The sequence below is a fragment of the Pipistrellus hanaki genome (genome assembly GCF_964339955.1).
Source record: "Pipistrellus hanaki genome assembly, chromosome: 8".
NCBI classification, from domain to species: Eukaryota; Metazoa; Chordata; class Mammalia; order Chiroptera; family Vespertilionidae; genus Pipistrellus; species Pipistrellus hanaki.
The window spans coordinates 83193854-83315749 of NC_140510.1; the positions used below are offsets into that span (position 1 = coordinate 83193854).

The window sequence follows — 121896 nt, forward strand, 5'->3', positions numbered from 1 at the left end:
AGTACAAATTAAGTTACAAAATAGTCATGGGGAAGTAAAATATAGCATAAGGAATATAGTCAATAATATTGTAAAAACTATGTAGGGTGCCAGGTGGGTGATGCAAATATTAGAGTGAATACTTTGTAAAGTACACAATTATCTAACCACTATGCTGTACACCTGAAACATTAACACAAAATAGTATTGAATGTATGCTGTAACTGAAACATGAAATTTAAAAATAAAAAATTAAAATTAAAAAAAGAAAGAAAGAAATGAGCTCCAGGTAGTTGACTCAGAGGTAGGAAGTTCCCTCCCAGGAAGGACCTGGTGCTCTTTCCCCTCTGCCACAAAGCTGGCGTAATGAGCTTACTTTCTCACAGTTGCTAACGGGAGAGAATGCAAGCAATTTGAGAGAAATCCCACTGGCAAGAAGGTCAAGGAAGAGCAACTTTCCAGGAAAAAAAAAAATAGTGCCTGCTGGTGTTCAGAAAATAATACCACTCTGAAAGCCATTTATAAAGCCAAGACTTATTTCTACCCAAAGATGTCATTTTGAGAATGATCTATCTTACTGCCCCCAAGAACATCTGGTAGATACATAAATGGTGAATCAGATTCTTAAATCTAAAATGGGGAATCTATATACTTATATCCCTTCAAAACAAGCAATATTAAAATAGCTGAATAAGTTAAGTCATCTATCTACCAAAAATGTGCATAGAGTGAAATGAAATTGCTCTATGTTCCACCAGATAACCGAGAATGCTTTACTCGAAAAACAGGTAGAGAATGTGCCAGAGGGAGTAGACAGTAAATATTTTTATCATAAAGACATGATCTTTGAAGAATAAAACCCCTACTCCCTTGGCAGTAACCAAAAAGAAAAAGTGGAGGAGTGTATTCTTCAAAGGAGACCTCCAAGTGATGGCTCTTCTCTGGTAATGGGTTGTCTGGCCAGAGCTGTGCTAACTAGTAACATGTTTCCTTGTCTGCAGTTTGAGATCCTCAAACACACAATCGTTAGTGGAAGAAAAGCATGAGAAGGTATCTAGATAACAGTTGTTACATGCAATCTGTAAGCATCTGGTTGCTGTCAAACTACAGCCAGGATAGAAGACAAATCCTTTCCAAGGACTGGCCACATTCTTTAATCCCAAACACTACGGAATTCTTAATGCCCCAGCCAAGTCTGTTCTTACTGTAGTTTTTCTCACCTTCCGAAATGTCACTTTGATTCACTCTTGTGCTCATGTCCATAGCATGCCTCCATCTTCACGTCCGATCTATTACCAAGTCTCAGCTTCATCTATTAATCTCAAACCACTCTTCCCACCCAGTTCACAACACATGTCATCATCGTATCAACCGGAGAGCTGCAAGAGCATCCCCCATCACCACTTCTGCGCTTACCTTCTCTACCTTTCTCCAGCTAGAATGATCTTTAGATGCAAATCAGGAGTTAAAAGTCCCTGGGAGGTTTCCCTTCGCTCCTAAGAGGAAACCCACACCCAGAGCATGCCCTACTCTAAGCTGGATTTGAGGACTGGCCCCAGCCCCTTCTTCAGCTTGACCTCACACCTTTGTTTCCTGCATGCATTACTCTCTACAGACACTACCTTTGATTCCATAAACATGCCAATCAATTTCCCACCTCAAGGTCTTAGCACATGCTGTCCCCGGTGCCTAGAACACTCTGGCTAACTCCTAGATCTCAACTAAAATCCCCAGATTTATTTTTCTGTCCCATCTATCTAAATTTTATTCTAAATTATGGCATTCTTTCTCAATGCATGTTCTTCTTGTTCATTACAGCTATTTAAACTTGCTATATTTGTTGTATGTTTATCTTTTTACTGTCAATGTTTTTCACTATACTATAATCTCCATGAGAGAGAAACCACGTGTGTCTCTCTGGTTCACCTCTCTTTCCCCAGCGCCTAGCAGAGCCTAATTCATAGTAGGTGCTCACTACTATTTGTTTAATATGTGGATAAATAGATGAGCCAAAACCAAGGCTTAGGGATATTTCTACTACACACAAGGTTTTCATTTAAAAGGCACTAGTATTAATTGCATTTTTTGGAGATTAGCCGAATACAGAAAAAATATAGCTGATGAAACTGACTTGTTATCAAATGCTAGTAGCTATGTACCAACTACATCTTGGGTTTTTTATCTGTACAATGGAGATAATATGGCCTATCTCATAGAAGGTTAAAGATACTTTTTATTTTTTTCTTATAAGTGTATTGTGCTTTCCAATTTTTCTAATATTATAATCAGAAAAGAGCGATGACTATTGTTTCAGGAAATTCCCATTTCACAAAGTTATTGTGAAAATTATCTACTAACGTTTAATTCAGATTGTGTATTAATTATCTAGTGCTGATTTTAAAAAACCCGGTGATGTAAAACAACAATATTGATTATGTCTCTATGGCTTGGATTCCGGAGTCACATATCTGAGCACTTCAAGCTTGAGTCAGTCATGAGGTTACAGTCAGATCCAGCCAGAGCTGCAATTGTTTACCTAGGGCTGGAGTATCCATTTCTCAGGTGGTTTACTCACATGGCTGGCAAGTTAATGCTGGCGATCGGTTGGAGGCCTCGGCTTCATCTCTAATCATTCTTTACACAGAGCTGCCTGAGTGTCCTCAAGAACTGGTGGTTGGCTTTTCCCAGGACAAAAAACCTAAAAGACCAAAGCAAAGGTTGCAGTACCTTTTATGACTTGGCCTTCAGGCCATACATTGCCGCTTCCACCATATTCTGTTTGTTGGCCACATGGAATCAGCCCTGATTCAGTGTGAGAGGATCCTACACACACTGAGGCCTCAAAGCAGCCACATGAGGGTATTTTTACCACAGAAATCAGCAAATGCTACAAATCAGGCCTTGGTTTATTTTGGTTTTGATATAGTTCTGTCTTTAGTTTTGGAATACTAATTATTAAACATTTACCAGCACAACACTGAATTTAACTATACATGCCTAGAGACAAAAATAATTACAAAACAAAATTACCACAAATTAGCTTAAATAATCACAGTGTTGGTAGTACTGTTGGTATTTTTATTCTGAGATTGTCTTGTGAGTAATACAGAATAAATAAATGAGTAATTCCATTCTATTGTTAAGATCTGGGATTTTGGAGAGTAGGGAAAAGAAGACACAAATGTAACAGAATAAGTAAAACCCTTAGTATTGCATTTCAGTTGGAAATACAAGTATGAAGACATGATTTTATTTTACTTTAATTAATATATACGTTAAATAATATAATCATAGGATAGACTCCGAAAAATACAACTGTGGGAATTATAGGACAAACCACACAATTTATTTAACAAAACAACAAAAATCACAAGAAAGAGAAATAAGAAGGGTATGTATTGATTAAAAGAAATGGAAAAGATATTTGGCCAATTTCATTGTGTGGACTTTTTTAAATCCTGATTCATACAAACAAAACAAAACAAAAAGGGGAAAAAATGGAAGAGTATATGAGAAAGAGAGCATTCCTAAGAGAATTAAGAAAACATGAATAACCCCTGGTTAGTGATGTTATTAAAAATTTTCTATTGATTTTGTGATTATTGTGTATTAATGTATATATTATGATTATGTTTGATTAGCATAGTCACTGTCTTTTAAAAGCATATATTAAAATATTTATATATAAAATTATATCACTGATATGCCTAGAATTTGCTTCAAAATAATTAGGGAAAGGAATATTGAGAGGACACATAGAAAAATAAAATTAATTATAAATTGATAATTTGTTGAAACTTAGTGATAGAAACATCAGAAGTCAATATGTAATGTGCCTATTTCTTTATTTTATAGACATTTTTCTTAAAATGTTTTTTAAAAACTACATTTCCTACACTCCTATGCCTACTAGATTTTGCTTTCCCCAAGTTTTTTTTGTTTTGTTTTTTTGTTTGTTTTTTTTAATATAAGCATAATTTCATGAACACAGACCATGCTGTGGTGGAGGCCTAGCAGGGGCAGGTGTGGGGTAGAAGGGGTCTACGGGGTGATAAAACAAGGGGAATATCTGTAATACTTTCAACAATAAAGTTAAATTAAAAATAAATAAATACAAGCATATTTTATGGTGATGACTAACTGGACTTATTCTGGTGATCATTTTGTATTATATGCAAATATTGAATCATTATTTTAACACCTGAAATTAATATATTTGCCAATTATACCTGAATAAAAAATATGAGCATAGTTTTCATTGAGGTAAGTTTCTGTGAATGGTTTTGCTGTCATCATCTAAAAATCATTTACTAAATGCCTCATGTATGGACCTCAATTTAGCAAATTTCACAAATCACCAAAGTATAGACATAAAACTATATTGAATTAGGTTGTGTGTTGGTTTGTTGTTGTTTTTTTTTTTTTTTAAATCAACTCATTAGAGTCCACTTATAGAGCAAAATGCCTTGACAGCAATTAATGAAATGCTTAATTAGGAGCTGCAAATTTTCCCCCCCAAACAATAAGCAATTGGAACTCCTTACAAAGTCACGTGCCTTTAAGAGTTATTGCTGCTGTATAACATCATAAAGGCCCACATAGGAAGATTCTTTAAAACCTCTGGAACCCTGCACATCTGCTCCAGGTGAGCAAACAGAGCCTCCATAAAACCATGGAACAGACAACACAGGCTAATTGACCCGAGGGGCACTTGTATGAATAGCCCATTAGGAGGAGACAGAGACAGCACTTCTACCCACAGTGCATTTCTCAAGGACATGAAACCTCAAAAAAAAATTACAAAGACACATCAGCCAAAACCATCCCCATTTGCTTAGGGTGTGAAATATCCTTTCCCATTCAGACAGACAGCAAATATTTAACAAGGAAAGAAGAGGAGCAGGTGCAGAATTTGGGCGATCTGTGATGACTCCTTACACCATATTGAGTCATCAGAGAGGCTTCTAGGTCAGTGACCTTCAGACACAGATAGGGCTTTTCATCGTTATAAAAAGCAGGAGGCATTTTAGGAAGAGATTTCTCCCTGGCCCCTAGCCCTAGAAGTCCAACCAATTAAAAAAACCACACACCATGGCAAGTCAGTGGTGAGGAGCCTCGGCCATCAGCCAAGGTGAGTAATGCAATAAACCCCTGAAGCCAGACTTCAGGTGAAAATCAACTAAGTGTTGACTTTGGAGCTCCTAGTTAGTGTCCTGAAAGCCTCAGTCACAAAAGAGCGCAGTTTTCTGAGGGACTCTACCCCTTAACCCCCAATCGAGGGATTTAAAGAAGACACTACTCTCTCTTCATCAGTTCTCAACTAGCAGACTTCTCTTGACTTTTCAAAAACTAACTGCTCTATATTTCTGTTCATGAGGAACCAATTAGTGTTGGTGATGGGACTTTCCCTCTGCCCTTTATGGGTAGGTGGATGTAACTGAGCTGGGTGCACTCAGAGAATCCCGCTTGGTTTGTTGTAGTGCCCAGATCTCCCCCTTCCTTTCCTATCCTTCCTCTCCCTCTCCCCAGGAGTCCTATATCCTGAGTCTCTCCTGGCAGACAAAATTAATAAATCATTAATGTGATTTTGGTTTAGTTTAATGTGTTACTCCTCGTAGCGCTATGTACAATTTGGAAGAGGAAACCAACAGAATGTATTCCTAATGATGGAATTTCAGGAGGGAATTTCTGGGAGCGGGAGGCTGTGGTACAGTATTTTGGGTCACCCATTCACATTGGAGAGTGATTATGCTCGCCACTCCAGACCTGAGAGCCAATTTGTTCCCACCATATTCCCTGGCCATGCTTGGCACTCGGTCACCTCCATGGCAGGCAGCCATACATGGTACTATCATTTAACATTTGGTCACCTGTTTTTTCAGAGGGAGCCAAAACTCATCATTTCCTTGGAGTCCCCCCACCTCTATCCTTCAGTCATTCCATGATGAAGAACCACTTTTGGAATCCTAAAATGATTTGGAATGCCACAGTGGGTTGGGCCTGGCATATATGAGGGAAGTGCTGAGAATATAATTCCTTGTTGGGGGACAATGGCCCAAGTCTCTTTCCCCTGGGAATTTCCCCAATTCCCTCACCTCTTTCAAAGTTGTGCTCCAACCTCACCTTCTCATGGGGTCCACCCTGAGCAACACTACTGAACACCATACCTGCACCTCACCCCTTGCCTATACCTTTTCTTTCTGCCATAACATTTATCAACATCCAAGAGACTCTACCATCCACTTGCTTAGTTTATCTATTATTCACATCTTTCTTCTCTCACTGGATGTAAGCTTCATAAGGGCAGGAATATTTTGTTCATCAATATATTTTGTTCATCAGTATATGGCCTAGAAGTGTGCCCGACACATAGTAGGTACTTCATAAATAGTTGCTATTAATAATAATATCATACATCAAATTAATGTAATTTAATTCATGATATAATCGTTGTTAGTAGTAATAATGGCTATATGTCATTGATGCTAGTAAAGATCTTGAAAAAGCATGGTTGTTAACTGAAAAAGAGGTGGAAGGGAAAGGAGAATCTAATCTGTATTGGGCACTGCAAAGACATTCATATCTATTGATATAGTACTCCTCATTCCCTGCAGAGTTTCTAAAAGAAGGACCTTTAACTGACAAGTCCCTACCTAGCAGCAGGTCCTAAGGCCTGGCCTAGGTTGCAGCCAACAAGCATACCTTCTCCCCAAGACTCCTGGAACTCCTGACAGGGAAATATAAAATTGCCGGGTCACAGATTTATTCCCTGTGTGCTCCCACCATCAGTCCATCACCCCAGAAAAACCTGGAAGGTTTTCATAAACTGAGCGGAGCTCTTCATCAGGAAGCCCTGGAGAGTTGCCGACTGCTCAGCGAGGACTTGCAGCAGGCCAGACGCGGCTCACAAGTCCATCACCGCCTGTTGTAAAAGTAGATAAATCAAACATGGGTCTAGACCATTAAAACTTCATTAAAAACAATATATATGAGCAAATAAAACCCATGAGACAGGAGCAGGGTTGCTGGAAAAATCATTGTCTCAAAACAAGAGGCTGGCTAGGTTTGGCCACTGCGTCCCACCAGGCCTTAATCAGCCCCAATCGCTCAAATCCTACTTGTCTACTGAAGTCTAAAACAGTAGCATCAGCACTTTGTATGCATCTGTCTTCAGAGCTGGAAGCCAAGCCTCTTATGGAAAAAAATCTGGAAGGGCATACACTAAATCATTAATAACAGTTACCTTTGGAAGAAAAAATCATGGGGAAGGAAGGGAGATTTTCAATCTGTGAATTTGCCCTAGCAGGTTTGGCACAATGGACCACGTTTTGGCCCTCGGACTAAAGGGTCCCAGATTTGTTTCTGATTAAGGGCATGTACCTCAGTTGCAGGTTTGATTCTAGCCCTGGATGGGGCGCTTGTGGGAAAAACAATCATGTATTACTTTTGTAATTTAAAAAAGAAAATCAGTCATTAGTCTTAAGAGTTCTATGCTGGCCCTGGCTGGGTGACTCAGTTGGTTAGAGCATCATCCCATGCACCAAAAGGTTTCAGGTTCTACTCTGGGGCAGGGCACATACCTAAATTGTGGGTTTGATCCCCGATCAGGGCACATATGAAAGGCAACTAACTGACCAATGTTTCCCTCTCACACTGATGTTTCTCTCGTCTTTCTCTCTACCTTTCTTTCTTTCTCTCTCTTTACCTTTCTCTCTCTCTCTCTAAAATCAATAAATATATCCTCAGATGAGGATAAAAAAGAAAAAGAGTTCTATGTTGGAGTTCTCAGCAGATGCACCATACTGTCTGAAAATTCTCAGTGAGAAGTAATTCCAGCTTGCTCCAGTGGGAAGCATGGAAAAACACACATTTCATCTGCTGGTGAACACCAATGTCATGTCGTCCCAAGAACCAGAGTTGTGCCTCTCTGATGGGGCTCCACAGCTGGGATTCTTTTGTGTGTCTTTCACTTCTATGCAGCCGAATGCCAGTGTCTTTTCCTTGAACAGCTCACTCTGGAAGGCCAACAATGTGTCTTCTACAAGTCAGCCTGCCCCAAACCATGGCTCTCTCAGTCGATCTCAAGTAATTCCTTGTTTGCAGGACACCCAGAGTCCTGCTGAACAAACTGGTTCAAACCCTTGAGCCCTTTTCAACAGGATACAGCAAAGGGATTTATGAGAAGTCATGTCTGGAGGCCAGAGGGAAATATTTGGTAATGTGAGCAGCCTGGTCCAGAGGCTGGCTGTGGTGTGCAACTAGACATCCACCCCAAGACAAAGCAGGGAGCTGGGTCATGCTACCTGGACCCACAGAGCCACAGTGGCCCCATTCACAAAACCGCACCACCCCACGGCCCAGGGCCAGACAGGCTCTCCACTGAGAGTGCTGTTTCCAAAATGTGGCAACGCAGACATGTAACCAGAAAGTCTCATTTGCCTGTGGTCAGTGTCTGCAACTGAGACTGAGGCGAGGCTGGCATTGCACAATGCCTTTCAGAATCGGAAGGGACTGTCTGGGTGTATTCAGAGGGTGATTTCAACCTGGCCTTCACAGAGCCCCAGGAGTCAGAGCAGGCACCTCAAGGAACAAGGGTGAGCCTGAGGGGTGCTCTGGGCTGTCCATGCTGATTTGATCAAGAGTGATTTACCATTTATTTATTATATATCTTTTATTTACTTTATATCTAGCTTCTTCTCTGTGACTACCAGACAGCCTTGTGGTCCAATCTGAACATGTTTAAAGAAACAGATGCCCATCAAAAACTATAATTAAAAAAAAAAAAATTCAAATCCATGCTCAGCCTTTACAGAAGAAGCCAAAGGGTAAAATGCATTATTAATGCACATGAAGATATCTTTAAAATCCATTACTCCCAATCTCTGCCATTCTCAGTATCTTCTCCATAGATGACAGGTGTTTCCTGAAGTCTTCCTCCCCATCCTACTCTCAAAGCCACGGCAAAAACTTTCTACAACATCCAGCCTGTCTGGCTTTCCCACCACCCCTACTCCCTTCTCCACCTCAGGTCTCCATTATGTAGCTCAACTAGCCTCTCTGGCTTCACTGGTGGGTTTGGTTTTCCCACTATGAGTCCTTCTTCTTTATAAGGGAGGGACCATGGAAAAAGACTGCAAGTTCTAATAAATAGGTATTTTTTCCCTGTTGCATTGAGGTGTCACAGAAAAAAAAAATTATTTTTAAAAGGATGCCAATGGTCCAGTCCATTTTAAATGGAGTCTCTGAGAAAATTCTAACTGGTAACCATTCTGCCTCTACACATTAAGTGACAAGGGCTTCATTACATCACTAAGCAATACGCATAATATTTTTGCCAGCTTTCATTTGTGAAAGTTCTTCTTTCGCCAGATTTTTTACAGGGTTTGAGGTCTGGCCAAAGGTCCTTCAGCTGAAAAATATTTCTGTCCACCAACCAGCAGAAATGTCTCTTTATCTAAGGTTTCCACAGGACTGATGAAATATAAACATGTTCTCAAAAACAGGTAAACCCTTCAATCACCAATACCAACTTCATCCTCTGATTTCATTTCTTGAATTCACTAGCCAGACAACTGGTGACACCTTGAGATTTGGGATTAGGAGTAAAGAAGAAAAATTTTCCAAAGCATGAGGTCACCAGGAAGCAAGGCCCAGTGAGAACCCACAGAAAGTGGAGGAGGACTGGAGCAACAGGAAAGGACAGAGCCAAAGACCAGCAGCATTAGAGACCCACAGGGTAACTGGCCTTGACCCACCAGACACAGCCATCTAAGAAGCCCTGAGCTGTCATCATTTGTCAACACTGTGGTGCCAGATGTGCTTTTGGAGTGGAGTTCTCACTGAAGGCCCTCAGCAAATGCTCCTGGCCTGGCAAACTCACTAACTCTTCTCTCTTCTTCTCTAACAATTTCAGGTGCCAGCTCATGATTGTGTTCCAAATACCACACCCAGCCTATGCTCCCCGTTCTATCTTCTGTTCCCAACTTCACCCTGTCCAAGCCCGCCCAGCTGCCCACTCTCACCTCCTAGTAGGCACCAGGGCCTTGTCCTGACTCATCCTAGTCTGCATCCATGACCCAATTAGATCTCATCTCTAAAGATTCCCCTCAATTGGCCATTGTCTTCTCTCCCTTGTATATAATTTTCCCTAAATAACTATACCTGGTGTCTTCTACCTCTGACAAAGTTTAGTTCTCTAACACCTTTTCTGCCAGACATCACAACACATAATGCTGAATCCTTCCATAATTAGGACTCTCAAAATTTTAAATGAGTAAATGAATAAATGAATGACTGAATAATTGAATGTTTTATAACATTTGGAAAGGCATGTTGTGAGAAATTACCAAATAAAACAACAACAATAACAACAGCAAATATCTTAGGAGGTTAATGTCCATTATTTACCTGTCCTTGGAGCCCTATGGACATTCACCGTCTTTGTCCAATCAGCATCCATTTCCTTGCTTCTGATTTTCCTTGGAAATTGTCAATCAAGGCACCATGAAAACCAAGAGATGAGATATTGTCTAGTTGGGTTATCCAGGGATTTGCATTTTGAGTTGAGTGACCCAAGAATGGAAATAATTGGACCAAATACTTCCAGAATTTTATTCCCTATATAGACTTGCCAACTGTTTAAAAGGTATTGTAGAATCACATGGGTTCTAGAGCCAAGTTGCCCAGGATTGAGGATGGATCTACCATTTATTATCCTCATGTCTTTCAATTATTTAGGGTTACTTAACTCTTCACTGTCTTCAGTTTCCTTTTCATATATAAAAGTGATATGCAATGCCCATTAGGGGTCTTCTTAGGTTCAACTAAAGAGTCAGACTCAGAAGACAGCAATAGACTCTACATTTGGCATTAGTTTACTTAGAGGCCTCTCTGATGTTCTTCAAAACAGGAGCCCTTACAATATTCCACACAGTAGTTTTCAAGTCCAAGGAGCCAAGATCCACATCAAGTAGGAATTGCTCTGGCATAAAAACCCTCCTTCCCACTCCAAGAAGTCATGTAACAAATTCACAGGCATAGCTTTTCACATAAGAACATGGCAGTAGCAAGAGTCAGAGAAGCCACAAAACAATCACTTCTTAATAAGTATTTACTAGTCTAGTCTTCCCAGTCTAGGGGCTATTAACCAACCAGGGATCATTTCTACAATAAGCAATGCTATCTACCCTGTTTCCCCGAAAATAAGACAGTGTCTTATATTAATTTTTGCTCCCAAAGATACGCTAGGTCTTATTTTCAGGGGATGTCTTATTTTTCCATGAAGAATATGGTACACATTTATTGTTAAATGAAAATAAAGGAAATTTATTACTTGTATACGGTACGGTAGTACAGTAGTTGTCAACACAAACCAGACAAACTGTGAATCCTACAGTATCAAGAATTTACTCATTTATTCAATGACAATCATGTCATCATCTTCTGGAACATCATCATAACAATCCAATTCCTGAATTTCCTGGTGAATTTCTTGTGACTCCATTTCTTTCAGATCAGTGGACCAAATCTCTCATGTTTAGCTTATTTTCGGGGGGATGCCTTATATTTCACTCAGAAGGAAACCTGTAAGTAGGTCTTATTTTCAGAGGATGTCTTATTTTCGGGGAAACACGGTAGCATTATAGTTGACACATATCATTATATTGGTTTCCAGAGTAAACCCTTTTGCCCAGAGGATAATAATGGCACCCACCTCATAACATTTTTGTGAGGATCAGATGAATTAGTATGTGTCAAGGGCTTAGAACAATGGCAGGTTCCTAGTAAGCGCTCAATAAATGCTAGCTACTGTTATTGTAAATTTCTAGAGCTGCTTATGTTTTCTTCCCTTTATAAAATCTGATTATCCAGTTTTTTCTTCAATTATCTTAGCTGTCACTAATCCTTCCGTAAATGAAACTTTTGGCTAAGTATATCAGAGTAACTTTCTACTACAACTCATAACTTTGATTATGCAGGAGAAGCAAGAGAAGGAGCCTGTCGGAGTCAGGTAGTCTAACCCAGCCTGACTCTAAGCCCTCTCCTACATGCCAGATTTTTATAATTACCACATGAGAGATCGAGACTACCAATGTCTCCCCAGCCGAGAGTGACATGGAACCTGACACTGATGTGTCTGTCAGCTGGGAACCTAAGATGATTCTGTCTGCAAGCAAAAAAGGGAAGAAGCCATGTTACTCTGCTTACCTGGCTCTGAGATTTTAGGTTGCTGTGTTTATTAGTGACTTGAGGGCAGAGAACACAGGTCTTAGTAGAGACTTGTCTTAGAAAAGGTAAGTTGTTGCAGTAGTTCATTAAGGAGGTGGGCAGTGATAACTCAGGTAAACAAGACCAGGATGCTTGGCTGGAGCACAGACCTAAGTCCAGGGAAGGGCAGGTGACAGTAAATTTGTCTTTAAAGGAGATGCAGCACAAATGGCACATTTATTTATTTATTTCTCCTGCCATTCGGGGAATAGGAATGGCATCTGATGGTATCAGCAGATCTGTGCCCCTCTGTTTCCTTGACATAACTGTCTGATGGAGAAGCAGATGACTAACTTGAAGGCATTTCTCCTCCCGTCTCCTTTGTATGGTCATGGTGTCTGGCATTCTGAATTGATAATTCCCCCTCTTGTCCCAGCTTCTCCAAGTCCCTTCTCTCCAACAGCCTATATCAGGTCTGCTTCCACCTCCTGCTTCTGCCACTGACTGAATCAGGCACAGCAAGAAACCAATGCAGCTTTCCACTGTATTTGTTGCTAAAGTTTTCAGCCTGTTCTCTGGGTCTAAGGAGTATTGCCTGAAAGACTTGTTTAGAAAAGGTGAGGACATAAATATATACAAAAAGCTAGCAAGTGTCTGAATACAGGCCAAGAATCCACTGACATCTTTTCCTTCCAAGAAAGTCCATGAGGTGCAGTCCACCATCTCTGCCCATTGGGCTCAAAATTCTTTGTGTTGCTGTCCTTCTTGGTATAGGCTAGGGCTGCCCAAGTGCCAGTCATATTCCTTGTATAGGATCCCTACCTATAACATTAGTTACCTATTTTATTTCAAAATTATTCCCCTCCTTTTCAAACATAAGTTCCTATTTACCCTCTCCAAATTAAAATTGCCCATGTAATCATAAATTTAATATGCTATTTTTATTATTTCCTTGACAAACACTTGCAGAACTCTTAGGGTACATCAAGCCCTACTCTAAGTACTTTACAAATATTAGCTCATTGAATGATGAGGAAGGAGTCACACAGTCAGCAGTAGGACTGGGTAGGGTTGGGTGGTTCCAGACTCGAGTTTAACCTGAGTTAACCACTATGCTATTCCATCTTTTTAAAAGCATTTTTAAAAAATATATTTTATTGATTTTTCAGAGAGGAAGAGAGAGGGATAGAGAGTTAGAAACATCAATGAGAGAGAATCATCGATCAGCTGCCTTTTGCACACCCCCTACTGGGGATGTGTCGCAACCAAGGTACATGCCCTTGACCGGAATTGAACCCGGGACCTTCTAGTCCGCAGACCGATGCTCTATCCACTGAGCCAAACCGGTTTCGGCTATTCCATCTTTTTAATATAGATTTAAATAACCTAGCTATTAAAGTATTTTCATTTTAATTAATATACAACTTAAAATCATCTCATGTATCACCTGTGGCACATACCACACTTTGAGAAACACCAGGTGAGTGGAAAGAACTCTGAATTTAGAGAAGATTCTCTTCAATTCCTTTCCCACTACTTACTTGCTCTGTGGCCACATTTTCTGACCAGTGTAAGCCTCAGTTTCCCCACATGTTGACTGTGGATGATAATCCCTACTTCTCTCCCAGGTGGTAGCAGAGACTGGAAAAACGCTACCTTCACAAGTGTTTTGGGAAATAGCACTTCCAGGAGTCAACATCGTCCCCTGTGATAATGAATCAATGTTGAAAATTAAGGAAACAGTGCCCCTGTTTTTTCATTACAAGCAGCCCTTGCTGGTTGAAACATCATTTGAATAAAAAGTAGATCCTTTTGTTCCTTTGTGCTATAGAAGTTGAAGCTGCTCCTGCCAATTCCAAATAAATTACTTCATGAAGGTCGGTCTGTTTATGTTATTCCACTACCTGATGACTTCCTGTGTATAACATTCGCATGTGAGCATCTCAGCCAAAGGCCCATAAAGCCAGTTCTCCGGCACTTCACACTCGGCCGTGCGAAACATCTGCTTTTCTTGGCCACCTGAGTTGATGAGTTTTACTTTGCGCCATGGTGAGGTCCAGGTGTCAAGCGAAGACCCAGACATTTTCTTCCCTCGTTGCCTCAAGAGGGGTGTGAGTTTATAGCCCCATTTCCCCCGCAGGAGCTGATGGCGAGGAAGGCATGGCAGCTGGGCTTCATTACTCTCAATCAACGGCAATGACTTTTTTTTTAAGGGATGTAGGTTTCATTCTCGCATTTTCAGCCAGTTTGGAGCTGTGGCCATCTGGAAATATGGATATGAATATAACCCTCAATGAGGAAACTTTGGGTTTATTTTTCTTCTTCAGGAGCTCCTACAACTTAAAAATTCCCCGAGCCCTCCCGCTGGGAGTAACGTGTTCCCTAGACTGAGTCATGAGTGTGGACAAAGATCTGATTTCTGTTCTGTCCTGCTCCATCCGTTATCAATATGAAATGAGAATAAGTAATGTAATCTTGGTGGCGTGTTTGATATCCTCACATGAACAGTAATCTGTAATAAATTAGTGAAAGCCTGATAGCACAGAGGCCTTTGCGGGAGTCTCCCTCCTGATTCCAACAACCCTTCAGCATCAAAGGATTTCTTCCCCCCTCCTTTTTTTAAAATATGTTTTATTGATTTTTAGAGAGACAGCAAGGAAAGAGGGATAAAGAGATAGAAACACCAATGATAGAGAAACATCATGAATCATCTGCCTCCTGCATAATACTCACTGTGGATCAAGCCCGCAGCCCGGGCATGTGCCCTGACAGGGAATGGAACCAGTGATCTCTTGGTTCCTGGGTCTAAGCTCAACCACCGAGCCAGGCTCCAAGGATTTCTTTTGAGCCCTGTGCCCCCTTTCACCTTAGAGAACACATCTCATTATGACAGAGAACTTCAACAGACAGCCGATCATTGTGAAAGGAGAGGCAAGATAAATGGAGGGAATGTCTCCTAAATCCTTCATGGCTTGTTTCTGTGCCTGTCGCCCAAACCACAGCCTCCTAACATGAAAAGAAAGCAACTCTCTTCCTGAAACAACATGGCTTGTATTTTGAAGCCCAGAGCTTATTAAAGCAATTACGCAAAACATGTTGCCACTGCGCCAGTACACTGATATCCCAGGCGCTGCCCACCACACCTTTCGTATTTAATACCCTGTGGCCTTGACCTCACGCTGCACCAGCGTTGAGTGCCTCTTCTCCTCTTGCTTTGGAGCTCCTGCTCCAGCTCCGCTTGAAATGTACCCCCACCACTCTTGTGCCACTGGTGGCTCCTGCACCTGTGCCCGCTCCTATAAATGCAAAGACTGCAGATACACCTCCTGCAAGAAGAGCTGCTGGTCCTGCTGCCCCATGGGCTGTGCCCAGTGTGCCCAGTGCTGTGTCTGCAAAGGAGCGTCGGACAAGTGCAGTTGCTGTGCGTGAGGTCAGGGGAGCCTGCTTTCCAATGTGATAGAGCTATGTATTCAAACCTGCGTTATTTTTTTATTCCACCCTGACCCATTCGCTATATTCACTGTTCTATTAAATATGCGAAGGATAATAAGAGTTGTTGACTTAAAAAATAATAATCATCTGTGGACCTTCATGATTTACTACAAGTGGAAAATGAACCAAGAGAACAAGCTTACAGTCTTTCCTGAAAGGGGATTTGCACACAACATACTGTCTGTCTGACACACCTCCATGCTTCTAGTGGGTTCTGCCGGTACATTTCCTAAGCTACCCCCATTGCCCGTGTGACCAGAAAAGATCATTTTTTTTAATGGTTCTGGTTGACTGTAAATAACTATATTCGTTTAATTGCTTGGGATTTTCCCCTTCAATTGTCCCTTTATTACAGGAATATATTAAAAAACGTTAGACATTTTCACATGCACTACGTCATTTAGCTCCAAAACTGTAAGATAAGTAGAATGCCCCCATTTCGCAAGCAGGAAAACCCAACATGGAGAGGTCACAGGCCTTGCAGTGGTTGCTCAGGGTTCACACCCAAGTCTTCTCCAAGTCCTGCATGCTCTATAAAAAGTGAGTTCCTTCAACTTCTCTTCCCTGTGTTCTCAGCTATCTCAATTGCCATCACTAATGACAGTTGACCCTTGGAAAGCACAGGTCTAAACCACACTATTCACTTACTCATAGATTTTTTTTTTTTCAATAGTCAGCCCTTCCTATCTATGGCTTCACATCCACAGATGCAACCAGGCGCAGACTGGGTATTCACCTTGGTGGGTGTCAGAGCCTTTTATCCCATGTTGTTTAAAAGTCACTGTGCTTACTCTCCTTTTTGCAAGAAGTATCCTCTCTCCTTTCCATCCATGCGTGGCAGACCAATGGGTCCAGACTCCTCCAGGACCAGTCTTCCCTGAATCTTATATTTTCTCCTCTTCATGGATAACCTCCTTCTATTCCTTTGATCTCTCAGCCAAATTTCTAAAAAAAAAAAAAAAAACCTACACTCTTCCCTTTGGTCAATTCCTATCTGCTGCTCACTCCCTCAAATGCACACCACAAGGACAGCTTTAATACACTCCTGGTCTTTTCCTTTAGTTTTACTACGTTCTGATTCCTATCTGGACCTCAGGCAAATAAGCATTTGCTGATGTGTATGCCAAATGGAGATATATATAGTCAGAAACGTATTTTTCTTTATGAGTTTTTCAAAATACCTTACTAAATATTTTTCCAGGTCTTTTGTTTTCTCTTTGTTAAACAATTCGAGTGACCTGGAAGCATGAACTATGTCCTCCTGTCTTCAATAGTGGGCTTTAGGGCATGCATGCAATCCAATAAGAATCAAATAAGAAATAGAACTCAAAACCTTTCTCCCAAACGGCATCTGCTGCACGAAAGACCAAAGCTCCCATAACTTCAGAGAACAGAAAAACAAGAGCCATGTTATTTAGCAAACAACAGTTTCTTTTTTGAAAGCTGGCCTATATGACATAGAAGCCCCACTTTCCAAAGATAGAGGGGATAGAAAGAATAAATTGTTAGCTCCGTCAAAAACCTGAGCTATCTGTGTTAGCAGAAAGATAAGGAAAAACCACTTTGATGCATTGCTGGTGTGAGTGTAAATTGGAAACACTTTTTTTTTTTTAGAAAGACATCAATATTTCTCAAAATAAAAAATACAGCCTGGCTGGCGTGGCTCAGTGGTTGAGTGTTGACCTATGAACCAGGAGGTTGTGGTTTGATTCCTGATGAGGACACATACCTGGGTTGTGAGTTTCATCCTCAGTGGGGTGTGGGGTGTGTGTGTGTGTGTGTGTGTGTTGTGTGCAGCAGGCAGCTGGTCAATGATTCTCTCATTGTTGGTGATTCTAGCTCTCTATACTTCTCTTTTTCTCTCTGAAATCAATAAAAATATAGATATTTTTAAAAATACATATACTCTGACCCCACAATTTCATTCCTTTAGAACTAATCCCACAGGTCTATGCTTAAGGAAATGTTTGTTGTAATATTCATTGCAGCATTTAAAAGTGAGGCAGCTCAATAGCTATGCAATGATCTGCAAGATAAGATATAAAGAAAGCAAAATACAGAACAATATGTGTAATAATACTTATGAAGGTGGGACACACACGCACACACTTTCAGGCAAATAAATACATACATACACATTTGGGCTTAAAAAGACATCTCTGGCATTTTATACCAGACTAGGGGCCTGGTGCACTAATTCTTGCATGGGTGGGATCTGGCTGGAGGGGAGAGAGGTGCCATGGGTGGTTGGCCAGCCAACCCTGCCCCCAATTGGGGGGTGAGGGAGGTTGGAGGTGGGATCAGCTGGAGGGAGGGGCCAAGGGCAGTTGGCCAGCAGGTCCCGTTCCCTGGTCGAACTCCCAGTTGAACTCCCGGTTGAACTCCCAGTCAAGGGAACAATTTGCATAATAGCCTTTTATTATCCTGTATATAATAAAAGGCCAGAGGCATCATGACCAAAATGACCAGAGACCAGACCACCAATGGCCCTTTGTGGGCTGGCCCCGCCCCCAAACAAGGGGTTAGGGGCAATCAGGCAGGCAGGCAGAATGGTTAGAGGTGATAAGGTAGGCAGATCAGTGGTTAGGGGTGATCAGGTAGGCAGGCAAGTAGTTAGGGGATATTAGGTATGCAGATGGCCCCTCACAGGGCTGGCCCCACCCCCTAGTAAGCAGTTAGGGGTAATCAAGTAAGCAGGCCAGCAGTTAGGGGAGATTAAATAAGCAGACAGCCCCTCACCAGGCTGTCTCCAACCCCAGGCCAGTAGTTAGGGGTGATCAGGTAGGCAAGTTGAGTGCTTAGGGGTGATCAGATAGGCAGACAGCCCTTTGCAGGGCTGGACCTCCACGCCCCCACCCCCAGCAAAGGAAAAAGGGAGGCCCAGTTCCCAAGCCTGTAGACGGAGGCCACCATTGGCAGGGGAGGGAGGGCAGCACTGCACAGATGGCAAGCAGTGACAGCCTCGGGGGTGGCACCAGCTGCCTGCAGCTGGGGGAAGGAAAGCCCAATAGGCCCTGATCTCAGGCCAGGTATAGGGATTCTACCTGGGGGTCTCAGATTGTGAGAGGGTGCTGGCCGGGCTGAGAAACCCCCCAAGTGCACAAATTTTCATGCACTGAGCCTCTAGTATAGGATAATTCTCTTAGTTATTGTCTTTGAGGAGAGGAATTAGGGTCTGGGGGCTGGGAGTGGAAAGAAAACTTACTTCCTCTCTACATTTTTATGTACTAAAAATCTTTTCTGGTTTAAGTATGAAATTGTGAACAATTTTTTAAAGCCTTTGTTAATTTGAACATCTTTTTCCCCCCAATTATCTGTAAATAATTGCTATAATTTAGCATTCCCCTCCAGCCCCAGTTAAGTGTGAAGAGTTGCTGTAAGATTTGAGAGGCCAACTCTGAATTGAAATGTTTCAGCCACAGATCTGGGATGGAAGAGGTTTTTATGTTGCGTTTCACTGGTTTTGAGTTTCACTGTTTTCAGAACTTTAAATGAAGCATTACTATAAAGAAGGCAAAAATTAATCCATACACAAAAGCCTGTCTCTTAAGTCGTACAGTGGTCAGAGCTGGACCTGGAATAGGTTCCCAGGAATAATCTCACCGTTCCTTGAAACAGTGTTCTGTCCCACAGGTTCTGGGTCTCAGGACGTGAGCAATAACATCCATCAACCACAGTCAAGGCTGTTCCTTCTACAGCAACTTCAGTCGATAACTTAAGTCATTACTACTCCATCATTTCAACTACCCCCTCAAGCTCTCTATTCCCAATACCAATTGCAAGTTTATGGCACCACCTTCAGACCTTCCATTTCTGGATTAAGGTAATATTGCTCTCTTCCCTCAGGAGGCCCCCCTAACAGTCGGCCTCACACCCCAGGAGAGAAGGAAAGGGTTGATTCCAGAGACCATGATTCCCCAGCCATGTAGGAAGCACCCACAAGACAGCCATTCACAGGTACCGCGGGACTTCAGACTGCTCTGGCCCTCATAACAACTGTTATTGGAGAGGTGGTTTTACAGCAGCCACTGTTGTCAAGTGGAAATAAATTTTTAATAATAAGAATAACAGCAGCAGATTGATACTTTGGCTCTTCTGGAACAGCCATCCAGGGGGATATTCAGCCTTAAAGTTCTATCCGTTCAAGCAAAAGTTAATGCCTCCACTCCCACAGGGGAACACTAAAGCTCTTAATCTCCTTTACAAGCAGCAGAGGACTTGAGAAGCACTGACGGCCGAGGACCTGGCCATGGCCAGGTAGCCTGTGAGTGAGTGAGCACGGAGGCTTCTCGGCCCTTCTCCACGCCTCTGTTTTTCTCACTTAGCCTCCCTTTCGCCAACTTTCCTGTAGGTGTGGTGAATCCACATGCGTAATTCTCAGAAACCATAACTAGCCCTCTTTCTGGGTGCCAAACAACTCTAGAATGTTAAGACACTTTCAACAATCCACTTTCCCTTCTCACTTCTATCCCTGGTGGCATTGATCAGGGATAGAACACCGCCTCATATGCCCTCCTCAATCTTATTCATGTGCTATCAAGACTCCTAGGAGAGGTGTCAAGTCCAAGCATGCAATGTGAATTTATATCTTTACACATCTAACATGCCAGTACTGACTATTCCTGAATCCTCCTGCAGTTTTGAAAGAGAACATAATGCAAGTAAAACCTAAAGTGATTTTAGCCTGATTTTTCTGTGAAATAAGGACTTATAAATTACTCTATGTCAAATTTCCGTTTTCCAGTAATCACTTTCAGTAACTTTTGGAGACCTAAACTACATGTATCTACCATGGGCCCCGACTGGGTTTCTTAATTCAGGTGAGAATTTGGGGTGTAATGTTCTATTAATGCACAGATGACCTATTTTTATCATGATGCAGAGCCAACTTCTTTTTGAAATGTTGGACATGCTATAAACACAATGCAGGAAGAAGGAATTCTTCATTCTGACTTAACCTGATTATTTTCCCAACTATTCACATAAAAAAGAAAAATCCTCAAATGCCCTCAAGTTTCACAGACATATTTTTGTCTATATGTTTATTCAAAAAGGAGATTGAGTCTATAGTTCCATTTTCATATTTTAAATTAACAGCAAGAGAAAGATCCTAAACTAATCCAAAACCCCAGCTATTCTGAATTAAAGCTAAAATTAGTTTTAAGAACAAAGTATGTCTGGTTTTTAAAATGTCTTTGATACACAGATATAATTCAGCCACACTTTGTGTCAAAAGAGCTTTAATGGTTTTAAAAGTCTTCTTCCTTCTTTTTCTTAAAACTAACTTGCTCAAGTCCTACTGCGCTAAGACCTGAAGTTAATTACTATCATTCATAATGGACTTTTAAAACTTCAGGTTCAGGGAGAGAATAAAAGCTCTTGACCAATGTTTGCCTATTGGAGGAAGAAGAGGAAAAAATGAGTAAGCAGACCGAGCTTTATGATTCAAAGTGATGGATGGTGCTAAATTCCTCATAAAAAGGTAAATTCTCAAGGGTCACTTCACGTCTGGAGGTTGATTTTGGGCATGACTACTAATAAGATCCATGATCCCATGACTCAGAAATACCAGGCCAGTTCAGGCGCATTGATTTTGTCAGCCAATATCTATGTCTCCATCTTTTTAAAGGATAGATATTTTTCTCCCATTTTTACCACTAAACTTTAAATGTTCTCTTTTGGTCTGAGCTATGGGGTCAACAAAAAGACAGAACTGATTTTTCAGGTGTTGTATTTTCCCCCCATCGCTGTGAGAATAGGGGGGGAAAGCATGCTTTCAGAACACCATTACAGTATAGGTTTTTAGCACCCTCCTCTCTTAGTGTTCCATTCACTTAGAAGGTCCTCTTCTCCCTTCCCGTATACGAGTCTTTCCCAACCTCAAAATCATATTAAAGACTGTTCTACTGACACTTCTTCCCCTAGTCCCAGCAAGAGCCAACACCCACATAGCATCAGCCTTCCACCACATTAGTTGTATTGTAGAAGACTGATGCTATGTTTCTGCTCTTGAAGAATCTCCAAGTTGTAACCTTCAAGACTTTCATGTATCCACAGGTTGTAGTTCAAGGTAGGGCATAGGCTAAATAAGATAAAACATGGGTTAATAATACTTGGTCTAAAGCTTGGCTATAACCGTCATCTCTGAGCAGCTATGCCTGTGCCCAAACTATGATCAAACAACTACCCCCTTCTCCCCCTTCCCCACTCTTCCGAAGTTGTTTCACCTTGCCTTGTTGAAGTTGCTTGAAAAGGAATTTATGGATCTGTTTCTTTTCCTGAAAGTACAGTCTGTTTCCCCAAAGAAAATGTTACTGGACAATCAAACATATGTGAGTACAGAAAAAATTGTAAAAGCCTTGAAATGAGCCATAAGGATTAAAAGTCATCTTCAGTGAAAACTAGGCATTTTCTACATGCCATCTTCCAGGACACTTGACTTCATGAGGCCTTTGGAATTTTATTGACTTTGAGGTATTTTTACTTACAACTCTGTAAATTGTAGGTAACTGGAAGCAATGTAAATGATATATGCAAATAAAATTTTCTCTGAAAATATGATTGACTTTTTTGCCTTGCTATGGAATGAACCATTTCACATATTTATAAATTTATTGCTATATTATTGCTAGTTCTTAGAATTCTTTGAACCAGTTGTAACATCTTATTGGTTTTCCTAATTAATGACTTTAATAACATCTCTAACATGTGTTAATTTGATATCTGAGACTCATGATTATACTTTATTTTGAAAAGTATCTTTAACACAAGGAATCCAGGGGACAGTAAATGTTGTTCTTTACTTTCCTCATGAAGTCTTCCTGGAGTTCACTTCAGGTGGGCTTCAAAGAGCCCCTCCTCTCTCATCTCTCTTCTTGTTCTCTTCCACGCCCACCACTAAATGTCTTCTCAATCTATTTAGTCATTTACCCCCATGTCAGGCTCTCAGCCATCCAGTTCCAACTGAGGGGAGGAGAGAATATTCTGACCCTTCGGTTACCTCAGCATCCAATAGCTATGGGAGAAAATAAATAAAATAAGCCTTTCTATTGAGAGTATCAATGACCAATCAGACTAAAACTCCAGTGAGATATATTAGTTCAAATTGTCAAAATTCCGTCTAACAAAGAAGTTGGAAGTAAAGGACCTAAAACTCCACTTTGTACTTCCTATTGAAAAAGCATATTGCCCATTTGTCTTCTACTCATGAGGATGGTTTCTATTGATGTGCTCTCCTCTTTCATCCTGTTTCTTTCAGGACTCTCAACCAGTTATGTGCAGCATTAATTGAACATTTGCTGTGTACGAGGCATTGTTCTATTTGCTGGAGATTCACAGACCTCCAAGAGCTCACTGGTTGGAGAGAATCGGCTCCACAGCAATGGATAGTGATAGCACAATGCAGCCATGCAGCAGTTAAAGTTGTACATTTTCAGAATGACTGTCAGGAAGATGTCCAGCCTGCGGCTAAGTCTCAGTACAGCACTCAGACCTAAGGTCGTTAGCTTATTTGGCCTTAAATTTGAACAAACCCAACCATCTCAAGACCAGAAGAACCTATCTAAACACAAAATAATAGAAATCAGATATTTCAAACAGGTAATTATCAAGTTACTGTTACTGGAAAGGGGATCAGGCCCTGAGCAGGTCTGCCGAGGGTCAGCCAATAGTGTGTGGGTTCTTGACTTCATGTAGGAAAAATTCACAACATGAGTTCAGGTGAATTTTAGAAGATGTTTATAAAAGCTGGGGACAGTGAAACAACGAAGGGTCTAGGAAAACAGGAGAGGGACCAGATAGGGATAGGCTGGGCTGTTTTGGATGAAAAGAAGTCAGAAGAAAAGGGGGCCTTGAGCACAGGTTCAAGGGGGTTTCCTGGGATGAACTGCTCTGCCCTAGTTGCAAGCCTGGTGGGGTCCCTTTAAAGTCTGGTCAGGACACATGTCTGGGTTGCAGGCTCAGTCCCCAGTGTGGGGCATGCAGGAGGCAGCCGATCAATGATTCTCTCTCATCATTGACCTTTCTCTCTCTCTCTCTCTCCCTCTCTTTCTCTTTCTCTCTCTCTCTCTCTCTCTCTCTCTCTCTCTCTCTCTCTCTCTCTCTCTCTCTTTCTTTTTCTCTCTCTCTCTCTCTCCCCACACCCTCCTCTCTGGAATCAATAAAAATGTATTAATAATAAAAAAAGATAAATAAAGTCTCTAAAAAAAATAAATAAAGTCTGGGCAGTTAGGGGTAGTCGGAGGGGAGGATCTCCATAGAATATCCACCAGTTTTATGTTAATATGCTAAAATGAGATTTATTTCCTTATCTTCATCTCTCCTTGGGTACACTTGGCAAATGGCACTAATTGGATTCCTGCTGTCTGTCTCCCTGAGTGGGGTGATTTAAGCTATTTGCCTTCTGGTTGGAGAAGAGAAGTGCAAACCATTTACTCTCAAGTGTCCTTGGTTTAGGAATGATAGGATTTACTATTATAGATGGCTGCAAACAGCTTGGCATCTAGATTTTCTAGCAGGCCGCCCACTGCTGTTTACCTATTTGTCTCAGTTTCCCTCTTCCACTTGAGCTGGCTTACTGGTTTGTCTCATTACTACTCACTCCAAAAAATGTCCATGCTTAGTTGGCTTTCAGGATGACAGTTCATGAGATACACAGTTAAGAAAGTTATCTTGAAGGGCGTTTACGTGAGTGGGACACTGAGTGAGACTCGACATTGGGGAGGAGAGGCAGTTCTGCCTGGCGGTGCCTTTCTAAGGTGAGTGGGCACTTTATCTCCTTGACCTCCAAGGGCCTTCCAGGATTTACCATGTTTATGAGTAATTTTTAAAGTACCTTCTAGGCCTCCCCTCCTTTCCAACTGTGCAGGCTTCACTAGGCTTTTAAACTTTCTATTTCATTACAGAACAAACAACTCTACAGGCAGGCCTCCTGCTTCTCCCCTCAGGCTATGCAGAATTATTCATACTCCAAGTCTAAAGAGGAACATCAGCATGAGAAAATAAAAAAAATTAAAAAAATAAAAAAAACACAGGAAGGAGTGAAAACAAATTAGCAACCCAAACAGCCTTCTCCCTGCCTGTCAGGAGAATGCCTTTGGTGTCTCCTCCCAAAGTTAAAGGGTTTTCTGAGTCAAAGATTAAAGGATACATTTCGGGGCTCAGAGAACAAACACACTGGAACATATACCCACCCAAGGCAACCAGGACAAATTACATTTATGCAGAACCAGGGTGTGCCTTCCACCCTGCGGGAGCCTCCCAAGCCTGAGGAGCCTCGCTGGAAGTTTGGTGTTCCGCACCCACCAGGCACAGGTCTAACAGTGCATTTCATATTCCCCTTCCTGCTGTGTGGGAAAAGAATGGAAAAAACAAGAAGGAAGAAAGATAAGCCATTAAACTACTATCTTTGCGAGCATTGCAAAACCTTCCCTTAAATCAGTTGTTCCCAACTGGAGTCATTTTGCCCCACAAGGAAACATTTGGCATACTGTGGGTAAACTGTTAGGACAATAGGGCAATATGATCCTTTGTGAGCTTCCTGCCATAGGAGAACAAAGACCAGTAAAAAAATAACTTTCTGGACACCAGGAGTCAGACCATATAAGGAAGTGAAGCCGTCATGAAGTCACCAGATCCCACACCTGCATTCCATCCGCATTCCACGCCCACCGCCTCAGCCCCCAGACCCGCTGACAAGAGCTTCCCGCCAGGAACTGTCTGTAAGGATGAAACTCCAGCTCCTGAGTGCTGCCATCATCCACTCAATGTCCCCTTGCTCAGTGCTGTGCAGTCCTTCCCTTTGGATATCCCATCCCTCATCGCCTTTCCTTAAATAAATTCAGTTTTCCTTATCTATCAATTTAGCCTGCCCAACGACCACCATGTTAACCTTTCATAGACAACAAAGAGGATGCAGCTAAACATGTGCAGGTCATGTGTTTAGCTGCATCAGCCTATAATGTGCAGGTCAGCCCTCAACAAAGAATGAGCTGGTCCACATGTCAACAGCACTGAGGTTGAGGAACTCTGCTTTAAAGAGACTAAGCAGCGAAATCAGAATATCTCTCTCTCTCTCTCTCTCTCTCTCTCTCTCTCTCTCTCTCTCTCACACACACACACACACACACACACACACACACACACACACACGGGGGTGGCTTCATGGGTATGAAACCTGTGCAGTTGCAAAGGGGCCTACTCAGAATAATCCCTCCACTTGATATAATTCCCCCGCTGTTGCCATATGAAATTCTTAATACTATTGAACAAGAGACCCAATGTTTACATTTCACGCTGGGCCTGCAAATTATGGACTTAGTACAAGTTCCTTAGTTTATTAAAGCTGGAGACAGTTAAACAAGGAAGGACCTAGCATAGAAGAACAACAGGAGAAGGACTATAAATCTAAGCTGGGCTGCTTTGGCTCATGAACAAGTCAGAGAAAAGGGGGCTTTAGGGACAGGTTCAGGGGTTTTGTCCCCCAACTGTTGGAGAATTGAGTGGGTGAAATTCCTTTTTCCCAAAAAATGGCATAGGTAAATGCCTGTACTCTCCACCTCTCACAACTATATCAAAATTACAACTAATATACAGAAAAACTATCATCCAGAACCACTGGAAAGCTAGCTGAATGGAAGTCCTACAACTAGAAGAAAGCACACTGAGACTGGTAAGAGATGCAGAGGTGCAGAATGGGCTGTTCCAGCACCCACCTGTGCCACTTTTTTAATTGAGAGGAAAATCATCTCTGCAGAGGCTGCCCAGAGGAGCAAGGGGTCCCAGCATCACACCAAATGCCCAGCCCAGGGTCCCCTCTTTGCAAGAAGTCCCTCTTATAGGCAGTAAGAACTACAAGCTGTAAAACAAGTGTGGATTGGGGCTCAGTGACACACAGGCTGCTGGAGTCCCAGCTGTTCCTCTTAAAAGACCGGCACCATGAACTGAACTTACAAGGTCCTGCTTCCTCTGAGCTCCAGCACAAGGGCAAGGATTTGGGGGGCATATACACATATGAGGAGGAACTGGATTGTCTGGCATTGGGGAAGATATTCAGGGGCAGCTTTCTCCCAGACAGAGGTGCTCACAGGGATCATCATTCTTATGGTGGGAGCTCCCAGGTGGCAGGGCTGACTGGCAGCCATTTCTGTTTGCGCTGCCCTGGTGATTTCCTAAGACTCCACCTCATCCAATTTACCCCACCCAAGCTACCTGTAGTGATTTTTGCATATGAATGGCCTGTCCTTGCTCAGGATAAAACCTCTCAAACAAGCTGCAGCTGGGTCAGGGAGCCCCAAACCTATCAATAAAAGACCCAAGACCTGGCACCAGCACCAGCCTGCCTTGCTTCCCAGTTGGGCCTCATCTGGGCACTTCCAAACCTGATGCAAAGAGGAGGAATCTGCAGATCTCTCTGTAGCCCTTGCTGGGTGGCCCCAGTCAGTGGCTGACTTTGCACCTCCTTGGAGACCCAAGAGCCAGTGTACCCAGTGGTCAGTGCCAGACCACCTGATTATAACTTTACACATCCATAAGGGACACACTCAAGGGGCAGACTCAGTGAGCACCAAAGCCCAATGAAGCAAGTCCTGCACAGCAGCTCTCCCCTTGTAGTCACAGCTGGTCCTCACAGCCATTTGGCCTGGAGGTCAATTCCTCCCAGTGACACCAACAGCAATCAAGTCTCAACTAAAAAACTGTGCTCACATCCCATAAAGGGGTGCACCTAGAGCTCCCAGCTCAGGTGACTGGGGAGGCTGAGCCATTGGGCCCTCTAGAACACTTACTACACAAGCCACTCTACCAACTCAAGGAGACACAGCAGCTCTACCCAATACATAGAAACAAACACAGGGAAGCAACCAAAATGTGGAGACAAAGAAACGTGTCACAAATAAACGGAAGAAAGCAAACTACTGGATATAGAGTTCAAAACCAGAATCAGAGGCATGGAAATGGAACAGACTGAAGGGGGTTGGGGGTGGGGTGGGAAGAGATTAAACCAAGATCTTATATGCATATATGCATTACTTATGGACATCCCTTGGTTTGCAAAGTCCAATGTCCCTTAAACCAGTGCTAGAAAATGTGCAGCTGGTGCTTCAATGAAGCTAGAAGTAAAGCCATTGTCCAGAGTTTCTGTTCCTCGGAGTTGAGTCCCTTAGAGTTTATGAGGTTCCTGCCTGTGGGGCAAGAGTGGGAAGGGGGAAGTTCTGGGGTGCTCCTGGGAGGGAGAATTCTCTCTTTGACCTTTAAGTGGTTTTAAAGGCTCAGCTTTGGGGGAGGACCTCAAGAGAATATTCATCAGTTTTATGCTGATGTGCCAAAATGAGATTTATTCCTTTAACTATTACATTTGTCCTTAGGTGTGGTTGGCAAATGGCACTAATTAGATTTCTGCTGTCTCCCTAAGTAGATGATTGAAGCTATTTACCCTCAGATGGAGCAAGAGTGTAGACTATTTACTCTTAGGTGTCCTCGGCTATAGGAGTTAGGATTTTGGGTTTTACTAGATGTCTGTATCCGCTTGGCCATTTAACTTTCTGTCTCAGTTTCCCTATTCCACTTGTCCCGGCTCACTAGCCTGTCTCAGTATTATGTGCAGATGCATGTGCTTAAAAGAGACTCAGCCATCTACTAGAGTAGAACCATATGTCTCCACCACATTCCCTTCTCAGCTCCCACATTCCACTTCGTCATAGCATGTTCTTGTTCTGTTGTTTTGTGTTTTTTTAATTCTCACCCAAGGATATTTTACCATTGATTTTTTTTTTTTTTTTTTTTTTTTTTTAGAGACTGGAAAAGAGGGGGAGAGACAAAGAGAGAAATATTGGTGTAAGAGAAGCATTATCAATTGGTTGCTGGCCAAAGTGCCCTGACCAGAGTGGGGGAATCCAGCCTGCAACCGAGCTATGGGAACTTGAACAGAATCAAACTAGGGACCTACAGGCTGACACTATCCACTGAGCCAAACCAGCTTGGGCTTGTTCGGTTTTTAAAACCCCTTTTTGGGTTATGGCAGAACTGAAGTTGGTCTATCCACCCATGTCATGGACTTCAAAGTGCCTGCACATTCCCTTGTTCACCGTTAAACTGTTTGGAAATTTACACTAGGCACCAAGGGCCAGGCAGTGAATTGTGGGGCAGGAAAGACATTTTCTCAGGGACCTGGGAAAAACTAGAGGGACCATAGAGGGTGTTTTCTCTCTGCAGGCCAGTAGGGCCCTGCTCCAATAACCCTTGGAGAGATTACAAAACAATCCAAGACATGCATCAGAAAACCTGCAATCAAATTAAATCAACTTTCACATCTACTCCCTTCCTGGAAGTCTTTCCTTATGTCATGTTTTCCATTGTTAACAAATCTATGACTATTGCTCAAAAACTCAGGGGGGGAAGAGCAGGCACTTTGCTTCTTGTTAATCACTGTTTATTGACTATCAGAGGTTTGTCAGCCACCACGTATTGAGCAGTTGTAAAGGGAAGGAAGTTACTATCCACAGTCTTGCTCACTTTTCCAAATGGAGCTCTCAACATGTCCTGTTTGGGGGATAGTCTGCAAAGCTCACATGAAAGGAAGAAAAAGGAAAAGGGGGAGGGGGGGGAGGAAAAGAAAAAGAGCAACGACGAATTAGGTTTTTGAATACCAGGCCAGCCTGAGAAATCCTGCCTAAAGGGTCCAGGCTCCTTTGACAGAGCGTTATCACACGTGTCTCTACTGCCATCTTCTGAGAAAGCATCCAGCACACCCGGTTACTAGCAGCTGCCACTTGGGAATCCCTCTGAGCACTTTAGCACAGCACTTACGAAGTAAATGGGCTCTGGAAAAAAATGTGAAAGCACAAATCACAGGCACTGCCACATTCGTAAACAGTTGAGGCCATCCATAATAATTTCCAAGTTTGCAGGCAGTTTAACTTACAACCATACACAGAGAGCACAATTCAACGCTGGGAGCTGCGAGCAGGCAGCCTTGCCTGTGCAGTGAGACACCTCGGGGGCCTGTATAGGATCTGTGGGAAAGCTGAGGGAGAGAGTCCATATGCTCTCGTTGGAGCAGCCTGAATTCTAAAGATAGAGGTTTCTGCTTGCTGTCTGCTCCCAGGAAGGAGAAAGGAGCAGAGGCTGTGAGCTTGCTTTTCCAGGTGAAGTAGAAATATGACCAGTGTACCTTCTGAGGCATCACCCAAGGCATGCCTGTTTCTCCCGCATAGCAACCCAGACCAAATGTGCAATAACAAGGATGCCGGTAACCATGCAGACTTCACAAGGGCAGGGGCTGCATTCCATTCACTGCTGTGTTCCCAGGACTCGAAGAATAGTTCACAGGAAGTGCTCAAAAGATATATGCTTACCAAAGAAAGAGTCACAGCTGTCCTTTATCAATGATATGTTTTATGCCAAGGCCTTTCAACGTCTTACCTCAATTCATCTCTATAATAACCTATGAGGTATGTATTTCTCTCCCACGGATTATTATTGGAGAAAGTGACATTAAGCAGACTTGGTAATGGCCAGACTGACAAGAGAGAAAATGCATGCTGTGTCACCAGGAGCCCATGGAAAAGGTGGGCTAATAATAATAACAAAATCAGTTATTGGGAAAAGGTGGTGTCGCAGCAGGTGCCCAGCATGATCGTATTTACTCTTCACAACAACCCAGTGAGGTAAGTATTGCTGGATAGTGCCAACGTACAGATGAGGGTCAGAAAGTTTAAGCAGTGTGCTGGATTCCAACGCATGCCTGCCTCACTGACTGCGAATTCTCCCCCCTCATACTCTGCCTCTCGTGATACATGAGATGAACACTTTCCTCCAGGGAATGGACATGAGATGAACAACAGTGTGAGCCTACTTCTACATGGAATGCCCACTAGCTGGCTAACTGCAATATTTCCTCGCAAGCTATTAAGTAGCGTGCATACAGAAAAAAAAAAAAAGAGTCCTGAAATAGCAATCTCAGGATTCAGGTTGGTTGGTTTACAATGAAATGGAGTCTCCTTTAGATGATGACAAAGGCAGGTCACAAGGGCAGAAAACCCCAGGTGCCTAGCAACAGGCAAAACTGGAAAAGCAAGGACCTTGTCTCCAGCGTAACCTTTCCTCCTTAGCATATCGCTGGTCATAAGGTTAAGACCCCTTACCTTTGATGTCGCTGGTCATCACCTGAGGCTCTCCCTGACCTTTCTTCCCCTGACATGCTGCGGGTCATGCCGTAGATCCCCTTGGAGAAGGAACAAGGGACTGAAGAGTGGCCTCAAGCAACTCCCATTCGGGCCCTTGCATAACCATCCCCTTAGCATTAACCTCTAGGGATAACATCTAGGCCTCCCTTGTATCTCAGCTCCAGGCCCAGAAAAACTAAGCCATGGGTCAGCTGTGATGACTGATGACCCCCTCCTGGTGCTGACCAACCAGTGGAGACCATCACCTTGAAAGGACACACCTGAGATGATGCGTACTCAATTGGTATCTTCCCTGGGAACTCCACATAAACAACCTCCAGACATTACACAGTGTGGCCCTCTCTGGAGAAGGCCTGCATCTTTCCCCATCCCTTTCCCTTGGGCGCATTTTTCTTGCCTTCCTCTTTCTTCTGAGCTCTAAGGGCTCTTCTTTTATCTCTGGAGCTTGTTTCCTGAGCCCACACAGCTCAGCTGGCTCACTTCTTCAACCCCTGTGACTTCCTAAATAAACCTTTTCATATAGTTTGAGTCTTGGCTCTAAACTCTTTCTTTAAAAAAAAAAATATATATATATATATATATATATGTATCTGTATTGATTTCAAAGAGGAAGGATCTGAATTATTTCTTAGCCAAAAATCAGGTATCAAGGTTACTGAACAGAGGTCCAAACACCAGTAACATTGTGGTGATGTTTCACTGCCAACATGATTGTTATATTTGTTAAAGTAAAACAATAGCATATAAAAAAAGAGATTATCAGTAAAATTTCTTAGACTTTAAATTCATAATATTGGGTGTGGTATAATTAATTTCCCCACATATCCTAGTTTGAATTCAACATTTTGAGACTTCCCTCACACACAATTCTAAAGAGATATTCATACATTTGTTCTGCTTTGTATGCAGAAAATATGAATTCAAGAGGCATTTTTCTTCTGCATGTGGTTCTCCATCCAAAAAATTGGGTGGTTTTCTAAAATTGAATGTGTCAAGAGTCACTGAGTCACTTTTCCCAAGTAACAACTCAAAAAGGCTAGTAATGTATGTATATTCTTCCAAAACTTACTGTTTCAGAAAAAAAAATAGTACAGAGTTTTAAAGAATCAATTGTTTGGAGAAATCAATAAGAAAGGCTGCCTATACTTCAATTAAATATGGGGCAAGAAATAAACAGTGGGGGGAATGGAGCAGTTGGATGGATGTCCTAGAAGTTTCAGAACTAAGACTGCCAAATCCCTCTTTTTCATCCCTCCACCATGCTGAACTCTGCTATCTCAAGATTCTGACTCAGGCCGAAACCAGTTTGGCTCAGTGGTAGAGCGTCGGTCTGCGGACTGAAGGGTCCCAGGTTCGATTCCGGTCAAGGGCATGTACATTGGTTGCAGGCACATCCCTGGTAGGGGGTGTGCAGGAGGCAGCTGGTCGATGTTTCTCTCTCATTGACGTTTCTAGCTCTCTATCCCTCTCTCCTCCTCTCTGTAAAATATCAATAAAATATATTAAAAAAAAAAAAAAAAGATTCTGACTCAGGAGGCCTGCAGGGAGGTTTAGAAATCTACTTTTGTAACTCCGAAGGTATCTATAATAACAAAAGCATATGCTAATTAGAACAGACATCCTTCTAGATGAAAGGGGGAAGAGGGGCCTTCAAGGGAAGCCTGGGTCCCAGGTGCCAGAGGGAAGCCAGTGCCGGAAGGCCTACTCTTGCATGAATTTTTATGCATGGGGCCTTTAGTTCTGACATAAAATCAGGGCTGGAAAACACTACTGTAGGCCAGGCACTATGAAAAGACTGGGTCACGGGGGCACAAAGATAACCAAGATTTGGTGTTATCCTACAGAAGGTATCTGGAAGTAATGGCATGAATTTCAATGCAATATGATAAATGCTCTAAAAAATAAAGTCTGTAAAAAGTGGGGGGGAAATCTACTGACACCACCAACAACCTGGCCTATTGAATAACAAAGGCATATATTTGTTACAATATTCAAATAAATGCCAAAGATGAAAATAACCTGGAATGCCACAGAACTAGGGGAATAAGTAGACTTGAGGGTAACTTGAGTCTTTCCTCAGGGAGAAACTCAGAAATACAAAAATGGTCTTAATTCACAAACGTAAGTTTGTTGACCTCTCTCCTTTAAGAAACATTCTTGCCTCTTCGTTGTTCCATTTTCTGCCAACTTCCAAATGTTCTCTAGAAAAAGACAATCTGAAATTTATGAAAAAGACGCAACCATTGTAAAGGAGAGAAATGAATAGGCCGCTGTATATATATATTCAGGGTTTTTTTTTAATTGTTCTCCTCACTAGTTCATGGAAATTTTTATCCTAAAAGATAACAGAGTGAATCAACAGTGACATCTAGTGTTCAACCCTATCCTTTGAGCAAAGTCCCTGGGTGGAGAGATCCTGGTGTTAATAGAAAGTGCAAATCTGTTACATGGAGCCACCAATTGAGATCGTTGAGATGCACTCACCTGAGCACTTACGGTGCTGCCTCCACAGATGTCCACAGGAAAAGGATGCAGGTTGTCTTACTTCCAGAGAGATTCAACATCTCCCAGCCTTGGAGCAGTTTGCGTTCAGGAGTTGGTTCCATTCCATCTGTCTCAGCCTCCCCTCTATCCCAAGGTCAAAACAGGATGATAAGTCCTGGAGGACACAAGCCCTGGGTGACTGTCTAAGAGCCTTCTCTTGGAGTTAAGTGAATAGGTCTCGTTAACTTTGGAAAATAATCCTGCTTTCGCATTAACTTTTTACTGACATCCTCAATAAATAGTGAATTGTGGGGTGCCGAAACCGAACATTGTCACTAGTAGTCAGATGTAAAAAGGGCTGGCCCACCTTAATGGCTCTGAATGGCCGGAGCTATCAACTCATTGTTTGGTTGAGATAGTGGTAGTTGAAGCAACTTTAACTTGTTAATGGTATGTAAATTCTTGTTGATTTTCTGTTGTTGGAATTTCCTGCCTAAGGATGTCTTCGTCTCAGAACCTCAATAAAAGGGATGGCAAAAGGCCAGAGCAGTGGCTAGTCCTCCCCCTAGAGGTGGACTCCCGCCTGGTCCCCATTTTCCCAAATTAACCTTTTTCCAGTCATTTAGGGTGCGACCTTCTCCAGAAACGGAACTCTGAGTGGAGCCCTGGACCATGCGGGTTGTGTTAAGGGATTCCACAGTGGGGGAAACTTAACCTATTGCATTCTACAATTAAGGAGATATTTTTTATCTGTATATGCCAGTAATCTTCAACATTTTTTATACTAGCAGTGAAACTCTTTAGAGGAAAAAAATTAAATATTACTTGGAAAGATAATTTTTTTAAAGGGATTAATTTAGATAAAAATAGATTAGATGTGGCTGCTCTATTTAAAGCACAGCTAGGTAGAAGAACTGGAAACCCAGTCTCGGGCTTCCTGACCCCTACCTTTCTCTCACCTCTCTTCTCTTCATTTCCTGCCTGGATCGGTGGCTGTGGGCGCTGGGTAATGACATCACATAACAATGCCCGGCTTCCTCTCCCTAGGGACTAGCCTCCTTGCAGTTTCTTCAGCCCAGGAACCCAACTTGCTTTATAGCCAGGTGCAAACATTTTATAGGCCCTTGACCAGAATGGAACCTGCGGCCCTTCAGTCTGCAAGCTGACGCTCTATCCACTGAGCCAAACCAGCTAGAGCCTTTTTACTATTTTAAAATTTCCTGCATGATCTTTATATTTTAAAATGACCTTTCAGCAAATGCCCATTTGTTTAGTAAATATCAGTGATTTTTCAGCCTTTAGAAGAGAAAGGTGAAGGCTATGTGTCGCCTCCCCCCTAATCTTGCAGTCAGGTGCTGTATTACAATGAAAGTGAGTCTTAGCCCAAAATCTTCTAAGCATACAACCCCTATTAGCCTGGAATGACACATTTGCTTCCTGTGATTCCAGAGAAGTTCTCCTTTCTTTTCTCAGGACCTACAATCTATATACATAAAGAGCCAAGGTCCTGAATGACCTAAAGGACCTCAGGCTCCACTGATCAGGGGATGGCTAACAGGGAACTGGAGTGAGTGACATGGTGGGGACTGGTGAGTAGCTGGAAGACAGGCCTCTTGGCCCCTCCTCCCAGCCCTCAGAGTCCAATCAATCGGTGGAGGATGTGAGGAGGTACTGGGGACTGGCTTCCTTAGTAGCCCTGCAGGTACAATCTCCAGAGGAGAGGACAGGCACCAAAGGGCCAGTACCGCTGGCACAATCCCAACAGGCTGCCAGCCTCCTGAAACTTGGCCTCAGGCACCAAGGAAGAAAGGATACCGCCAGCAGCGCCAGGGCAACCAGCAGTGACTGACTGCTCTCCCGGTGCTTCCACCAGGTCGCTTGAGCCTGTCCTGCTCCAGAATGCAATCACTGCACACGGAGGGATATAGTAAAAACTCAAAAGCCAATGACCAAGAGAATGCCACAGTCAACGTTTGGAATCCAGCTCAGGAGAACGGAGAGAAGGGAGAATTCCATAAGTGACTGCCTGGTGTGTGACAGTTGTGTGACCACAGAGAAAGGAGTCCGAGTTTCTCAGCAGAACACCAAGAACTTCTTCCGTGTTCTGAACCTTAATAAGAAATGGGATACCTGCCAAAACCGGTTTGGCTCAATGGATAGAGCGTCGGCTTGGGGACTGAAGGGTCCCGGGTTTGATTCCGGTCAAGGGCATGTACCTTGGTTGCAGACATATCCCCATTAGGGAGTGTGCAAGAGGCGGCTGATCGATGACTCTCTCTCATAAAAGTTTCTAACTCTTTATTTCTCTCCCTTCCTCTCTGTACAAAATCAATAAAACATATTTTTTTTTTAAAAAAAGAAAAAAAGAAATGAGATACCTCACAGCACAAGGTGCTGGCAGTGTCTATGTGTCCCAGTCTCTGCCTTGTTTTGCTGCTAAATTCAGCCTCAGTGTTACTGATGCATCCAGAAGGTTCTGTGAATTTCTCAAAAGCCTCTTTGACATGAAGATAGCTTCGGACTTAAGCATCTTGGAGAGCCAAAAGGAATTTGTGTGTGGGTCCTGCCAGCACCGTGAGGAAGAGCCCCGGCTACCCATGCTGACCTCCACCTGCCCCATATGGGACAGATCTGCAGAGCGTGTGCTGGGTCACCCCAACACCCCCACCTCTGCACGACCAAGTCTCCCAGCAGACCATGGGCTCTCTGGTTAGGGATCACTGCACCAGAGGCAGAACCTGTCCCCAGATAAGATTTTCCATGTCACTGTGGCCCCATGTTATGACAAGAAGCTGGAGGCCCTTTGAGAAGATGTTCCCACAGCTTTACGTAGTTCCCAGGGTGCTGACCGCAGGTTACCCTCAGGTGGAATTGTCCAGATAATGGAGCAAAGTGACCTTGCCTCCAATGACGCCGCCATGGGCACTCTATTTGGAGACATGAAGGAGGAGGAGGTGAGGCTTCATGAGGGTGCCAGCTCTGATGGGCACCTGGCACACATCTTCAGGCACACGGCCAAGGAGCTGTTCAACGAGGACATGGGAGTGCTCACCTACTGCACCCCGAGGAACAAAGACTGACAGGAGGTCATCCTTGAAAGGGATAGAGAAGTTCTGCTGTGCTGTGAGGCTGCTATGGCTTTTGGAACACCCAGAAGTGGTCCTGCAGCTGTAGAGGGCGGTCCCCTACCCCTTCCGGAGGTCCTGGCCTGCCCCGGGGATGCCTAAGCAGCAGGGGCCAGGCCCTGGTGGAGGATGGGTGTGCAGACAGGGCACTGCTGCGGCAGATGGAAGGCATCTATGCTGCTACCAGGTGTGCCCCCCGGAGACCAGCTCCCTTGTGCAGGAGCTGTACCAGGAGGGGCTAGGGCAGGGGGGCTACTTCCTCCAGGCCCAAGAGGCCCTGCACACTGTTTAGCAGGGCCCAGGGCAGCCTGCCAGGACATCAGCTGGTAAAGGTCCAGCAGAGGCCCAGCCTGCAGGCCGCCTAAAGAGGGTGTCAGACACGTGAAGGAAAGACTTAGCATCTCTGTCATCATTTGGTTTTCAGAATTCCCTGCTGCCCGTCTGTTGGCTGCCTCCCTCTGCGGGGCACTGTTGTCCTCACATGGTGCAATTGGAATATTGTATCTCGAGAGGATTGTCCTAACGTATGTATCCTTTTATCCGACGGTGAAAAAAAATCCCAAAGAACAAGAATGGAGACAGACTACTGTCCTTTAGGCTTAAAAAACAAACAAACTCTGAAGTGTCCTATGAAGAGCTGAGACTTGGTTCTGCCCACGTGCCTCAAAGAGACTGGATGAGGAACTGGCCTGGTTTGGCCCTGACTTTACCCACTTATGTTACTCTTGAAGTTGTCTTTGCCACAATGTGAATAAACTGCCACCTTTGGAACAGGGGCTCATACGAAAGTCTGCATTCCCAGCTTTTCTTGAAAGGGATCTATGTTCTGCAGCTGTGGCCCCCATCCTGAGATTGGGTCCTGTTGACCAGGTCCTGTCGCCGGGAAGCAGGGGCACTGGAGTAGAGCTTCCCGCCTCCCCATCCCTCGTGCCCTTTTACATTCAGGGATTGAGCTGAACTCACTTTGGGGGAGGCCTGGCAAGGGTAACAGGTGTCACGGATGGAAATATGGAGAATGGACAGGGGGACACCCTACTCGGTCCCTCCCTGGGTGGGGTCAGGCAGGTGAAGGCCGGCCAGTCAGCCCCACAATTGGGTGAGATAGCGTCTGCTGTATCCACCTCTCTCCCCATGGGCCCGGCCACTCCCCTCAGCTCCAGGCAGCCTTCTGCATTCCATGACAGTGTACTCTGCCCACATATGCTGCTTGCCCTAAGTGAGAAGGAGGAGAGCAGTTGGCCCACAGACAACTACACAAAAAGATAGGGCTCATGACTGGTGAATGCAGCGGCAGTGGCAGCACTAAGGAGCAGCAACCCAAGTGGTAAGGAGCTGTGAGCAGGCGGGAGATAAGGACAAGGGGTCCCGGACCACGAGAGGGATTTCCAACTGTCAGCTTTGGTCCATTCCATGAGGGCCTAAGCCGGCAGGCAGATATCCCTGAGGGGTCCTGGACTGCGAGAGGGCACAGGCTGGGCTGAAGGACTCACCACCCCCTCCCAGTGCATGAATTTCATGCACCGGTCTCTAGTATTGAAACGAAAATTTGAAGAAATCTTGAGTGATAGTTTCATTCTTAAGGCAGACCCAACTACCCTGTTTTCCCGAAAATAAGACAGTGTCTTATAGGTCTTATTTTCAGAGGATGCCTTATTTTTGGGGAAACATGGTAGATTCCGATAAAAATCAGACAATATAGTGTGAGGTCTGTGAAGCAGGCAAAGGACAAAAGGCACTCGAGGCCTTGAGCATTGCTGGGTTCAATGGGTTCTTAACATCTTCCTCCTGCAAAGATAATGGAGGGCAAACAGTCTAACCACTTATCTTGACTACTACTCATTTCATATGTGGAAAATTATTCCTAACACCCTCTATGCAGTTTAATGGACCTTCAGTTTTGATAAAGATGATTAAAATGATTAAACAACCATCTTTATAAAGTGGCCTGCTGATTATGATACTTCAGATCCTGCAAGTCTCTAGGATGTATGACAAAGTTTACTTATCCATTTCATATTAATAATGCTGAAATTTTTTAAAAAATAAATTGCTACTAAAAACTACAGCTGTTGGTTTTTGAAAAAGTAATGATCTATAAGTCTATGCTTTATCGAGCTATTAGGTGTCATAATTTAATTTTTGTTTTTATAGCACTGTTCTTTCTAAATTTAATCTTACTACTTAGAATATAGATGAGTAGCAAAATCAGATAAACTCCATTTAGTTAAAATGATCAAAAGATGAGGCTTAAGCTAAGACCTGTTTTCCTGACTCAGTTCTCTAAAACCCAGTCTTCTAAACCCATGTTAAGGGACTTGAAAATTGAAAAATCGAGATACCAAGTGTCCTCTGGAGTGTGTTAAAGGCATATAGAGCCCCGGCTGGGCAGTGGGTTTAATCCTTGGTCAGAGCACCTATAAGAATCAATCAATGAATGCATATATAAGTGAAACAACAAAATATTTCTCTTTCTCTCTCCTTTTTATTTCTCAGAAATATCCAGCCAAAAAGTAAATACAGAAACCTTTTAATTCCCTGCAAAGAAAATTTCCGGATAATTCCATATGTCTTTATAATCATAGACATTACCAAACATTACCAAAAATAAAGACTATGGTTACAACTTATTCTCCATAGATGCAAACAATCTCATCTATTTTGACATCAAAAAGGCAGAAAGGCAAAATACAAATTCCAAGGACAGAGATGAAAACACTACTTTCTATTATTAAAATTTATTTTTTTATTTTGTTTGATTATTGCAGTTTGTATGTTAACCTTGCAAGAACTCATGGAAGTAAGGAAAAATATTTGCAGGCTAATTTTAAACACTATGAGAGGGATTAAGCCCTAAATATTTTTTTAAATAAGACTTTTAGCTTACTTATTAAACTAGAAAAAATTTTTCCTGAAACATGATACAGTAGTTAAATTGGTCTGCAAGGCATTAATAAATGGAGAACACGGGTCTCCTCTCACAAACAACTGAAACATCATGTTCACTACTATAGAAACTAGTCAAAATATGGATATTTTCAAGTAAAAATTCCCTGGAATAGACTAAAAACAAGTTACCTTTTAACCTGAAGTTGAAAGAGCAAAATCAGTAAAAGTAATAATATTGTCATTGTTCTCGGCAATCTATTCATGAATCCTACACATTCTGAAAGTCTTTTCAATAAAATGAACCCTGATTTCTTGGCAAGCTCCTTACGTAAGAGGCAAGTAACTTTTGGAGCTGGCCTTCTTGGTCTGTGGATAGAAGCCAGCTGTACTGCCAGCATTGCTCCATTTAAAAAATCACCTTCAGAGTGAAAGTCCAGCAATGACCTTCTCCAGTGCAATACCACCTGCAGAGATGCAAGATGGCACGAGAGGTCCCTGGGCAGGTGCAACTCTCAGCCAATCAGTCGGAAACAGGTTACAGAGAAGAGAAAGAAGCAGAGGCCAGATGTTTCTGTCTACAGATGCTATCCTGGGTAAAATATCAAGGGCTTTTGGATCAGAAGTGGACAATGTGCAAAAATGAGGTAACCAGATACCAATAACACCGAGAATGTAAGATGCATGTACCACAACTAAAGACAGAGTTTTATATATATCCCTGCAGGATGCTCTGCTTTGGATCATTCTATTTGAAATTCACGGCTGAGCCACACTCTTAGTGATTTCTATTATCTGGTACATCTGTATTTATAAATAATTATAACTGATATTTAAATGATGCCTCTGACACTCTCCAAGGTTCTTCCAAATTAAAGAAATGTCACACAGTGCCTGGTATTATTTTGATTTAGCCTATATGCACATATAACAATTGTTTAAAAACTGGTAATCCATATTGGGCTCAATGAGAACTCTCTCCATTAATCTTATTGTTTTACTAACTAGAATATCCCATTCTCCCAATAGAATTGATCAGTAAGGCTTATTGTTCGACCAAAACCGGAATGAGGGCAATGGGTTCTCAGAACCAAAACACTCATGATGAAATGTCCCACTGACAACCTCTTTGATGCAGGCTGTTTCACTGCAACCGGAACATCTCACAGGATAAAGACCTCATGAAGACCAGATATCCAAATCCTTAGGCTTTTGTAGGATTCCGAATCATTTTTCACTCAGTTGGCTCTCTACTTGCTCACTTGTATCCACACTCATTTTCCAGCTTTGGTTGGCTGCTGAGTTCCAGTGGAAAAACTCAAACTCTGCTGCCCAGCCTCTCCTCTAGGGACTTGGAAATGGAAGGCAGTGCAGTTCTTCCTGGCCATCTGCCAAGCAGGGCGCCCCGGGCTTCTTGGGGTAAGTTCGACGGGCAATTTTAAAGAACTCTTCTGCAGCATCGAGAGCGATGAGACGGTCCTGCCAAGAAAGTAAATACGAAAATGTTGTCAAGATGGGAACCCAAGCCCTTCGGTGGAAAAAAAACAATCTATGATATCAACAACAAAACCCATCCCAGACCTAATAACAAGGAAACATCAAATTTTTCTCAAATTTAGAGACACCCCTTAACCCTTACTTACATTATCCAAGAAACAGCCTTTCAAATTCTTTGTCAATCTTGGGTTATATAAACAACATTTTTCCTACCTCTGACCTACAAAGCTGACTCTACAGTAGAATTGGTTGAAAAATACAGATTCTTAAGTCACAACACAAGCCTCAGTAGGTCTGAGTGCAATCCAGAAATCTGAATCCTACAGCCCCCCCCCTAACCCTCCCCTGCCGGTGGCTCATGCTCCTGGCCACAAATGCCAGCACCATCTGCTACCTCACATTGTGGGGTTGCTGGTGGGGTTGGAATGAGGAGTTTATAGATTAACAGAAAAGCAAAAGAAAAAAAAAAATGAAAGCAAAATCAGGGCAGATGAAAAATGCATCCACTCACCACAACGAAGAGGTATCTCTCAGAGAGCTCCCAACCTGTTGGGAAAATAGTGGTTTCCTCAGCCAGTTTCAACAAGATCTCTCGAGCTTTCCTAGTGTTTTTAGAGTCACTGATGGTGCTGAGTTTCGTCACTGACAACAAAGAGTCTGTTTCCTTTTGAAAACCTAAGGTGAACAAAAAAGTACCTGTCAAGTAAAGTAGTCACAGGGAGGGACTGCCCTGCAGCACAGGCCCTGCAGCAGGTGGAGGGACCCCAACGTGGATTCTGAACAAGCATCACAAGCATCGGAAACCTTAGAATCCATGCATCACAAGCATCGGAAACCTGAAGCCAAAGGCACTGCTCCCTGGGCTGCTTTCCAGTTCAGGGTGACCTGCTAGTGGTGTGTTTCGTTAAAATTTGTTTGAGCCCTAGCTGGTTTGGCTCAGTGGATAGAACGTTGGCCTGTAGACTGAAGAGTCCTGGGTTCAATTCTCGTCAGGGGCACATGCCTGGGTTGCAGGCTCAATCCCTGGTTGGGGGGGAGGAGGGGGGCAGTGTGTGTGTGTGCAGGAGGCAGCCAATCAATGATTCTCCCTCATCATTGATGCTTCTATCTCTCCCTCTCTGAAATCAATAAATTATTTTTTAATTCGTTTGATATTTATTCTTGTTTAATTTTCTTTTGTTAACTTTATCCATAGAGTTAAGCCTCATGCTCATCCGCTGACTGCTTGTTTCCCTTGTTTGGGTGTGAAACCCTCCTCCCTCACCCCACTTTTCCTTTCCTCCCCAACCCCCAGCATTCCAACGGTGCCTCTGCGGCTGGCTGCCAAAAGGTGCTCACTTCCAGGTCCCTCCTTCCCCAAGCCCACCTTCCCTTTCCTGCAGCAATACGGTTGGCTGCTTACTTACTCACCCAAAGGTAGAGAAGACTCATAGATTTAAACCTACTTGGAAAAATGACATTTAAACAAAGAAGACTATTAAGTCCCACCAATACTGAGTGAGCAGAGGGGGCAGAAGTCCATCCCATAACACTGTATCCCAAGTAAAGCAACAGAGGCTGGCAATTTGGCATCCCACTTTTAAAAAGATACGATGCCAAGATGTCATGTTCCCTTTCAAAGCAGAAGGTCTGAGGACTTCAAAGGTGACACATTCATTTTTAACCATTAAAATGAGCTTATTTTATAATGTGAGGGCCATGGTTATTGTATTGAAATCCTAGCAGAATTCATAAAAACCAATTCCCAATATCTCCTCAAATGACACAGGGATTTTCCCCAACTTTAAAGCTTTTCTGCCTTTTAGTGCTTCTGAAAGTTTACACTGAATTTTGTTGTTCTCTTAAAAATAAAAAAGTTGATTACAAACAGTATCTTTCCCAATCTGCCTCACCCCATAAAGCTATTACTAATTGGCCAATCACTCCCATCTAATTCAATCAATGCACAACTCCAAAAAAATTCAATAGTGCCCATATGATTCCACTGCTCTGTGCTAGTTGATTCTGAGGACAGATGGGGGAACACATGGCAAAACATGTCCGAGACCCGGGCCAGTGATAATAAAAGTGACAGATGTTTATGCTGGAGGAGACAGGAGGACGGGATTGAGGAGAAATTCATGCACAGTAGCCTTCAGTCGTCAATTACTGACACTCCTTGTTCAAAAACCCTCGTGAAGAAAGTGAAGAGGAATGATCACCACTACTCATTTTTACCATTTCATAATCACTTACAGACTCACCTAAATCTTCTAAAACGTGTTTCCATCTATTTCTCACTTCCCTTCGAATCTGTCGCAGGGTGTAGATATCATAATTGAGTTTTTGCCACTCCTGTAGGAGAATAAAAATTCAGTTTTATTTTCACTCTTTGGCCTCTAATTCCCAAACTTAAGCTGTTTAAACATATGTATCTCCTCTTCACTCATCTTTAAAGTATATCTAATAGAAGAGTCGATAGGAAAATACTGGCTACCATTTCTGGAGAATCTAATCTGTAGCAGGAGATATGACACATTACATTAATTATCCTAATTAAACCCTTCACATTACCTAGCATCTCAACTTCAATGATCTCACCTGTAAAGAGGAGATAACAAATGTGGATATCCATTTAATGTTGTAAAGGTAAAAGGTACATTAAAGCACAATGCACGCACATGGTGTGCACCAAGAAAATCCATGCATCATTACAGCCATTTTATAGATGAAGAATCTGAGACCTAAAAAAGTTCACTGGCAAATCCAATATCGCCCAGTTAATAAATAATAGAATTGGTATTTGAATCCAGGTTTGACTCCTCAGTTTATGAGAAAAATGACATACAAAGAATGTATGTCATCCTTTATTATAGGGATAAAGTAGAGCTAGGATTCCCAGGTTTCTTGATTCCTAGCCAATGTTTCCCTTATCACATATCTCAGCATCACTTTCTTTCATTTCCATTCCTAGGATAGAACGAATTCCTATGAGCAAAACTATTATAAGGTTTTCATTCTGAAAACTTCAGTCTTATGGGTCGTAGGCCATCATGTTGACACCAAAATAGAACTTGAATCTTTCAGGAGCATTAGACTCTTTTACTGAGCAAAGCATTTCTCTTAAATGCCATTGAAATTGTTTTTAAGGGGCTCTATCTATAGGGAACAGTCATTTTATAAAATACACCTTTTTCTCTTAGCAAAATCACATAACTATCCTAAAGCACAGCTTAAAAGAACATCATTCTAAAAGGCTCAATTTTCGACTCAAGTTTTATGATATTTTGACTCCTCTCAATGATGCTATTATTTCTCATGAGGCTCCATTCAAGGTTTGCCTTGCTCACTGCTAATCAACTTTCAACTGGTTAAGAGAAATCAATTTAACTGCCATTTAAAATGTTAAAGATACCACTTAGGGGAAAAAAACTAGCAAAATAAAGTGTGTTTTGTTATAACTGCATTTTAGATCTGTATCTGAAGATATGCCAGCATGACCTCATGGATTTTAGCTGATTATTAAAAGTCAGGAAGTGGGAAATTTGAGGACCCTTTCTTGGTCCAATTATTTATTTATTTATTTATTTATTTATTTATGTATTTATTTGTTTACTTACTTATTTATAAAAGGCACACACACACTTGCATGTACTCAAGAGTATGGTGATTGGAATCAAGGATAAAATCTGTGGCCCTACCAGGCCCAGAGCAGCTGGGTCGGGAGCAGCCAGGCCCGGAGCAGCAGCAGCCAGGCCGGAGCGGCAGTGGCCAGACCCAGAGCAGCTGGTTGTGGAACGGACCAGAGCAACAGAGGCCGGGCCCGGAGCAGCCAGGCCCGGAACAGCTCGCTTCTCGCCTGCCCACGCCCCAGGGCTGCCTCTCAGACATGGCTGGAAACTTTTGGGGGAACTTGAGGGTCTGCTGAATCAAGTGATGAAGACTTAGATCTGGATGTGTTGAGTTAGTATTGCGCTGGGGTGTTGATCTGTGAGTGCCTTGTGTGGGGTCTGGATGAGGTTGGTTGATCTATTTGGAAATGTCTTTGGTGTGAAGTGTATCTTTGGGCATGTGGAGGTATTATTGATATGAGAAGATGCTAAGTAACTGATTTACTATCTGAAAAATTTAAAGTCTGAAAGTTTAAGGTCTCTTGCCAAAAAGAGGTTTTAAAGCTAACACCTTAATTTTAATGGAGAAAGGGGAGGACAAGCCCTTCCCACCCAGAACAGGTAATCCAATTCCAACCAGCAGCTATCTTTAAACATTTACATTTGAATGGCTACACCTTTTGATAGCCTAAGGGCAAGTTTACATATAAACAAGTTTGCTTCTCAATTCCCAGGGCAGACAAAACAAGGTTTAAAATTATTAGATTTTAAAATTTATTCTTACGCCGGGACCATTTGGCTCAATGGATAGAGCATCGGCTTGGGGACTGAAGGGTCCCGGGTTAGATTCCGGTCAAGGGCATGTACCTTGGTTGTGGGCATATCCCCGGCAGGGGGTGTGCAAGAGGCAGCTGATCGATGACTCTCTCATCGATGTTTCTAACTCTCTATTTCTCTCCCTTCCTCTCTGTATAAAATCAATAAAATATATTTTTTTAAAAAATTTATTCTTAGAAGTGTAAAAGTTTATTAATTTAAAAACAACAACAACAACAAAAAAAGGAGATTGAAAAACCTGATGAACAATATTAGCTGTTGATTTTAGTAGAGTCGGCGATACGGGAGGGGAGTGGACTGACAGTTCTCGGGGAAAGGGGGAGTGGTGGATGCGGGAAGAGATTGAACATAAACTGTGCACCTATGGATGAGGACAATGGGGGGTGGGAACCTGGTGGAGGGGGGAAGAAATGAGGAACCTTTGTAATAATATGAACAATAAAGATTGATTAAAAAAAAAAATCTGTGGCCCTAGAAGAGAGCAAGATTAACTGAATCATCTCAGAAATATGCAACCCTGACCTCATCTTTATCATCACGTTAAAGCACACCTGTATAATCCCCTAGAGCAGTGTTTTTCAACCTTTTTTGGGCAAAGGCACACTTGTTTCATGAAAAAAATCACGAGGCACACCACCATTAGAAAATGTTAAAAAATTTAACTCTGTGCCTATATTGACTATATATAAAGTAATTCTCTTGAATAGGAATCAAATAAACACAAAGAAAGTATTTTATAATTACTTTATTATGAAATATTAAGTAAACAAAATAGTGAAAAATTATAAAATTCTTGTCTTGTCTGCACCTACAGCACACCAGGCAACATCTCGCAGCACACTAGTGTGCCGCAATGGCGGTTGAAAAACGCTGCCCTAGAGGCTGTTTAAGACACAGGGGGAAATCAAGTACTGTGGTTTTCATTGGATGGGCCTATTGTACTAACCTGGCCATTCACATTCAGCATCTTGGAAGTGATGATTATTAACAACTGACTCTTGGCAAGTTCATAACCTCACTTATCTCAGGGCCTCGTGTGCAATGCAGGGATAGTTATACTACCTACCTCATGTGCTTATTGTGAGAATCAAATGAGTTCATGCAAACCCGGAAAACGGAGTTTGGTGCCTGTCCTCTTCCAAATAGTGTGGACACAATAGAGAAACAATCCTCTAACAATCGGCATGGTTTCTATTAGGAGGACTGAGGACATTACACATGGCAGGATGCAGAATCTCATTTGTGAGGATCCCCAGAAGAAACATTTCTCTGCTCTTGGAATCAGGTACAATTTTACTTTTCCTGGAAATTACTTCTTTTTTCTGGACATTGTGAATATCGTAAATGATCCATTTCCACACTTATGTAAAAATATGGAGTCATTTCATGAAAAATTTAGAGGTATTTTGGATCATCAAAATTTTTGACTATGCTTATGTCTTCATTCATGTTTGCTCTTCTAGTGTGTGTTATCTCACTGTTTTTCAGGAGAGTTGCAATAAGTCCTTTGTAATAAAAGGAAGAGTATAAATAAATAAATAAAAACATTTCACAGAGCAGCACTGTGCTTATTCTCAGTGACACTGACCCTCCTCCTTGCTGGATGAAATGAAAAGTTGTTACTTAGTCATAGTGACTAAGCCTCACACAATGGATCCTGAGATATAGTCCCACAACCTTAAATTTTGTAACAAACCACTAGGTGGCTCCATTAGCGTGCCATTAGAGGTCTGCTAATCCTTCTGTGAGCTTCTTAGGCGGATGCCTTAGGCCAAATCTCTGTTTTTTGAAGATTTAATGAGCTATCATCATTGGGTGATCCAGGCTTCAGACTTTAAAAAAATAAAAATCTTTTTCTTCCTGCTGTCCATCTACCAGTTTTGTGGATTTGTTTGCTATTCCTAAATACCAGCACTGAATGTTACACAAATTCATTCAGTTGCAGCATCTGGGACTCTGATAAAGTGTTTGATGGAGAAGCAATAATAGGACATTTACAAATTGCCAAGGATGGACCCACACACGATGCATTGAACGACCCGCACACGATAGGTGCTTGTTTAGATCAGTGGTATGAAACCATGCATTTCCTATATCCATATTATTATTGTCTTTTTTTGACACATTAGTCATGGGTAATCATATGAAAGTATCTGGAAGTTTTGTGCAAAATTTAAAGTCTTAATGCCAGTAGAAGCCTGGGTAGGGTTTTACCTAAGAATTGAGTTCTGGTAAAATAATAATAACAATAATAGTAAGAGGGGAATTTTAATCAGCTTAACAATAACCCACAACCTTCGGACCAACTATACGAAGTCAGTCAAGTGTGGTTGTGTGGAGGGAGACAATGTTAATCAGCTTAACAATAACAGTAAGAGGGGAATTTTAATTCCTCTTTAACACCTGACCCCAAAGAACAGAACCTAAAGTGACAAATGAAAAATAGTGGTGTATGAAATGTGCCTACAATTTAAGAAACTAATTCATTTATTCCCTGTACTAGAGAAAAACAAGCCTTGTGATGTCCTTCTACAATTTTTTAAATTGTAACAAGTTGATTTTTAGACAAAAATTTGAAAATAACAACTAAAAACCAGTTAACTGTTCTTCACCAGTGATCTGAAACTCAAATCTATTAGACATTAAAAGTAAAAGTCTTACTTTCCCTAAGAAACTTTTGTTTTTCTAATAATCTCTGAAATAATATACTGTGGCCAATGTGATTCTGTGTTCCAAAATTTTAACAATGAGTAATTGTCAAAGGTGTAATAAAAGAGACAGTGCAGAATTAATTTCACAAGATACCTGGGAACCAGGACAAACTGAAAAACATGACCGAAAATGGATCGCTGAAGATGCTTATAGCTGAATTCTTGAGGTTTTGCTCCTCTCTCATTGTTGACCAAATCAGATAAGGGCGGCTAGACAAGAAGGTGGAGGCAACAACATGAAAGGCAGAACAAAACTCAATCTCCTGCAACCAAGCATATCTAGTTGTGCTCCAGGTTTGAATTCCATGAGCTGACTTTGACCTTGAGTTCTAATGTACATTCCTGAGATCACTTCCTCACACACAAAATTAGAACATTTTATCCCTATCTATACTACATTATTGTGAGGTTGTGGGCAAATAGGACAGTTAACAAGCACTACTTATTTCTTGTTAAAAAGGTGATTTATACAATTAAAGAAATGCACTCTAACAATAGATCCCATAACTATTTTAGATTCTTAAGGAACAACTGCAAAAGGAGATTGATTTATTTTTAATTAAAAATAACAGAATCACATAGAAATAAAAATTTAAAGAGAACAGAAGGGTATGAAATGATAGCTAAAAGTTTGTTTCCCATTCTCTTCTTGTCTATTTCTAAGAGGTAGCCACATTTGAACATTTCTTCTTCTCCCCCCTCTCCCCCACCCCCGCCAACGCCACCTCCCTCACATTGCCCTTCCCCTTCTCCTCTGATGGCTTCCACTACCAATTCCTTCCTTTTCAAACTTCTTGTACTTTTTCTATGTACTAAGAGTAATTTAGCTCTGCCTCTTCTCTTCTCTGCTCCTCTTCCCTCCTCTCCTGTCCAGAAAAAGATTATTGACAGTATTCATGATCTATCCCCTAGAGCGGACACCTTACTGCCCTAAATTAAAGCTGTGTTCTGGTGGCAAGGAGAAAGGAGGGATAGGGACACTGGGGCAGCTAATATGTCTGCAACTAATATGTCTGCCTCAGTAAATATTTGATATTTGCTTCCCCAACTACTATACCCTCTTATCCCATCAATCTGGATGTCAAGTACACCTAGACTTTCCTTTGGAGAATAGTTACATTCTCAGCCCTCAGTATACACTGATTGACTTAAGCCAGCAAACTCAACGTTGGCTGTATATTAGAACCATCCAGGGAGCATTTAAAAATACCAATGTGTAGAATCCACCTCCCAGACCAATAAAATCAGGATCTTCTGAAGGGGCATCAGATTTGAAACCCAATAACTTAAGCCAATCAGCCTATCCATTGCCTCAAGTACAGACACCTAACCCAACTCAAGCCAAGGAGATGCAACAAAACCCATGGGGTTCCTCGGAGCAATCAGGAATCACGTTCTCTCTCCGTGCTGTGAGGACACAAAATCTAGAACTTCTCCCCTCACTTTTACTTCCCCGAGAAGAGCCAGCCCAAGGAAGAAGTCAGCACTCAGAGGAGGGCAAACATGAAAGGGTCTCAGAGAAATAGAGCCTAAGGACATCAGATCTCTCCTGAGGCCAATCATCCTCCTGGAACTCTGTTATATAAGACAATTCCACTTAGTTTTAAAGAACTAGAGTGCTCCTGGTCCTTGCATCTAAAAGATTCACGTTACAAAGTCCACTCATTAAGTACATAAACAACAAAGAAACTATAAATACTGCACAAAATGTTAGTCTTTTATTTTCCTAACTCTAGATAGGGATGCATAGGGTTAACAGAGAATGCAGTGTTCATGGCTCTGCCTGGGTCCCAATCTTTCTTTCCCAAGAGTGCCCTGGGCAATGCCACAAACATAACAGCAGTCCTTTTCTGTATCCAGGAATTGCTTTATGGTGCCTCCCCTGCATTCTGTCCATCTGAGCAGAGCTTCTGACTCTCACAAGACTGTTATTAACAGGGGAGAGAAGATGGCTGTATCTAATTGGCTAATTTCTTATAAAGATCGGGGGTGGGGGAAAGTCTATCATTGGCTTAACCACTCAACTCCCTTACTTACTTCAATGTTTAATCCATCTGGCCTCTTCATCTCTGAAGAGAGACCCACGCAAAACCATTCCCTTCCACACACAGGGGTGGTGGGTGGTGAGGAGTGGCAGGGGCTGCAAAGATCTGAGATGCTGAGGACCCAGGAGAGGAAATCAGTATTTCGGACTGGGCTGTGCTTGTCAGCAACAGAGAGCTGTGAAACCGCTGAGGAAACTCTGGGCACTTCCTCAGCTCCTCCCCCTGGATGCCCCACTGCTCACTTCAAAAAGAAACCTACCACGTGATCTTTCTTTCCTTGGAACCATCCCTGGGAGATTCCAGGTTGGAGTGGGAGCAGCTGGGGAGAGGTCAATTAGGGGGAAAGGAGACATATGTAATACTTTAAATAATAAGGAATTTAAATAAATAAATAAAAAGATTACAGGTTACAAGGATGCCTAATTCAGAACCCAGCCATGTTCTGCACGGAGCTCCCATGACAACCAGTTTCCCTGGTGTATGACCGCCTTCCTCCTCTGGCAGCTAATCAGCCGGCACCTCTGAGCAAACACCACAGAGCTTGGACCTCATCTGCCAAATCCAAGAGTAAAAGGGTTTCCCAAGGCATAGCTCACTCCTCTGAAGAGGGCAGCTCGTTTCACTGGCATAAGCAGCCCTGACGCCCTTCCCTGAGCCCTGCTGCTTCCTCAAGCTCCACTCCATCCTCCTCTCCCTTCACCGCCACAAGCTTACAAGGGGAGCGCCCACTTGCTGTTCTCACTTCCTCCTTATCCCCTTACTCACCAACCCCTGATGATCAGACTTTCAGATCCACTGCACAGGGGAAGTGGTGAGGTGCTTTCCCCACCTTCCTCTGTCACTAGTGACTGAATGGGGGCGTCTCATAGTCCTTTCTGAGGGCCCCCGTCTCTCTAAAGCATTACATCCCGATGGCCATCCCCTTCTTAACATGCCTCTCCAGGTTTCTGTGGGAGAGGAACAAGGAACGAGAGCTTATTATAAACTCACTCAGTACAGCAGGCATGGACTCCTCCCCCTGCGAGGTGCTGTTAGAATCCCCTTACAGGGGAGGGAAAGAGCAGTATCTTGCCTATGGTCACTCAGCAGCAGGCCTGAGATTCCTGACCTGCTGTCTCCCAAGTGCATTCTTCAGCTGATCTCCCTTCCTCCCCTCCCTTCTCTTTGCAGGTCCCACTTCTTCCTTTTCCTCTTCTTTTCATGCCATCCTTTCTCTCATCTCCTTCTCCCTGGATAGTTTCATGCCATCCTTTCTTCTCATCTCCATCTCCTGGATAATTTCCCCTCATGCCTCCACTTCTGTTGTCACTCCCAAGTCTCCCCACTTTGCCTTGACCCTAAGCCTGAGTTACAGGGCTTGATTTCCCCTTTGTGCTTAGTGTCTCCACATGGGTGGGCTGCTAACAAGGCCAATCAATAGAGCCTGACTCCCCCAGTGACCTCCATCAGGCCAATGACTTCTCTCTAATGTTTCCAACTTGGTTATTGGCTCACTCCCCTTCAATCCCACCTTCTGAATCCACACCAGTCACTAACCCTGTTGGTTCTCTCCCTGCCACAAACGCCCCTCTCCAATCCCAATGCCTCAGCCTTAAGAGGCCTCAGTAGATGCAATACTGATCCCTCTGCTTCCAGAAGTTAATGTCTCTGATCTCATACCAACCGGCTGTCTTCCTAAAGGTGAAAATGGGTCTTTTTCCTCTCCCACATTTTCAGTGGTTCCACGCCACTTACTGAGTGGTGAATAACGTTTTCATCCTGAACAGGCTCTCCATAATCTGACTTTTCACTCTTGTTCCTACGATGTCCCTCCACTCACAGCATGCCCCTGCCACATGGGACCACCAGTCTATGCCCCAGTGTTCCTTGAATCTAAATCCTACTCACTCCTCAAGGCTCAGCATAAAGGCCAACACCTCGAGAAGCCTTCACCTTTCTTGCCAGTGGAAAGTAATTGCTTTGTCTTTGAAATTCCTCAGCCCTTTTATGAAAATTGTTGTAGAGTTATTTTATTTCCTATGTAGATATTACTATATAGGTATTTGTATCATCTCCTTCACTACCGATTGCAGGTTCTGTGGATACAAGAACCTGATTCATCCCTGTCTTCCACAATCTTCTGTAGACAGCAGGCGCTCCAAAGGGTCTTTGAACTCACATGAATATGACAATTCACAGAAAGGCCACATTATGCCATGACTGGGTGCCTATTTTAAATCTAGACGGCAGCACGACATTTAATAGAAAAAGCCACTTGGGCTCTAATTCATGTGTATTCTGGATAAGGCATGTTTATATGATCAAGATATTTTAATGCCCATATGTTTGGGAAAGAGAATGAATTCAAGAAAGGTGAAAAGATCAAAATAAAAAAGTCACCTCTTCTACTCAGTGCCTAATCAAGCATTTGCTATTTGAAAAGTACTTTTCTGATATGTCTCTTTAAATAAGAACAGCTATTGAGGCTGCACTATGGCAGGCACTGCTCCAGGAACTCTGGAAAATCAGATGAGATGGGTATATGGATTTGTTTCTAGAGAGGTGCTAAGTGTGGCACTAGGAGGTTAAATAACTCAACTGAGATATCAGAGCTAGTAACTAGGGAACTTAGAATTTAAACTCAAAGCTGTCTGACTCCATAACCTCCCTCCAGTATGCTAAGCTGCATTCAATTAGACCCAAATATAACCCATTACATTGTCCTTCCCTGTCACCAATGTGGAAACTGGGACACAGAGAGAAATGTAACATAACGTGCAGGGATTTTCATTCTAAAAGTGGCTCCTGGCATGGCCACTCAGTCTAGGAGACAAAAGACCCCCTTTTCTGTTCCCTGCTGCCTCTCGCTGACACAGTCCTCATGGCTCAGCAGCGAGGGACAGGACAATGCAACCAGATCCCAGTGTAAGGGGCAGGCTGATGAGACTCTAAGGAAAGGGAGGCGAGTCCATTATGCAGAAGCTTCCTTTCAACACAGCTGGTTCTGGACAGCATCAAGGCCACCTACCCAAGAGGGGCATCTTCTTTCAGGGCTATAAAAGCCCATTCTCTACACCCAGCAGTCGTGGTGTGTAAGTGGGAAAGATAGGATTGTGTTTCACTTTTTCTAGACAGGCGGTCTGTCATTAGCCCTCGGCTTCCACCTCGGCCCAAATGGCACAGGATCAAATGACAGCGCGGAGAATCAGTGAATTAGAGGATACACAGCAGACTAGCTGAACCCTGGAGGAGGATGTAATAGGGAGTGGAAGCCAAGAAGGGGTCAGTGTCCAGGGACCTGGCACTTAGGTCCTTGAGGACTCCAGGACCTGGAGGACCCTCCAACACCTCCCAACAAGAACTGCCTTCATTGCTTCTACACAGACAACTCATTGCTCTGAAGCACTCGTTATGTAAGGCCTATCTGTTGGTAACTAGGGCCTGTGGAAATGAGCCTTTTCAGCTGGGCAGGTCAAGCTCTGATGTGGTTATCTCTTTCCTAGCTTCACCAGACCTACCAATTCAATGAGGTAAAAACAAGCCTCTGGGTTACAGATTCACACCTGAGTCTCCTCCTGACAGGCCTTCCAGAGCTATCTACTTGCCCTTTCTCTGAATCCCAGGTGAGACTGGGCCTCAGTGGAGTTGGCCTGCTGTGCCAACCAGGAGGCCCTGCGTCCCCACCCCAGGTGCACTGATTCTTAATAGACAATAGCAGTTTGACTCTACACATCATGCAGAGCCTCAAACCCCAAATAGCACCCTGGATTCCTTTTGGGAGCACCTGGGGAAGGCACATCCATACCCTGGGGGCCGAGGCAGCCCCACTGCCCTCTGCAACGCTCATGGGCTTTAACCTAGAACTAGAGCAAGAAAATTGACCTAGAACAAGTCAAATGCAAATGGCAAGCAGTGCTTTCCCAACTCCCTGGTTAATTTTTATTCCACAGCTCTGCTGGAGTTGCAGCCAGAGGCCCCTGACCTAATTCTTTATCTGGTTTTAACCAGATTAAGCCAGGGGATAGCTCGCAGTTCCTGCTGGGGAGGTGTGCCAGCAATAAGATTTCAAATCAGTTTTGTCTCATTTGTGGAGTTCCAGCACATGAGCAGCTTTAGCACTAGAACAATGGCCAAATTCAGGACGTGATTTGGCTAACGCTTCCAGTAGGAAGAATGTAACATTCTTATTCCAAATCAATTAGTGGGAACCATCTCGGAGTTCTGCTGCTCCAGTCACCGCAGGGAAGAAGGACAATTTGTTGTTGACACTGATGGTTAAGGATAATAAGACTAAATTCCTGTGCATAGATAGAAGAGGGGACTTGAATTTCTGGCAAGGTAGAATTGGCCACTTCATTCAATTGCTTAAAATATGTACCATAGAGGAAGCCTGGCTCTTCAAAATGCAGAGGCAAGTTCAGATTCAAGCGTGGATTGTATGAATCAGCATGACATCTTAAAGATCTGATTTCCCCTTAGCATCTAGCCCTGTGCTGGGCAATATGGCAGCCGCTGGCCACACATGGCTAGTGAGCCCTTGGAGTGTGGCTAGTCCAAATGGAAACGCTCTATAAATGTAAAAATACACATTGGATTTTGAAATCATAGTACAAAAAAAAAATTATCTCATTAACAGCATTTATAGTGATTGAGTGTTGAAATTATATTGATAATATGTTGGATATATTTGGTTAAAATATATTATTAAATTTAATCTCATCTATTTAGTTTTACTTTTCAATGTAGCTACTAGAAAATGTAAAATTACTTTTGTGGCTTGCATTCTATTTTTACTGGATAGTACTAATCTAGAGAATATTATACCTAATGGTTTCCTTTCAAAGAGTGGCAAATCGACAAAGGGATGCCTCTTTGGTCAAATTCCACCAGAAAACACTCTTGTTTGGGTCCTTATGGATTGCAGTTTCATACAGGTGATAGGATACCAGTGTTTATCTTAGGGTAGGGTTATGTATTGATCATTTTTTTCCTCCTATACTATCCAAATTTTCCACAATAGTGATGTATTTCTTCTGTAAGCAAAACGGAAACTTTAAGTCCCTAGGAAGCATTATTTTTATAGCTTCCTTTGTTAAGACCACCTAGTGTCACCAAAACCGGTTTGGCTCAGTGGATAGAACTTTGGCCTGCGGACTGAAGGGTCCCAGGTTCGATTCCGGTCAGGGGCATGTACATTGGTTGCGGGCACATTCCCAGTAGGGGGCGTGCAAGAGGCGGCTGATCGGTGTTTCTCTATCATCAATATTTCTGACTCTCTGTCCCTCTCTCTTCCTCTCTGTAAAAAATCAATAAAATATATATTGTTTTAAAAAGACCACCTGACTCAGGCACCAACATCTTCAAGATATGGCTCCCCAGAGCATGTCACTATACTATACTAAAAAATAATGAGAAGGTATATGCAATGGAGTTCTTCATAATATAAATTCTCTCTACTATACTAAATAACCCAGTGAACCTCACATTGACACATCTAGCATTCAGGGTCAGAGGGGCCTGTCCTGTGGAGGAAGGGGGTCTTAGGGATAAAATCTCAATGCCCCACACCTCTGTCTGCTTCGTGGGTGTCTCTCAATTGCCTGTGTCTTTGCAAGTATTAGTAAGATCTACAACCCTGTGAATCTGCTTTGGCAATGGGTTTTGCATGCCCTACCTTTCTCCTCCATCATTTGAACTCCAACTTTATAATTTTTAGTACTTTTACTTGATACCTCTAAATTTATCTTTTAAAGACACAGCTGCAAACTAAACCAGTTCCCTAATCACACCAAGCACATCTCCAGCATATTACATCCCTATAAACACAACCCATAGCCCTACTGAACTTTCCACAAGAGCAGCAAGATGCTTGTCTAGGTCACCTGTGCACTACAGCAGGGTTCCCATAACAGCTGGGAGCTATTATTGAAGTTCCAGCCTTATAAAACTCTGCTCCTTACAATTTCAGTACTTCACTCACAGTCTGTTTTCAGGCCCCCACAATCTTCAGCTGAGCTTCCAGATGCTGTCTCCCTTGCGCAAATATTTGTGGGTTACCCTAACAAAGCCTCAGCAGGACATAACGCCACAGCCTCAAGGAAAAATGGCCACTTAAGAGAAAGCAGCCCTGTCACTGCCTGGATGCTCACTGGTTAACACATTGTGTATAATTACTCTAGTCTTTCTGGCTAACACAGACACAGGATGAACCTTTGCCAAACCAATTAGGACGCTGCCTAGTGAATCCTGAATCCGCCAGCCATTTCCAATTTTCAAGACCTTTGCCTACCGGTCATCTGCCTGGCTCCTTATCACCATGGCATGCTCTTAGTCAAACACAGCCCCTAACACAATGTCTGTGCAGCTAAAACACAGAATGCAAAAGGGAAACAGTGGTATATTTAATATGTTTGGGAATCATGGTGAATTTCTTTCATTTTTACTAACTCACATGCTAGATTATTATGTAGTCACGTTTGGAAGAAAAATCAATGCTTTGCGCCCACAAACGAAAAGGCTAGTTTCTAATGAGGATTTCTCCTCCCACAAGGATCACCAGGCAGTGGGCACAGAAAGCCCTCCTCAAAGGAGCTGGTGATGTGTCCTTTTGGTATAAAAAATTAAATCTGCACAATCAATGAGCACAAAACCAAAGGCAAAGCTTGGGTGCTGGCATCAGTCTGAGAGTAAATATTTTAGCATTTACAAGATATAAAGTCTCTGTCACAACTACTCACCTTTGTCACTGCAGCAGGAGGCAGCCAGAGACACTATGTAAATGAGTGGGCGTGTCTGTGACCCAGTAAAATGGAGTTGACCGTAGTTTGTCTAAGACATGGAGAGAAATGTGGCATGGAGGAAGCCCCTCTCCCTGTTTGACCCTCAGCAATATGCCTGCCTTTCATTCCCAGCATAGTGGATGCATCTCATTCAAAGGGCAGGAGTGGAGGTCTAGTTAAGTCCTTAAGATGCAGGTGCCCAAGAACATAACACTAATGTTTCTGGGGTTAAAAGCCATGTCACGCCGAAACCCATTTGGCTCAGAGGATAGAGCGTCGGTCTGCAGACTGAAAGGTCCCAGGTTCTATTCCGGTCAAGGGCATGTACGTTGGTTGTGGGCACATCCCCGGTGGGGGGTGTGCAGGAGGCAGCTGGTTGACGTTTCTCTCTCATCGACGTTTCTAGCTCTCTATCCCTCTCCCTTCCTCTCTGTAAAAAATTCAATAAAATATATATATATTTTTAAAAAGTCATGTCACTTTTCCATAATTCACAGTTATTTAAATATAGAGACTCTTTAAATATATCCTCTATCACTCCCTCTGTCAGGTAAGAAAACAGACCCAGAGAGAGTGAGTGGCAGGCCCAAGGTCACACAGCAAATCAGCAGTACATTCAGGAGACAGTCGCAGAGTTGGGCCTGAACCCCAGAAATCCTGTCTTCTGTGCCACACTCCTCCTATGAAATAAGCATCTGCTTTACTTTCAACACTCGCTGCCAGAGGCCCAGGTAACAGAGTGAAGTATTATAGATGAGCTTTCAATCTTGGGGACTCACTTTTCCAAATGAGAACCCACATGGACCCCAACACAACCTGTCTGTGATAGCGAGGGTGCCTCTCTCCCTCTGCCGGCTCCTCTCAAAACTCGGGGGGCATCTCGCAGAAATCATAAGGAACAAGGAACAAAGTAGTTCAAATGTGAGTTTATTTATCATCTATTCTCCTCTAGGAACCTCTTTCTTCTAGGATTCTCCTCCTCTACTTTTTATTCCTGCCCAAATGCGCTGGGCCAGCTCTGCAGGGCCCTCTCCCCCAACCTCCCCTGCTTACCCTGCAATCAAACTTGTCAGTCCTGGATCCTATTTCTTTGAAAAACGGATTTGTGCTGACCTATTCATGATGGGTAATTTTTTGCCCAGGCGCAACCAATCAGCCTCTGATACAAATTAATGTGTTATTGCTCCTAGATATCAAATTTAAGTTTTAAAGGGGCCTTTTAGTAGCTCAATAGAGTGTTTAGGAACAGCCTTCTCGCTGTTCCTAATACATACCATGTGCATCTTTTCCAAAGATGCCTGCGGGCTGCCTGAGATGAGGAAATTTAAGTTTTACCTCTTCTTCCACCCGTGTAGTTTTATCAGTGTCCTGGAAGGTTTCATATGGGGGAAGAGGTCCAATAACAGAAAAAAATCTAACGACCACAGACACCTGCCAAAGCATGTCATGAGGCCTTGACCACAGAAGCTATTTTAAGGGTGTGTCAAGAACTGTGAAGCGTCTGAGATTTGACTCTTACAAGCTACCAAGTTCTGCCAGAGTTGTAGGAATGCTGGCAAAAAAAAAAATAGGAGACTCCTGGGTCAGAGACAGGGACCCAGCAATAGCAGACCAGCATGTTTTATGCGAGTTCTCTAAGTCTTGATTCCAACACAGTAATAGAAAGTTAGCTGCACATTCAGGAGGCTGCCTCACAGGAGAGCAACCCTGAACTTGGGAAACCTGAACCTGATACAGTGGGCAACAGGCCTGCCTGTGCTTTGCTCTGGAGAGAGACCTACACCTCCCGAGGCAGCTCACTGTGCAAACACCTTTGAAAAAACTCCCCAGAATGAGGGGCTGACAACGTGCTCTTCTCACAACATGCCCAGAGACCAAGAGACCTACGGAGAATTACCGCTCAACGGGAAGAGAAGGCCAGGCCTGCTCCGAACTCCCATGGAACATGAGCTGGGAGTAAAAGGGGCCAGAAGGAAAGAACAAATCTTGCAAGGGGACAAATACATATTTTCTACCTGTTTAGTTTGAAAGTGCACCCCCTCCTTCTCAGAACAAAATTCAGAATCCTCACCAGGGCCGGCTGGCCTTCATGATCTGGTCCTCGCTCATGTTCCCCGTGCAGTGGCCCAGAGAACAGCTCCCTCCCTCTGCTGCAGCCACACTGGCCTTCTCGCTGTTCCTAGTACATACCATGTGCGTTCCTGCCTCAGAGCCTTCGCAGCTGCTGTTCCCTCTGCCTAGAATGTCCATTCCAAGGCTCACTCCCTCACGTCATTCAGATCTCCCTTCTCCAGCCAGAGACTCCTTCTGTTCCCTCGTATTGTCTTATTTTCCTTCAAAGTGCTTACCACAACCCCCACATATTAATTTGCTGTGTGTCTCCCCTCAGTAGAACATAAGCTCCCTGAGGGCAGACCCTTTGTTTACCGCTGTGCCCACAGGTCTAATCTGATCCCCAAACAAAACCACCATTTTTAATCCTATCCACTGCATGGCTACCATTATTAATTTAATTATGTCCCCCAAATCCATATGCTGAAGTCCTAACCCCTGGGGATCTCAGATTTTTAAAGAGAAATGGTCTTTACTGGGGTAATCAAGCTAAAATGAGGTTATCAGGGTGGGCCCTAATCCTATATGACCGGTGTCCTCCTAAGGAGACATTTGCCATGATAAGCAAGGTGTCAGCTGCCAGGACTAGTTAAAAACAACACGTAGAGCCAATGGCTATACGGAGGCAGTCCCGTAGGAAAGGCGCAGGGAAACATTTCACTACCCGCACTCTCTGGTCGCTCTTTACCCAGCAGTGCTTTCCAGTCCCCAAACAACCCTTTAAAACAAACAGGTAATAAATGCTGTGTCATGGATTAGAATGTGAAGGTGAAGACGGAGGCATGCTCTGCTTCTGAACACTCACTCAGCAGCCCAAAGCCAAGGCATATTGGAGCCTCAGCCAGTTCCTCTTCGTTACCAGGTCTAACCCTGTGTGAGCAGCGACAGGCACGCACAGACACGCACAGACAGGTGGCAATATCCTGAGCCAGTGAAGGGGGGAGGGTGAAAACGGCAGAGGGCTGCTTGCTCCCCTCCCTGGTCATTTTTCGCAGCCCTGCTCTCGGCTTTCTGCGGCTGGAAGTAGAGTCCAAAGGGACCGAAAGCAGGAGAAACAAGAGAGGAAGACCTTTCCAAAGTAGGGCAGAGGAACAGGTGGGGCGAGTGGTATGAAGGGCAGTCAGTGTTTCCACATCAGCTGAGGCTCCACCAGCTGGAACGGAGATCATTGCTCAAATGCCCCTGCCTGGCCGGACCCAACCCCAGTCTGATGGGAAAGACAGTGGGCACCCCCTGAGAGTCTATATATATTCTTGGGCCACTCAAAGATGTGCTCAGCTGACTGCCAGCTCAGTCCAGATTCACCCCTTTAAACAATTCAGCCCCGGGGCCCCACAAAATCCTTGGGGATGAGAAAGGGTTTAGTTCATCCAGTGCCTTCACCTCCACCCTCCCTGTCCCTCTCCCAGGAATACTGGACCTTGAGCTTCTAGCTGTGTTTGCAGGGTGATGAGGCTGCTCCAACCCCAGGTCAGAAAAGACCAAAACTGTATGACAATATATTGGATGTATCTGGAGGCCCAGCAAAGAAGAGCACTGAGCTGAGCTGGCCTCTCTGCTCAGAAAATCTCTCCTCTTCCTCATATCTCATCAATTATAATGAATTTGGATTCACAAGGTCCTCTTTCAAACCATCCAAAGAATTCCTCTGGTTTTGTCCAAATACCTGCTTCTGTTTAATTTCCAGTTGAGCTGAGCATATCAGAGTGGGTAGACATTAACTGGATAAAAAGGTGGAGGGGAAAGGTTATAGATGGGATATTCAGCGGGGAGAGCCAGGCTTGGTGAGGAGCCAACCGAAGGGGATGCGGGAAGAAGGTCACATGAGAAGAACCATGGAGAGGCTTGCACAGCTGAGAGGTGGTGAGGGGGGGAGGAGGGGACAAAAGGCAAAGAGAAGGTTCTGTGCGTTAAGGCTGCCCTTCTTGCTGGTCCCAATAAATCCTTGGGTGGCTCAGTCCTACCCCAAACAGTCTACTTCATCCACACATCACCTCCTCCCTCCAGACTTCTGCCTGGAGAAGCAAAGGGAAAATGGCTTAAGAGTTTGCCGCATAGTCATTCCCATTAGAAAAAATACAGAAACCTCACTGACTTTCAACGGATAATAGCATATGTGGTAGAAGATGACAGAGAGCATTTTTTTTACTCTATTTTTTGCATATTGGCAAGATTAGGGTGAAAGAGTAGACACCCCAACCAGTCTTAAGTCTGAGGTTTCTCTCTTCTTGCAAGCTGTTGCCATTTCTACTCCAAGCTCCTCGGAGTCCCCCAAATGTTAAGTGTTTTGCTGGAAAAGAAATGGTGCAAATGGGTAAGAGATCCCATCCCTGCAGCACGGCCTGTGTGTAACAAGAAGCTCAACTACAGTGGATTCTTATGGTCACCATGTGTGCTTGGTTTCAAAACTTTCTGGTAAACTCACTAAAGATGGGAAAAAAAAAAAAGAATGAAAATAAAAAGAAAGCTTGAGCAGTTGAAGTGTAGTCAGCCATAAGACTGAAGAAAAATTATTTTGATTATCTACGAAAGGCTGCCTCTGCCATACTCCACCCTTATGACTTGCTCAATAACTGGCCGAGTTCATAGGCACCAGCACCTGGATCTTCTGGTTCTTGGTTGAAAAACACGATGCTACAGCCAGGACTGGTGACCTGTGGCCCGAAGGCACATTTCCCATGTGCTCATTGCCTTCTACTGCAAAACATTTTATTTACAAAAGGAATGAGGTTAATTTGGACTCAGGTCCACTGACATTCACTCCGGGTCAAGTGCTTTAATAACTATGACAACAGCAACGTGGTAAAAGAGCCGGGTGTGACCTGACCTCATATAACTTGTCGTTAAAACATGACAAGCATTTCTGGAGGGCTGACCCAGTCAGTACTCATGAGCCACATGGCCTGCCTCTTGGATTGCAAAACCATCAAAGGGCACAGCTCACGCCTGCACTGTACATGGAACGATCGTGAGTAACGATTATGGGACCACAGGTAGCTGGGGCTGGGGCACCCGGACAGAGGGACAGTTCATATCAAGAAAACTACAGTGTCCTTCCGGAATATCTTGGGGGTTTTAAGTCTGAGAAGCAGCAGACCTGGGCCCTCATAAGAATTGGGTGGGGGCTACCATTTTCCTCCTGGGCTCAGTCCAAACCAGAAAGCAAGCCAAGCTGTTCTTGGAGACAACACCTCATTAGCTCTCTCAGATGCCCAGCTCAACACTTCAACCCCGGGAAGTCCCACAGCGTCAGTTTCCAGGTCTCTCGGCCTCGGTACAATTAAGAGCCATTTTCGGTTATACCGAGAGGAGCAAGCCCAACCAGAGGAAGGGGCGGGGCTGACAGCATAGGGGTGGTGAAGAAGCCCACAAACTCAGCTCTGTCATTACCATATGAATTCTGCCCCAGAGGAAGCCAGCTCTGGAGAAAGGGCCTGATGTATCAGGAGACCACTGACCGAGCTCCAGAGAAAGAGCCTGATTCATCAGGAGACTCTCACAGCCTTGAAAGGTTAAATACCCACTCACTGTTTTTCAAGCTTTCTGCCTCAGTCCCTCTGGCAGGATTCCTCAAAGTTTGTTCCAGCTCCTCCTAAACTAACTCTCTCTCTCCCTCCCTCTCTCCCTCTTTCACTCTCTCCCTCTCTCCCTCCCTCTCTCCCTCCCTCTCTCCCTCTCTTCCTCTCTCCCTCTCCTCTTCATCTCTCCCTTTCACCTTCTTCCCCTCTCTCCCTATCCCTCCTTCTCCCTGTCTCTCCTTCTCCCTCCCTCTCCCTCCACTCTCCCGTTCCCCTTTCTCCAGCACACCCACAGTAAAGCAAAGCCAGACTGTTTAGAAAGATGCCACCAGAGTGTGCTGCAAAATAAAAGCGAGAGAATTTTAGTTTGTATGAAGTGTATGTGTGATGAAGTAATAATACATGCATAGGATCTAAAATTCGTTTTAAACAGAAGACCAGGGAATTAAAAGCTCCCTCCTTCCTCTCCTAACTCCCCTGCAGTCACCCTGGCTCACAAGTTCATAGGTAGCCTTCCAGAAATTATATTATGCTTTCAGATAGATGAACTATCTTTTACACACGGGATAGTACTATATATACCCACTTAGAAAGAGATCATAACTGTCTTTCCAAGTCAGTACCTATAAATCCTACCTCATTATTTTTTCAGCTGTATAGCATCCACTACTATAGCTTTTTACAATATGTTTAACCAGTGCTTTCCTTGAATATTTTTCTTTCCAGATTTTTAATTCTCCAAGCGAAACTACAAATAGCACATATCTTTGTTTAACCAGGTGAGATCATCCACAGGATGAAATGCCAACTGCAAAACTGGTGGGTGAGTTGGTTTTCCTCAGATTCCATATTTAGACTAACACCTTACAAAGCATTTCAAGCTGGTGAAAGGAGCCAAAATGACTGACGGGGAAGCAAAAGAGCTATTTTTGATCACAAGGGATACCATTCTGGGGCAACCACTTCCCGTGGGTTCACTTGTGTTGTAGCCAAGAACAAAATGCACCTTTTGACTGAATGCTGGCACAGTCCCTTCAGACAGAGATTCCTCAAAACTCAATAGCCTCATCAGTTTCGGTGCCCTCAGTCCAGCTATATGTACATTAAATAACAGATCAGGAAAATGACTGTGTCTTCAGCTGGAAAAGTGTGGCTCTCTATGGGCACAGAGATGACATTGTTATTTGATTGGGAAAATAGTGTCAAGGGGATTTGTGGGAGAAAATGGGTAGTAGGACTTCCTGAGTCTTTGCAGTGAGTTAAGCTCTACTTGCAAAAATCTCTGTGTTCTACTTAGACTGTGATGTTTAGATTCCTACCTTCCCTTCCTAGTCGGCTGGCTCAGTTGAGTATCTGCCGTGCTTCTCATAAAGTTGAGTCTTTATTTGAAATACCTCCCTTGATCTCAGCCCCAGATTCATCCAATATTACATTATTCTGAATTTCCCTTGATTCCACATGCTGCCTGCCTCCCAAATGCCTCCATATGTCCAGTGCCTGGGAGTGATGTTCAGAAATCTCTGTCTACCACCATCAAGGGTCAGGGTGTCCCAAAGTCAGGGATAGCTTTATACTAGAGATGAAAGCACCAAGTATCACATCTGGAAGAAATGGTGGTTAGCACAGTATATAAAAAGTACTTCAAGAAGCACCTGGTATGCAATAAGTGCTCCGTAACTGTCAGTTGTCATTGACCTTGTCTGATTCCTTTTCACCAAGCCACTGTCCGCTACAATCACTGGCTTCCCTTATAGAATGTACTAAGAGACTGCACTGACCTGTCAGGTTCATGGCCTACCAGATGGTTCCATGTATTTGACAGTCTCTTGTGAATTTGGTGTTAATAAAATCCTCTGTTGTATTTAATTTTGTGTGTCAACTTGGTTGGGCCACCGAGCCCAGATTATTATAAATATTTCTGTGAAAGTGCTTGTGAATGAGATTAATATTTAAATTGGTCCACTGAAAATAAAGCAGATAACCCTCTATAACGTGGCTGAACTTGACCCAATCACTTGAAGGCTTTATTTAATGCAGTGGTTCTCAACCTTTCTAATGCCGTGACCCTTTAATACAGCTCTTCATGTTGTGGTTACCCCCAACCATAAAACTATTTTTGTTGCTACTTCATAACTGCAATTTTGCCACTGTTAATGAATCGTTATGTAAATATCTTTGTTTTCCGATGGTCTTAGGCGACCCTGCTAGTGGTCGCAACCCACAGAAGCTGCTGTAGAGCCTAAGACCATCGAAAAACACAAATATTTACATCACAGTACCCAGAGTCACCTGAGAAAGGTTTAGAAAGGTTGAGAAGCACTGCTTGAATGGAACAAAGACTGATCTCTGGGCAGGAAATAATTTTGCCAGCTGCCTGCCTTTAGACTTGAACTGCAACTCATCCCTGACTCCCCAGCCTGCTGGCTTCCTCCATCAGATTTCAGATTCACCAAGCCTCCACAATTGTGTGAGCCAATTCCTAAAGAGAAACATCTCTCCATACATGATTGATAGGTTGATAGATGATGGATAGATAGATGATAATAGATAGATGATAGATAGATAGATATGATAGATAGATAGATAGATAGATAGATAGATAGATAGATAGACAGATAGACAGATTCTATTGGTTTTCTTTCTCTGAGAACCCTAATATAGCCCTCCAAGTTCCAACAGCTTTAGGTTCCCTGAGAAAATCAAGTTCAGAAACCTACATAGCTGGTCATGAGATCTTGTGCAGAAGTGATATCACCCGTGGTATTTGCAAGCCTGTGAGCTTTACATGAACAACCAACCAGCCTCCCCAAGGGACGTATCCATCACGTTGACCTAAGAGTAAGTTGTGAAACTAGAAGTGGGTCCTTACTATGATAAAAGTGGAAATTCTAACTTAATGGCAATATCAACCACTGAGTTCTCATACTGAATTGAGAAGTGGGATGTTTAAAAGAACAGAAAACAATTTCCTATATCCTTTACATGAAATTAACATCAAGACTGAAAAATATTAGTCTTTTGGGTATATAAAGAACTGACAACACATTAATTACAAATCAAATCTGCTTGATTTAACATGTGACATCGATTACTAGTTCAGGCATATTTGAGCTTTTGTTATAAAAAATCATCAACTACATAAGCAAATATTTGACAAATGTATTTGAATAGCCTCGATACCTTTGTAAAAACAATTACACATTGGAGTTTCCTTTCAGAGAAATCTCTAAGTTGGACAGTGTCTTACATCTATTCTATAAAGTTCTATGACTATACACTTATTTTACTACCTTATTGCTCCTATTTACATTTAAAATAAAGAACAAAGAAAATAATTCACCTATATCTGTCCTCAATCCTCAGAACCTTGTAGTTTTCTATCTCCACTTCATTGTCAAAGGCATTGAACCCGAGTCAGGCGCTCATTTCTGCTTGAACACTACAAAGAAAAGTCACTTCACCGCTTTGTGTGTGTCTTTCTCTTTAACACAGAGTCCATCTACATCAAAAGGCCACCATGAGAAGCCAGATAATGCATGGGAGGCACCGTGACTGCACGGTAGACAGGCATCTCTGGTGGTCACATTCATTTGTTCTAGGAAAAAACCAAAGCCAACGCTGAAATAGGTGCCTGGAAGCTTAACTTGATATTAACCCCTGGTGTTTCCAATTTATAAGTAGTCAACTGTAATTTTTAAAAAGTTTGAAGCATCTTTATGGTTTCAGTTTCTTCTCAGGCTCAATTGATTTATTCAAGTTGTAAAAAAAAAAAAAAATGCTGCCTGCCTGATTGCCTCTAACCGCTTCTGCCTGCCAGCCTGATCACCCCCTAACCACTCCCCTGCCAGTCTGACAGATGCCTAACTGCTCCCCTACTGACCCGATTGCCCCTAACTGCCCTCCCCTGCTGACCTGGTCACCCCAACTTCCCTCCCCTGAAGGCCTGTGTCCCCCACAACTGCCTTCCTCTGCTGGCCTGGCCACCCCTAATTGCTCTCCCCTACAGGCCTGACTGCCCCCAACTGCCCTCCTTTGTCAGCCTGGTTCCTCCCAACTGCCCTCCCCTACTGCCATTTTGTGGTGGCCATCTTGTGTTCACATGGGAATGGCCAACTTTGACCACATGGGGTGGCCAACTTTGTGTGTTAGAGTGATGGTCAATTTGCATATTACCTTTTTATTATATAGGATGTCTCTGGATTCACAAAGCCTAGATTCAAATCCTAACTCCAAATTTTGAGCTGTATGAAAAGAAATAATGATGCCGACCTCACTGGGCTGTGAAAAGGACATAGTTAATATATGTAAAGTGGTTGAACAGTGCCTGGCCCTATTTTCATTATTATGAATATCTTGGAGGATAAGAGCTTTCCATTTGGTTACATTATTTACACAAATAAATAAGGTGCATTGACATTTCATTAACCATTATTAAGTTCCCTAGAACAGAGTGTGTTAGGTGAAGTACAACTGGCTTAATGAGAATGAACATAAGAAGAATGATTTAGTGCCATGACTTTGAGGTTGTTTACTATTGCTCAGTCAAATTAAAGTATTTTACATCATTCAAAGACAAGAGCAATAATTTTTCCACTTTTGGAGGCCTGCAAATGCATTATTTCTTCTGCTGAAAATCAGTTTTCCATTAGCTTTTGAAGTCTTGTGTAAATGAAAAGTGGATTCCATTAGATTAAAATAATGCTCCTCTTTACATTTTCTGTCACTGTGAGTTACTTTTAACTTCATGCTTTTGCTTCATTATTCTCTCTCCCATGTGTCCTACTTTTTTTTTTTTTTTTTTTTTTAAATTTAGGAAAACACTGCAAATTCAGTCTTATCTGTTTGTCACCCTTCCTCCTCCAGCTTCAGATAAAATAGGGGAATATAAGTAACACACACACTGTTTTGAACTTATTTTTCATTTTTTCAGAGAAATCCAAATATGGATGTTCCTGGGCTCTTTCATGCTATTGCTACTTAAGGAAAAGCATAATGTTCAGTTTTTCTTAATACCTTACTTGAGCTTCCAAACTGTACTGTGCAAAATATCTAGGGTCCCTTGTTCTTAGGTAGAATTTGTTTTTCTTTCAAAACTAAAATCCTCTGTTTTATTAAAATTTGCACCAATTTCCTCCTGGGTGGAAAAGGAAGTCAGCAATAATAATAGATATGGAACTTGTTGAGATTTAAACACCTCATATACAGGGGTTGCCTAAGACCATCAGAAAACACAGGTATTTACATTACGATTCATAACAGTAGCAAAATTACAGTTATGAAGTAGCAACGAAAATAGTTTTATGGTTGGAGGTCACCACAACATGAGGAACTGAATTAAAGTGTCGCGGCGTTAGGAAGGTTGGGATCCACTGCTCTAGAGGTAGGTTTGACTTCATTTCTTAGACGAGGAGAACAAAAAGGCTTCTGGATGGCTCCTCGCACAGGTCCAAGAATAACAGAAATGCCACTAAGGGCCACTTTGGAGCTGTGTCTGTTCAGAGCACCTTGTAGCTCACGTTGCCTCCTCCACCACCTTTTCAAAAGTGAAGACAAGGGGGGCAGAGAAAAGGAGCTCCCCAGAGAGAGCTGCTGGGCTCAGCTCCAAACCCCTCTTCAAGCCCCTGCCTCGTGTGCACAGGCCCTGGCCATGCTGGTGGGGAGCAAGAGGTATATAATCTGGCCCTGTCACTGTTACAGCTTTGGGCAGACTGGGGCAAGGAGAGGAAGAAAAGAGAAGAATGAGCTCTATTCTCACCAGCAGAAGCCCCAACTGGGAAAGGACTGGCTCTTCCCATTAATGAAAGGGAAAGCAAGGTCATGCATTCCCATCCACGCAAGCCTTATCACAAAAATCATCTCAAACTTGGCAGATATGCTGTTGTCTGATCAACTTAAGGAGATCTAATTAGAAAAACAATAAAACCGCTTTTCAGGCCCCACTAATGGAATTGGTGATAATGCAAAGTACCCTCTAACCTTCAGTGTGACTCTTGTGACTGTGGCTTGCTGAACACCTGGAAAAGTGAGAGATGGACTCTCTCTCATTTATCTTCAGGTCCTTCCTGTCTTGCTGTTTCTGTGCTGTTGTAATTTGTCTCATTATGGTTATAATAAGATATCAGTCTTATTGGTTTACCAAGCAGGCCTACCAAGGCCAGCTATAGTTATCAACTATATTCTGTTAAAATGCCTTCAGGTCAAACCTTTCATCATTCTTTCTCATGGTCTTCTCATTCATTGCTGTTTTTATTGGACATTGTCATCTGCACACAACAAGATCTCAAAAAGTGCTTACCTCTGAATCTTTGGCCTGCTGATTGCGAACCACTATCAAATTGTACAGGACTCTGTCATCGTCCGCCTCTGTGTGGGACACATCATGAGGCATACTCCACAAATTCTTTTCATCATCCCTCGCCAGAGTTGCTCCGAATGAAGAATATGGGTTGCTATTACTGTGGTATAAAAAAAAAAAAGTGTATAAGGGCTTTATAATATCCTATATAATAAAAGAGTAATATGCAAATTGACCATCACCCCAAGACACAAGATGGCCACCCCCATGTAATCAAAGATGACTGCCCCCATGTGGACACAAGATGGCCACCACAAGATGGCCAGCAAAGGAGGGCAGTTGGGGGGGACCTAGGCCTGCAGAGGAGGGCAGTTACAAGGGACCAAGCCATCAGGAGAGGGCAGCTGTGGGCAATCAGGCAAGCAGGGAGGGCAGTTAGGGGTGACTGGGCCGACAGAGGAGGGCAGTTGGGGGAGACCAGGTCAGCAGGGGAGGGTAGTTGGGGGGAACCAGGATTGCAGGGGAGGGCAGTTGTGAGTGACTGGGCCAGCAGGGAGATCAGTTAGGGATGACTGGGCCAGGAGAGGAGGGCAGTTTGGGGTGACCAGGCCTGCAGGGGAGGATAGTTAGAGGTGACCAGGCCGGCAGGGGAGGGCAGTTAGGGGCAATCAGGCTGGCCAGAGAGCAGTTAGGCATACATCAGGTTGGCAGGGGAGTGGTTAGGGGGTGATCAGGCTGTCAGGCAGAAGCGGTTAGAGCAATCAAGCAGAGGCAGGCATGTTGGGAGCCAACAATCTTAGATTGTGAGAGGGCTGTCAGATATCTCTCAAGGGGTCCCAGATTGGAGAGGTGCAGGCTGGGCTGAGAGACACCCCCCCCCCCTTGTGCATGAATTTTGTGCACTGGGCCTCTACTATATAACATATACATCATAAGTATACAATGTATTATAAATAAAATAAATAGTATATCCTATATAATAAAAGCCTAATATGCTATGTGTCTGGTCATCTGGTCACATGTTCAACCAACCAAAGTATAATATGCTAATGATATGCTAAGGCCACTCAACCTGTTCACTATGACATACACTGACCACCAGGGGGCAGACAGTTGACTGCTCAACCAGTCACTATGATGTGCACTGACCATGAGGGGGCAGACGCTCTCACCAGTAGATTAGCTTGCTGTTGAGGTCTGGCCAATTAGTGACTGAGCAAGAAGGGCCAGACACGCCCTGGAGCCCTCCCACAGTCCTCCCAACACCCCTCTGGCCAACCTCCCACAACCCTTCATCCCTCCCTGGCCCCTATCATGCACTGGTGGGTTCCCTTGGCCTGGCCTGTGCCCTCTCACAATCTGGAACCCCTCAGAGGATATTGGAGAGCCAGTTTCAGCCTGATCCTGCTCAATGCAAGAGGTGACCACAGGGGGGCCCCTGCTCAGCCAGAAGCTGGGCTCACAGCTGGCGCACGCAGCAGCAGTGGCAGGAACCTCTCTCACCTCTGTGGCAGTGCTAAAGATGTCCAACTGATGACTTAGCCAACAGTTGGACATCCCCCGACGGAGCAGGCTGGGCTCCCACCTCCCACCCCAAGTGCACACATTTCATGTACCGGGCCTCTAGCATTATGTAATATGTAATGTAATATATAAATATATATTTCTAACAAAGAGATATAAATTGTCTCTAACAATTAAATATAGCATAATAAAAAAGACATTTTAAAAACAGCAGAGAAGAGATGTGATCAGATACCTGGACAGAGGTAATTTTACTGCTAAACATAAAATTTAACAGAGTACCCAGGCAGCTAAAACAAAACAAAAAAAGGAAATTCAGTGGGGACTAGAACTCGTGTGATTGAAAGGAGAATACAATTAACATAAAGAGATGAATTTTTACTGGCTCTGAATTCAAGGAAGCACAGTAGATTTAAAGCACAATAGTATGAAATATCTATCAATTTCCTTACAAAGAAAATGAAATGATAAACATGCATACCCAAGTAGTTTCAATAAATAATGCGGGATGTTGAGTATGAATTTCAGGAGTCCCACTTTTTCATGTTGGTCTTGTGATTTACCCTTTAAAAGGCAGTATCCATGCGTGGGCTTAGAGAGATGAGTGGCAGAGCCTCATACCAGGGACATGTTTGTACACAGCCCCAGTAAACTTCTGTGGGACCAGACAGGTGAGGTCATGGTGGGGCTATTCCCTTCATCTAATGGTATGCATGAAGCACCAACTCCATGTTAATGACAGAGCTCAATAAAATCATGAGCAACATAGACATGGTCCTTGATTGGACCTCACTAGAGTCTAGGTAGAGAAATACATTAATGAGTGATCACATGACTGCATAATGAAAAACTATCACAGGAGAAGTTTAGGGAGTCTTGAGAACTAATGGGGGTAGGCACTGGGATAAAGGAATGCTGGAGCTTTATATTGAAAAAACAGTGTTCCAGGCATGTTCAAAGGGTCTGGGGTGAAAGGAAGCAGAGTTTATGTATGCCCTAGAAGAAAAGGGACATTGGCCAGCCAGTGAAAGAGAAGCTGGGGGAGTAGCTGTGGCCAGAACCACAGGGCTTTGTAAACCATTTTCTTTTCTTACATTATTTAGAAACTAGAGGCCCAGTGCACGAATTCGTGCAAGGGGCTTGGTCCCTGTTCATTGCAGTAGCTGCAAGCCTCTGCCTTGGCCCCCGCCCGCCGTAGCATCGTCCAGAAGCACATCCTGTAGGACATCTGGTTTAATTAGCATATTATGCTTTTATTATTATAGATATAGATGTTTTCTTTATTCCTAAAAGCAAGGGAAGAGTTTAAAAGGAATGCAATGTGACATGACAGTATTATAACTTTAAAAAGACTTTTCTGGCTAAAGTGTGGAGAGGAGAATGCTTGAAAGGGGTCAAGAGTGGACCCGAGGATTCATTAAAATGCAACTGGGGTAACTCAGGTGAGACATGAAAGGCATCAGGATTAGAACGATGGCGTGGAGCTGGAGAAAAGCCCACTCTTCGGAAATACTCAGCAGGTAGATGCTCTCTGGTGAGGGATGCCATTCTCTGATCCAGCTAGACCAATGGGGTGCAAGCACACCTGCAGGTGTGGCCGGAGGGAATGGCAGATAAGGACGGGCGGAAGACGCCCAGAGAAGCAGACGGCATCTGGGAAGGAGGGATATGAGCCACTGACAGGTGGGCTAAAGGCAAATGTGGAGATCTCCACAAGCTTGAGATACTCAGTAGTTGGTACTGAGGAAATCTGGCAACAGGAAACAAAGTCTCAGTCTCCAAATTGGGGTTCAACAGCAGGAACCCTCCCATGGCCTGGCTCTCCGTAGGAATGATGAGCCCATGAAAGGTTGAGGCAACTGATGCCTTGGTGCCCTGCCCATTCGGGCTTTAAGGAGCATATCAAATTCATTCGCTCAGCTGTGATTATTTAACAAACACGGGAATGGGTGCCTGGTGTAGGCTGGGTGCTGGGTTCGAGGCTTCGGGGACTTGAAAATATACAGGACATTGTCCTGCCCTTCATGTGACTATACAGCAATGGGATAAGTGGATTTTTAAAAAAACAATGAACAGAGTGTTGTAGTAGCAGAGAAGGAATGACAAATTGTGTGTTCGTATGAGAAGGAAGTGCAAGAAAGATTTTATGGAGGCAACGACACCTAACACAGACCTGAGAAATACACAGCTTTTCTTTTTTCTTCTTCTTTTTTTAATTTTTTTTATTTTATTGATTTTGTACAGAGAGGAAGGGAGAGAGATAGAGAGTTAGAAACATCGATGAGAGAGTCATCGATCAGCTGCCTCTTGCACGCCCCCTACTGGGGATATGCCCGCAACCAAGGTACATGCCCTTGACCGGAATCGAACCCGGGACCCTTCAGTCCCCAGGCTGACGCTCTATCCATTGAGCCAAACCGGTCTCGGCGGAATACACAGCTTTTCAGCAGAAAGAGAAGCCAGGGGAAAGGTGGTCCACGCAGAGGGAACAGCACAGTCGCAGGTGTGGAGGCTCAGTTCCGCAGAGCTGGGCAATGCCAGGTGCTCCCGCAGAGCTACACCACCATGGAGGGCGGGAAAGGCAGGGACGCGGAGAAGAAAAGGTGATGCGGGTCAGACTGAGGAGAGCACTGGAGTCTGGGCTTTACTCCATAAGCCGTGGCAGGTGAACAAGGGGGTTTGGAGCCTTGCCAGCTCTGGGTTTAGAGAAATAACTGCGTGAAGAAGGACCAGAGAGATGGCTCAGGAGGCTGCCATAAGAGGGCAGGGCGATGTTCAGGCCCTGCTCTTGGAGAGCCTAGCATCAGGGCCTGGGGTGTGGGGGGAAGTGGTGCAGAAGGTGGGCAAACCCTCCCAAGGCAGAGAGAGAAGCTCACAAACCACCACAACCGGAACAGCTGCTCTGCTTAAAATCTCATTGGTCAGAGACATAAAGAAGTTTTCTCAGGGCATAGAAAAGGTGGGGTGCTATTGCCAAATATACACATAGGGGATGCCAAACATTTTGAAACTGGCTGGGGTGGGAGTGAGCGAGGTGTGGGCTAGGGAAACAGTGGCGGGAATGGAAACTGGGGAGGTGGACTCCAGCAGCATCTGAGGGGGAAGGGGCAGGCCTGTGACTGGTGACGCAGCACAACGGCGGGAGGAGAGGAGTCAGAGCTGACCTGGGAGCCGGCAGGGCCTGCAGAGAGAGGTCGGGATCTGGCTCAAGAGCAAGGGCAGGGCTGGAGATCTGCACCTGGAGGAATGCACATGTCTTCCCATCAGCGCTGAAGCCGCGACCAGAGGGGGCTCAGGAAAGACCTCAGGGGACAGCCAGCACTAAGGAGCAGCGGCGGGAGGGAGCTGGAGAGAGCAGGAGAGAGCCAAGGAAGAGGAAGAGAGAATGCTGGGAGAACGAGGAAGAGTCACTGGAGAGCGGTGGATGGCATGGAAGGCGTGGACTCCGATTGCTTTCTGCGGGGAACAGATTGCGCAGAGGTGATAAAGCCTGCACAGGGCTTCCCTCCAGGGCTTCCACAGTCCACCCCTCCCCTTACCCAACCACCCGAGGTCAAGAGGGTGGGGACCCTGTCCCACCCTGCAGGCGGGGGCCAGCCTGTGGAATTGCTGGCCTTCTCCGGGACAGGCAGCCGGCTGACGCCCTCCCAGCACGAGTCCCTGATGGAGCGAATCCAAGAAGCCACATGTCACAAGACCTGATCTCCAGATGCCATGCCAGGGGCACGCCCACAGCAGAGCAGCTCAGATAGCAACTGCACCGTCAAGTGCAAACCTGTACAAACAGGCAGATGCATCTGGGGCTTCTCCAGGCAGCCAGCCCCCGCCCAGGCCTGGATGCCATGGACCGCTCAGGCCTGAAACCCTCGTTCTTTCCTGAAAATGGTTTTCCTTTTTCCCTAAATCTGTTTCCTTCGTATAAGTCTTGTCTTTTCGACACGTCGGTAAGCTCCTCGAGGGCAGGGGGTGTCTCCGGTATTTCCTTTACCCCCCACCTCACCCAGCAGGGCAGGGCACACAGTAGGTGCCTTAAAAGTACTGGGTGGGTGAATCAAACAGAGCTGGGACCCCAGTCTTCGGAAAAAAAAAACACTCAGGTCTAACACACTGTTGCCACTTTTTACAGATTTTCCTAAAGCAGGAAGTTTAGAGATTGGCCAGTACTTGTCTGAATACTCAGTAATAACATGTGACCATGCCTGATCTAGCCACTTTTTGTTTAATAACCCACCATTTCTTTGTGTTTTGATAAGACTAGGACAGCTACCTCCCTGGCCAGCTACTTACACACACGCACACACACATTGTCTCTAATACACACACACACACACACACACACACACACACACACACCCTTTGTTCCTAATACACACACACACACACACTTTGTTTCCAATACACATGCATGCACGCACACACACACACACACACACACACACACTCACATACACCATGGGCATGACTCCAGCAGTGTAAAACACTGGCCACGCTTTCTTGATCTATAAGCTCAGAGGAAGCTCACACCAGGTCACCGCGGGCCGTTGAGAAGCGCTCCGCTCATGTCTGCAGACAGGTGCTGCCTCACGTCCTCTCACATCCAGCTCCGCCCTGATCAGGAGCAGCGCCCCCTGTGTCCCAGGAGCCTCAGACCCTCTAGTCCAGGGGTCCTCAAACTTTTTAAAGTGGGGGCCAGATCACGGTCCCTCAGAGAGCTGGAGGGCCGGACTATATGAACTACTAATTCCTACTGTAACACCTCGGCTGCGCTCACTGCCCAAAAAACCTGGCGGGCCGGATCAGACTCCTCTGCGGGCCGCATGTGGCCCGCGGGCCGTAGTTTGAAGACCCCTGCGACGACATAGAAACAGAAAAGGCGCCACGGCCCTCTCCCTGGGGCGAGCAAGGGCTCTGTCCGGTGCTGGCTGCTGGGAGCCGCAGCGCATCCCTGTCCCGCAGCCCCTCCATGCACTCCGCAGACGCCCTCTGCCTGGACCTCATTCCCTACGCGTTCTTACTCCTCGGAGTTACCAGTCAGGTCTCTCTGGGGCACAGAAAAGGTAGTTTCTACCACCAAATAAACCATTACATTTTAATAATTCTATCAAAATCCTGGTCAAGATGAAAGTGAATGAGGGTGTGCTCATTCCACAGGACCTGGCAGACCTGGCCTGGCTCCCCGGGTCCTGGGCTCTGAGTGCGGGCACGTCTGTCCCTGCTCCTTATACCCTGCACACCACCCAGGCCAGGCGGCAGGCCGCTTCCCTTAAAACCTTATACCCTCTGGTGTGGGGAGCAGAACAAAGCAAAGCCTAAACCCCCCACTGGAGAGGCAGGTAGGGAGCCTCTGGAGACTGTCATCTGGAGGACTCTGGTGCCTAGGGAAGGAGATTCCATGCAAAGGTCCTGAGGTCTGGGCCCAGAAGTCCAGGGAGGACAGCAGGAGGGAGGAAGGGGTCACTGAATCAGGAGCCCCCCTCCCCTCTCCCACATAATGATGACTAAAAGGTACAGAGGAAAGCTAGGGCGGCTGTTTTGCCCTTGGCCACCATCTGCTGCTGCTGAATATTTTATTAACCTCAGGCATTTGAGAGGTGGCTCTGACATTACAGTAGAAGCAGAAGCTGCTTTTACTCCCAAAAAAGTAGGATGAGCTAAGTCTCAGATTCCACCCTCAATCCCCCCTGGGGGGCACACGACCAAATCGCTGGGAGTCTTATCTTTCAGAATGGCCTAGAGTAAGGGAGACACCGGGCTCAGAAACACTGGGCTCCCACCTGGGGGGCTTCAGTGCAACGTGCTACAAGACATAAAACTGGCCTAAAAACTTCCCGTGAGTCCTCACCACCAAGGGCAGTGAGGGAAAGATTTGAGAAAAAACCACAAAACACCCTGCACAAAAGGCTGGCTGCTGTCCCCCCAGACGGCCCCGAGCCAGCGATCACTGGTTTAACACGGAAGCTCTGAAACACTGAGGAGATAAAATTTTTACTTAACAGCAACACACACAAACACACACACACACACACACACACACACACAAAAAAAAAAAAAAAACCTCAAAAGGCTGTGTATGCCACCCCATCACTACCTAAGGCCCCTGATTCCCCGGTAGGAACTGGCCAGCATACTGGGCGCCTGGCTTCCAGGCTTCTCCCTTCCTCCCTCCATGGGGAGGAGCAGTGAGTCTAAGATCTCTGTTCTCTCCTTCTCTCTCTCCCTTCCTTCCAAGACAGATACTTCAGCCCCTTCAGTTACCTAGTTAATTCAATATTTAAACAGTATTTAACCCCAAATGTAAGCATTGTTCCATAGGTCCTTGGAGCTTTCTCAGCATTTAACCCCCAGCTCATGACTTCCCTCAGCACCTGAGGCGTGACCTACCTCAAGTGCAGGAAGGAAGACACGGGCCCTCTTTTCTGGCCCTGCTCCTTGATGGGCGCCCATGCCTCCCACCTTCCACTCCAGTGGCGGAAACAGAGGCCTGAGTGATGGTGTTCCATGCATTGCTGGAAGTGCTTTAAATGCTGGAAGATGGTCCTGACAAGACCCCAGTGATGTAGGCAGGGGAGGAAGCTCAGAAAGATTAGATTCGGTCCTAGGTCCCTTCTCTGCTCACATTCACTCCCAGTCATGTCATTGTGGCTTTAAGTACCATCTTCATGAGCAAGACTCCTAAATCTGGATTTGTATCCCCAGCTCGGATGGCTGTCAAATCTGAGTCTTATATCTACCTACCTTCTGCCCATGTCCACGCAAATGTCTAACAGAGAGTTCAAGAGCTAAGCACCTGCTCTTCTCAGGAAACCTCCCACAGCAGTCTCCCCTCTCAGAGGATGGAACCCCCATTATTTCAGATTACTCAGGCCAAACCCTTCAAGTCATCCTTGGCTCTCTCAGCCCCGGCACCTAATCAATGAGAAAATCCTATTGGCAATACATGTTCAAATGTCTACCTCTACCTCTACCACCGGAGTCAGAGCATCAGTGTCTTGCATAAGAATTCCTGAATCTTTTTCCCCCCACTCATCTACCTCCTTCTGCCATTGCCTCCACCAATTCTATTCTCAGCATCACAACAGTCAAAATGATCCTTTCAATGTGTTAATCAGATTACATCTCCCTGGGCCCTCAGTACCCCCCGCCCCCCCCATCAGAGGGTTCCCATTTGACTCCAGAGTATAACCCTCCCTGGTCTCTAAGGCCTCTCAGCAGGTCCCTACACCCACCAGTCATGCCCATCTCAGGCCCTAGTATGGCTGATTCATCCACCTGGAATGATTTCCCGCAGATATCCACATACCTCACTCCTTCCCCGCCTTCACATCTGTGTTTACACACTCCTCCTCCTTGGTGACGCCTATGTGAAGCAACCTATTTATAATCACAAGCGTGCTCCTGCCTCTGCTCTGCCTTCCTCCTCCCTACACACGTATGCATCTTCTGATTTACTTATTATGTTCACTGTTTGTTCACTCCCATCAACACAACACAATAAAAGCCCACTGAGGACAGGATTGCTATCTATTTTGCTCAGTGATATACCCCCAGTGCTCAGAACAGGACCTGCTACTGGATGCTGGATAAATACTTGCTGAATGAATGAACTGCTATTTCCCCAGGTCACAGGGCTGTGAGTGGTAGAAATGAAGCCAGAACCCCTGTCTCCAGACTCACAAACTCTTCACATGTGACCTAATTACATTTACGAAGGTGGGGCTGGCTCCACTCTTCCGGGAGGAAGGGACAAGGAGCACCTATTGTATGTCAGGTGGTGAGCAGAGCTCTGGAGGAATACACGGGAATAAGGGATGACCACAGGGGGCGGGTACTGTTTTAAAGAGGATGATGGGAAAGAGCTTTCTGAGGCAATGGCTTTGAGCAGAGACCTGAGTGAGTAAAATGACAGGGTTGCCCATGCAGGTAGAAGGAGGAAGAACATTTCAGGCAGGCAGGACACGAAGTGCAAAGCCCTGAGACAGGTGTATGCTTGAGGACCCAGGAGGTAGCCAGGATGGCTGAAGGAGGAACAATTCCACCTGATGTGCTGACTTTAAAATCTAAAGGATGTGGAATAGCCCCGAACTGGAAACCTCCCAAAAGTCCATCCACAGTAGAAGGAGTGAATCAAACGAAGGGCACTGCAAAGCCAAGAGAACCACAAACTGAGCTGAACTTGGCAGCTTGGCTAGCTCTCACAAAGAACATACATACACAGTTTGATCCCATTTATGTAAAGTTTGAAAGCAGGTAGAACTAAAGTACATAGTTAAGGTGCATACATAGGTGCATACGCTATAAAGAAAAGCAAGAACCAGAGACATAGAACAGACTGTGGAGCCTCAAAAGAGAAGGCAGGTAGGATGGGTGGATGGGCGATCAACCAAAAAACTTGCACATATATGCATAACCCATGGACAACAGGGTGCTGAAGGTCTGGGGCAGGGCAAGCTAGAAGGGGACAATAGAGGGAAAAGGGGACATATGTAATACTTTCAACAATAAAGATTTAATTTGTAAAAAGGCAAGAAAATGTCTATCACAATGTTCTAGATATGATCAGAGATGGGGAACGTGGGACTGGCAATCGCTATCTTTTGCCCTGGAGTGTTCACTTGATAGCTGTTCTTTATACTGTACATATGTCTGCATGTCTTTCGTCTCTAATATTAAATGCACCAGCACAAATTTTTAAAAGTTAATGAAAAAAATAAGTGAGAAGCGACTCAGTACACTCTTACCACATGTCGGGCAGTACAGGTACACATACTGTTCTCACCCATTATTTCCTGAAAAAGCACAGAGGAATAGGGTGCACAGTATGTAACTGGCATAGAACAAATATTTACTAACCAGACCAAAAAGGACATCAGCTGCTGACAGAATAAACGGTTTTACCCAAATTTTATGCAGAATTTACTTTTTACACAAAGTGCATTGATGAGATCACCTTAAGATACCTAGAGAATGCTAAGTTCCCGTAAACCTAGATCACATGACGTGGGAGAGAAAGAAATTTTGTCTCCTCGGGAACTTCCACCTTAGCTAAGGCTGACGAATGCAGGTCAGGAAAGGGGGAAGGGGCATTGTAGGTGGCCTGGGAAGAACCTTGAAAAGTCACCCTCTTAGGGATCTGGAGTGGCTAGCATCTTGGTAAAGAAAGCACTGATCTTGAACTCACGGGGCCTGAGGCCCCATTCTGGGAACAGCACCAGACCCTCCCCTTTCTCCTCTGTCTTTCCAGAAGGTACAAGTGCAAGCTCTGGAACAGCTTTGCGGGGAGCCCCGAGCTCCTTCCTGCAGCAGGATCCTCGGCGCCTCTGCAGCCGCTTCCTGTGACTCACCGGCCCAGGGCACAGGCTGTGTGACCTGCAGCTCCTGCCAGGGGCCTGGCTGGCCTGAGTCAGCTCAGGGAGCCCAGCAGCATCGCTGGGGGAAAGAGCCAGGCCCTCCGGGCCCCTGCCTGAGCGATCGCACCGACACTAATACATGAGCTAACGTTTTCTCAAAGCCCTTCCAAGGGCAGAAGACAATCTGATCTGCTCTCAGGTCATGTGAGCCCACGCTGTGAAATGAAAAACTCTCCACGTGTAGAAGAGTATTCCTCCTAGGGTTGTGGGGATTGGCTCTTAAATGTCTTAACCCCACCACCCTTCTTTCCCACGGGCGCCTGGCTTCACCAGCCTCAACTACAAAAACGTGGGGGCGGTGTTTCTCGACCCCAGGGGCACAACGCGGGGCAAGTCTCATATTTCTGACACACCTTCTCACGTGAGCAGCTGGTTACACACGCTAGGAGGCTGCTGCTCTTTCTGTGGCTCTGGAATATACAGGGATCGAATCCCAGCTCTGCCCTCCGTGCCTCCGAGAAGCTACGGAAGCTCTTGTGCCTCAGTTTCTTCATCTGTCAAAAGGAGATAGAGACATCATTACTGGAACCCTTATTATTCCCAGATTCTGTACTTGCAAATCTGCCCACTCACTAAATGCTGTCTGTAACTCCAAAATAACAGGCCTGGTGTCTGCGCGTGCTTGGGGCCCAAGTTCCCTGCCGAGGCCCGCCAAGGCTCAGCTCTGCTTCCTTGTTTCAGCTTTCATGCTGCAAATGCGTGTCCTTTTGATGGACTATCTAATGCCACTCCCCCCCACCCCCCATTTTTGTGATTTTTGTTCGTGATGTCGCTGTTTAGAATAGGCTCAAGCAGAGTGGTAAATAAGTGTGTTAGGTAAGTTTCATTCACGCCTGAGTTACAGTACAGTTGGCAGCAAGTTCAATGTTAATCAGCCACAGCTACTAAAGTAAGTGTCTTTAAGCAGAAACACACATGAAACAAGGTGTGTATTGATCAGCTGACCAATTTGCTGGCAGGAATCTAACCCTGGATTTCCCCTTTGGAGCAATGGTTCGATATTCTTTAATTCAGCATTTGCGGTGACATAACTACTCTGAATAACAAGAACTGACTGACCTCGTAGGATTATGGCAAGGATTTAATTAATAGATATAAAGCACTTATGACAGTGCCCAGTATTCCTTAAGCACTACGTACCACCTGCAAAGGCGCAGGAGGGATGGGAAAGGGAAGGTGTAGGTCGTGACCCTGGTCTCCCCCTCTTCTGCACGCTGGATGCACTCACCCAGGACTGTTTCTTTATGGTCAGGGAAATTCAAGTCTGCTGCCCACACTCACGGGCCCAGATCAATTCCTTCTCAGAACCGCCCCTCTCTGTGGGCATGAAACACCATCAAGAGCACGCTGAGGTTGTATTTTGTTTTTCCCTAATGAAAATTCTAGGCATGGAGAAAACAAAACAAAACACATTGACACTCTGTTCTCTGTTCACTGCCCACAGATAAGGTGCGGAAACTGTTATCAGTAATGGAAGCTGCGGTGCACATTGAGAAGCGCAGGGAGCAAACAGATTTGGAAGCTCATTCCACTGTTCGCTCAGGTGGCTTACAGAGCCACAATGAAAACTCAGTCCTGGTCGTTACTTCTCTCGCTTTCTTCCCTGGCCTTTGACCAACTGGACAGTGGTGGTGCTTATCAGTTATTCACAGCCAGTAGAAATGAGAGAGCGAGTATTACACTTCCCTTAAACGGTTCAAAGGAACCATTGTGAAAGATGACAGCATGCGGTGCTAACACTGTACCCCTTACACATTCCATTTTAGACTCCTCTGGGCTGGTAGTGGACGCTGTGGGGAAGCATGGGCCTTGGTTGGAAAGTCTGGAAGGAGGATTCTCTAAGGTCGGAGGGCTCTGGGGGACCTTAGCGAAGGAGGCAGCCCTTGCCTTGACTTTTCCAAACAAATCTGAGCTCCAGGTGTTCTACTGGGATCTTTATGTTTAGATTTCAAAACGTCCTTATTTGAAAGACACTACAGATGCAGGTGTTTTCTCAAGGAGGCTTACCCTGCTGATAGTTAATAGTTAATTTTAGTTCAAGTTGTTACAGTAAAAGCCTAAGGAGGCAGGCGAACAGGGCTACTTGGTGGCTATAGCCAAGCAGTCCCTTAACCTCCCTTTCACAGACACGTGTGTCAGAGTAACCATTCGTCTGTTGTTCATAGTCTGCCAGTCGGCCCCAGCAGGATGTCATATGGCAGTAGACTTTATGGTGCCAGGCCACTTGGGCATCTCTGCTTAATGGTGACTGGCTGCAGGTGTGCCTCCCAAGTCATATAATTACCAGGGCCACATGCTCAGGTGGATTTGTCTACGGTAGCAGCATGCTTTTATCCCTGATGGAAAGAGCCATGCTCTAAAAGTGAAATAAAAACCAATGCTTTAAGCTCAAACATTTTCCCAAAACTATAATACATTGTAATATAATAGGTTGGATAGTGTCCCCTAAAAAGCTACTTCCAAGTCCTAATTCGCAGTTCCTGGGAATGTGAGTTTACTTGGAAATAGGGGCTTTGCAGATGCAATTAACGTAAGGATCTTTAGATGAGATCATGCTGAATGTAAGGTGGACCCTAAAGCCAATGCCTGGTGTCTTGGAAAGAGAAGAGAGAAGGCATTTGAGACACATGGAAGAAGACAGGCGAAGACTGGAGCTACCAGGAGCCAGCCCAAGCTGGAATCAGCAAGAAATGATTCTTCCTAGAATCTCTGGAGGGAACAAGGCCCCGCCAACACCTTGATTTCAGACTCCTGGCCTCCAGAACTGTGAAAGAATAAATCTCTGCTGTTTTAAGCTACCAAGTTCGTGGTAATTTGTCACAGTAGTCCTAGGAAACTAGTAATCTATATCCCAAATGTTTCTTTTAACCCTAAACCAAAAAGTTGTTCACTATTTTAAAGACAAAAGATCAGTGATCTAGCCATTCCAAAAACAATCCATCAGCACTATTATCTTGGCATTAGAAATGACTCCTCAACTATTCGCTGGAGAAGCAGCCTGGGAAGCTACAGAGTCGAACAAATGGTCATGATGCACATCTCCCGGGCCTTCACATTCCTCCCAGTACTACAGTGAGCCTCATTGCCACTGTGTTCCATGTCACCAACGTACAGAAAAAGAAATGAAGGTTCCAGGACATTAAGAGATTTCCCCGGCCCCCACAGCTGGTAAATAGCTGGGTCTAGGACTCAGGTTTCCAAACTCCCACTGGGTTTGGTTTACGGGGCCAGATTGATTCCACATCTGTGGGGGTGGGGTGGTGGAGAATTGTACTAATACGGGCATGGAGGAAGGGAAGGAGAAAGGGGCTAAACGGACAGGGGCTAAGACAAGTGATTTCCACAGACATTATAATTGACTTTTAAGAAATATTTGGCAGTTTTCTGAATTTTCTACAATGCAAGGCCTAGATGTGAACAGACACAGATTCACATTCCCACTCTGACTTCTCTCAGTTGTGACTCTGAATCAATTATTTAAACTCTCTAAGCCTGGGATCCTCATTTACAAAATGGAGACAACATCTCACTCATTTGGTCATAGTGACGATTAAATCACAGAATGTGTGTAAAGAAATCTCACTTAGGCAAAGTCTACATGCAGAAGGCACCATCTATTTAAATTAAGAATGCTAAACACATATGTACAGGTCAGGATGGGAGCAGGATGTAGTAATGCAGAGGTAAAGGGAGGGGCTTCAACTCTATTGCTAACATTTTCTTTTTTTTCTTTTTAAAAAAATATATCTATTGATTTTTTACAAAGAAGAAGAGAGAGGGATAAAGAGTAGAAACATCGATAAGCTGCCTCCTGCAACATCCCCCCTATCGGGGATGTGCCTGCAATCAAGGTACATGCCCTTGACTAGAATCTAACCTGGGACCTTTCAGTCTGCAGGCCAACCCTCTATCTACTGAGCCACACCGGTTAGGGCTTCTTAATGTTTTCTTAATCGGATCCTGGGTATGTGGCTGTTTGCTCTATCATCCTTCACAATGTTTTGTTTTACATGCATTTTTTAAAGTTGCACATAGAAAGAAATTAACAAATGAACAGCCATTATTGTCATTTTATTAATGGAAAAGTATTAATATACTTCTTACTCCATGCTGAGCACTGGGCTGGGCACAAAAAATGGATACTAAGGTGAGTGAGATTTAGTCCCTCGGATCTGGCAGGGGCTCTGGCACCCACATTACGGTAAGATCAGGCAGAATGAGGTACAGGACCCCGGGGGGTAAGAAGAAAGAAGAGACACCATACTGCTTGGGGAGACTCTCTAAGGTTTCACCACGAAGGTGGCGACTAAAATGGGCCTTAAAATCAGAGTAGATTCTTAAGAAGTAGACAAAACAAACAGATGTCCAGCTCACAAGTATGGCATCAGCAAGCCCTCAGGAGGGAAAGCAGCATGATTAGACAGATCGCAGGCAGAGACCAGAGAGTGCAGAATCAGAGAAGCCAGGGAACGAGGAAGTGTGCAAGAAGGCACGGAAGGTCAGCACAGAGGTATTCTGCACACACTGAAAGAAGAACATCAGACTGCTTTCTCTTGTAACTTTCAGGAGAGCAATGTTCAGGTGATTGTACAGGGGGCGAAAACCAGATTTCATCTTCAAGGGGAGGTGTAGGAGGTAAGGGTACAGCTGACCACTTTCAAAGACACGTGCACCTGACACAAGGAAAGCAAAGGATGGTAATTGAAGGCCCTGGTAATCACAGGATGGATTTTTAGTCAGGGAGGCCTCAGATATTTCTAGAGAAAGGGCAGGGGTGGGGGGAGACGAGTGGGTATTATATACCTAGAAATGAAATTGAGACTAGAGAGAACTACAGATGCAAGCAAGGTAAGAGACGGACACTGCCTCCACATACTGGGTTCCAGAGAAAGCAGAAAAAGCAAGGTCAAAACCTAAGTGGCATTCTCTGATGGGCAAACAAAATGAGACTACGAGTAATTTTTCTTAAACTAACACAAGTCCCCAGTGCATTTCTCAAAAGGACTGGGGGTGACCGTGCACACAAATGACAAATGTCCCCCCAAACACACCTCTTCCAGGTAGACGATATTTCATATCTTGTATGAAATAAAACTTGAAAACCATCTTTTTATAATTAGAGCAAAGATAATATAACGTGAAGAATTAAGTTCTCAATGAAATAAAAATTAAGGCCATCTGCCCACATGATTTTACCACATCAAGATTTCAAAGCAAAGGAAGGAAAACCTCATACCACAAACAACAGTGTGATGATGAAAAGGGGTATGAGGAAAGTAGAAGAGGGTAAGGGGGGGGGTAAATGGTGATGAAAGGAGACTTAACTTGGAGCAGTGAACACACAATATAATACACAGAAGGTGAATTATTGTACACTTGACACCTATATAATTATATTAACCAATGTCACTAACAAAAATATTTTTAATTAAAAAAATTATTTCAAACCCTCCACTTTGGAAAATATTCTGGCAGTTCCTCAAAAGGTTAAATGCAGAATTACTATATGACCCAGGAATTTCATTTCTGGGCATATAATCAAAGATTACACAAATATTCATAGCAGCGTTATTTATAAGAGCCAAAAAGTAGAAACCACCCAAATGTCTATCAATTAATGAATGGGTAAATAAAATGTAATATATCCACACAATGAAATATTATTCAAATATAAAAAGGAATGAAGTACTGACACGTGCTACAACATGATGAAAACTTCAAAACACTGTGCTAAGTGAAAGAAGCCAGGCGCAAAACGGCCACACACTGTAAGATGCCATTTACACAGAATGTCCAGCACAGGCAAATCTATAAAGAGAGAAAGTAAAGCAGGAATTGTCTGGGGAGTGGGGCTGTCGGCAAGTGTTCAGCGGTATGGCTTCTTTTTGGAGTGATAAAAATGTTCTAAAATAGATCATCTTAACAACTGCACTGTGCTATTGACTTTGTCTTTTTTAAATCACTTTGTTAATATACTAAAACCACCCAAATTCACACTTTAACAAAAATAAAAAATAAATGAAAATAATTTTTTGAAACTGAGTCTTCCGATGACTTGAGTAGAACAATAAGGTACCCCCCACACACATATCACTGCTCCACGTGTCCATCAATAAGCTACTCTTCCCATTGATTGTTATGTTGAGATGATGCCAGAATGATGCTAACCCACAAAAGACCAGTCCACTCATAATCACACGCTCAAAAGAATAGCAATAATAATTAATAACTAAAACTTATTAAATATTTACTATGTGTCAGACACTCTAGTAAGCACTTCACATGGATTAGCTCATTTCATTTCTCGCAACTCTTTGGGTACATACTATTACCATCCCTGTTTTACAGATGAGGAAATTAGGGCACAAATAAATTTCATAATCTGTGCCAGGTCACCCAGTCTGGCTTTAACCCCAGGCGATGTGAATCATGAGCCCCGTGCTATTGACTTTGTCTTTTTTAAATCACTTGCAAAATTCCCTGACTTCTAGTGTAAATCAAGGCAGGAGAGGGTGGAGATTTTGAAACAACCAAAAACTGCCCACTCCAATAGCAATCCCAGACAGGAAATGAGAAAGACCCAGGGCTCTGAGGGGGAGACCAAGCTGCATCATGAGACAATGAGCATTGCAAGTTGAGTGAGCAACCCAAGCATAAAATTCTAGATTTGACCCACTCCATATGACTGGGGGTGGATTCCTGGGTTTCTCCCAGGCCACAGTAATCTCATCATCTGAGTAAATGCCCCATCACAAGTACAAACAAAAACACTGGGTATTATGTGTATGCTTGCTCGTGTGTATTTCACATATATGTGAAACAATATGATATATATGTTTACATACATGGGTGCTCACTACATCGCGAGGGGCAGATGGGAAGTTCCAAGTCCTAACTCATAGGACAGAGATGAATGAATGCGAGCACAGTAACCGCGGAGGGCTGTTGAGGCGGCACTGAGGACCAGCATTTAGGAAGGGGAAGGGAGGGGAGAGGGCACTCCTTGAGGCAAACGGAGAGAGAAAACGCTGGATTGCTCCTGGAGCCGCCAGGATGCCTGCCCGATTAAATCAAGGAGTGTGTCCTGTTTAACGTGCTGGGAAATAAGAGTGATCGGGCAGGAAGGGGTTATGTAAGGAATTAAAAGTCAAGGGGAGTGTTTGGACCTGATGGGGAAAGAGAAGTAAATCATGCTTGTGAAGTTGTGAAAGCTTTCTCGAATCACAAGAAACACTGGCTTCGATATTTGCTTACTCAATCCTGGAATATATATATATATATTCTAATTTAATTTTAAATAACTTCGTTTCACTCACATCCACCCGAGGCATGACCTAGTGGAGCCTTCACTTCAGCAGTTAAAACACGAAGGCTTACCATCGCAGCCCTGACCAAAACCTCCCAGCGCCACTGAGCGCATTACTCTTTCCCACACTCAGTCGCTTAGCCCGCAAAGAATCCACGTCCCACTGAGAAGATACACATGATTGTAATGTGGGAAAATATCGCCTTGTGCTCGGCCGCTGAAATCTTCTCCTCTCGATAACAACACGGGCTGACAAGACATCGCACTTTCCTCCTGGTGGCACAGACTCACCCTGTCCCAGGCCGGTCAGGGGCCGCTGTATTCCAGGGACCCCTGTGCCAACGCCCCTCCTGGCGCCCCTGCCCGCAACTGCACCCCAACTCTGGGCACTTTCCACAGGCTCCACCCGGGTCTCAGGTGTCTCTGGGGATTTGTACTTTTTTTTGGGGGGGAGGGGGGGGATCTTGCCCAAGGAGCAGGCATGTCCTGTAAGAAGGAATCAAGGGGCTTGGAAGGTGCTTAGATGGTCCTTCAAGCCAGCCCCCAGCCCTAACTCAGACCAGCACGCAGGTCTCCCCACTCCGGGCTGCCGGTAACCCCACTCCGCGGCCAGGCATCCCGACCCGGCCAGGTACCCCCGATCCCGGCCAGGTACCCCCGATCCCGGCCAGGCACCCCGATCCCGGCCAGGCACCCCGGATCCCGGCCAGGCACCCCGGTCCCGGCCAGGTACCCCCGGTCCCGGCCAGTTACCCCCGGTCCCGGCCAGGCACCCCGATCCCGGACGGGCACCCCGATCCCAGCCAGGCACCCCGGTCCCGGCCAGGCACCCCGATCCCGGCCAGGCACCCGGTCCCGGCCAGGCACCCCGATCCCGGCCAGGCACCCGGTCCCGGCCAGGCACCCCGATCCCGGCCAGGCACCGGGTCCCGGCCAGGCACCGGGTCGGCCGGGCGCGCACCCACCGGACGAGCGGCTCCTTCTCGGGCGCGGCGGGCGCGGGCAGGCAGGGGCAGGGGCAGCAGCAGCAGGCGGCCCGCAGCCAGGCCCTCAGCCCCATGGGGCCGCGGGGACGGGCGAGCGCGGGGGGCGCGGCGGGGCGGGCATCCGGGGCCGGGCGGCGGGCGGCTCAGCGCGCATCACGCCGCGCGGGGACCGGGAGGCCGGGCGCTCCGGGGCCGGGGCGCCTCCGCGCTCTTCCTCCACTGGGGTTCGGTTCGGGCGCGTGTGTGGCTGGGACTTTTCTCTCTTTTAATTCCCGGCGCTGATGGGGCGCATGCGTCCCGGCGCCCGGGCCGCCCTCCCCGGAGGCGGCGGGCCCGGCGGAGGGCGGAGGGCGGAGGGCGGGCACCGCCGGGGTTGGGGAGGGAGCAGGGGAGCCCGGGCACAGCGCGATGGGGCTGGGTCTATTCCTGCGTTGCTGTTTTTTTTGTTTTGTTTTGTGTTATATATATATATATATATATATATATATATATATATATATATATATATATATATATATATATATATATATATATATATATATTATTGATTTTGTACAGAGAAGAAGGGAGAGAGATAGAGAGTTAGAAACATAGATGAGAGAGAGTCATCGATCAGCTGCCTCTTGCACACCCCCTGCTGGGGATATGCCCGCAACCAAGGTACATGCCCTTGACCAGAATCGAACCGGGGACCCTTCAGTCCCCAAGCCGACGCTCTATCCATTGAGCCAAACCGGTCTTGGCTTTTTGTTTTGTTTTGTTTTGTTTTTAATATATTTTTATTGATTTCAGAGAGGAAGGGAGAAACATCAATGATGAGAGAGAATCATTAATGGGCTGTCTCCTGCACGACCCCCACTGGGAATCGATCCCGCAACCCAAACTCGTGTCCTTGGCTGGAATTGAACCTGGGACCCTTCAGTCTGCGAGCTGACGCTCTGTCCACTGAGCCAAGCCGGCCAGGGCTATTCCTGCGTTTTATGGGCTTGGCTCCCGGAGGAAATAAAGGTCCTCCTGCCACCCCCAAGCCTTTACAGCGGAGCCCGGGGCGTTTGCACCCGGTCAGCCCCAGGCGGAGGAGAGGCCAGCCAGAGAGCGTGGATGGACGCGTTATAGAGGCGTGGTGTGTTTTAAGTAGTACTATATTTACAGTGGGGTTTTTTTTTTAATTGTTTGCAAGCCTCACAATTTTTGACTGAACCCCCTCAACGAAGGCAAATACTATCGTTGGTTTCGTGCGCTTTTCCATTATGTATGTATTTGCTTATGTGTGTACGCATTTATTTGTGGTTGTACAAACTTGTATACAAATCCCTCTCCTTTTTTTTTTTTACTGGTAATATTCTCATACACAGCCGAAGCCGGTTTGGCTCAGTGGTAGAGCGTCGGTCTGCGGACTGAAAGGTCCCAGGTTCGATTCCGGTCAAGGGCATGTACGTTGGTTGCGGGCACATCCCTGGTAGGGGGGTATGCAAGAGGCGGCTGGTCGATGTTTCTCTCTCATTGAAGTTTCTAGCTCTCTATCTCTCTCCCTTCCTCTCTGTAAAAAACCAATAAAATATATTAAAAAAAATATTGTCATACATAGGCCAGGTAGTATTGGCAGTGGCATTTGCCTGACAGACCTATATTATTTAAATAACAATTATTATTATTCAAGCGGTGGCTTCTGCCCCTCACTTGTTTCCCTCGTGTATCACTGAGACTGCTCCGTATATATCATCTTCCACTATCTTTTTCACAGTTGCCTATAGGCAGTCACATGAATGCCAATAGGATATTTAGCCAGGCCTCTCTGGGTGGGAATTTAAGTACATTCCAGATATTTTTGTTATCAAAATAATGTGGCCGTGAACACCTTTGATCTATGTGTTTGGACATGCATATATATGGAGTGTACGGTTGGCAGTCGAATTGCTGGGCAAGGTACCTTTTTAGATTTTGACAAATCTTGCCAAATTGCCCTCCAAAGCTAACACGCTGACCAGCAACATATGACAGTGTCTGTTCTCCTATACCCCCTCCAACACAAAGTGTCATCTGTCACCTGGTCATTACAAGGATTTCCATGCATCTCCCTTAATCATCCCCTCTAATGTTCATTTCCCCCATCTGGATTATTCAACAAATAGTTATTGAGCACCTATTTTGGGGCAGGCATGTTCCTGCCCCTAAATAGAGAGGAAGGGAGAGGGATAGAGAGCTAGAAACGTCGATGAGAGAGAAACATCGACCAGCTGCCTCTTTCACACCCCCTACCGGGGATGTACCCGCAACCTGGGACCCTTCAGTCCACAGACCGACACTCTACCACTGAGCCAAACCGGTTTTGGCTTATCATTTTTCTTTTAAAATTCATTTTTAATTTTTAAAATTTATAAATGAAACATTCCTCTAAAAACATTGAAATATTACAGTTAAAGTTCCCTCTGGATGTAATCCATAGTCCTGTCCCCTCTGTCTCTTCTCCAAGGCAACTATTATTATCAATATGGTATAATATTTTTTCTGAACACACAAACACACGTATGTGTGCCTGTGGTGTGTATATATAGTGTCATCGTGTGTCACTTTTTAAGTAGTGAGTTTTGTTTTAATTGATGTAAAGGTACTAATTAATCTATCTGCAAATTTTTTCCAATTAATACGGAGAGATCTATTCTTATTAGTACACCTTGTTCTTTCAAGCTCATGTAGTCTATTTCTTAGTTTTCTAAGAAATAATTTCTAAGAAATAAGGATAATGGTGCATGCTTTTATAGTTCTCGTCTTCCCAGAAGTTGAATACCTTCATGATTTTCCTGGTTTGGGTAACAACAGCACCGAATCTTCCAGCTTCAGCTTCTAGACAGCAAAGACCACATTTTGACAACCTCGTTTCCTATTTCAGACCTCATTCTCAGGAGAGCAGTGAGCTTTCCTCTTTTTAGGGTGATGCTAGATTGTTTCTGCTGCCTGAGTTGACGCCAACACTTGCATCACAGTCAGCAGCATCTGACATTTACCAAGAACCCCTGGGCACCTGGTGTCGGGGGAGTAGGCAGTCCCCAGAGGTGACTGGTGACTTAGAGACCCATCAGCTGCTTGTTCTTTTAAGCACAACTGCTGGCCTATATTCTCAGCTTTTTCCATGGCAGGGGAAACTCTAGGGTCTGCTTTGAAAACAACTACTAGGGTCGTTTGAAATTTTCCTTCATTAGAAATTTAATGATGACTTCTGAGAGGTGGAGGAAAAGGCATATGCAGGCTGAAAAAAATGGAAAATCAAATCACTTAGCTCTAACACATCATTAGTACGTTTCATGGAGATGCTATGCTTATAGCAACATAGCATAAGCTGGTGTCATTCAGTTATTCATTCAACAAATATTTATTGACATAATGGTGAGCTAGAATGTAAGTTCCATATTTTCTGTGAAAGGCCAAAGGTTTGCCCCAACTTTAAGCCTAGATCCTACCAAGCTCGGTGTTAACAGATAACCAAACATATGCCATTGGTGTTTGGTTTTTGCATTTACCATAAGACTCACAGAGACATAAACAAACCAGAAGCCTGCGACTTTCTATACAACTGAAACTCCAATGCTCCTGTGGTTCTCCACACTGCCCCCTCGTGGACATATATTGTAAATGAACTACATTGTTTCAGAATTGGATCTGACTTACTAGGTTAGAAAGCTGTCACTCAACAGAGGGAAAGTAGTTGCAGCTACAATACCTGTGCAAACTTAAGTCTTAAAGAGCCATCAGTTATATCCAAATTAAAGGTTTAAACTGGCTCTGGCTACACTCAACCTGTGAGGGCACTGCTGAGTTGAGCTATTAAGTCCTCTCTTCTCTCGGCTCGCAGGTACCACGTAATGATCATTTTACTATTTAATTTGATCTTAGTAAGCATTGCTACTTGATTTATTAGCCTGGTATTCATGGAAAAGTGCATAGGACATTACATACATTTTTTTAACATGTGAAAGAATAAAATATAATTTAAATAAAAGAGTTTTTGTTTACAAATTTTATTATTTATTTTTGCTGTTTATCTAATTAAATAAACCTGTCTTGGAAGCAGCTCAATGACATAAATTAAAAGGTGGGAGCGCAATTCCCCAAAGGGAGACCTGTCTCTGGTGAACATTCCCTCTGATAAACGGGCTGTAAGAGGGAGAGAAGAGAACTACATTGTTCGGCCTAGTAATGGAGGGGAGGTAGAAGTTGGTGTGAGGAGCAGGGAATGGAAGAAACTGGAACAGAGAAGATGAAGCAGGAATGAGGGAGGCCGGTGTCAGCAGAGCATCCATAGTGGGCTGTGTCTGGAGGAAGGTCAACCGCACATGCCAAAACTTAGAGAGTCAGACTCTCAACAAACAGGTAGATGCTTCATGTCCACCGAGCCAAATCAGAGGCCCCATTTAAGTCTATGCCACGTGCACCCTTTTCCATGACTCTGTGAAGTCTGCTAACTGAAGTCTATAAGCTCCATTCACCCTTCCCATCCTGGGCATCACCAGGGTCTTCTCTCCATCAGCTGTCAGCTGTTTTCAGCGTAGAAAGACCTTGTCCCTTCAGATGGGAATTTTACACTGAGCCACCCTCTTTATCTTGCACATCCTTCCCCACCATCCCCTCCACCCAAATACCAGAGAGGTTGCTTTAAAGACCTTGACAGGAAGAACTTGGGAAACTTGGAGAGAAGATCTCTGGAACCCAGAGAAAAAGAGCAAGGCTTCTCCACTGAGAGGACCTGCATCCCCCAGCTGACGCCTCATATAATCCAGCAAGAAACCCGGTGTCACACACTGGTTCCCAGGACTCTGAGGCGGACTTAGCTTCCCGAGGTTTAGAAGGAAGTGCTCATGAATCAACACCTGGGAACAGGGGGAAAGAAAAGGGAGCAGACTGGGCCTGGGCCAGCCCAAAGGGGAGTTCTGAGATAGAACTGTCACTGGTGACGGGGTTTACACCCTTACCCTCCCCACCCCTCACATGATAGAAATCAAGAAAGGAGGAAAATCAGGAAAAAGAAAAAAAGAAAAAGAAAAGAGGCTTACTGAAAACAAGATGGAGGGAGGGGAGAAAGGGCAGGAGCTTGGTGCATCAAGGGGGCACACACTAGCAGAGAGCATGGCTCCCTACAGTGAGCTGGGGTCTGGCTTCTATAGCACTGGGTTTCTGGGTTTCTGGATGCAGGCACAGAGTGGATCTCTGTTCCTTAGGCTCTGGCGGTAGGGTAGGCTGGCGTTGGCTGGTGCAGGCACAGATGCATTGGTTTGAGGAGTGGCTGAAAAGAACATTTAATCTTATCTTGGAGAGGCTCAAAAAAATAACAACTGATGAACACTTCCATTCATCTTCAGAGAGCCTCAACCTGTCTCAGAGTGACCTTCTAAGCTTTTCTGAGTTAGGGTGAGGGGGGTTGGCCTTTATATTCTCATGACAACCAATCTCTGGATGAGGGTTACCCGGAAAGGGAACATGACTTTGGGTGAGGCAGCTTCTACTGAGGTTGTCCAGAAGCAGGGCTGGCAGTTGAGAGTGGAGTGCTGGCAGCATTTCTCCGGACTCCTTCCTTCCTGCAGGGGGATCCGTGTGGCATATCTCAGAACTAACTGCCTGGCCACCCTTAGACCTTAATCCATCCCTGAGTTCTCCCACAAGTTTTGAATGTCCTTCCTTTCCAAATGCAGGGATTCTTTCATCAGATTAGATATTATTATTATTATTATTATTATTATTATTATTGTAAAGACTAGTATATTAAGTCCTCCATGCATTATTAATTAATAAAGCCTTCTGTCCTTAGGAAAGCATATTATAGAAATAAGGTTCAGGAAATTCTGTCAATGATTAGAGACAATCTCACTCAAAATATTGATTAAAAATACATGCTACAATATGTGGATGAACCTCAGAAATATTATGGTAAGTGAAAAAAAGCCAGATACAAAAGGTCACAATTTACATGGAATATCTGGAATAGGTAAATCCATTGAGACAGAATGCCAAGTGGTGTCGCCAGGGCTGGGGGAGGGGACTGGGAGCAACTGCTTAGTGGGTATAGGGTTTCCTTTGGAGGATATTTTCAAATAGAGGTGGTGGTTGCATGACACTGTGGATGTACCAAATGCCACTGAATCATTCATTTAAAAATAGTTCACTTTATGCCATGTCAATATCACCTACATTTTTTGAAAATGGGTAAAAAATAACTCTTCTCTTGGAAGCAGTCTGTTCTGTTAAAATTAACTTTCCACTGTAGGAGCCTTCACTTCTGAGAAATTTTCAAAATGTTGTTACTGTGCACTCATAGTAAATTACACGTAAAACTATTTGTATGTAAAGTTAAGCACCCTATTCAAGTAGTAAACACTGAATACTCAAGTAGTAGATACAAAAATTATGGATGAGCACGAGCAATTCATTTAAATGTGGAGGGAATTTCTATTTAGAAGAATATTTTCTGCAAAAAGAATTTGAAGTGTTGTGATTCACACAGACTTAAAAGTCAGTTGATACAACCTGATGTTCAGAGATCTCATCTAACGACCTCCAAAATGGTTATCTATTGGGAAAGGCACACTCCCACCAAACAACTAAAAACTGCTTCATGCCAAAACCGGTTTGGCTCAATGGATAGAGCGTTGGCTTGGGGACTGAAAGGTCCCGGGTTCGATTCCGGTCAAGGGCATGTACCTTGGTTGCGGGCATATCCCCAGTAGGGGGTGTGCAAGAGGCAGCTGATCAATGACTCTCTCATCGATGTTTCTAACTCTCTATCTCTCTCCCTTCCTCTCTGTACAAAATCAATAAAATATATTAAAACAAACAAACAAACAAAAAAACTGCTTCATGAAATGGCAAATTTTTGTCACATATATTTTTGCCACATAAAAAAAGAAGAAAGTAAGGCCCTCCCTGGTGAAGCTGCTCAAATGGTCGTGCTTATAATGTTTGTTTCCCATTTTGCTCCTTTCCTATTATTAATAACTAGCTAATTACAACAGTATCATCACCATTTGGAGACTGGTCTCCCATACCCATGGACTCCCCAAAACTATTCACATCCAGTGGGAACTCATCCTGTTTCTCCCAAATAACCTTTATGTACAATCAACTAACTCTTTCCCATATTACCCTCTAGGTAAGTAACAACACCACTTTAATTTTATAGTTTTTTTTACCTGGGGAATTCCCAAACTTACTCAAAGGTATAGAGAATAGTAGAATCAACCATACAATGTATGATGGATGTCACGCTGCTTAAACGACTATTACCATGTTTCTACTCTCAGTTCTCTTACTCCCTTCCTCTCCCCCACTTGTTTTTAATATTGAAGTATGTGAAAGCAAATCCCAAATAATATTTCTTACCTGATGGTAAGGAACTTTTATAAAAAGTGACTGCCATGCTATTATCATAACTAACAAAATAACCAGTAATTTTATGATTTGCTCATATGCAACCCATATTTAAATTCCTCAATTGTCTCAAAGCTGTTATACAAGCGAGTGAGTCGTAGAAGCTGGAATTTCAACCCAGGTAGCCGAATCTAAAATCTATAACTTATGGAAAGAGAGAGTCTACCAATAGCTCTATAGAAATGAACAGAGAAAGCCAAAATAAGCAGGGAGATTTAATAAGCAGAAGGGTGGCTTATGGCAGAAATGTAGCTGCATTTTGAAGGCCAAAATAAGCATGCAAGGAGCAGTAAGCAGAAAGGTTTGTTAGTAACTTCAGCAGAGTGGTCTTAATAAGAAGCTTTCTTCAAGGTCTTTCCTTGTGGGGCACTAACAACTTCAAAGAGAGCAAGTTTGGAGGCTACAGATGGAAGCAGGTCAGAGAGCCTTGCTAGATGTGGGCGAGTCCCCCAGGAAAGCAGTGTTGACATCGACAGCATTAGGACTTGGCAGGTCCCCACAATCTGACTCCCACTAGGACAGGGTGCACACATGCTTCTCACTCTACGAGGTGGGTGAAAACAGCTGCTAACAAACAGAAACACTAAGAGCAGAAACAAAAGTTCAAGATGAAGCTTTGCAGCTACTAGTAAGTCTTGGATCCCAAGTAGGCACTTATGTCCAGACACAAGGTAATACTTTTTTTGTGTGTGTGCCAAGTCCAAGGGTAGTGTTAAAAGTAAATGGGGCCAAAACAGTTACAGGATATAGTCATGTGGCAGCCATGAAAATGCAGTGTAGATCCCTGCTTCAGGGAGCACAGTTGACTGACAGCTCTGGATCCACCAGTGATTTGCCCTCGGGATGCTCCCAGCCAAAAACTGTTACCTCAGGCCTATTCCTGTGAGCCCTGGGGCCAACCAATGGGCGACTGGCTCAAGGACTTCCCAGCAGCCTGGTTGACCCTTTCCTGAACTGTGTCGTGGTCTGAAATTCTTCCTTCCAGTGGTCAGAACTTCATTATAGCTGTATTCAGGGGAAGCCCTGTGAGGCAGTGGAGGGAAAAACCTTTCTAATAAGCAATCTGTAGGCAGTGCAACCTGCATTCATGCTTTAAAGAAAAATGGCCCTAAGTGAGAATATATACAGATGGCCCACAGCCATGAGGTTTAGCCAGCACCTGAAAGGAAATGGACAGTGAAGTTGGAAACCAGAAGGCCTGGGCCAGAAGCATGCGGACAAAACACTGAGGAGTGGGCAGAAAGTGCTACTTTTGTCTCACACATTCATGCCCCCAGAGAGGCACAGAACACCAGGGAGACCAATGACTCAGTCAGTTGGTGCTCCCCATCCCCCACCGCCTGCCACCACAGCACTGGCCTATGGGCTTAAGAGCGAAGGAAAACTGCAAACAGGCCCAACATCATGGACTCTCACTTACGCAACGCCGATGCAGTTGGAGTTGCCTCTAAATGTGCACCCTGTCCACGTAGAGGCCAACGCTGAGCCCCGAAGTGGCCCTGTTCCTTAAGGAGAGTGACAGGCTGCTTGACACCAAGACCCCAAGTGAACCAGTGGTAGACCCATTGCCTCTCAGCTCTGTAACAGTGGATCTGGGCCCTTCAGCTTTTCCTTTGCCAGCTGACACTGAGCTTTGTCAGGAGAGGGCGATGGAGGGACACTGTAGGAGGTGAAGGCTTTCCTCCCAGACTCCAGTCTGCAGGCCATGGTGGTGGTGCAAGGCAGCCAGCAGCAGCTGCAGCACCAGTGTCCCTGGCACTTCCCTCAGGGAGTTGTGCAGCAGAGCCTCTGAGGTGACTCCTCCCATGAAGTTTGCCCTGGCACCATAGATGGTGGATATTCTTGGAAAAGTTCCAGAGGGCACATTTCCAGCAAGTTCCACCAGCAGAAAACCACAGCGACTGCCCTGTCAACAAATTGCCGAGCCATCAAGTGGGCCAGCCCATGCCCTCCCAACAAGGTTTGGATGTCCGCTGGGAAGTGGGGTGGGAAGAGTAGGGTACTTCGTCTCAGTCCCATTAGTTGTTCCTGGTAACTGCTATTTCCATGTTCTGTAAAGTCCTCTTTACTTCCTACTCACCAATCTTTTGTGTTAAGGTTTATAGAAATTCGACTTCATGAAAACAGACCGCACACTGATAGTTACGATAAAGCTTTATTGGTCCAAAAGTGTTTGCCAGGTAAAATGAGTCACAATATAACTTCAGTTGTTGGAATCACAGTGCTGCTACAATTTAGATTTATTACAAATAAACCTTTAGAAAATCATGATATCTCTATTATTAATTAGAAAGTATTCCAGTCCTCAAATCCCTTTCTTAGAAATAACAGTATAATCATAAAGTGTGTTAATTTCCATTCTTAATTAAAAAAAAAAACACACACACACACACCTACAGGTTAAATGGTATTAGTTGGGACTTAAAAATGCTTTTATTTCAGAAATAGTTTTGCATAGCCAAAATTGAAAACATTCAAAAAACACAAAGTGATTTGTCTATACAAATTACATGCTCCTATCAAGTACAAAAATGCATTCTTAAGATGTTAAGGCATTCTGGGACAAAAATTATCTCCTCCTTTCTTTAGTTTAGAGATTGGATTTAAGCTTTAAAGACTCTTTCATCCTTTTGACAACAGAAAGGTCCCCTGGTCCCTCCGGCCAGTTGTCATGATCTGTTAAGTAAATGGAAAACCTCATGTCACTTGCAAATCTATTAACCTTACAAGTCTAACCAGTTTCCACCAAACCCTCTTGTTATTTTCCCTGGTTCACCCCTTTTCCCAGAAAGAAAAAAGAAATTATTAGGACAAGTAGCACAGGTTTAGAGAAAATCCTGGGTTTGAGTCCCCGCTCTACCACTTACTAGCTTTTCAGAATTGGGATAAGTTACTCTTTCAGAACCTCTGTTTTCTCATATATTAAAAGGGATAACCACATCTATCTTTTCAAATTATGAGAATTAAATGTGATACCATATGTACAGCATAGACATTCAATAAATATTACTTCCTTAATAATGATGATTTTAAAACAATGTGCTTACTTTGTACCAGGCACATCTAGTTGTCTCCCCAGCATCCACTCCCTCATCTATTCTTTCTAATAGCCTGTTTATGCCAGAAGCCGATTCCAGCATGTCATAATTACAAGAGTTTTATCAAAAGGTTGATGAAACTTGGGAGCTCAACAAGGGCTGAATCACATATGTGATTATCTGTTGAAATTTTTGGAAAGCACTTCCCCCAAACCTGAATAGGATGATTGTCTGCTGCCAGACAACTCAGGGCTTCTTAATCTGCCTGTTATTGCCTCCTGTTGGTCACACACCTGAATAGCTGTAGGTTGTTCCCCAATCTGATAATACTTCTGTAAAACCTACCTTTGAAGTGTATTACCTCTACCTTGACTTAGGACAAATTGTGTCGGGGTCCTGAGTCAAGGAGAAGGTCTTTAGCTACTTTAGTTGAAGCTCCTCTGACCCCCAATGGCTTTCAAAAATATTTTTCATCTTTGGACACCTTATTGAATCTACACACAGCCTTTCTCCAGATTGCTGAACCCTTTGTAATGCTGGGACAAGAACCCTGGCATGTTCTACACTTACAATTCAGAGATTCTGCAGAAGTGACCACACACCACTGACTGATGACTGACTGATCTAAGTCAACCAATGCACTCCATCCCCTGACCATGTTATTGGTTGGGAGTGGTCATTTGCATAAACTGGTCCAAAGCAGAGTGGATCTCAAAATTTTGCTAGAAATGTTGAAACAAAGTCATTCCCCTCCCTACTCTCTCCCTGTCCAGATGGATGTGAAAAAAGAAGCATGAAACTATAGGAGCAGCAGGCAGCCATCCTGCAACCAGGAGAGTTGGTCTTAAAGTGAACATCATACAAGCAAATACATAAGTAAGAGGGAGGAAAAATGTTCTTGGTGAGACCACTGAGCTGCTGAGACATGTCTCACTTGCTTTTCAGTTATTCAAGGCAACAAAAAACAATTATTTTTTTTTGGCTCAAGCCAGCTTGAGTTCCACCTGAAAACATCCTATCGGACCCAGGGCTTTAACTGTACATTATCTAACTTGATCCTCCCAACAGCTTACAAAATTCACACTATAAGTGATCTCACCTGATGGAAGTGGAGGCTTACAGAAATTAATTTTCCTTAGATAATGTAGCTAATAAGAGTATAGCCAGCTTTCCATCACAGGCATTCTCACCAGGGCTGACAACCTTAAAGAAAACACTACAAGGACAGGCTAAGTATTCCTACACATAATTTTGGGGGGAATATATTCTTTAAAAATAGATGTGACTGCTTTTTTAAACACCTAAAAAAAATGGCTCAGCCTGTGTGGCGCAGGGTTGAGCATGGACTTATGAACCATGAGGTCAGAGTTCAATTCCCAGTCAGGACACATGCCTGAGGTTGCAAGCTAGATATCCATAGGGAGCAAGCAGGATATAGCTGATCAATGATTCTCTCTCATCATTGATGTTTCTGTCTCTCTCATCCTCTCCCTTCCTCCCTGAAATCAATAAAAAATATATTCTTTTAAACCCTGAAAAATGTTTTTGTAATGATAAAAACAGTGTTAGAATTACAAAAATAATAATAATAATAATTACACTGGAGGCCTGGAGAAACAGCCACCTGGAGTTCTTTCCCATTATAAAGGAAAAACAGTGCAACTCACCTGAACCAATACTACTGACTCAACTCTGATGAGGGAAGTGGAAAGATTCTCTCCCACTCTTGCTACTTTAAATACTATCAGAAAACAATACCGCATACCATGTAGGCATTTCTGTGTTCCTAACTGAGACCCTTACAACTGAAGTATCTTATACCCATTGATGCTATTTATAAAGAAAAATATATGGCAGGGGAAAATAATAAGTAATATTACACTTCCATACTACTCATTTATCAATGCAAAGGTCTTTACCCTTGATCAGACTGTTAGCACATGAAAACGTTGGTTGAACCTGGGTCCCTGATATGAAACTTAAAGATAATTACATTACATCAACCGCATTTTAATTTGCTAGTAGTCACTTAGTCAACTATCTTGAGCAACAGTTTGAATGCATTTGAATTTTATATATTTTTCTATATTTTGGGAGTGATTAACTTGAATGTGCCTTTTAATTTCTATAAATTTGTTTTGTCATTTGCAAAATTAGGATATTGGACTGATGTTTTTTAGGACCCTTTCAATCCCAAAGTTCTCTGGTCTAGTCATGAGACACACACTCACACACACACACACACTTATTTGTGTGTAATATGTACATTTAGTTGAGCCTTACAAAACTACTGATTTATACATAAAAAATGAATACATTAAATTCATAAGGTTTCATTTAATATATATCCAAAGATAGTGTAAAACAGCACCATAACCCCTCTTCACCTAACATGTCTGATTCTTCTGCTCAGATATACAAGCCACTTACTGGAGGAATTAAGAGGAGTTTGATCTAAAAAAAACAATAAGGCAACTTCTTGCCTTTTTTCTTTCTCTTCCTTAAACATCTATATTCATATTGAGAATATTTTTCAAGGTTCAAATTCTACCAACTTACACACATACCCCAAAAAACATTTTAAAAATATAAATATATGTATAAAGCTAAGTTCTATAAATAAATATATTTAGATATTTTTGTGATGAGGAATATTTCCTTTAAAAATCATATAATGAATATAAACAAGTTGCACATTTTGATGTGCTAAAGAAAAAACTCCTATCTCTTAAGTGACTACTTCAGACATGTTGAAACTATGAACACAAAAAGGATAGTGACTCCTCATTGCTTGACTGCTCACCTGGTACATAGAACATGTGATTATACAGAGCCTGGCCCCCATCCACGTCCACCACCTGCCCGGTGATGAAGGAAGCTGCTGGAGATAGCAGGAAGCATACCAAGGAGGAAACCTGGAAATGGAAACACACACATGCTCACAGAAAAGCTGATGAGTCTCCTCTTTGCCTGCTTCCCAATCCTGAGTAAACGCATCTCAGAGCCCACAACTACAACATGAATTCCAAGGTGCATGTGCACCATATGCGGGCAGTACATAGACAGCGGCCTTTTTTTATTTGAACATCATGCAAACCAGGTAAGGGATTCCAGTGAAGACAGCAAGATAGGACAGAGCCTTTGAGGACATCAAATAAGCTACACAACGTGAGGAAGGCAAAGTAAACACAGGGCTCAATTTGGGCTCTTTTCCATTTCAAACAACTCAGCTCCTTCTACGCCTTTCATTGCCCACCACAACCGAATTCTCATCACTCCCACGTGCCTTTTATATCTGTGTCCCTGAAGTAGTCGATGTGCCTTTGAACAATGACGTGGCACATACACAGGTTATGGGCTGGATCTCCAGTAAGGGGAATTTAGGAGGTGGTCCCTCACTGTTTCTATTGTTCCTCTCCGAAATCCACAAAAACATTTTTTTCATTAAAAAAAAGAAAAAAAGAAATATGCCGAAACCGGTTTGGCTCAATGGATAGAGCGTTGGCTTGGGGACTGAAAGGTCCCGGGTTCGATTCCGGTCAAGGGCATGTACCTTGGTTGCGGGCATATCCCCAGTGGGGGGTGTGCAAGAGGCGACTGATCGATGACTCTCTCTCATCGATGTTTCTAACTCTCTATCTCTCTACCTTCCTCTCTGTACAAAATCAATAAAATATATTTTTTAAAAAAAGAAATAAAATAAAAACTGCCACTTTTTGAATAGTAAAGAAGAATATTCAAAATCATCGGAAAATGCTAATATTAATAAATGTGCCTCTGTTTTCAACTGTCCACGTGTAAGAAGCCAGATTTTCTTCGTATGCTTTAACCAAAACAATGGATTGCAACAGATTGGAAGCAGAGGCAGATATGAAAGTCGATCTGTATTCTAGTAAGACATTCATTAAATATATTTGTATAAATGTAAAACAAAATGTATTCTTTGTTTTTTTAAAATGCAGCTATTTTTCATTAAAAAGAGTACTGCTGTCCAGTTGGAGTGAATCGGTGGTTGAGTGTCAACCTGTGGAATAAAAGCAAATTGAAGAAAAGACCAGAGCAGCATCACTTTTTGTTTAAAAAAAAAAAAAAAAGTCTATAAATATGGATATTTGTGTGTACATAGTAAATATCTGGAAATGTATACATCAAACTGATAATGAAAGGTAGCTCTAGGAATTAAAACACATTTTCTTTAAGAATCTTATGGTTTTGCTATTATCTTTAGCACTTCAATATATCTAAAAATTATTTTGTATATATGTGATGTAAGAGAGGAAGTCTAATTTATTTCTAAATGAACAAAGCATTGCTGCAAAACTTTTGTTGAATGATCTATTTTACCCCCAAAGACCTGAAATGCTGCTTTTATCCTACAAACTCCCATAGATATATGGTACTGATACAAGAGTCCATTAAATTCCACTAATTTTATTCTATTCTGGGACCAGCACCAGATGCTGTAAAGAAGTATTGCATTGGAGTATGTTTTGATGTCAGTGAGATCAAATCCCCCCATTATTCTCTTTCAACACATTTTGGCTTTTTTTTTTTTTGCATAAACATTTTTCTAAACAAATTTCAGAACCAGTATGTTGAATTCCAAAAATATATCAAATTTATACATTAATTTAGAAAAACTTGATTTTATTAACATTGATTCTCTTCGTTGAGGAATATGACATGTCTCTCTACTCTGGTCTTTAGTAATAAAATATTTTTGTTCAGAGCAAAGTAGACTCCAGGTATTCTAGTTTTTATTATTATTATGGAAACGATAACTTTCTTTTCATTACATTTTAAGATTGATATAGCTAACATTTATGAAAGCTATTATTTTTTTCATTCTTAAATCTGACCACCTGACAAAAGTTGTATATGGAATGTCATATAGTCATAAAGAAATTGAGAGTTAAAAATCACAGTCATATCAATTGATGCATAAAAGCATTTGACAAAATCCAACGCCCTTTCTTAATAAAAACTCTGAACAAGGTAGGAATAGAAGGATCATACCTCAACATAATAAAAGCCATATATGATAAACCCACAGCTAACATCATACTCAATGGGCAAAAACTAAAACCATTTCCCCTAAGAACAGGAACAAGACAGGAATGCCCACTCTCACCACTCCTGTTTGTCATAGTACTGGAAGTATTAGCCATTGCAATTAGATAGGAAGAAGAAATAAAAGGCATTCGAATTGGAAATGAAGAAGTAAAACTGTCCTTATTTGCAGATGACTTGACATTGTACATAAAAAAACTGAAAGACTCCATCAAAAAACTAATAGACTTAATAAATGAATTAGGCAATGTAGCAGAATAAAAAATTAACACCAAGAAATCTATGGCCTTTCTATACACCAATAGTGAACTTATAGAAAGATAGACTAAAAAAGCAATCACATTTAGCATCACACAAAAAAAAATTAAGATACCTAAGAATAAACTTAACTAAGGAGGTAAAAGATCTACACGTGGAAAACTACAGGACACTGAAAAAAGAGATTGAAGGAAGACATAAACAGATGGAAGAACATACCATGTTCATGGATTGATAGAACCAGCATCATTAAAATGTCCATACTACCCAAAGCCATCTATAGATTCAATGCACTACCCATTAAAATACCAAAGGCATATTTCACAGACCTCTCCAAAAATTTGGAGAGTAGAAAGAACTCTCCAAAAATTCATCTAGAATTTAAAAAGACTCCAAATAGCCACAGCAATCCTAAGAAAGAAGAACAAAGTAGGTGGGATCTCAAAACCAGATTTCAAGCTTTACTACAAAGTTACTGTTCTTAAAACAGCCTCGTACTGGCACAAGAACAGACATATAGAGCAATGGAATAGAATAGAGAATCAAGATATCGACCCAAACCTTTATGCTCAATTAATATTTGACAAAGGAGGCATGAAGATAAATGGAATCAAGACAGTCTCTTTAATAAATGGTGTTGGGAAAATTGGACAGATACATGCAAAAAAATGATACTAGATCACCAACTTACACCATACACAAAAATTAACTCAAAATGGATACAGGACTTAAACATAAGATAGGAAACCATAAAAATACTAGAGGAATCCATAGGCAGAGAAATCTCAGACATATGCCAAAGCAATTTCTTCACCAATACCACTCCTAGGGCAATGGAAGCTAAAGAGAAAATAAACAAATGGGACTACATCAAAATGAAAGCTTTTGCACAGCAAAAGAAACCATCAACAAGAAAGCCCACTGAATGGGAGAACATATTTGCAAGTGATATCATTGATAAAGATTTAATATCCAACATCTACAGGAAACTTATACAACTTAAAAACAAGAAAGATAAATAATCCAATAAAAAAAAAATGGGCAATGGACCTAAATAGAATCTTTTTGAAAGAAGACAGAAGGAAGGCCAAGAGACATATGAAAACATGCTCAAAGTCACTAATTATCTGAGAGATGCAAATCAAAATGACAATGCAGTACCACTCACACTTGTCAGATGGCAACCATCAACAAATCAACATACGACAAGTGCTGGCGAGGATGTGGAGAAAAAGGAACCCTCATGGACTGCTGTTGGGAATGCCGTCTGGTGTAGCCACTGTGGAGAACAGTGTGGAGCTCCCATTTGACCCAGTGATCCCACTTGTAGAATTATATCCCAAGAAACTAGAAACACCAATCAGAAAGGACATATGCACTTCTATGTTCATAGCAGCACAATTCACCATAGTTAAGATTAGGAAATAGCCTAAATGCCCATTAGCCAATGAGTGGATTAGAAAACTATGGTACATCTACACAATTGAATACTACACTGCTATAAAAAAGAAGGAATTCTTACCATTTGCAACAGCATGGATGGACCTGGAGAGCATTATGTTAAGTGAAATAAGCCAGGCAATGAAAGAAAAATACCACACGATCTCACTCATTTATGGAAAATAAAGAACATTATAACCGGATGAATAAAAAAATAGATACAGAGGCAGTAAAGCACCGAACAGACTGTCACATTACATCAGGAAGGCTGGGGAGTGTTGGGGAGGGAGGGAAATAGATCAACCAAAGGGCTAGTATGCATGCATATAAGCACACCAATGGACACTGGGGGGTGGGATGAGGGCAGGCAACAGGGGGTAGGGAAAGCTGGGTAAAGGTCAATGGGGGGGATAAAAGGAGATATATGTACTAATATATGTAATATTTTAATATCCCTTTACACTCCGAACCATTCTGGACATTGGCTACCAGCTACTCGACGCTACTTTGTGGAGGAAACGTGCGTTGAAATAACTCAATTCCCCATAATCACTAATAAACTGCAATGTCCCCTGAGAGGGGACATCCGAGTGATATGCTAGAATTCCGATGTCCCCTGAGAGGGGACAGCGGAGTGCAAAGCGATATATATATATATATATATAAAAAAAGACTACTGTGAGTGCACTGGCTGGTTTGGCTCAGTGGATAGAATGTCGGCCTGCGAACTGAAAGATCCGAGGTTTGATTCTGGTCAGGGGCACATGCCCAGATTGTGAGCTCAAACCCTAGTGTGGAGTGTGCAGGAGGCAGCCCATCAGTGATTCTCTCTCATCATTGATGTTTCTCTCTTTCTCTCCTTTTCCGTTCCTCTCTAAAACAAATAAAAATATATGTAAAAAACAAAACAAAACAAAACAAAAAACAAAACACTGACTGCTGTGAGCATTCCAAGTTATAGTGGGAAAAAGGATGCAATAAGAATAGAGCAACAGTTGTCTAATAATTATTCACCTCCCTAACTATAGATAAGCCGTTTTCTTACAGATCCGGGGAAACTGAAGGATGAAACAAGGCTGTAAAAGATAAGATGTCTCACTGGGTCCATTACTCAGAAAAGAAATACATTTTGAGAACAGACCAAGGACAGGACACGCTTTGATTTGGATGATGAGCCTGGACCCTGACCGCCTCCGGGAGTTTATCTCAGGAACTGCCCATTCTCAGGTCCCAGGAACAGGAGGAGCTGTTTGTAACATCATAGAAGACTGGCCACCTTGTGATGGGACTTGGAGCTCCTGAAGGCCGGACTGCAAGCTCTACCCTCCCCTTTCCACATTACGCTTGTAGCTCGCAGCTGCACGTAGCTGTCTTCTCCCTCATGTATATAACCAGCCACCTGGGGAGGGGTCAGAGCAGATTTTTGTGGATGACCTGCAGCTCTCCCATACAGACAGCAGTATTGGCATAAACGCTCACATCTGATTCAACCCTGTCTCTGCTCAATTGGCTCAAGGAGTGGCAGGTAGCCCGGACCCCTTGGTTGTCCGGTTACAAAAGCACAACCAGGCAAATCCAGGGAAATGGTTTGGTGGCAGTGGAGCTATCATCTCTAACAGCCCACCACACTATGTAAAAAAGACATCAAAATGGTACTAAGTTTCAAAGTGTGAAATAAAGTCATTCTAATCGGTGTTAGAAATATACCTTACCTCCTCAGGAACTCCAAGTCTCTTAGCTGGGATTTTCTCATAGGCCCTTGCAAATAAGTCTTTTGCCAAATCACCGTAGTTGTCATAAGCAGTCTGGGAATAAATGGTTCCCTATGTTTATGTATAAAATAGGAACAAAAGAAAGTACATAAGATTAAATTTAAATTTTAAAGGCATCAAGAAAGTCTATCAACCAATACCAAAAATTAAGTGGCTTCAGAAAAGGTGACACTGCTAATATTGAGAAAATTTAATAGTGGTTGACTACTACAAATGAATTTTCTGAATGCTCATTTTGTGACCTCCCCCTTCCTTAATAACCAGTTAAGCTCTGGATATGTTTCATAAAAGTCTTGGTTTCTGAAAACATAATCATATGAGCAGATTAGTGGGCTCTTAAGTGGGACAAACCATGAGATAGGGGAGTCTATTTTATCTTCCACTGGGCTTCTCTGTTTTACACATAAGGCTGGGCCATGGCTATGCGGGACTTAGAAAATGCAATATTGTCATGGTTTTTCACCTAAAGTAAAATCACAAATAAAGCATGTGAGTCTAATATAAAGAAACGAAAAATGTAATTGTTTAAGAATTCTTCTATATAGCTTTCATGGATTTATAAAGCCAGGAAAAGTACTCAAAACCTGTTTAACACAGGATAGAGCTATTTGTTACTGGCTCAAAACCACAACAGAGATTATGGGGAGGAAGAGAGGAACAGGAGGTGTAAGAGACGAAGAAATTGTGTGGTATCACTCCAAATGATAGGGGGATGATATACTGGTTTCCCATTAAACAATTTGCAACCTTTTGTTGAAAGAGGATGACATCTTCTAGAAGTATTAAATTTTAGACCTTAAACCTAAAAACGTCTTAGGAGGAAAAACATGACTTCAATAAGGTGCTTATTACACTACCAACCCACTAAAGATTTTAAGGAAATGCGCTTTTCGAGGCCAGTAATGCAAGGTAGCTGCATTAAGAATGAAACTAATATTTAATTCATTTTATAAATATTTGCATGTAATTTCAGTAAGGTAAAGTCAGCTATGAAGGACCAAATGGAAATGAAGTTTCTTGCTTGGAGCCTGCAGTTTGTTAAATAGGAGATTTTCTACTAATGTCAACAAATCAATTCATGCTTAGTTCGCACTGAGAAGCATGGATGACAATATCTATATGTAGTATAGAGTAACAGATAATAGCCACAGATTACAAAGTTTCAGATTGAGAAACAATTCCTATATTTTAGCAATGACCAGGAAACCTCACAGAGAAGTGCATATGAGCTGACTTTTACAGGAGGAGTGAAATGCTTCATTTAATGTCTCAGTACAGGGCCAACGAGTAATACTCGAGGAAGCTTAAGCTGTATCTTACTTCACACAAAAATGATAGGTTTTGAAGTGGAACATATTGTGATTTCCCCCCATGACTTACATTAGGTTTCAGAGAAATTTTCTCTTTACTTCTAGTTGCTCTTCAGCTGGGAGTTTCTTCCTAAAACTTTGACTTTAAGTTTCTCTCTCTCTTCATAAAAGATTAATAATAAGCCAAGAAATAACAAAACAATCCAGGAAAACTCATTCTTTAAAGTAGCGAATTTTCAACCTTCACAGTGCATTTGAGTTTCTTGTGATGTTTTTAAAAATACTGATGCTTGGATTCTAGAGTTTGGAGCCAAGATTATTTATCACTATTTTTTATTTTTATTTATTTTTATTTTTTTTAAAAATATATATTTTATTGATTTTTATACAGAGAGGAAGGGAGAGAGATAGAGAGTTAGAAACATCGATGAGAGAGAGTCATCGATCAGCTGCCTCTTGCACACCCCCTACCGGGGATATGCCCACAACCAAGGTACATGCCCTTGACCGGAATCGAACCCGGGACCCTTCAGTCCCCAAGCCGACGCTCTATCCATTGAGCCAAACCAGTCCCGGCTATCACTATTTTTTAAACATTTCACAGACAATTCTAATATTCTCAATCCTGGCTATTATATTAGATAATTCTAATAGCCAGGATTGAGAATATTGGCTTAATTTAACCTTAACAATCTAATCAAAGAATACTGGTAAATCAAAGAATATACACATCCATTTTCAAAAACCAATCTTTTCTAGTATACAAACAGTGACAAATACCAACAGTGATAAATTCCATTTATCAACAGCACAAATGGAATCAGAAGCGCACAGCTTGTTCATATACAACATTTACTTACAGGGGCAACACAGTTGATTCTTACTCCACTGCTGGCCCATTCCAAAGCCAAGCTTTTGCTGAGGGTGTAAACACCATCTCTGGCAGCTGCACTATGCCTTTATAACACAAAAGATATAAACACTATAATTAGCTCTTGTTGAATGTTTCTTCATTAATTAAACTGACGGGTTTGTCAATGGCCTGTCAGAACCCCAGAAGAACCTTCTTGTCATGAAACTGTGTGTCTGAGTCTGTCTGAACAATGGGAAAGAATTGGGTCCTCCCATGTTAGAGCCAAACCACAGCTCTCTGATTGTCAAACCTCACTGTGCAGGCCCACATAAGATTCCCCAACTCACAGGGATTAAGAGGAATATTGAAAACTTTTTTATGAAAACATACAAATTGATAATTTGAGGGTTACAAGTGTGGTTGCTACAAGTCTTTTGGTGTGTGCACAGTAAATTTTTAACTGATGATGATTTCAGTGATTTTTTGTTTGTTTTACTTTGGCTATTTCTGAACCTTTGCCACATAGGAAAATATATATGTATAAATGCTTACGCAAATCCCGGAAATCCATTTTTAGTAAGCATAGTGATATTGACAATGGATCCTCCATGCTCTCTCATCCAAGAGTTGTAAACTGAAGGAAACAGACAGATGACAGTCATATTAAACAGTGTGCTGACACTTCTCTGGTCCCCTGTTCCAGCATGCTGCTTTTATGGTAGGTTTTTAATTCATATTTATATTTTTTTATTTTTTAAGCCTGACTGAGGCACAACTTACACATCATAAAAGCCATCTACTTTATGTGCACAATTTAATGATTTTTAAAAAAATATCCAGAGTGGCCCTGGCCAGTGCGGCTTAGTTGGTTGGAGTGTCATCCTGTGCACCAAAAGCTTTCGGGTTCCATAGCGGTCAGGGCACATGACCGGGTTGCGGGCTCAATCCCTGGTAGGGAGTGTGCAGGAGGCAGCCCATCCATGTTCCACTCTTACATTGATGTTCCTCTTTCTCTCTCCCTCTCCCTTCCTCTCTCTCTCTAAATCAATAAAATCCTTTAAAAACATGAGCACAGTTGTGCAACTATCAACACAATACAGTTTTAGAATGTTTCCATCACTCCTAAAAGTTCTTCTGAGCCCATTTGCAGCCAAATCCATCCCTGGGCAAATATTCATTTTCTGTTTCTGTAGATCTGACTCTTCTAAATATTTCACATCCATGGAATCACACAATATGTGAACTTCTGTCTGGCTTCTTAGAATGTTTGTGAGGTATATCCATGTTGTCACACTTATTAATAGCTCCTTTTTGTTATCGAATAGTACTCCATTGTATGGATGTGCCATATTTTACTTATCCATTCACCAGTTGATGAACATTTGGATTATTTCACTTTGGGGTGATTTATGTAGACACATGCTTTTGTTTCTGTCAGGTTAAGGGTAAAATTGCATTCATATGGTAACTCTATGTTTAGCTTTTCAGGGAACTGCCAAACTTTTTCAGTGTCTCCACTATGTTATATTCCTACTACAAATGCATGAGGACGCCAGTTCCTCCACACCAGTATTGCCTCACTTGCTGATTACAGCCATTCTAGTGGAAATGAGGTGGTACCCTCAAAACTGAGGTTTTGATTTCCATGTCCTTAGTGACCCATGGTGCTGAGCATCTTCTAATGCGCTTATTAGCTTTTCATTTATCTTTTTTGGTGAAATATCTACTCCAATCTTTTTTCCACTTTTTAATTGGGATGCTTTCTTATTATCGAATTATAAAAGTTCTTCATATATTCTGGATACAAGTTCTTTATCAGATATGTGATTTGGAAAATTTTCTTCCAGTCTGTGGCTTATCTTTTCACACTCTAAATGGTGTCTTTTGAAGCATAAACATGTTTAATTTCAAGTCTAGTTTATCAATTTTATATTTTATGGATATATGGGTATTTTTGGTGGTGGTTCCTAAGAATTTTTTCCCTATTCTAAAATCAGAAAGATTTGCCGAAACAGGTTTGGCTAAGTGGATGGAGCATTCGACTGCGGACTGAAAGGTCCCAGGTTCAATTCGGTCAAGGGCATGTACCTTGGTTGCGGGCACATCCTCAGTGAGGGGTGTGCAAGAGGCAACTTGTCGATGTTTCTCTCCCATCGATGTTTCTAATTCTCTATCCCTCTCCCTTCCTCTCTGTAAAAAATCAATAAAATATATTTTTTAAAAATAAAATAAAATAAATAAAATCAGAAAGATTTTCTGCTTTGTTTAATTTTAATCACAATTTTACTTTTTCCATGATCCATTTTGGACTATTAGTTAACTTTTATTTATAGTGTGAGGTAAGGGTCTTTTTGTATGTGGAGATTCAACTGTCCCAGGACCATTTGTTGAAAAGACTATCATTTCCCCATAGAATTGTTGGCACCTTTGACAAAAATCAATTGAGCACAGATATAGTTTTATTTCTGGACTCAATACTTTTCCACTTATCTATACATCTATCCTTATGCCAGTACCACGATGTTTTGAAATCAAGAAATATAAGTCCTCCAAATTTCTTCGTTTGTAAAATTGTTTTGGCTATTCTGCATCCTTTGCATTTTCATACATACTTTTTTTATTTTTCCCTTACCCAAGAAAATATATCACAAAAAAATATGGCTAAGAGGCATGCCAGAGATTTCATTTCACTGACTATGTTTAATTCTAGGAGTTTTATGGTTTTGAGCCATACATACAAGTCTTTAATCCATTTATGAGTTTATTCTTGTATATGGTGTATAAAGGTGATCTAGTTTCATGTTTTTGCTTTTAGCTATTCAATTTTCCCAACATACTTTATTGTATAAACGATCTTTATCCCATTGTTTGTTCCTGCCTCCTTTGTCATATACTAATTGTCCATATAGGTATGTGTTTATTTCTGGGCTCTCTATTCTGTTCCATTGATCTATGTTTCTTTTTATACTATAATAGTACCATGCTGTTTTGATTACTATAAACTTATAGTATAGTTTGATATCAGGTAGTATAAAACCTCCAATTTTGTTTTCTTTTTCTCAAGATCACTGTGTCTATTGGGGTCTTTTGTGGGTCCACATAAATTTTAGATTATAGTTCTGTGAATTATACCATTGATATTTTGATAGAAATCACATGAAATCTATAAGTTGCTTTGGGTAGTATGGACATTTTAATGATTGAAACATAACCTATAATCCAAAGACCATGCCATGCTAATTAGTTATTAGTCTAAAGAATGTGGACTCTGTCTGGCAATCTCCCCAAGGACCTTACTGACTTAACAGGCCCTTATAAGAGATTTATTTCTTAAAAACAAAGTAAGTGTGAGAGTTTTCTTTAATTTTATAAACAGCTCTGTTGTTATCTCTTTGTACTGATCCTTATAATTTTCTCATGGTAAATTCATAAGAATAAAATTATAAGGTCAAAAGATATCCATATTTTGTAAATACTGCCATATTACTAGCCAGAAATATAGCAATTTGCAATCCTGTGTGTGAGTAAATCAGGGCAGTGAATCTTGAAAACTGAGCTTTCTGAGCCCCTAACAGTTTCTCTTTCAGGATTCTCTATGATCTTTGAACAAAGACACCTTGAATGTTGGGGGCAGTGATCACACTTGCCTGCTTTGCACATATAGAAGGTGCCTGTCAGGTTGGTTTCAATCACAGCATGCCATCCCTTTGCACTGATGTGGTCAGCAGGAGCAGTGAACTGGCCTCCTCCATTGTTTACCAAGAAATCGATCTTCCCATAAATATCTAAGGTGGATTTGACCAAATTATTTACCTGAAGAAAAACATTAAAAGTAAACTGGTTAATGACCTTATTTGCTACTCGGATGGATGGTTTGCTCCAGGAGAGCTTACAATCTCTCACCACAATGTCCACACATCAGAAAGCTGGAGGTACAATTTTCTTTCCCTTCCTCTCTCCCTCTCCTGAGGCAACTTACTCAATGGATCATTAGTGAAGAGCCTCCTTCACAGGCTCTGCTTCTCCTGAACCTCATCTGAGGCAGGTAACATGAGCAAACCTGAAGCACTCTCAGTTTAGGAACCACTGGTATAGATGAAAAATGAAAAAAAGACATGGGCATAGTTGCAGTACCTCCTCTTCCTGACGGATGTTGCATTTTATGGGAGTGACCTGAGACTGGTGGGTGAGAGGCAGGGTGGTCTTCAGTTCGTCCGCAGTAGATTTTAATACATCAAACTTACGGGATGAAATGACCACATTACAACCTGAGGAAAAAACAGCCAAAGGACAAGTAAATATGCTTTCATTGGTTGGCAAAATCTCACAAATAATAATATTTACCGAATATTTCATGTGTTCCCATAAGAACAATGAATTGGGACTTCTGCTTCAAGATGGAGTAACAGGAACTGGATTGCTATCAAATCAATGAACATATCCTTAGGTGAGGATGAAAAAAACAAACACTCTTATGTGTAACTCTCCCTAAATCCATATTAAGAGATTGAGCCTCTTTAAACAAAAACTAAACAAAAACAACAACACAGAAACAACAAAACAATAATTACTCCGGATACTAAAGTGATTAATGCCTGACCTTGTCCAATGCCTCAAAAAAGACATACAGTGAGCCCTGGTTGATTAGTCCAGTGGATAGAGTATCGGCCTACATACCAAAGGGTCCTGGGTTCCATTCTGGTTAAGGGCAGTTACCTGGGTTGCAGGATCCTTCCTGGCCTGGGCCCTGGTAGGGGCCCTGTGCAGGAGGCAACCAATCAATGTGTTTCTTTCACATTGATGTTTCTATCTTTCCCTCTTTCTTCCACTCTCCCTAAAAATCAATGGAAAAATATTCTCAGGTGAGGATTAACAAAAAACAAACAAAAAAAGACATACAGTGAAAATACAAGTAGGATTTTTCCCACGAATTATCAAACCCAACATTTCCTAAATAAACACTGCCTATTATCTGAGCCCTGAGCTTCAGCAAAGTTATGCAATACAAGTAGAGCTCTACTGAAACACAACTTTAAAGGCTATTTACTTCAACTGATAGAGCTTGTCACCACATTCAAAAGGTAACCCAGCCCACCGTTCTTTTAACATTGTTTCTGAAAAGGATGATTTGTAAATTCCCAGGAAGCTGCAGGATTCTAGGAAGCTAAGTCCAGGCTTCAGGCATTTTGGCTCCAGATTTGGTTACCTTCCAGACCATCACTTGACTGGTTCCAAGATCATTAGTGGAGCGGCCTGTGCCAACTGGCACACAGCACCTTCACAAAGACCCACAACCACTCCGGTCACCTTTGTTCTGTCTTCCCCTTCCCTGCCCATCAAAACCTCTGCCTGCACTGAGATGCCAAGATGGTCTTTGTGATGGGAGTCCCCCATCTTCTCAAGATGCCGGCTCTCTTCCTGCTTTCCTTCATCAGCACCTGTCTCTAGAGCAGTGGTTCTCAACCTTTCTGATGCTGGAACCTTCTAATATAGTTCCTCATGTTGTGGTGACCTCCAGCCACAAAATTACTTTCGTTGCTACTTTATAACTGTAATTGTGCTACTGTTGTGAATCGTAATGTCAATATCTGTGTTTTCCTATGGTCTCAAGGGACCCTGCTAGCAGTTCTCAACCTTTATGGTTCATGACCCACAGGTTGAGAACCTATCCTGTAGAGCCTGAGCCTGTGGGAAAACACAGATATTTACATTACGATTCACAACAGCAGCACAATTACAGTTATGAAGTAGCAAGGAAAATAATTTTATGGTTGGGGGTCACCACACCATGAAGAGCTGTATTACAGGGTCGCTGCATCAGAAAGGTCAAGAACCACTGGCCTAGAGTATTGGCTTTCAAGCAGCAGGCAGCCAAATCTGGGTTCGGTATCAGAACTTGAACTAGTGTGCAAAGGTAATACAAGAAAAAACAAACAAAACTTCAATCCTGGGCAAAACGCCAGAAATCCAAATGTCCATTAAAGGAATGGTTAAATAAATTATTGAACACCCATTCTATGGAATATGACATGACTTTGAAAAGAATGAGATACTGCCATATGTACTAGCCAGGAATGAAAAAAAGTTACAGAGAAGTTAAAATATTGTGGTCCCAGTTTTGAAAGGAACATACTATACATATGTGTGTATATGTGGGCATTTGGGTGGGTTCATTGAAAATCTCCAAGGAGATGTAGAATAAGAGCAAAATGGGGAAACTAATTTTTTTCTTTTATATACTTCAATAGTACTAGAATTTATTACAGTGCACTTATATTATCTTAAAATAAACTAGAAATGCATTAAATATAATTCTTCTCCAAATCCTACACTAAATAATTTGAATTTATTTTTTTCATTTGTTTCTATGAGAAGCTAGAGAAATCCTGAAAGCTAAACTTGTTTAGAGATAAGATGGAGAACTAACTTGCAGATAAGGAGTTATTTCTACATCAGGCAAATGCTTTCCTGCTTGGGCTGACACTGATTCCTTTTCATCTTCAACTCAAAGTATGACATTTATTAAGTACTTTCTAGGTGCCTGGTGTCAGTAATAGCCTTGGTGTAAACCCTACAGGCTTTTGTTTGTTTATTGTCTTTAATGTAAATGCAGAATTGAAGCTTTGATTGTCAAGGCATCCAATTCAAAGAAGGCTATCCTACCTAATAGAAGGCTAATATGCAAGTCACCTGAACTGCAGAACTGGTTGCTATGATGCACACTAATCACCAGGGGGCAGATGCTCAATGCAGGAGCTGCCCCCTGGTGGTCAGGGTGCTCCCAAAGGGGGTCCTGGTCGCTACTGATTGTCAGTGCCAGGGCAGGGAGTCCTTACTCATTGCTCCTGGTCCTGGCATTGCACACCTGGCTTTGCTGCTTAGCTGGGCCTGGAGCTGCAATACTAGGGAGGCCTAGATGTTATCTCTAAGGAGGTGACTTTCTGTATCTGGCTGTCAGTTGCTCAGCCAGTTTTTCAGCTGTCTGAAATTCTACTGGCCAGGGAAATATCGATTTGGTTCTGAGTTCTTTTTTGTTTTTTCCAGAAAATTCCAGACTCTCTTACTTCACAAGGTACACATTTTCTTTTAGCGATAATTTTATGAAGATATAATTCCATGTGGTTTGTGACTGGGATGCACCAGTGGCTTCATGGAGCTGTGCCTGGGCGGGTCAGTGTGCCCCTGGCAGCACCACAGCTCTGGTGGTGGCTTCCCCCATCCTGCCTCCATTTGGTTCACCTGGTCCCTATCGTTAGCCAATTTTTCCAGCAGTGTGTTCCATCTTTTCCTTTTGTATTTGCGAGATCTCTTTGTATTGTACATTTGTTGTATATTGTAAAGAGTTTTCTTCATGTGCCTTTAATATTTCCTTACATTGTTTTTTTTCATTCTACTACATATTCTATTCATGTGGATTTACATTTCATGTGGATAGATTGATCAATTTTCTCCTTCGTGGTTTCCCTGGCTTCCTTGTTCAGGTGCTGACAGAGTCCCCCCTGTACCCTAGCTTACTTGGCTGGGGGAACAGAGCTTCTGCTGGTGCACTGCAGGGTCCTAGGTTCCATCCCAGGCAAGGGCACCTACCCCTGTTGCAGGCTCCATCCCCAGCCCGGTTGGGGCCCTGCAGGAGGCAGACCAGCCATGTGTCTCCCTCACCTCGGTGTTTCTCTGTCTCTCCCTTCCACTCTCTCTAACTTTCCCCAGGGCCAAAACTTTCCTTGAGTGACGATTAGCAAAAATAAAATAAATAAATAAAGTCCTCCCTCCACTCATTGCAGGAACTGTTATGAAAGCTCATATGATGGGAGCCTCTCAATGCCACACTCTCTTCAAGTGACATGAAGTCCCCTGGGTCCTCACCCCTCCGGAGGCAGCCTAGGGGAAAGGATTCGTTTTCCATGATTCATTCCACACACGTTTCCGCAGGTCTCCTTCTCCGCTACTTGGCACCCAGGGCACTTTCACTTTCTCCCACATCTGAACCTCTGTGCTTTGCAGCTCCACTCTTTCGCAACCCGGCCTAGCGCCCCTTGGCTCCCCACCTCTGGGTATGCCAGCCTGAGGCGGCCTCTCCAGGGCCCGGCCGGCGGTACTCACGCACCCAGCCGCAGGAGCTCGGTCGCGATGGCCTTCCCGATGCCCGTGCCCCCGCCGGTGACGATGGCCACCTGGTTCTGCAGCAAGCCGGCCGCCAGGCAGCTCCTGCCCTTGGCCCACATTGCACGGACTGCGGGGCCAGAGCCGCTGGCAGCTTCCGGGGAAGGCCAAGGGGGGGTGGATGAGTCTCCTGGACCTTGGACGTGGGCAGGGCTAGGCGCCCACGTGACTGCCAGGCCCCGCCCTCCGCAGCAGCTGCGGACGGACCGCTCCCAGGCAATGGCATCCGAGTGCTGCCTCCTCTGCCCGGGCAGGCAGGTGCAGGTGAGACATTCCTTTGTGTGCGTTTGGTTTTTGTTTTTCATTTCGATGCCACGGGAGGTGTCCTTTGTAATAATAATAAAAAAAAAGGAGTATAAGTAAATAGAAACATTTCACAGAGCAGCACTGTGCTTATTCTCAGTGACACTGACCCTCCTCCTTGCTGGATGAAATGAAAAGTTGTTAGATTCTTAGTCATAGTGACTAAGAGTCTCACACAATGGATCCTGAGATATAGTCCCACAACCTTAAATTTTGTAACAAACCACTAGGTGGCTCCATTAGCTTGCCATTAGAGGTCTGCTAATCCTTCTGTGAGCTTCTTAGGCGGATGCCTTAGGCCAAATCTCTGTTTTTTGAAGATTTAATGAGCTATCATCATTGGGTGATCCAGGCTTCAGACCTTAAAAAAATAAAAATCTGCCAAAACCTATTTGTCTCAGTGGATAGAGCGTCGGCCTGCAGACTGAGAGGTCCCAGGTTCGATTCCGGTCAAGGGCATGTATATTGGTTGCGGACACATCCCCAGTCCAGGGTGTGCAGGAGGCAGCTGGTTGATGTTCCTCTCTCATCGATGTTTCTAGCTCTCTATCCTTCTCCATTCCTCTCTGTAAAAAATCAATAAAATATCTAAAAAATAAATAAAAAATAAAAATAAAAATCTTTCTCTTCCTGCTGTCCATCTACCAGTTTTGTGGAATTGTTTGCTGTTCCTGAATGCCAACACTGAATGTTACACAAGTTCATTCAGTTGCAGCATCTGGGACTCTGATAAAGTGTTTGATGGAGAAGCAATAATAGGACATTTATAAATTGCTAAGGATGGACCCACACACGATGCATTGAACGACCCGCACAGGATAGGTGCTTGTTTAGATCAGTGGTATGAAACCATGCATTTCCTATATCCATATTATTACTGTCTTTTTTTTGACACATTAGTCATGGGTAATCATATGAAAGTATCTGGAAGTTTTGTGCAAAATTTAAAGTCTTAATGCCAGTAAAAGCATGGGTAGGGTTTTACCTAAGAATTGAGTTTTGGTAAAATAAATAGTAAGAAGGGAATTTTAATTCCTCTTTAACACCTGACCCCAAAGAACAGAACCTAAAGTGACAAATGAAAAATAGTGGTGTATGAAATCTGCTCACAACTTAAGAAACTAATTTATTTATTCCCTGTACTAGAGAAAAAACAAGCCTTGTGATGTCCTTCTACAATTTTTAAAATGTAACAAGTTATTTTTTAGACAAATAACTTGAAAATAACAACTAAAGATCAGTTAACTGTTCTTTACCAATGATCTGAAACTCAAATCTATTAGACATTAAAAGTAAAAGTCTTATTTTCTAAAAGAAACTTTTATTTTTCTCATAATTTCTGAAACAATATGCGGTGGTTCAAAATTTTAACAATGAGTAAGTTGTCACAGGTGTAATAAAAGAGATAGTGCAGAATTAATTTCACAAGATAACAGGAAACTAGGACAAACTGAAAAACATGACTGAAAATGGATCGCTGAAGATGCTTATAGCTGAATTCTTGAGGTTTTGCTCCTCTCTAGTTGTTGACCAAATCAGATAAGGGCGGCTAGACAAGAAGGTTGAGGCCACAACCTGAAAGGCAGAACAAAACTCAATCTCCTGCAACCAAGCATATCTAGTTGTGCTCCAGGTTTGAATCCCATGAGCTGACTTTGACCTTGAGTTCTAATGTACATTCCTGAGATCCCTTCCTCACCCACAAAATTAGAACATTTTATACCTACCTATACTACATTATTGTGAGGTTGTGGGCAAATAGGACAGTTAACAAGCACTACTTATTTCTTGTTAAAAAGGTGATTTATACAATTAAAGAAATGTACTCTAACAATAGATCCCATAACTATTTTAAACTCTTAGGAACAACTGCAAAAGAGATTGATTTATTTTTAATTAAAAATAACAGAATCACATAGAAGGAAAAATTTAAAGAGAACAGAAGGGTATGAAATGATAGCTAAAAGTTTGTTTCCCATTCTCTCCTTGTCTATTTCTCAGAGGTAGCCACATTGGACTCCCTTCCCCCTGCCCTGTCACCTCCCTCACATTGCCCTTCCCCTTCTCCTCTGATGGCTTCCACTACCAATTCCTTCCTTTTCAAACTTTTTGTATATTTTCTATGTACTAAGAGTAATTTAGCTCTGCTTCCCTTCTCAGCTGCTCCCCTCCCCTCCTCTCCTGTCCAGAAAAGATTGTTGGTAGTATTCATGATCTATCACCCAGAGCGGACACCTTACTGCCCTAAATTAAAGCTGTGTTCTGGTGGCAAGGAGAAAGGAGGGATAGGGACACTGGGGCAGCTAATATGTCTGCAACTAATATGTCTGCCACAGTAAATATTTGATATTTGCTTCCCCAACTACTATACCCTCTTATCCCATCAATCTGGATGTCAAGTACACCTAGACTTTCTTTTGAAGAACAGTTACATTCTGAGCCCTCAGTATACACTGATTGGCTTAAGCCAGCAAACTCAACATTGGCTATATATTCAACCATCCAGGGAGCATTTAAAAATACCAATGTATAGAATCCACCTCCCAGACCAATAAAATCAGGATTTTTTGAAGGGGTATCAGATTTGAAATCCAACAATTTAAGCCAATCAGTCTATCCATTGACTCAAGTACAGACACCTAACCCAACTCAAGCCAAGGAGATGCAACAAAACCCATGGGGTTTCTCAGAGCAATCAGGAATCACGTTCTCTCCATAGTGTGAGGGCACAAAATCTAGAACTTCTCCCCTCACTTTTACTTCCCCGAGAAGAGCCAGCCTAAGGAAGAAGTCAGCACTCAGAGGAGGGCAAACAGGAAAGGGTCTCAGAGAAATAGAGCCTAAGGACATCGAGGCCTTAGGATCAGATCTCTCCTGAGGCCAATCCTCCTTCTGGAATTTGTTGTGGGCTTGAACTCTGGAGTCAAAATAAGACCACCGGAGGCTGCTAGTAATTGATTAAAAAAAAGCAAGCAAGGATTTATTGAACTGGCCAGGATGGCCACGAGAGCGCCACATGCAGATGGAGTCCACACTCACGACCAGGCCATTCCAGGTGTAGAAAGTCCTTTTAAAGGACTAAACAAGAATTTTCCTTTGTTCTAAATTCTAAATTCTAAAGGCTGGGAACAACCCTGGGGGCTGTTGGAATGTGCACCTATCTTGAGAAAGCAGGTAGTACAGAAGCACAACTGAGCCAAGTTAATCTCTAAAGGTTATTGCAGTTTCAACTCCTGGAGCTACTGAATCAGTGGGAATCAATCTCTTGTGGTCCTGGTCCACAGGCACAGGAAAATTACTTTTATGAGTTTCCAGGTCTCAATCTGGAAGCTGAGATAACTACTTTATTGTTTAAGCAAGTAAGTGAGTGCAGAAGCCAGAATAGCAGGGTTAAAATTCAAGCAGAAGTTTTTACCTAAGTATGGTTGCTTCCATACTTCAGAATTCTGTTAATGTAAGACAATTTCACTCAGTTTTAGAGAACTAGACTGCTCCTGGTCCTTGCATCCAAAAGATTCACGTTACAAAGTCCACTCATTAAGTACATAAACAAAAAAGAAACTATAAATATACACAAAATGTTAGTCTTCTATTTTCCTAACTCTAATCGGTTTAGAAATATAGCTTACCTGCTCAGGAACTCCAGTTCTCTTAGCTGGGATTTTCTGACAGGACCCCCAAAATAATTCTTTGGCGAAATCACCATAGTTGCCGTAAGCCTTCTGGGAATAAATGATTCCCTATGTTTATGTATAAAATAGGAACAAAATAAAGTACATAAGATTAAATTTTAATTCTATAGGCATCAAGAAAGTCTATCAGCCTATACCAAAAATTAAGTGGCTCAAGTGTAATAGAAAAGGTGACACTGCTAATATTGAGAAAATTTAATAGTGGTTGACTACTACAATGAATTTTCTGAATGCTCGTTTTATAACCTTCACTTCCTTAATAACCAGCAAAGCCCTGGAATTTTTCCATAAAAGACTTGGATTCTGAAAGCATAATCATATGAGCAGATTAGTGGACTCTTAACTGGGACAAACCATGAGACAGGGGAGTCTATTTTATCTTCCACTGGGCTTCTCTGTTTTACACATAAGGCTGGGCCATGGCTATGGGGGACTTAGAAAATGCAATATTGTCATGGTTTTTCACCTAAAGTAAAATCACAAATAAAGCATGTGAGTCTAATATAAAGAAATGAAAAATGTAATTGTTTAAGAATTCTTCTATATAGCTTTCATGGATTTATAAAGCCAGGAAAAGTACTCAAAACCTGTTTAACACAGGATAAAGCTATTTGTTACTGGCTCAAAACCACAACAGAGAATATGG

At 43.2% G+C, this 121896-nt stretch overlaps 3 protein-coding genes and 1 pseudogene across 4 annotated transcripts; 2 read left to right on the forward strand and 2 right to left on the reverse strand.

The window, feature by feature from the left end:
* Positions 1-15429: 15429 nt before the first annotated feature.
* LOC311626331 (metallothionein-1-like) lies at positions 15430-15615 on the forward strand (the record flags this gene model as incomplete). Its single annotated transcript, XM_084891431.1, has 1 exon — positions 15430-15615. The coding sequence occupies one exon, from the start codon at positions 15430-15432 to the stop codon at positions 15613-15615; it is 186 nt and encodes a 61-aa protein (XP_084747557.1).
* A 19305-nt stretch (positions 15616-34920) lies between these two features.
* Positions 34921-36761, forward strand: LOC311626268 (nuclear prelamin A recognition factor-like; annotated as a pseudogene). Its single transcript has 2 exons — positions 34921-34933; positions 35719-36761. The product of its transcript is annotated as a nuclear prelamin A recognition factor-like (transcript).
* Positions 36762-38931: 2170 nt separating this feature from the next.
* Positions 38932-88178, reverse strand: MREG (melanoregulin). Its single transcript, XM_084891955.1, has 5 exons — positions 87918-88178; positions 68716-68875; positions 43093-43183; positions 41361-41524; positions 38932-40831 (listed from the first exon to the last, which is right to left on the reverse strand). The coding sequence occupies exons 1-5, from the start codon at positions 88010-88012 to the stop codon at positions 40697-40699; spliced, it is 645 nt and encodes a 214-aa protein (XP_084748081.1). The 5' UTR covers positions 88013-88178; the 3' UTR covers positions 38932-40696.
* A 9312-nt stretch (positions 88179-97490) lies between these two features.
* Positions 97491-117575, reverse strand: PECR (peroxisomal trans-2-enoyl-CoA reductase). Its single transcript, XM_084891975.1, has 8 exons — positions 117200-117575; positions 113230-113363; positions 112743-112908; positions 109648-109729; positions 109103-109199; positions 106873-106983; positions 101196-101307; positions 97491-98030 (listed from the first exon to the last, which is right to left on the reverse strand). Exons 1-8 carry the CDS (start codon positions 117558-117560, stop codon positions 97945-97947), a joined length of 1149 nt encoding a protein of 382 aa, XP_084748101.1. The 5' UTR covers positions 117561-117575; the 3' UTR covers positions 97491-97944.
* Positions 117576-121896: the final 4321 nt, after the last annotated feature.

What these genes read in the sequence shown, in the direction of transcription:
- MREG (XM_084891955.1), bottom strand. Translation starts at nt 88,012, where the DNA reads ATGGGGCTGAGGGCCTGGCTGCGGGCCGCCTGCTGCTGCTGCCCCTGC. An exon ending in GAGAAGGAGCCGCTCGTCCG is followed by an intron (nt 68,876 to 87,917) that starts GTGGGTGCGCGC and finishes TTTATACCACAG; the next exon opens with TAATAGCAACCCATATTCTT. An exon ending in AGAGATACCTCTTCGTTGTG is followed by an intron (nt 40,832 to 41,360) that starts GTGAGTGGATGC and finishes CTTTCTTGGCAG; the next exon opens with GACCGTCTCATCGCTCTCGA.
- PECR (XM_084891975.1), bottom strand. Translation starts at nt 117,560, where the DNA reads ATGAAAAACAAAAACCAAACGCACACAAAGGAATGTCTCACCTGCACC. An exon ending in GACCGAGCTCCTGCGGCTGG is followed by an intron (nt 113,364 to 117,199) that starts GTGCGTGAGTAC and finishes TTTTTTCCTCAG; the next exon opens with GTTGTAATGTGGTCATTTCA. An exon ending in ACATCCGTCAGGAAGAGGAG is followed by an intron (nt 112,909 to 113,229) that starts GTACTGCAACTA and finishes GTTTTTCTTCAG; the next exon opens with GTAAATAATTTGGTCAAATC.